General features: G+C 42.1%; 2 protein-coding genes across 6 annotated transcripts in view; both read right to left on the bottom strand.

The window, feature by feature from the left end:
• FRMD4A (FERM domain containing 4A) overlaps nucleotides 1–12,679 on the bottom strand; it is a 364,661-nt gene extending 351,982 nt beyond the window's left edge. The window contains exons 1-2 of one of the 3 annotated variants that reach the window (XM_027639749.1): nucleotides 12,633–12,679; nucleotides 12,034–12,168 (exon numbers count right to left, since the gene is read on the bottom strand). In XM_027639749.1, coding sequence (XP_027495550.1) covers nucleotides 12,034–12,078 — 45 coding nt within the window. In that variant the 5' untranslated portion in view covers nucleotides 12,079–12,168; nucleotides 12,633–12,679. Of the gene's footprint in view, nucleotides 1–12,033; nucleotides 12,169–12,267; nucleotides 12,335–12,444; nucleotides 12,572–12,632 lie in introns of those variants that run through there. The other 2 variants (XM_027639748.1, XM_027639750.1) reach the window with 2 other exon arrangements.
• Nucleotides 12,680–80,270: 67,591 nt separating this feature from the next.
• FAM107B (family with sequence similarity 107 member B) lies at nucleotides 80,271–140,475 on the bottom strand. 3 transcript variants are annotated; one of them, XM_027639901.1, is made up of 4 exons: nucleotides 140,324–140,475; nucleotides 89,583–89,766; nucleotides 85,393–85,546; nucleotides 80,271–83,409 (listed from the first exon to the last, which is right to left on the bottom strand). In XM_027639901.1, exons 2-4 carry the CDS (start codon nucleotides 89,708–89,710, stop codon nucleotides 83,293–83,295), a joined length of 399 nt encoding a protein of 132 aa, XP_027495702.1. In that variant the 5' UTR covers nucleotides 89,711–89,766; nucleotides 140,324–140,475; the 3' UTR covers nucleotides 80,271–83,292. The 3 variants fall into 3 exon arrangements, with proteins under 3 accessions (XP_027495702.1, XP_027495701.1, XP_027495703.1); XM_027639900.1 differs by lacking the exon at nucleotides 140,324–140,475 and adding an exon at nucleotides 95,658–95,750; XM_027639902.1 differs by lacking the exon at nucleotides 140,324–140,475 and adding an exon at nucleotides 95,654–95,727.
• Nucleotides 140,476–144,179: the final 3,704 nt, after the last annotated feature.

The following is a 144,179-nucleotide window of genomic DNA, read 5'->3' as shown; positions in this document are numbered from 1 at the left end:
TGTTTGCATTTATCACAGAGCACCCAGCAAGGCTGTGAATAAATGTCTTGTGAAGAAAAGCAGCTCCTCTCCCTACTGCAAATGTTCAACAGCACTAACATTGTCAGATTCTCCTGTGTTGTCTCTCTGGTTCTCCTTAACTTGGTGAATTTCTGCAGACAGCAATAAAGATGTGAAAAAGCACCTGAACAGAACCAGACTTATCTGCAGTGCCCTGCACCCCATTTCTTTGGATTTGACTCCATCTCCCCTCCCCAAACACTCTCCTGCACCCCCTGTGTTTTATTTCTGCAGTATCCTTAGCCTGTTGCTTGATCCTTTGCTTTCACTGTCGCTGAAGTGACATGCTGTAACCATCAACCATGACGTCCTTTCTGTATGATTAGACTATTACCATTAGAGACACTGAAATATGAGAGCAAGTGCTCAGCCTTCGGAAGACATGGAGGATCCTTTTGGATTATGCTGAGTGCCACGTACAGGTAATGGCTTGCAAAAAGGGAACAAGCTGCAGCAAAATGGACCTTGGTTTCTCTGAGCACCCAGAAGCTGACTTTTCCTGGGAGCCAGGCATGGGCTCAGGAAATGATCACTCAAAATGTCACTTGCAACAAAGCCAGATTCAGATTCTATACCACCAATTTTTCTTTCTTTTGAAGCAGAATGCAGAGCCCTGGACAATTCATCGTGAATTTAACCAATGTGCTTAAAAGCCACTGTTGTCAAAAAGAAGGGCAGAAATATAAAATAGAGCCACTAACCTCCTGTCATTGAAGTTACAGGTCATATTTGCTTTTATTTCAGCAGTCAGTCCTAAAGTATTCCCAGAAGAAGAATCTTAGAAGCCATTCATAGGGTAAAATTAACACCTGCTGATTGATCAAGATTTTAGTGATTGAATTTCCTAAAAGACAGTGGAAAAAAAAAAATAGAAAAAGTAGCACATCTCTGTTTTCCCATCCGTTCAGAATTCACTGCTGTGGTTTCTATCTCTGTTTTTTATTAAATAGTCTTTGCCCTAGAGAAAATAGTTCTTTTGATGTTACAGTTGACCTTTTGGGTTTACTCTACATAAAATTTTTCCCCTGAAGGTTTCCATCTCTGCAAAAAAGGAGGAGAAAATAATACCAACTATTTTTTTTTTCAGCTACAACCTACATTTAAATCAGTGCAAAAAGGTAACCAGATTTTGCATCAACACTTTACGTTTTCCCAACAAGCTCTCCTATATTAAACAATGATCCTACAGGAGTAAGCCACTTTTGAGAACTTGTTTTTTACTTACTCACTGTATTCCTGTAAGATTTTGGTTTAGCTGTCTGCAAATTATCTTTTAATGAATCCATCTCCTGAGTATTAGGGATGGTAGTGATACTTCTGTTAGGAACAGATGAGGAGGAAAATTCTCACATGGGTATTTAGGATCATACCATATAAACAATTACAGCATTCAGTGTCTGCAGAAAATCAAGAGGCAAATCAGCAGTGAATGTCAATTATACATCTGCAGCATCACAGAGGCAGATGGCACTTTAATTGTACATCCTAAATATTATGGACAATTTTCCCCAACCCAGACTCATTGAAATATTGGCTTTAGCACCTAAAAATATCAAGACAGGGTATGTGTGCAATGACTCATCTAAGAATTCATTTCAGTTAGAAGATAAATATTCCACCAGTAAACCAATAACAATCTCCAAGATTCATAGCTCAAATGTGCTGTCTTGATCTAGGTAAAAACTTTTATTGATGAAAAGCAATGGGGTGACTGTACTTCTCATACCATTCAGCTCAGAGTGTGAAATTGTCAGAGAGTTTGAAGATCAATGAGTCAAATTCTTTTGATTGCATCTGTAGAAATTGGAAATGTCATGGAGATAAGTAGAATAATATGGATTTACACTCTATTCCCAGCATGATCCTAAGAGAAGAAAGCTCAAATCCTTCTCCCTCAGACAGGAATGATTTTGTGCAATGAGGGAAGTTTTATGGAACTTAAACAGACTCAACTACACCTACTGACCACGGAAAATCAATTGTCACCAGCCTATATATGAAAGAATGACTCTGACTATCCAGAGACAGTTGTGTTAATGAACTAATACCAGGTGTGTTGCAAATGCTTACTTAATTAAAGATTATTAAAAATTAAAACTGACTGCTCTCTTATTCAGAGATTACTATACATTATTCAATTTGCAAAAGCTCTGGCAATTAAGCCACCTCCTGCTTTGTTATACATGGACCATGATGCAGATTCCAAATAGGATTTGTTCCTTACTCCCAACATGTACAAAACTGCTGGGGTTTTTCAGTTTGTCCACATGTTCATGCAGTCTTAAAATGTCCGGTAACTCGCTACCATCAGTTTACATTTTATCATGCAAGTGGATAGCACTCATTTTCTCCTCTTCTCCCCAGATATATTCAGGGTTAGCCACAACAGACACATTCTATTTGTAGTGTGAGCACAGGTGTATTTTGTTGGAAGAAATGTAGAAAGTTAATGTTGAAACATGTTTTTGGAAGGAGTATCTCAGGTAAATCCCTAAACAGAGACAAACAAAACAGGAACCTTCAAAACAGGATCTGGATCCAAGACAGTAGGCACCTCTGGACTTTGCAGCTAAGGTTTAATTCCTACTGGTGAATCAAAGCTCTCACATGAATTTTCACATGAATGATTCTTTATCTATCTCTTTGAATTTAAATGGGACATCCAAAAATGAGAAACTCTTTAAAATAGCCTAAGCACTACCTGATCAAAGAAGTCTAGTAGCACAACTTTGATAAAAGAATGGCTCAAAACATTCCCACAATATGAAAGCATTTGTGTTGGAACCAGTGTAAGCAGAGTGTTTTGTTTATTATTTCTTGCAAGACAGTGAACACTAGCTACTGCAGCTGATATTAGATACAGAGGAGATTACATAGAGAGTTCAAGAGAGGCACTCCATCAGTAAGGGACTCTGAACAAATAAGCCTTTACTTATATACTGCAGTAAAGGTGGTGACAAAACAGGTTTCTGTATTGATCAAGAAGGCAATACAGGTCTCTTCTTATGGAAATATTTAACTCCTGACTACAAAACAAAATTACAAAGTGGAAAAAACCAAACTCCACTGCTAGGGATGTCAGCAAATTACAAAACTTCCCCATCGTTTTCCTTGTACCATTTTCTACTGTCTGTAATTTTGTCTATTTGAAGCTTAAGTGCTTTCTCACACCACCACTAAAGCCAGCAGTCTTAGAATACTGATTCAAGGACTTTGGTCTTTGCAAAATACTCATCCTATTTTAAAGATGTGATTACAGAAAACAGCATTCCACATAAAGCTGTATTTAATATAGTAAATAAGTGCAATTTTTATTACTAATGTCTTGTTAAAGGAAGGTACATTCTTCTGCTCTGGGAAATCTGACCTACAGAGCTGTTTGAGGAGCAGTACAAACACAAATCTCCCTGTAGCTCCTTCTTGATCTGGAAGTTAGAAGCCCTTCTGGAGGCAACAAGAAAACCTTGTTTACATGAGAAGGCTGATTTTGGTCCATCATCCAAACCTTGTGAACTCCATCCAAGCCAGAGATATCATGACACAAACACCTCTAGTCCGACATCGAGCAACAACTGTCCCATTTGCCCCACATCCACCCACCCAGAGTCTGTGCCTTGCTGCTAAAGAAGCCAGCATGAGGGGTGTGGGTTGGGTTTTTACTCAGTCATTGTCCAGCCCCATAGGATTCACATTATGAACAAAATCTGTGTCAATCCTCTGGAAAGGCCAACATTTTAGGCCACGTAAAGCTAAGCAAACGACCTCTCAAACACTCCAATTAATTGATCTCTGGTTTTACGAAGGTGGTAAAACTCTAACCCCCTGAAAATTAATGAAAATGCAGAATAATTGGGAACAGCCTTTGCTGCCAGACCTCTGAAATGAGACCAGAACAGGCGAAATGGGTTTTTGAAAAGCTCGTGCCAACTCTTTTCTATTACAATAGCTTATATAACAGCAGTAATAATGACCTTCACTAGACATTTCCTTGAGTACTAATGACCTGGGGTTAATGGCCCAAGGCATAGTTTTATGCAGTCAACTACCACAGCCAGCAATTAATTACCAGGAATTACAATGTGCTCTGACCACTACAGCTCAATTAGCCTCATATTATTAAAAAATGAAAACCTTGTCAATCTTATTTACTGTGAAGATGTCCTGGATTTTATTTTAGTATATTAGACTAAAAAAACCCTTGAACCTATATTAAGCCAAACATATGTTCTACGACACTCTGCCATTAACTTCACACAAATTATGGGGAGCCAAAGCCGAGTGTCTTGCAGTATGAGGATTATCACAGCCTGCCTAGAGATAAAAAAATATTGTGGAGAAAGGCTCTGTGTGAATTCTGCTTCTGTGCTAGAAAAACCTCTCTAAAAATAATTTTCAGCTCTCTGGTGGTTGTAAATGGATTGAGAGAAGGGAGAACAGTGAAGGACACACTGCAGAGAGCATCCCTTCACTGGCAGGAGGTGGGCAGTGTGTGCTGGGGGAAGGACTGGAAGGGGAAAGGATGTTCTGTTTTCACCAAATTGTGTGGTACCTTGATGTCTCTGCAACTGATTTGCAAAGATAAGAGAGTAGATTATTTTTGTACCCAGCTTTCTGCTCTCCCAGTTTCTGTTCATTCATTACATTTTATTATTTCAGCAAAGCTTTTGCAACATGACCTGAAAATTAAGCACTTGGGGATCAAGTGTCATTATTCCTGGTCAGCTATTTGTATGTCAGCACGATCACTGAAATACAAGGGGACCTGAAAAGCTAAGTCTGGGCACCAGAGCTGGCACTAGGAGTTGCTGACTTTAATTTGGGAATTACCAGCTTTGATCCCATGAAGGATGCAAAAAGCTGATAAGATTTTTGTCTGTAGATCCATTCCTCTAAATAGGTTTCTGGCATTCACTATGGCCTTTGTTTCCACGAAATACAGATACGCTGTGGATCGCTTCATGCCTGGGAGGCTTCTTAAGGAACAACTGGTACTGCAGTGCCTTTCAGTAAGATTTTGGAAATACTGCTTCATTTCAGGCATTGCTGCTGGACAAGTGTGTGCTATAAGGGTGTGTGCTATAAGGGTGCTTAGCAGGACTCCCTAATATGATAAGACCATTCAAAAATGCAAGCACGATCCCCAGTCATGTTTTGAGAGCTTCAGCTTCAGACCAGCCCAAGAATTCCTTTAAAAAAGAAAATTCAAAAGAAGTTGATGATGGGTTCAGGTTAGTTTGATGCTCAGTGTCATTAAAACCTGTTTGTGAAACAGCTGATTTCAACTCACTTCTGCAAGTTTCAGTGTTTAAAAGCAGAAAGAATTAAGAAGTGAGGGCAAAATATATGCGTCTGTCTTGAGGAGAGCAGGGAGGTGTTTACCCAAGGTTTGTCAGTGCTGGCAGGGGCGGAAACACACATTCCCTGGCAGCCTTTATAGTGGCTGTGGAGAGCTGGGGACAGTGTGCTGGCTGGGGAGAGCCCAAATCTCGATCCAGTGCCTCAGACCCCCCATCCAGCTGGTGGCTTTTGTTTTCAGCAAGACACATGAAGCGAAGCAGCCGTCGCTGGTGTTGACAGATTTTGTGAGCGCCTGCAGGACTGGCCACCTGAGCACAACAGCTTTAGGTGCCACGTCACAAAAATCTGCATTTTCATGGGATGCACTGAGGAAGGATCCACGTGGGGCTTCTGTACGTCTCGGAGCCCTGATGTGCTAACCACATTAGCCTGTCAGTGGGCTGGATCACTGCCACACTGAGAAATTATGAGTACAGTAATTACGGAAGTATGACATTCGTAACCAGAAGGCAAAGAATAGGAAAAATTACAATTGCCCGATGTTACAAGTCCTTCCAATGCATTAGTAGCTATTCATAACATTGCATTTTTATTATGGCAATTACAGCATTTTTAACATTTTATTTTGGTTTAGGGATATCAGTCAAATTTTCCAATGCATTTTATTTTTAAAAAGCCGAAGTGATGTGATTCTTTTATATACTGTCAAAAGGACTTGTCATATTTAGTGATCTTTTCAATCTGTTAATATGTTACTTTCTTCCTAATGGTAGAAAGTCTCCAATTAATCATAATGATAATTTACTCAAGTGCCCACTAATTCTCCTCTACAAATAGCAATGCTCTATAACATCAGGGGAAAAAAAATCAATAGCCACATCTCTGATGAGATAATTTTATCAGTCATTCAGAATGAGCAGTTGGAATCCAAGGCACAAGCCATATTCATAATAAAAAAAATAACAAACCTATAATGCCTCTTACTGTTTTAAAGTGTAGTAATAAACAGGAGAATTCAGATGTGCAAACATTATGGTCCGCTTCTTCAACAGCATGTTCATGCAGAGGGACAAGGAAAAGAAAATTGATGGCATGCACTAGAGCAGAATCGAAGGATAATGATTTTATAGCCCTGCCGCTCGGATGGGTAAAAGGCGACATCCACCACAGGGAAGCCAAGAGTAATCCCAGGGAGTGTTTAATCTCATTCAGCTGAATTAAATCACTGTGTTTGAAGTCTTACTGCAAGTTTACAAAGGCAAATACAAAAGTTCAGATATAATTCAGTGCTATGGGGGAAATTATCAACAAGAAATGGCTAAATTCCCAGTCCGCTGTAGCATGCAGCCACACAGCACTGAGCAGGAATTTGCTGCTCTCATCCCATCCTCTAAAAGAGCAACCAGCACAGCTCAGCTATTGCTGCTCGTGAAGCCCATTAGCAAATTACTGCTTGGCTGAAGCAAGGACAGAGCCAGGGAGGAAGGGAATTCCTGCCAGCACAGCTCCTCCCCAGCGACCTCCGAGTGCCGTGGCGCATTATCATCTCCCGCCCAGACCTTCTGGGAAGGCTGCGGGTGGACCCCACACACCTGCACGCCGGAAATATCTGTGGAAGGAGCATGGAGAGAACTGCATAATCACATCCTCTTGCTGCTCAAGTGTCCCCACAGACCTCATTTTGGGCATGAAGCTGAAGAGGGCCAGATGTCTGCGGCGCAGCCGGTTCCCAGGGGAAGGCGTTACTCATTCCCAAGCAGTGCTGCTCACACCCAGACCGATGTATATCGGTCACGCACTGCTGACACGTCACACTGCTTCAGCATCAGCTGAGAGCTGCATTAACCTCTGCACCGTGCAATGGCAAGGAATGAGTGGGTTTTGTTTTTTGGTAAGAGCGTGCCAAGCATTGACCTTCCAGGTCAACGCGGTCTGTGGATGAGGTTGCAGCGAGGAGGTTTGAATGTCGAGGCTTTTGCACACTGTCAACATAGAAATAATTTAAGTCTGAGATGAGAGAGGCAGAAAATGACCTCATCCTTCCACTGTAACCTTGCTGGTCCCAAAGGTTTTAATATGATCCTCCAAGATGAGCTGTGCTGCTGCAATCTGTTTGGAGGCTTGAGAGGGACAGAACACAGCTTTATGGGGGGAGGGGGAGTAGTCCTAGGTCTAAATGGGGTTTGGATGCTCTATATCTTTTTAGTTAGTTGCCAAATTCTTCTTCACAAGAGCAGACTTCAGACATAAAACTTAGCAATTAAAGATGTGAAATAACTAGTGAATATCCAGAATGTTGTCAAGTCCAACACCTCAGAAGCCAACCAGTCAGGGCATGGCCCTCCCAGCATTTAGTAAGGATACAGTTCAATCTTTGAGTGTTTTAAGAGTTATGCTATAGTGTTCAGCGCCATGTTTCAGAAAAATGATCAGATCAAGGAGACTCACGTTGTTTTGAGGACTCCAGTGTATCTTTGCTTGAGGTGTGGAAGGATGACTCAGGAGAACCCTCTTAAAAAGGAGGTCTGGAAGGACAGCAGAAATCTGAGATTTTCAGTGAACAGTGACACTCAGATGCCAATTATTTATGCTCCAGTTTAGAAGTAGAGCAGTTTTCACGTCTTCCTGTTGCAGGTGTCTGCCTTAGACATCCATTAAATGCTTTCAACCCCAGTAGAACAAGGAAACATCGAGGTTGGCAACCTTGATATTGGGCTTTTCTCACTCTTCATCCTGGCCATTGTGAACACCACAGACTGAGTTAATGCTACATATTCCCTGTTTTTTTCCCCTTGAAGTATAGAGATCACTGAGTCCCATGTAGTGAAGATCACCTAGGATATCTCACATGCAGCTCTATTCCAGCCTCAGCTTGAATGCAGCTCAGACACAAAATAATGATTTTTGAAAGCATCACACAGTCCCCTGAAATGAAAGATGTTCCTCTGAACACAAGCAGTTACCATTAATTTACAAGCGTACTTGTTTTCTTATGTTATATAGTTGTTATTTTCAAAGAAAGTATTTATATATACGGACCAGAGAGAGTAAAGTTGTATTATAAATAGCAAAAAGCTTCATTCTGACGGAGAAGGTAAAAGCATCTAGTTGGAGCTAGCTGGAGCCAGCTTTCCTGGAAACAGAACCACTTACCATTTTAAGATCATTTTATATTAATTGGTAAACACTGAGCTGCATGCCTTGCTCATTGGAACCTCCATTGTCACTTAACACAGATTAATTAGTGTTAGTGTTATGACCCCCAGTAGTCTGAAGGTCAAGTCTCTAAGATCTATTTTCATGAGGTGCAATAATGCTGTCTCAGGAGACACCAGGTATCATAACTTATTGTGCTGTTAAAATCTGTGCAATCAATGTGTCTGCAGCTTTAAAATTTTACAATATAGTAATAAGATAGACATAAAATCCTACTGGTATCACACTCCCATCAGCATTAATGATCTTAACATTGCAGGTGTTACTGTTCCTAGCAAGACACGGTATTTGCTATTTCATGCTTAGATGCTCCCTCCTCTTGATTCACAGAAACTGAGGAAGTTCTGTTTTAATGATTTGATAATGCTACAGGCAGAGTTACTCTGGGCACAGTTCAGCCCAATTTACTCCACGCTGAACCAGGCAGTGTCTCTCATCTGCTGTGATCTCTGGAGCAAGGTAAAGGCAGGAGTCCTGCAGACCAAGCAAAATCCAGAGTCATTTGTAATGCAAGATATTTACCAGAATAGACAAGTTGCAGCTATATTTGCAGATTGCAGTCTTTGTATGAAACCAACATCTTTATGTTAGGAAAATATATGTTTAAGACTGAAATTCTCCTTCATGGAGCTCTTTCCCTGACCTGGGAGGGAAAAAAAGAAAAAATAATCATTATAAATGAGGAGAAAAAACTCATCTGAGTATTAAAATGCCTAGAAAACAATATCAAAATAAAAGCCAATTCACTTTAGGTTAATTAATTATATGGTCAATTTTTTTTTCAGTAAACAGAAGTAGGATCTGTCCACCTAAGCCTGCAGGTGTAATGAGATTCTCTGGTTAGATAAAGGCAGCAAGGTACAGCTTCCCACTGACCTGCTCTCTGGAGTGGCTTTGGGCCACGTCAACACCATGTCCTGGTAGCATTTACCAGGAGTAGGTAAGTCACCATGAGCTGTCATCATGGCTGGCACCCTGAAATGCCACATGGTCCCACTTGCAGCTCTCTCTGCTGGGGCACAGTGGTGCTGGATATCCATGTCCTATAGATGGTCCTTCCATAAGTACGAAACCCTATACCCTAAAAATGTCCATCTTTCTTAATTGACAAGACAGAAGCTTGGAATGAGCAAACTCCTGATCTGGATCACTTGATTTCAGTGCATCGAACTCCTGGAAGGTCAATTAATGGCTCTGTGCCTTGGTTTCTTCACTTGCAGCACAAAGTGCTCTGAGGTACCCCATTGAGAAGGAGATATTTTCAGACTATGATGCAGCACTGCCAAATGCTGCTGCTGATTATGTCTCATAAAAAGTGGATGGTTGAATGCACATTCTGCATCCTATTGCAGGGGAAATGCAGTACTGAAATACTCCTCATTGCTGAAAGAAAACTCTCACTAGAGAATGCCCATCGAAGTATTAAAAGCTACTTCTGCGGACTTCCCAAAGGCATCTAATCTTTGAATCTCTGGAGGGTGGCAGTTTTAGAAGAGATGCCATTATAGCTGCTAATTGTGGGATGAATTATGCAAGAATTTATTATTGATTCAAGGGGAGCCTGCTCAGGCATGCAATCAAAGCCAAGACAGAGCAGAGGGGAAAGGATGAGGCTTCTGTAGTTAACTAAGCTGATTCACAACCCAAGAAAAATCCAAGGCAAAAGAGGCAGTTTGCAAAGTGCAGGATTTTACACACCAAATCACCTTTTCCACACCCATAACCAACCTCTAGTACTAGATAATTCAGGAGCAGAGCCCATAGCATTGCATGAATCCTCTCCCAGCCAAGAAATACATCCCCACCACCACCACCAGCAGCCATCCACAGGATCAAAGGCAGAACCCCTTTGGCTGTGGACCCCCAACCCAACCCAAGCTAGCCCATCCATGTGGGTGTGGGAGCAGCCCAGGGCTGTGTCCAAGGTGAAGAGACCCAAGGAGTCATGATTACAGGCCAGAGCTGCAGAAACGCTCAGCACATCTCAAAATAACAACTGGGGCAAGGCCGTGTAGCCACAGAAAGGCCGTGATTTAGGAGAGAAATTTGTTGGCAGCTTGGCACCACACCAGAGTTTGACAAGGTCTGTTCAAGGAGTACAGAGATTGCTGAAGGAGGGTTTTACTTTGAGAATTCAGAGGGTAGTGAAACTAGAAGCATATTGAGCCCAAACAATGACACAGGGGTGACAGGCACCCATCAATTTATTTTTGAAAGAGAAATAGAGGCTGTTTAAAAAGGCAGGAAGGACAGAGGTAAGCAAGAGGAAATAAAATGAGCTTGCACAGCAAGCTAATACAAAACAAACCATGCAGAGGCTTAGTACCATGTTTAGCATTTTGAGTAATGGACATAAAATTTGGTTTTCTCAACTTGACCTTTGTTAACAACCTTAGGCACTACAGGGCTCTTATCCTGCAGCATTCCCTTTACTTAACTCATCATGTCTCTGAGTGCTCGGGACCATTTCCTAATGCAATCAAGAGAGAGATCAGTAATGATAATTATATAAATATATATATAATGCCCATATATCTATGCATTCACACGCACATGTGCACACACAGATGCTCCTTATGACAACTCTCCAGCGGAAACATTACACTGACATTTAGACAGAAAAACATCCAGCAGAGATCTTACACTAAAACCATCCCTGATGCTGCTGCACAGAAAATGGCAAGAGGAGCACAGGAGAGGAAAAGAAAAAAAAATAAAATCAGTAAAGCTAAACAACTGTCTAATACCCCACCAGAAGGCTTTATTTTAATTGCAACAGAACACTGGCGTGTTTCTAGAGTCAGTCACGTGGTTTGCTAAATAATCTTCTTTAAAATATTATAAATATGCAGAACTTCGAGAAGTAGGTCAGTGGCTCAACACGTTGTAGCAAATAGCTCGGATAAATACTAGTCATTACCCCATGGTCTGCAGTCAGTAGGAGATGTGACACACTCTGCAGTTAGTTGAATGGCAATTCTCTGCATTAGAGGACCATTCCCCAAGTGATACCACAGCTGAGTACCCGGTCACAGCTAACAACAGACCTCTCAGCCAGCAGAGAAATCAAGTTCTCCCTCTCATCATTTAAGTTGTGTCACAATCAGCAAGGGCAAAAGCAGGAGAAAGCAGGAGGATGTGGGAATTCAAGACGCTGATATAATGAACAAAATGAAAAACTGCAGCTCAAGATAAACCCGGAACGCAAGTGCCAGCTCTGCCGGAAAGGTGACTTCAAAATCCTGCCTTGAGCATGGGTCTAGATGCACTAAAACCCACCATGGGAGGAATGTCTCCATGCAAGCCCTACATGAGCCCTTTGCAAAGTTCCCTGGGACCTGTAAAAGCCAAGCAGCAGCTCACACAAAATCATCCCGTGGATTTGGAGCTCTGAATCCATGCGGTGCAGCTCCCCTCTCTCACCCCCCCCTTCCCAAATGGATTTCAGCAAGCACTCACCATCAGCAGGCTCAGAGCAGATTCAGGAGCACGCTGCACAGCCATCTCCTCTCTTCCTACATACAAATCCTCCCCACGACTCGGTCAGCCCTCGGCCCTTCGTCACGGCAAAGCATCCACAGAGTCCACAGCTAACTGCAGGGAGAGAAACCCCAAATCAGGGTTCGGAGAGCATTTGCAAGAGGAGGAGAGGATGGATGAGGGGGTGGGGAGGAGAGGAGGGAAGGAAATAACCTTCACAGCCAGGGAAAGAAGCTTAAGCTAGGCCAAATTTTACACTAGAGAGAAGAGGAAAATGAAACAGAGAGACGGCTGGAGAAACAAGATATCGAGAACTGCAGGATATTTAAAGCTCAGGCACACGCCACCACAGAAAGCTGCAGCAGCACAGGACACATATAAAACACCTACATGACAGGTTAGGTCCAAGCCATCCTCCCCCTGCACTCGGACTGTCATTAATTGCTCTTAATTGCCAATCTCCTTCCTCCACCTAAATAAATCCTAGGTAGCACAGAACTGCTGTGCCCCTGACTCTGCATCTTCATCCCTGCCCTGGTGATGCTAGCGCAGAAACAACGTCAAACATCGCCACGTACCGCTTCCAACAGGGTCAAACCTCTTCTCTCTTCTCGCAAAGCCCTGCTGCGCCTGGTTTGGAGAGCAGACGCCTGCATAACACAGACATGAGCAATAAGTGAGAGCAGCCAGAGCCAGGAAGCACCCGGTGCTCACTTGAGAGCAACAATTACCTTTATCGTATTCGAGAGAGAGCTGGGTTACCCACTGACCCTTTTCACCTTACCCCCCCCCCCCCCCCCCCCCCCCCAAAGAAAGTCTCTTCCTCCTCCTCCCCTCTAAATGGACTCAGCTCCCCATGGAGCTAACACACTTCCCAGAAACATGTAATTACACAGGCTGTTGTGTTAGCGCTCTGATCACGCTGCCTGTACCGCATGGAGACGGCAGCCAGGCAGCCCCCCCTTCCCTCCCTTCGCAAGGAGATGCTGCAGCCTCCCGCCGGGCTCCCGCGGCTCGGGGGGACACAGACGGCTAATTGTGAAAATGCGGCCGGTTAAGACGGAGAGACAAATTAGCCTTGAAAATAAGCCCCTTGTTTAAACGTTGGGTGTAAATGGAAGATGGCTTTTTAAAGCCTTTAAAAATAAACGGAGCACCCTGGTAGGAAGGCCAGTGTTCTGATGCAGGTGTGCCCTGACAGACCTCTCAGACCCCTGTTTTGTGGGGCTCAGAAGCCTTCTGGATTTCAGTCTATCCACACTGATATCACCCCTCTGAACAAGCAGAAATTTGGCTTCATTTCCTAAAATGTTAGGTTTCATCTAATGACAATGTCTGTTCATCTTACAACTCCCACGTGCATGTTCCCCCCCCCCCCCCCCCCCCCATGATTTTGGAACCCAATTAAAAGTTTGAGACAAATTCAACCAGAGTTGAATTCTCTGACACATGTCATTCCTGCAACTTTTATAGAAATTGGCAGCAGGATAGAAAAGAGAATCAAATTACTGTCTCCATGAAGGCAGCAGTAATCCTTCCTTGTGCTCTGGAAGTTACATCTGGCAGGTCAGCTCTGGTATGCACAACATCAGAACACTTGCTTGTCCAAACTCTCTTGCTCACCTATAATCTTGTTTTAGCAAAGGGGACACAGTGACATGGGAGACTGCAGACATTGCCCTAGGAAGGTCATCCAGGATATCTGTGGCATATCCATACCTCCAAGAGGTCCAAGGGGGATCGCCCTTGTTGTGAGGTGTGTGGCATAGAGGGAAACTTGGTTTTTTTCATTTAAATCCACAGACCAGGTAAATGCACTCCTCTCCCCGCAAGCTGCGGCACCAAACCTGAATGTTGTATGGTGATGACAGGGGTTTCCTTCCTCCCAGCAGGTTGTCCATCAAGAGGTGTGGGAGGAGGAAGCCACTTGTACACAGAGGGGTCACCTCTCAAGGGATGGTGTAGAAACACTCATGGGCACACAGAAAAGCATTTTCTGAGGTCCTCCCTCCTTGGTTTTGCATTACAGACATCAACATTCAGAGAGAGTCCCTTGTCCTACACCTGGGGGTGGCATTTACTGCATTGTTTCAGAGACCTGATTTTTTTCACTGCAGTGAGTGTAGCTCCTGTGAATGCACATGTGCCAGCAGTCATGCTTGTCTCCACTCTTGGATATATCATCTCCACTGACAGAGAACAGGGTCCTAGCTTTGTTAAATGCATTAAGGTACCTAAACACTGAAGAGCTTTGGGCTTCAGTGATTTTCTTCAACCAGACCAGAGATCTGAGGCAAAGATTCATGGTGCTTTCTAATCACAGGGCCCATCTTGACTGTTTGCAGTGGGTCACCCTTTGCCTCACAGCCATCTGAAGCAATGAACTTCATACAAAATGATCTGTTCCCATCCCTTCACAGAGATTTGTCTTCATCCCTGAAGATGAGCAGGTTGTTGGTTGTTACGAGGCAAAGAGAAGAAGGCTACTTAAATGTCTCTTGAAAGGGGAAAATATGCATTATACAAGATTAGGGTAAGTTTTAAAATATATCTTAAGGCATCAAATTATAAAATATGTAACTAAATCTATTTCAACAGCACTATGACAAATATCCCAAGGCTATTACATTTTTCCCTACACTAACCCAACCTGAAGTACTGTAAGGAGGGACTTCAGAAACAACGCATTCAGCAGCTCTTGAGTCTGACAAGCAAGGTTTCTCCTTTGCCAAGTGATTTTAGGGAGCCAGCCTAAGCCTACATTTTTGGAGGAGGCTAAAATGAAGAATCTGGAAGTGTGGATGTTTCTTCCATCTTTAGATCCTGAATTCACTCTGCAGTTGAGCAGGGTAAAATCCATCACACACCAGGAGCTAGTTATGATTTGTGGTGTCCTTGAGAAAATTCTAGGATTTTTCTGAGCTCTGCAAGTCTCAAAGTAATGATCATCTGTAGGGAGCCATCTGTGTACAAGTATATGATCTATGGCTTCAAGGTATATTTGCAAACTTACCTACAGGTTAGCTGTTTTCTACTATTTAGGTGAATAAATTTTGCAGCACAAGAGGAAAAAACATAGATCATTATTCACTGCAGATTGTCAAGAGATAAGAACATTTTTTAATAGGAACTTGTTGGATAAATGGCTAAAACTACAGACGTGGTTTTGTTTCAAGGTCTAAAATTATTAGCAAAAGAAAAGAGTTGATTAGATGTCTTGGTTTCCCCCCCCCCCCCCGCATTTTAAGATAATCAGGTGCTACAACTGGTTAATAGATTAACTGCTTGAAATCACTGAAAGAAAAACTATTATGGCAAACTTTGGATCTTACTTGATACCAGTAAGAAGACATAAAGCACTGCAGACTGGTGTTTATAGAGACAGATCCTCCAAATCCCGTGTTATCACCATTGATGACAGGGACAATAGAAGCATAAGTACGCCATGCATCATTAGAACTGGTGGTTGCTGGGCTTGTAGTTTGAGGTTCTGGTAGTACAAGGTGGTAGGAAAACCCTCTGCATGTTGTTTATTCATGGACACACAGAACCTGATGGGCCCCTGTTCTTCTCAACAGGAGGCTGAAGAGAAGTTGTTATTAAAGGTATGAACAAAGGCAATACAGAGCTCAGGGTTAACTGCAAGACTTGATTTCAGCTGGTACTGAGCTTATATTTCTTATTGTTTCCATTTTTTTTTTCTTCAATGAGCAAACAGGAGCTCTGGTTTTCAGTGAAAGTAAATTTTCCATGTATTGCTACTATGTATGTTTAACCACTAAAAGTCAAAGTCCTCCCTCCAGTCGCCTGTGACATTTGTGAGAGATGAAAATCTTGATATGAATTGTGATTTGCCTTCTTCCATCACAGATGTGGGTTAGAGTGAAATGCTGTCTAGTGACATGATAAGTGCTAGGAGGCCACTTGTTTCAGCAAAGGTGTAGACAAACAAAATTATTTTATCAAAATAAGCTAAAGTCTTTACCTCAATTTACAAGGAGTTAATAAAGCAAGTCCTGTTTTTGTTGTGGCAGGAAAATAGTACATTAAAGTTGATGATACTACCATAAGAAATAACATGATCTGAATCATACCCATTAACAAGACGATTGCACATCCAAGAAACCAATGGATAGCCCAGCAAGCATTTTTGGACCTTGAGATATGTGAAAGTTCATGCCATGCCTGTAAATATTTAACCTGAAATTTAAAAGACAAAGAGCTCTCAGAGGTGTGAAAAGAATATATGATGTGAAAGTATGAAAAGCTTCTGAGTTTACTGAATTTCCTTTAGCCATTTGCATTTTCCTCATGCATCTCAATTGTTTGCTGAATGTTCAATGATTATTTTCAAGTATGTGTTAGTCCCAGAAACTGAATTTATATTATGAATGGCCATGGCAGAAGTGCTTCTGCTTTAATCCACAAAGGAAGAACCACTTCATACAACAAATGGCAACAAGGAACACAGCTGGGAAGTCTAAGATGTTTAACCAAGCTATAGGGAAGTACACAAAACAAATATTCACATAATTCAAACAGACAAATTTGAGGACCTACATTTTGCTTGTAGCTTATCCCCAAAGAAGATAAAAGCCTGATGCCAATGAGTAAATTATTCATTGTGAATTATTCACTCAGCTTTAAAAAAGATCTGGAAGGAACTTACTGAATTTGCTTTTCTACTTACCTTCCTATGCTCCCGTCTACCAACCCAATTGGTCTAAAAGTCATTCTTGTCATTCCCCACAAACAGATCCCAGCAGGGTTGGGTCTGTTCCTTGAAAATTCTCTTAGAAGCTTTTGATAATTATAAATGCAGTGATAAGGATGATTCTCCAAGCTGCCAAAGAAATACTATGTAGGAAGAGAAATGTCATTCCTGGAGCCATCAGACTGCCAAATGAAGCCACTACACGTAGATATATGAGGGGAAGGGTCTCAGGTCAGCCTCTTCCTCCACTTCATTCACTCAGGAGGGTGAAGTTAGTGAAGGATTCCCTTCCAAGTGCTAGAGAAATTATTGTCTTTCCTTCCTCAGTGAGAAGGTATTACAGAAAATATTTCTAGAAATCTATCCAGGTTGGGTGGACACCTAGAATATGACACAGGCTGGGAGAAGGATTGATTTCAAACTCATCTCTAATTTGCTGATTGGTACATTTCCCTTGCCTTGCTTTTTTTGGCAGCTGTTCACTAAGAAAATAGTGCTGTTCATGAGTGATATAAACCAGAGGCTCTGGCTCCATCTGAGTGTTGAAAGCTTCCCTGATTGAACCTCTCTGAATCATTTGTCTGTAGATCGGTGCAAGCAATCCACAGGTTGCTCATTCATCGCTAAGCAGTCTCACTCCCCAGATGACTTATGTCTGAACACTAATTAGGTTTGACAGACACTGCTTTGGAATAAGAAGAGTCCTAGAAATATCATCTGTTGTAAGGACAAGGGCAAGATACAACAGAACTGTCCTGATATACCACCACAGCTAGAGACAGAAATATTTCTTGGACTCTCTGAAGACACTTCCTCGTGATGGCGACTATTGCTGGAGTACAAAGATCCTTCCAAAAATTCGCACACTTCTTCCACAAGTGTGAGGGTGAGACCTGGCAAAACAAGAAGACTAGTCCAGAGTCCTCTAGCAGACAGCTGCCTGGGCTGGGAAAGGAACTAAGGGTTCTTGTGGCCTCTGTGCCAATCACAAGGCAATGTCCAGCCTTAGACCACTTTCAAGACACCTCAGCAGGCCAGAAAAAACTCTTCTGTGTAAGTATGAGAACTGAAGTGTCCAGAGAGAGTTATGCCAGTAGTAAGAATTCTGGTTTACAGCAGCATACCGTACTCACATACAAGAAATATGAGTGGGAAGCAGGGTGGTTTCCCATCAGCAGCAGTGGATGTACTCTGACCTATGAGCAGACCTACTGCCCTTGCACAAGGCTGGGTAAAATTGCATCTCTCAGTTTTGAGATGAAGTTGGTCTGCTGCCTCCTGCCTCTCAACATGAGAAAGATGCCTGTTTTCCAGGTCTCCCTTCAGCCTGTGCAAGATATCTGGGAGACAAAGCATCTCCTGCTGGTCAGTGGAAGCTGACACGCAGTTGCACCTCCTGCATCTCCCATCCATCAGCACTAGTTTTTTGTTCTGAGCTCAGCAGGAGCTGGGCAGCCTTGGCCATGAGCTATTGCTGTCCTAAATGGGGCAGGTTCAACCAGACATGGCATCTCCCATCATCCATGAACAGCTGTTCCAGCCCACAGCTGGACTGTCTTCTGTACTGTTTGGCACTCATACAGAATTTTGTCTAAGCTCCCATTCCCCTATATACCCTCACTCAGTTATCACACCCCACACCAAGCAAGCCAGAAAAGGAGTCCTGTTCTCACCAAAACTCTGAACTTCCTGTACTTCATGAAACAGCCTGTGGCATTTAAACCTCTTGCAAGAAAAGATGTAGATTAAAGGAAAAACCTGACATAAAAGTATTCTGAAAGCTGATCTCCAATGTTCTTCCAGCTTATGTTCTATTTAATTTAGCATGTCAGAACTTAACACTAATGGTGTTCTGGGACAACCCTAATTTAAAAAACCCTGAAGGTTAATAACTAGAAAATAAACATGTCATAACTCAGAGTATGACTTAATAGTGGCATAGTAATTAACATTCAATAACCATCTTACTCAATTTGAAAGCCCTGGGTTTCATATTATGATTGTTTAATATTAATTTGACATTTATGCGATTATAGCCTCAGTGGACTCAGCTATCACGAGTCCAGCTGAACACGGAGTCCCAATACAGGCCGTGGAGTCTGCAAGTGTGCATCACTGCTGCAGTTATATTTGTTTTCTAGAAATGCATTCCCCAGTGCTGTGGCATAATCTGTCGAGCTCTATTTGTGCTACTTGACATAATTTGCACCTGAGTAATTGAATTCAGTGAAATTAAGCAGTACTTTTCGACCAATTCAATTTTTTGTTGTTGGGGTGGGTTTTTTGTTTGTTTGTTTTTAGTTATAGTATTCACTTAAAAGAGCCTGGGGGGAGTGATCTCTCATCCACAAAGCTAGTTCCTCTTCTGCAGTCAAGCTTTGCATAGTTACGCTGAAAAACTTTTCAGGTTTTGTTTTACTGTGCATTTTTAATTTCCAATCTGCAATTATGGATAACTAGTACTTAATCTTTGTGCTGACACTATATTTCAAGGAAGTAGCTCTAGCTCCTAATGATTTACCTCTAGATGCCTTTGAGATAACCAAACTTCTGAGCTTTTGTTTTGCCTTCTATGGATTTTCCAGCAGTCTGCTGAGCAAAAAACTGTCTCTTTCCATTAGAAACCCTTTGCTACCCAGATCAGTTAGGATTTATCTTCCCTGAACAGCACTAACCAACACCATCTACATTATTTCAGATGAGACCTGACACCTTCGCTACACTGTGCCTCATATTTCTACACATCATGCAATTTTCTTTTCCTCTGGGAAAGACTTGAGCATTTAAATCCTTTTCTTCTCAGTGCACCTCATTATGCACTCACTCACCTCTCAAATACATTTTCAGGCTAATGCATTGGACCCATTTTTAGGACCATCCCATTAAAAAATCAAAACACAAACAGAGATGAGTACTTATGTACAAAACTATATGTAAGAAGCTAGGGATTATGGAGGGTCTGGAACTTCCAGTCTTTGCCCCATGCACTGTCCTTGGGTCTGAAAGGTGTATTCGATCTTTGGAAACTTCTTTAACAAAATCCTCAGCACATCAAGTTGACCGCTTTCAGTGCCTGGGAAGTCAGGGTTTGAAGGCTCTACACTTTGAACTCAAACCCCATATGTTGCCTGTATCCTCAGAGACAGTCTGTAATGCAACCAGGAGCTGGGTGTTCCTTTCTTCAATCCCACCCATATCTCCCCAAGAAACTCCTTTCTTCTCCTCACAGAGCTTCTGCCTTTCAGTCTCAGAACAGCTTCTCCACAGAGTGGACTTCATTCAGATTTTGTTTGGTTGGATGTTAAGTAAAGTGACTTCTGCTACATAATGCTTTAGGGTAGAAAGTCAGTCAAGTTAAATCAAATAATATGTACCTGAATGCAAGTGTCACTGAGAGCAGTCTATTTTCAGCTTCTGTCCTTAGACCAGGAGTCACCTAACATAGTAAAAACAATTTATGACTAAGATGTCTAGCCAAAGATAACCCATTAGAGCCTCCTCACCAGTCAATGGACTAATACATGCAGCTCCAGAGAGTAGGTTACACACCCCATTAATCTTCAAATGGAACAACTGGTCTCTGGAGAGCCTGAGCTCTCTGGATACTACAGAATCCTAAAGGACTATTTTAACATTGTCAGCAAATCTCAGCTTGAGCATCAGCACTGGGAGCTGCCCTCAACTTCCAGTGTTGCTGGTTGCACATGCTGTGAGCATCCCAGATCAGGCCTTGCAGCCTGAGCCAGGAAGCCTCACTGCAGGTGCTGGATGTGCCTTGGGAGGTGCATGCAAACTACAGACTCAGGTCCTGGGGGCTCTGACTGCTCAGGATGCTTCCATTTGTTTACCATTTCCTTCTGCCACAACTTGAGACAAACCCAGAAAGAGACAAAAGTGATTCTTGGGAAGGTTTCTGTAGAAAAACAAGAAGACCATACCAAGAGCTGAAGCAAGGATGAGATATGCAGAGAGGTAAGTCATCCCTATTGTGTTGAGGAGTTAAAATAGCACAAGCTAAAAATAGAACATCTGCTCTTGATCTCCCTGTCAAAATTATTTGTTTGTACCACAGTTGCATTTTGGATATCCATCAGAGATTTAGCTGATCCTGTGGCATTAGGTGTTGTACATATACCTTACTAGATCAGGGATGTTACTATCTTTTTACCACTCACACTTCAGGTCAGATCATGAGTGCCCTTCACTTCAGAGCAAAGTGTGGGCTTAAAGAAAAGGAAAGCAATGAATACTTTCAAAACCTATTCACCTGGCTTCCAGCACAGTACTGGAACCTCTCGAAGCACCGCGGCTGTTTCGGCAGTGATTGCTGAGGCATGGCCTAAGTAAGATGCATTGCTCACATTGTGGAGTTGACAATCCACAGTGAGATGGAGGGACTAACAACGGTTTTAGAAGGGAAAAAAAATTGCACTCACAGCAGTAGGATGCAAAGGCTTTCTGCATTCAGAATATTTACAGCAATCCGTATATTGGTGCTTGCCAGAGCAAGTTACCGAAGCGTTAAGAGTTTGTCATTCAGCTGCTGTTTCATAATGTAGTCTGGGTAAAGTGTCATATTTAACAGAAGTCAATTTTAAAATAAAAAGGAAAATTAGTTTTATTCATTTATGAATTACTGCTACAAGTAACTAATTTATAGGAGCAGTAATAAAAGCAGAAGTGTGTTCACTAGGTAACATCTACAGTTCCAGAGGACTACGGCCATTAACAAACAGAAGTGAGTGCAGAATTTTAAGTACCCTTCCTTAGCCCAGAAATATGTTCTGTGAAAACCTCACATAAGGGAGTGAGCAATTCAGCTCAGCCCATTAATTGCCTTAAATATCATGGCTGGTAATCTGCAAATTAGATTATAAAACTTCATTGCATATAAACAAATGCCAGGATAGATTGCCTCTGCTTTCTTGGCAATTAGTTTGCAGAATAGTTACAGTATTTTATGTTTAACAGTATTAAAGAGCCAACAGTGATTTCACAGTAAAGCAGCTTCATAATGAATATTGTCTTTATGAATCCTAAATCCAGTCGTTTATGGTTACCCGTCTAACTCAGTTTTGAGAGATACTTCTGCTCTTTATCTAATCAGGTTCTCCCTACAAAGCTCTGGCCACTTTCTTTTTCTTCCCTTCCCCCCCCCCTGCCCTGCCGCCCCCCCCCCTTCCCCCCCAGCAACATAAACTGGTGAGATATTGAGAAGTTACCACATCAGCCAGGGATTTCAGGGATTTCTGGACATCTGGTGTCTCTGATGAATGATGTAGACAGATAAGGCTCTGTCTGGGATGTTCTACACCTAGAAATCAGAGGTGACCATAGAGCACATTATGCATAGTAGCTTTCCCATCCTGGGGAAAGCTAAATGTATTTAAATCCTCTTCTAGACTACAGCAATTAACAAGTCCCCAGAGTGACCACCCCTTTAGATCTGCTGTGGGTGTGAAGGCAGTGACATAGGTCTCTGTACAGACCTGTTCCTCACCACTTCTCCTCTGTTGGTCATGAGTGTGGCACCTCACAGATGCACACGTAAAGAAATTAATCTCTTTTTTAGGAGATCAGGTTAAACAGATCCTTTTAAACCACTGGAGAAACTGTTACTTATGTAATCAGTATACCAGTGTGCAATTGGGAAGGTCACTTGCCAGACCTCCTGCAGTTGTAGTTTATTGCCAGAGAAACACTGAATGTTGGGCTTTGCCGTTAAAGCAGCTTATCAAACTTCTCTTTCTCACCATCTCTCAACCATCAGTTACTGGTCCCTGTCTCAGGCACAGGCCAGAGAAGTGACAGTTCTTAAATGTTAGTGTAGCATGGGGAGGACACTGGAGGGCTTGACATCTCAAATCACATCAGCACAAGGAACATCAGGATGCATTTAAGCTCCCTTCAGGAACCTGGAACTGCCAAATAGAGGGCCAGTATGTTCCACGGTGCTGAGCAGCGTGGAAAGCTCTTCCATCTCTTCATATTCAGAGATGTTGGTAGAGCTGATGTGGTATCAGAGGACTCTGCAAACCAAAAGCACCCCAACAGATCTTTTGGAATCCTGGAACACTGCTCTTTTCAGTGGAGGAAGGTACAGATGAGAGATACTCAAAAGCATTGCCTCAGTCAAGCACCAAGAGGCTGAAACACCCCAAACAGTGTGTTACACCATGGACTGGTGCCCACAGTGAAACACTGAAGTTCCAACTCTTATGATTCTGTAGTAACCCAGCTTGGTTGTCTGCAGGACTTCTTGGTAGTGCTTAGCCACCCACAGTTACCTCACCCTGCCTTGCAGAGCATGGATGCATCATCTTGCAGATGGAATTCCAGGGGACTCTTCCAGATTTCAGCATCTGCAGAACAGCACAGAGTTTATCTCCAGTCTTCCTCACTCCACAAAAGCAGCTCGAACCAAACAAGTTGTCTCCAAGATCCCACAGAGACTTTTCTTTAGAAGACATCTTATACATTATTGCAGTGTGCTCTGGGTGGTATCTCCCACTGAGTTTCAATAAAATATTGAACAGCGTCAACAGGGTGGAGATGGGAGAGCTGCACTTCACCCTCCTAAAGCAAAAACTTGAGGGACACTGATGGCCCACTTGGCTCCACATGCATATATAACCCTGATGCTTTGTAGTGTAATTCTGTTGCATTTTCTTTCCCTTAATTTTCCAAATTCAAACGAACATGGAGTTCTCCCCCCCAACTCAGACACAGCTGTTTCAGTACTGTCAGCCTTGCACCAGCAGTTTAAACATGCCATTTCACTTACACAGACAGCTGAAAAAACACACTTTGTTCCTTCCAAAGCAAATACATGTGAAATAATATTTTACTCTGCATTTCAAGCTACACTGGGTGTCTAAATTAGAGTCTGCTGAGCTCAATGGATTTTCCTACTGAAATTAAGGAGGATTTAGATCAACTTCTCACTGAGAAAATATATTTCAGCTCTTCTACATGCACACAAATAGCCGGTAGCTCAGAGATGTGCATTTTGCTTTGAGTGCCTTCCCTTGGATAAGCAAATGCCTGTTAATTTCCGCAAGATGTTGCCGCTCGGTGAAGTACATGCTTGAGCTGAGGGCAGTGTTATCTCTGTGACATTGCACAGTCCCAGTGCAACAATGTCTAAGTGCTCGGATATGTAAAGGCCATGCTGAGATGCAATATTCAGACCATGAATTTTGCACCATTACCACAACTTGACAGCTCTCATTTCCCCGGTGTCCTCAGCACAATGTGGAGTGGCACAGGTAGAATTGTGGAGGAACAGTGCCTTTGGAGTGGTTGTTAGCAAAACACAGAGTCAAAGCTTAAAAAAATGTGGTGTTAGTTTGGGTCTGTGTCACCAGGGAACAACACTCCATTTGCATGACTAATACATGGGATTTTTAGAAGAGAATGGGAATATTTGTCATTGCATTTCCTCGAAATCCTGAGAAGCGATTCTTTAACACAGTCTCTCTGAGGATCTCTGCCATGGCTCAGGACTCCCAGATGGACTCCATGCTCAGAAATGCGAGTACTCTCCCTTCTCGGGGGAGGTCTACACCTCTGTTCTTGTGTTCCACATGTCACTGAGGGCTCCACTCCCCTCATGGTCCACGTGATACATGAGATCATCAGGGCACATCCAGGGTCATGGTCAACAGCCCAATCCACCCAAAACCCTCCTGAGAAGAGCCCCTCTCCAGCCCCTCAGGGTAGATGCATCCTGATTACCCTCCTTGGGTTCAGTGACAGAGTCACTCTCTTGGTCAGTATTGCTTTATAATCGGAGCAGACAGTACCCAAGTCATGGGTGATTACATTTGGGCTTCCCCTTCTTTATAACTCCATGCAGGAGCCACCTTAGAGACAAGACATCCCATTGAGGTATAACAGACAGCTTTCCGTATCCTGGTTAAAAATCAAGTAAATAAACAAACAAAACCCACACCAAGCTCAGTTGGGCCAACTATATTTTCCTTGGTCAGGAGTTTGACAAATTGGATGTCCTTTGGAAGGAAAAGCCAAGCCCAGCATCTGGAAATTAGGAATCAAGTAGATGAAGATCATCCATGAAACATACATCTCCCCTCTCCTGACCAGAGAAGTGCAACCCATTTGAATTCTTCCTTCAGAGTATTAGATTTGCCATAAAATCATAATGTTGTGAATTTATACCAAAACAAAGCTGTTTCCAAGGCCAATGAGATGATAGACACATCACTAGTATCTCTGACAATGACTCTTCCTTCTTTCCCAGAAATCTCTCTCTACATCCTCTTTAAATGACAGAGTATTCATTTGAAACCTTCAAAGGATTTTGTAATCTGTGGGTCAGTCTCACCTGGGAGACACCTGAACAAGAACAGGTGCAGCTGTGTCCAAACACCACCAAGGCACCAGACATCTCCTGGGAGTGAGAAATAGCTGGGGAAATGCTTTTTCCCTTGGAACTTGAGACAGTGACAGTGCTAAGGCACTTTCCTATAGGATGTACAAACGCCAGGCAGGTCCGTGTACATGGATGGGTGCAGGAAGTCTCGTCCTCTGGGATGACAACACACAGAGTAACCCCAATCTCCTGGGTGCAACATCCACCTATTTGTTAATAGATAGCCGTGTCTTTCCTTGAGAGGCAGTATTTGAACAGATAACAACACACAGAGATGAAATAGCCCCTTTTCCTCCTTGCACAGAGTTTAGCAAGAGACAGGTATGTAAATGAAGAGAGGAAGGAATTTCTCTGCTTTGCATCACCAAACAAATAGGTACCAAACAGGGATGTTGCTTCAAGCTAAGAAAAAGTGAATTCCCACATACCCTGGTGGAATCTTCATCACTCAGAGACTACTGAAATCAGTGTCCTCCAAAACCTCATCTAACCTTTTGTCATTAAGGATGGTATTGAGCTTGTGTCACACATCTCCTTCCCCACCATGATGAAAGCACCTCAATAACTGAATGCATTTAGTCACTGAACTTTTTTTTTTTTTTTTTTGATCCAAGGAAACTCCTATATCCTTGCTAGTTAATTTAAAACAAGGGAGAAGTCTGAAAGTGTTTAGATGTGTTCCAATGAAAGCATTGAGGAATGTGACCATGTCAACAAAAGACACCAAAAACCCCACAGAACCAGGCAGACTAGAGCTGCTCACAAACTGCAGTCACATTTGGCACACAGTGTCCAGAGGAAAATCAGTGGGAAGAAAATAAAATGGGAACAAAATATTTTATTTCAGTAAATGTTATACTTTGTAATGAGGTTTAATGTAGAGATGTAGTTAAAGTTATACCCCCATAATATAGATGTAAAAAAATTAAAACAAAAAAAATTACTTTTGTTTTGTGTTGACCTAAAATTTTCTTTCTAATTCTGAATTTAATTAAGCAGAAAAATCAAAAAAGTCAGTTATATGCTAAGCCTTGTGAGTGACACACACAGAAACAGGTGATTGAACTTCAGCTTCTCAGATTTACTATTTCATCCTCCCTTTCTTCAGAGACAAAGAACTGGCTGTTTTCATTAGCATACAGTTAAACACACTAATTCCACTAATGCAAATCTTTCCAAGTGTTTTTTGTTATTTAAGGAGGTCTGCTTAGATGTGTGTGACCTTTTACAGTGCTGGATCTAAGCAAAATGAAAACAATCTTCTTTACAGTCATTCAGAATGGCTCCTTGTGAATTAGATAATGACAATTTCCTTTAAAATGTCAGGTTAACTTACAATCAATTTAGTGCTTCCAGTCTGCATTATGACTCAAGTGTTCTTGGGAAAGTTCTTATCCAGACAACATATTTAATGCTATGTTTACTGCACATGGCATACATAAAAGCATATATAGCTCAGATTAGGTAGTGGTGTTTGTTAAACAAAAATGTGATGTATTTGTTTTGTGTTCTGGGAATACATCTAGGAAGCAATCTGTAGCCTCAATATTACCAATGGCTGAGTGATTGCTGCATGAGTGTAAGTGCTGTGTGCCTTTTCACAAATAATGAGCCAGAATGTCTTTATTGCTTTGCTAATTAATACAAAGTTTAGTTTAGGGCTTTAACTTAGCATGAGATATCATGTATTTCCTCAGCACAGGAGTGCTCGAGTTTCCCTTACTGAGTTGTAAAGACAGAAATATAATTTCTACAGCATTTCTAGGATACTCTGTGGAAATCAACAGCTTGGATAAAATTTTCTGTTTTGTTTTATCAGAGACTGTAAAATGCTAAAAGTGAAATGGAGGGTCATGTCATTGCTGTTGCTACTAGAGCCATTTAATAAGGTCAACAAAAAAACCCCGCAAGAACAAAAGAAAGCCAAAAAATCAGAAAGGAAAAGACAAAGAAAAATCGGATAGGAATAGATAAAGGAAAATTTGACAGCACTTTTTCAAAAGAGTGAAAAAAAGTCATTGAAACAACAAAGGGTAAAGAAAGATTTTAGCAAAAAAAAAATAGATTTTGGCTGTTGTTTCATCCAGAAGCTCCCTTTGAAATCAGAAGCACCAGTAAGTCACTCTGAGCTCAGCTGACACTAGTCAGCATGGTTTGAAGGAATTATAACAATGTATGTGTTTGTGTGTGCCAGAGATGTAAGAGTGACATGAAGAAAAATAAAATGAGCTCAAGGAGATCAATAAAATGTAACCCTTTGACCCTATAGGCGATCACTGTCCATTTTTCAGTTGGGTGATAAGATCAGTACAGTATAAGGTTTTAATCTGGCCATTACTGCTATCTGGCATCTGTGAACTTGTGCATTCATTTACCACACAGATCTATTTTTAAAGGTAGATATAGTGACTCTAGAGAAGAAACCAAATTCCCAATTGGTATTAAAACTGGCTTCAGTAAGATTAACATTTGTACTCAAACTGTTACAGTTCTCAAAGCTTATCTCAGGAAAAGAGAGGGCTCTGTCTTTTCTGCTACAGAAAAAAAAAAAAAGGCAAGATAACAAGGAACGGAGCAGATGGAGTAAATTTTGAGAGCTGTGTGTAGGAGTCAAACATTCAGATCCCATTAACTAATATTGGAGTTGGAAGATCAGACTCCTACTCACCAGGCTTCAAAAACAACAGGTTCACATTTCTCCAGTTTCACTTGTTTCTTGCATGTCCCTGACGCCATCCTGGCTCCTCTCTACCAGGGTGACATTTACACAACAACACAGGGCCAAATGTGTTTTACACTTGGGACAGAACTCCTCATCCAGCAAACAGAAATGGAAATATGTGAAGAATAGGTCTGAGTTTATGTACAGACCACATGTGCTTATGAATGTGGTACAGAGAAGGACCAAAAAGGTGCAATGTCTTTGTCCCACAACCAGAAACGGCCATACATCATCAGTATTTTGGTAAAGACACTCCTAACAGTCATACTTTACTCCTTTGGAACACATGAAGGCTGAAAGGCAGGTAGATACAGTTGGTATAGGTGTTCAGTGATGTTCCAAGGTCTCTTAAACAATGTCTGGCTGTGTATATCAATCTTGCAACCCCTTAACCATGAGAAATGCACTGTTCAGGTCTATGCAATGCCCTCTGTCAGTAAATGTGTCTTGTACCAACCTCCTGCACAGGAGGAGCTAGTGGGCACAGCTTTTCCCATCTGCATCCAACTCCTCCATGCTGGAGATGTGCAACAGCCCCACAACATTCAACTGGGATGGGCATGTGTTGCCTAGGACTTGTCTCCTCCCCTGGGTCATCTCCACAGTTTTCTATCACGTGACAAAAAATTCTCTTCTGAAAAATCAGGTTCTCTGTCCTTGGCAGCTAATGGGAAACAACCATCTTCAGCTCCACTGTGTTTTATCACGGTAGCTTTATTTTTAACTGACTTTAATCACCTAATTATTAAGAGTGACATAGCACTTACACCCTATCATTGTAATCTAATTAATTTCTGATCCTATAAATCATTCTTGTAGATCAAGAATGTAGTATCTCTGGACTGAATCTCTTATTTGCTCCACAGGGACACTTGGCAGCATCAGTTACGAGCAAAATGCAGTAGAAATGAAGAACAAAACAATTCCTGAAGAGGACATAGAGGGATTCTCTTTCTTCCCTCCTGCTAAGCTTAAAATACCTGCAGATGGGCAGGAAAAAAAAAAACTGCCTGGCTGCTACACAGGACACTCCAAAACACTGCACCTCTCCCAGAGACCTGGGGGAAAGAGGGAAGATAACTGGGTTTGCTATTTATTTCCCCATTTCTCTGCATGTAAAGGATCAGCAAAGATGGCACAGACTCAGATTTTGGTAACTTGCAGCATGGACCCATGAGCTGTGGTCTCTTGATGTGTGTGTGACAGAGGCAGATGCCTGGTCCTTGTCCTCTTCAGTCTGAACTAGGAAGGATCCTGGGGTTATTTCTTCGGAGACACACTTTCAACAGCACCCTCAGAAGTAATCTCTTTGAGTAACAGCATCTTAGAAGTCCTGCAAAGCTTCTACCAGCGGGTTTAACAACACATTTTTTTGTAAAAATATAGACCAGCACACAATCCTGGGAAATCTGTTATAGGAGGTCTCCTGGGGACACTCTGAGTCCAGTCTCCTTCCTCACCCCAAAGACTCTTCTAGACAGTTCTGGTTATCAGAAGACACTTCCTCCTCTTCCCAACCTTGGAGGAACCATATACAAGGCATGTCTTACCACTTCACATGCAAACCAGAAATCTCCTTTAACTTGCGTTAAGGTCAAACCAAAATCAAAAGCCAAAAAAACCCCAAATCAAACAAAAAACCCAAACAAAACAAAACAAACCCCAACAAATAACAAAAAAACCCCAACTCAATTGTCATTATCAATACTCATAAATTATATAGCTTGAAGAAATGAAAGAACAGAAGGAATATGCTTAAACAATCTGGTCGTAGGGAGATTAATTCTTCCTGGTCTCTTTGTCTCTCTCTCACAGCATCTGAACTGCATAAACCCTCCTGACATATCCTTTGTCAGGGGTCCAGTCTGAGCTTCACCCTTCAGAGAACCTGTTCAGGGTAGATGACACCAGATTTTATAGATAATTTTCCTTTTGAAACCCGCAGGAGTGTCTGGACAGATTTACCCCTTCCTGTTGAAAGATATTTATTTCTAACATCTCCAGGAGAAAAAAACCCTGATGTGTCTTTAATACCACCAAGCATTGCTCGACCTGCTTGGAGATGCCAGCATAGCCTTGCTAGGGCAGATGTCACATCCTTAACATCCTTAACTGAGAGAGAAAATTTCCCCTCCCTCCTCTCTGTATGAAGTGTATCTATAGCCTGGACCTTATTTTTTGTATTAATCTGCACAATAGCAAACTTAGTCTCAGCACTTAAATGCAGTGACAAAAGTGACTAACTACAAGCATCCTTCCAGGTCTGTGGGAGCAGTTAACAATCCCTGCATTAAAACATGGGAAGTAGAAATGAGGAGGGGGTTTTGACTCACCCTGGCAAGGCAATCAAATGCCATGGGGTTCAACAGAAGCCATGTTTCCAACATGAGACACTTACTCCAGAAGGACATGGGCTCTGATTTCATCCCTGGAGGAAGGTGATGGCCTGAAGTTGCAAGCAGAGCAAAAACATCAGGCAGGAAACCCACCTGAGGAGCAAGGGTGAAATATTGCTCCATGCAACTGCATCCCCACACCCTCGGCCTGAAATTTTACAGATGTGGGTGCAAGAATGTCCACCTGTCACTGCACCACACTGTCATGCAACTCAGGGTCTCCCTTGCCAGCGCATGGTGGTTGTGCTGCTGCAAGCTTGCTCACTACAGTCACATCCAATGAAATATGATGGCCTCAGTGAAATCTATTTTGCTTCCCTTGACTAGCTGATCAGTGCTCCTGGCAAATCTGACAGCTTCAACCATCATCAATTACTGCATTCTCTATGCAGTGGCTCTTTCTATCAGACTTTCTATTACAGAGACCTTTGAAATCTGCTTTGTTTAAAACAGGTAGAACTAAACTAGGAAAGTTCAAAGTAATTCCCCTTTTCAAATCAGTCTCCCACCAAATATATTGTACCTTAATAACAGGAACCAAAGTAGAGTCTTACCTGATGTGGGAATTCTTCCTCACAAAACTGGCAGGCTGCCTGTTGCAAAGCTATTCTCAGGAATGCAAGGCCATTACCCATGTCATTTTGTTCTTTATAGCTATGGGTTTACTGCAGTGCAGAGTGAAGCCACCAAAGCAAGTTCCTTGCCTGCAGAAATACCCTGCAGAAAATACCCTGCAGAAAAGTTTGGTGGTGTTCTTGGAGTATCATTGTTCCCCTGTTCCCAGGGTCCCTCCACAGCAGGTTCTGATGCTGCTCATCACAAAGGCAGATGTTTTGTGAGAAGATTGAATATGAACAACCTGACAGGCACGATACCATTGAGAACAGAGGGCTACATCTCCATCCTGCATGGCTAGAGGGAAGGGCTTGCAGTGTTCCATCTCTCCACCCTGTGGGGACACCCACCATGTAGGGTCGCTTTCCCAGGAGGGAGAATGAAACCTTTGCCATTAAGCACTGCATTGAGGTGAAAGAGAGCTGAAGGGCTGATTTCTCCCAGGACATGCCTGAGGTACCTGGCAATGTCTCCCTTCTCCACATCTCCATTCCAGGAATAACCACTGCAGTTAGCTGTGATGGCAAGGCCAGTAAATGTGCCAAGGTTGAGGCAAAACAGAAGACCAAAAAATCACCCTGAGAGGATGCTTTGCTCTCAGGCAGCAGCACAGCAGGATTATCTGCCATCACAATTGCTATCTGGGAAGGAAAAGAGCTTCAGTCTTGGGAAATAAATATTTACTCACTTCAAACCAAAAAAAAAAAAAAATCAATGCAAACACTAAGCTGGAGTATGCAGAGATCAGGAGTCTCAGTTGAGCTGAATTAGACTTCAGAAGACCTGGGTTCCATTTCTAGCAGACCCACTGGTCTCTGAGTGACAGAGGAACAGGTTGTTTTCCTGCTCTGTGCCTCAATTTCTCCTCCTGTGAAATAGGGCCAGTGATACAGATTTGTATCCGCTGTTGAAAAACCTTATATAAGTACTAGTATTATTTTTCCCCACCCAAACACAAGTTGTGATGCTTTTTTCAAATATCCTGAGCAATAAAGAAAATATGATCTTGCTCCCTAAGTGTAGGTCTGTATGAAAGCATTTCACAACAGCTTTTCTTCAAAGTGATCCAAAGCACTGGGGTCTTTTTAAGGGATGTGATTTTCCTTCGTATTAATTTCCTGCTTAAGGATTTTTCACAGCAGTTACAAGTGTTATGTTTTCCTATGTACAATACTGAGCTTCCAGCAACCTCAGTTAGAGTGGTTTAATTTCCTAATATGAAGATCAAAATAAAAGCCAGTGAGGAGGCTCTACCGAGCGGACAGTGTGTGTCACAGCTCTCAGCAGCTGAGCGAACCTGGCAGCTGCCTCCAGCTTGCCAGCTGCCTCCCAGCTAAAGAAAGGGCAGCCCACAACATCCCTCATGCAAGACAAAAAAGGAGAGGGACACAAAAAATTATTTCATGGGGTCTCATTCAGATTGTGAGAATTGTGGAGATTGTGGAGATGAGAAAATTCTTGAAGTTGTAACACTCTTAAATGTCTTTTAAAGGTATAGATCTATACCTGCCATCTCCAGGGATACTGAATCCCATGGTTAAGGTTGCTGTTAAGTTTTGGACATGGGGACATCTTCCAAACATTGCAAACTCAGTAATTAGGCATCCTCAACTCTGAATGGGCAGGGACTCAAATCTAAGTTCAAGTTACCTCTTTCTGTCATAGGAAATTACAGGAAAAACACCCAAATCCCTCCTGTGCCTGCTGCATGCAGAGCAGAAATCCCTGTATGACTTCCATGGCTTCAGCTTGTCCACAAGTCTTCATATAAACTAATCACTGTGCAGTATTATTCCACTTGTCAACAGATTGGGAGGAATTGACAGATTCTGGTTTAACTATTTAACTCTGCCAGGGGTAATAAGTTCCCTCATGCATTAAATTTAAAATGACACTTGAAAATAAGTACATTATGGACCAAATACAGCACACAAATGGGGGACAAAGATTTAAACTGCTACCTGGTGGAGGATTGACACTGAAGCAATAAGGATCTCATTATCCAGACTTACTCTGAGCACATCCACCAAGAGGGCCCTTTGCATAGAAATGCATTTGCTGTGGGCAAATGCCTGCTATCAGCCTGGACAAACACAACTGTTTATTTTCCATTGTAATGCTGTTTGAGTTAAAAAACCTGCCAAGGGCTCCTTATGGTGGGCAAACTCTGGAGGAGGCTGTCCCTGCTCACACTCAGCCCCATCATTCCTGCCTTGCAGCCCATGGTCTGTTGGCAAAACTCTTCTTCTGCAACCATTTGACAACCAAAGGAAAACTGAACTCCTGAGACACACTTACTTAGAAGGATAGGATAAGATAAGCAATAACATTAATAAAGACAATTTTCCTTGTAAGTGGAGTTCCTTTCAGAGAGAAGAAAATTTCTTTACAAGCTTTTGGTTTGATGGTCTTGAGTTATACCACATTCTTCCACTGTTCAAGGTTTCTCTTTCTCTTGCAGTGTCCCCCATGCCATTTCATACATAGATACACACCTCTATTCACTCCTGGTGCTTGAGCATGTTTCCAATTCACTGATAGACCTTTGAGGTGGGGTTTGTACCTCTCAGTTCAAAAATGCTGTCATCTCTGTGAGTTGGTGCCCTTGAGAGTCAGTATGGAGTTACAGGAATCTGAAAGGAAGAATTCACGCAGTCTTTCTGAATGAAATTAATTACCCAGCCAGTAGGTAGGTCTTACAAGCTGAATCACTCCACATTTTTCCAGGTTGCCAAACAGCAGTAGGAAGGGAAGACTACAAATAGAAAAGAGCCAGTGGGCTCAGGTTTAGCCGTCGCTTCTGCAGACATCTGGAGTTAGGACACAGGTATCCCCTAAGTAAGTTATAATTTTAAGTGAGAAGACAGCTCAAAAAGGAAACATTGGTTGAAGAATATGTGAAATGCTTGGGGCCACTAACATGATCTGAAAAGCAGGAGGTAAAAGGAGATGTGATGAAGACTCAAGTTTGCTAAGTGCTGAGTCACAGGCTGGAGTTGGGACCATGCAAGGACCAGCCTTCATAGTCAGGTTGGCAGCTGTGACAACTGACATAGATATTTATATACCTTCTATGGCAGGATATAGATGTACTGAATTGCTTAGGCATTTCAGGCAGAGACCTAACTCCTGCAGGCAGGTATGTGAGAGTGTATCCAAACATCCCCAGTTAAGTGTTGGCTGTGTGCTGTGCCTATCTGTTCCAGGAGGAGAAGAAAATAAACACCAACAAATTATTCTTGCAATTGCTGCTAGTTTCCAGTCTTGCATGTTGTCCCATAATAGCTTCAAATCTTGCATATCCTTTGAGAAATAGTCACAGTTGCTAAAAGGTTGCAAGCTGATTATACAAATGCGATTGAAAATCTATATTCTGGGAGAGGATATTGAAAATTCTTACTGAAAATGTGTTCTCTATTAAGTGGTGAAGATTTGTAGAATAAAATTGTTACTGATTGGACATCCTTTCAATTCTATGAGGAATATAAAAGGAATTCTCTTAATGAAAACGATCCTAGTCAAAGCACCCATTACACTGAGTTTGCAAGGAGATAATGGGATATTTCCTTTGACCAAATGCCCACTGAAAGTAGGGGAGAGACATATATGAGTGTTTTTGGGATCAGTGCCAAAGCACACTAAAATCGTAGTCCTCTTTCTTTAGAAACTGAGGGGGACACCCAAGCACCCTGCTCCCAACTGGATCATTACTTTACATTAGCTGAGCTAGTTCACACTCCTAGCAGAGCATCCCTGGTGACTGGTTCCTACAGGCTGTCATGGTTTCATCCTATGAGCCAGAGAGACTCACTGGCAGCATTGAGGGTCTGGTGGGACTTCACTGTGCAAGAACTCCCTGAGAGGGACACTCACCTTGTGTGGCTGAAGGGGAGAAATTAAAACAAATTTCTTCTCAGCAGTCCCAGTGTGTCGTATCTCAGTGCATTGCTGCTGTGCTGGGCTCCCTCAAACAATGCCTCAGGTGCAAACAAAATTCTCAGAAATCCTTTCCTGGATTACTCAGAGACATTCATATTCATTAGGAGTTATCAGCACGCAAGCAAGGCTCACATTAATTAAATATCTTTGGCATTTGGGAATTGAGGAGTTTGGTCTTGTTTTGTTTAAGTTTGCTTATTTATTAGAAGTATTAACTTATTCTGACCCAACTTTCTCTGAAATCTTTCCCAGTTGCAAGAGTACAGGTTTATAAACCCAATAGCTTAAAATGCATCCACAAAGATGCAGACAGCATAGAGAAAATGCTGTAAATGCAAACTCCTACCTCCATTTTTTAAAGCTCATTTTAAGGCATCACATGAGAAAAACATGGGGGACATTCTTCCCCCCTTGACTCTTTCTCAATAAATCTTTGTACCAAGAATGCTAAGTAGCTTCGAACCTGCATGAATATCTTCCACTACCAAAATAACTTATAGAAATAATCCCATTTCACTAGAAATATATTCATAATGTTAACACTGTGATGGATGCACTGAACCCCTTAACCAAACAAGCAGAAGTTTGTTACAGTCTCCAATGGAGGTAAAGGCCTGTATATTTTCAGGGACATGGTGTGATTCTTGGGGTGTCCAGCACAGGGACAGGAGTTGGACTCCACTCAATGATCCTGATGGGTCCCTTCCAACTCAGCATGTTCTATGATTCTGTGAGGCATAGCCAGGCCAAGAACTCCTCCAGGAAACCCACAAAGGGACAGAGTGATCCAGTAGGCATCATGAGCTGGATGCACATGAGCTTGGAACACTGATCATGAATAGCAAGTGACTTTTCCAGGACTCATTTGTCAGGGAAAAAAGAAAGTTGTGGGCACAAGGAGCCTCATGCATACCCTTCCCATAGGATGCAATTTGACTATGAGTCAACCACTTTATCCCATAAATATGACAGCCTGAGTGAGCCTTCTTTGAGATCTCTCTGCTAGGCAGTGTGTCTATTTGGTGGGTGATCTTTCCTTGAGCTGGGACACTCCTCAAAGTTTCTCCTTGAGGCAGAGAGACCTTCTATCAACAACATGTGTCCAGTTCAAGCTCTTTCTCAGTTACAACTGGACTTCATGCTGGTGACTCTCTGTTTGCGCTGGGATGTCTCTCAAAGTTTGAGATTCTTTACCTGAGGCTGAGAGACCCTTCCTTTCCCAAGGTGAAAAGACCCCTTATTCACAACAGATCCTCAGTAAACTGCTGACAGGATGCCAAATCAATGCTAATCAGTGTAGTTCATTCCTTTAAACATGGTAAATAAAACACTGTGAAAAAACCATTGTCCAAGTTTGAGACTAAGATTGGGCCTAGACACACTTAAGCTCCATCAGGAGTTTAGAAAGTAAGGGGATCTACTCTAAACCTCGTGACTCAACGGTAGCATCTGCCTTACCCTTTTGCGTCTCTGGTCTCTATGTAAATCATTCTAAATTGATTCTAACTCTGTTTTTCTTTGTATGTTTCATGCATGTAGTAACAGTGTGAAACTTGCCATTGAACTTTGTTAAGGCACACTTTGATAAATTCGTATAAAAAGTATTTTATCAATACCTTTAGTGGCGATTCTTGGAGCAACCCTAAATCACTCATTCACAGCAAACGCACCTGGCAGTTTAACAGCATTGCAGTCAGAGATGTGCATCTCCTAACAGATCTGCTGTAAAAAGGTACATTCCCCCTGTTCAAAACAATCATTTTCACAAAGTTTCATTGCCTGATTTTATTTTCTTTAAAAGCATTGGTCTTTGTTCCTTAACACAATACCATTATCTGCATGGCCTGCAGGGGCCTGTTTCAGCAATAATCCTGCAGTAGCTGCACCCTGGCATTGATTTATGTTTGCATTTTTGTAAGATAGAAAACCTTTCTATCATAATAGTTTCCCTGTTTACTGAAGGGCAGAAAAACCAGCTAAATTATTTCAAAAGCATGAAGTAATTTGTAACAGGTGCTATTTTACTGATATGAAACAACTGCTCTAATGGGGAATAAACTGCAAAAATATTAACCATTACACAACTTTGCATCACAAAGAAATCACTGCAGAAATCTTTTCTGCAGAAAAATGCTCAAGCCTACCTCGTCCAGGAAGTCACACCTGTGTCATTATAATCCCTCACCTCATGCAGCCTGAGCTCCTGGAAGGGCTGAGGATTTGAGACAAGGGTTGAGACTTACAATTAAAGGTGAAAAAATTATATAGAAAAAGCCTCCTAATGCTGCTGGATGAGACTTCCACAGCAGATGAAGGGAGATGAGTGGGAAAGAGTAAAACATATCTCAATCCCAAAAAGAATAGCAGAAGATTTGGACTACGGAAAATCACTGCTTTTTCCCTACTCTTTTTTTTCACTAATACCAATTTCTGCTGTTCCTATACTAATAGCACGTGACACTCTCCTCTGAGCCATGAGAGTTACAGATGCTTCATACACATATTCATAATGAAGTAGAATTTTTATTAAACTTGTCTGTGGAAGCTATTGTGGAGTCTGAATTTTATTTACTACTATATAATAAATTTCCGAAGCAGTGGTGACACCATGGTAACAATATTGCTAATGTAATTATTCCTGCCTCTAAAATAGTCAAGTCTTTGTCACATATACAACCGCTACACAATAATTGAATACAGTTAGGTTTCCTTTCTTCTAAGCAGGAGGTGAGGAACTGAAAATACACTTCTCCATGGTAATTTGAATCAGTAATTATTTGCAGAAATCAATGTGAGGAATTACCCATTCACGCCCATAGTCTCCTGTTTGGTTGTTTTCCCTAAAACAACTATAACTTAAAGGAGAGATTTTGAACTAGGCATCCTACCAACTCAGGAGTGAGGTGGCTTGCTCAGATGTGTGCACACACACAGGGAACTGTAGCTGCTGCAAGTACGAATTTTTGCAGAGCTAATCAAATCAAATCTCTTCTATAGTTTGCATTTTAACATTGTATGACAAATTTCTGGAATATAATGAGGAAGAAAGACAATCTTATTCACATGAAAGGTGATTCCTTAGCTACACTGCCGAATTTAAACTTCTCATGGAAATACTTAATAGAATTTTACAAGTCTTCTTAACAGCACTGGGAGAAATGTCTGAATGAGGAGGAGCCATGAAATATCACCAAAATGTTCATCTGTAAAATAACCAATATCAGTACAACATTTAGAAGTCGATGGTACTTTTTTACTATCCTCATTAAATCAGTATAACAGTAATCACATATCTCTGCTCCCATGATATAAAAAAGACATGAAAAAATGGGCACATGAGCCCCTCAAGAAACATTAACTTTTTAAGCATACATTTACCCACACAGCCACCAAATGAAGGCTGGAATTACTGTGCTGGGACATTGATGTGGCTCAGCTGAAGGCAGTTAAACTCCACTACAATCTGCATGAGAAGATGCATCTCCCTCATGCATTTTACTAATGAGGAGAGAGAAGTCTTTCTGAAATTATCTGTGTTAAAATTCAGTTTCCTCATTTAGTTTCATCTATACAGAGAGAACGTATTTGATGGAGTGGAATGGAAATCTCATGGAAAAGGGACCACCTGTGGATTTCAAAGTGTTCTATGCACATTTGCTGAACTTAGACCTTGGCCTCAGAAAGAGTAGGAAAACAAGAATATTATAAGGACTGTGATTAGAGGAAAAAGCTGTATTGCATGTGGAAGCATGTTAGTCCCTTGAGTGTGGCAAAAGAATTGGCTGCATTTTAGGAAGTGTATTCATTGGTCACCTTTGTCCGTGCCCTCCACAAAGACTGCTGAGCATTTGTCACACCCCTGGAAATACAGTCAGGAAACACCTGAAGGGAGGCAATAAAGGGACCTCTATCAAAGGAGACTATTTTTTCCAAATGCCCGTTGCAGTCAACAGCATTACTTGCAAGCTTAATGTTAAACATGCGCTAAAGTGCTTTGCTGGACAGAGGCCAGATGGCTCAATGCTTTACAAAACTCAGCTCTAACCAAGGCTTCTCTGGAGTCTGGCTGTCCTTCAGTATGGTCCTCCTCAGCCTTGTCACAGCACATGTCTCCAGAAACCAAATGCAGATGTGTTTTTCAGTTACACTGGTTCAGAAATGGCCCAACCTCTTTGCTGTTGTGATCATGGATCCTCTAGAAACTCCTACAGTAAATAGATTCAAGTAGTACATTTGTTAAGAGAATATTAGTTTTGGGTTACTTTGGCTTCTAGTTGTGTAGTAAGACATTGTAGAGGAGAGGTTGCACTGCAGATGGAGGGGCACTGCAATGCCCTCTGCAAAGTGTTTGGTGGGTTGGGGTCCTGTTTCAAAGGGAGATGGCAACTGGAGCAAAAAACTCCCTACGGTTAGACAATGCTACCACTGACCATGGGAGTGCTTCCAGGCCTGCCAACAGAAATCTCCAGTTTTGGATCCCAGTGAGCACCATTTCTTGAGCCTAGAAGGTCTTTATTTCTCACAAGAACTGAGCACATTCCCATTTTCTCTTTTTAAAACACATTTTGTGATGTAGTCCATCCTCCTGTCTTTCACTCTGTGGCCAGCCTGGGCTGTAGGAGGCTTCCAGTAAATGTGTGTGCCAGGGAAAATGAATGTCTTTCATTAAATGACCCCAAAGACAGGGTCAGAGCAATGTGTGCTCCATCTTCCTTCAGAGTCAGCAAAGGACACCGGTCTCTGGGGCAGGGAGAAGCACTCAAGGCCAACAAGGAGCAAGCAAGACTCAGCAGCAGGACACTGGCCTGGGACTGACAAGTCAGAGGTACTCCTGGGTTTTGCTTCATGTAAAATATATAAAACATGCTGAGCATTGACAGTCATCCACAACTTTCCTTTTTCAGGTACATGTGCTAATGGCCAACTTAAGTTTTTGTGAACACTCTTTGATCCTTTGCTTTTTCAGAGCCTAAACAAACAGAGACACTGAGTTACTTCCATTTGGATTACAGCTGGTGAACTGCAGCCAAGCTGTGGTCGAGGTGATGTTGATATGATTTCCTGTACCCAACCCAGAGACAAAATTTCAGGAGTTCAAGTGCAGGGGAAGGGAAATGAGTCCTTGCACAACACTTTGTACTGAAAAAAAAAAAAGAAAAAAAAAAAAAAGAAGGGTTAAATAAAAGCTTGTTTTCAACTAAAATTAAAAAAAAAAAAAGAAAAGAAAAAGAATTATATTGTTTCTTACTTTTAATTTCTAACCCGACTGCGAGGGTGATTCAGACAGGGGCTGTCTGACTATGAAGATAAGGATAGATGTGATGACTGGTCTGTACAGTGATATATACTTTATTGTGAAGCCAGGTGCTCGGTGAAGTCAATAAACCTCATAGCTATTGATCATGCTGGAAAAGGAAATTAATGCGGACAAGGCTTGCTTTTGCAATATGATAGGTATGTCTGCACATCATCACCTGACAGCCTCGAGCTGTTTGTCCTTGTTTGAGTTGGATGGGAGGCAGCTATCCAAAATCTCAATAAATATAAAAATCAGTGGTGACCTTTGTGAAACTTCAGAGTTGTAATGAACATGTCGAGAAAGGCATCTTGGAAGTAACTTAAGGAATCTTTTTTGCTCAACATGGCACATTAATTGGAATTGGAATAAGCACAGTGAGAAGTGCTCCAGCCAGCATCTTGCCCTATCTGTCCACATGAGCTCTGATTCAAAGTATCTACAGACACCCAGGTCCACATGATTTGCAGATTTCATCCCCTTCTTTTCAGGTCTTCCCCATCTCTTTGGCTGTCAGTAGGACCTAACTACTGCCTGTTACAGTCCACTCCATGGCATTCTTTAGTAAACCATCCCAGGACTGTCACCCAGGTGGGCACCGGTCTTAGGTACCAAGAAGCAGTGCATGGAACAGCCAGTGGAGCACCATCGGCTTGTTTGCCAAGGGCTTTTCATTCCCAAGCCTCAGCCCAACTCCTCTGACCTGCTGTGAATCTGCAGGTCCTCCCCTGCAGTAAAGAGATTTAGATGGATGGAAGGAAACTCTGCCTCTATGACCACTTATATCAACCATACAAGAGACGTGATTTCCATGAGTTTGAAAGGTCAGCCCATGTGTTTTGATTTCTGTAGGCTTAATAAGTGGAGCTTTCCAGTGTGGCTCTCCAGTGCTGCTTGGAAAAGGGTACTGTTGAAACTGGCTATTTCAAGCACACAAGTCAGGTAGCTCAAAGGAGTTTAAGACTATCTGAAACTGTGCTGCACTGGGGGCCTAAGTAAACACAGAGCACCCAAAGTTCATGAATTCATATTCATGCTGCTCGTAATTATAAATCATAGCAGTATCCCACTCCTACCCATTCTCATATAGATTGGTGTTTTTATTCACAAGCACATCTGTAGACACCAAAGTCAGTGGGGAGAGCATAAGGTTTGCAAGATGCTTCCTTTACTTTGTTCAGGGTGCTTTTATTAAAGATATTAGAGATATTATAATAAAGTTCCTGTTTTTACACTTTGGTACATTCCTCCAGTAATCCGTCACTAGCTATGTCAGGGAAAAACCCAGTGAACTTATTCAGGTGGAAGTAGTTTGTTTTTCAAAGGAAGAAATTTTCCCTGAACCACAGTGCATTATGGATTTTCCAGCCCTACTAGCCCGGTAGAATGATATTTGAGTCTTGGAGAGAAATGGAGTTGCATGGTTGGATAAAAGCAGTAAAAACAATCAAGTGCCTGGCTGAGCATGTGGTGCTGCTACTCTGCTTGCTCCAGCTCTCCAGGAATTATTTTTAGTTTTGCTGCATCAAATTAAGGAAGACACATTGGAAAACCACTGTGCAGAGAAGTCTCAACTCTGCATAGATTTCTGGACTTCTTCGGCAGGTCATTTAGGTGCAAAAAAATTCCTATTCCAATTTTTCAGTCTACTAGCTTGCAATTTCTGGCTGGTATCACACAGTCTGTACAGAATCAGGATATATACACCTGAACCAAAACAAAAAATCACACAGTTGTACCGGTGCTGGGTGTTCCTCTGCCTTACAGCAGTGGAGATGGGATTAGTAATAAAGGACACAGTTATGGCTCCTTGCAGTCTCTGTGCTGCCACAAGGCAGGAATCATGATCTCCTTTTGCAGTCCTGACGAGTCTTGGGCCTGCAGAGATTCTCTGCAGAGATTCTCTGCAGATATGCACTTGTCCCATAGCCTGTCCTGCCCTTGGGTGACCAGGCACTTGTCAGAGATAGGAAATAGGAGCCATCAGAATTTGCCTATTTTGGAGCAGGGAACCAGCTTCCCAGTGCAGCCAGTGGCTTCATGAAGTGCTGCAGACAGGAGAGTTGGACTGGAGTCATCATGTGCTGATAATTCTCATTTACAGCCTTTGTAGTAAGCTTTAATCTTTTCTAAACAGCTCTCTATGGCTCCAAAGGGATGCATCTGAATGGCCCTAATAGGTTGTCATCATTTCACTAATAGGGGTTTATTGTTTGACTTACGGACAGACCTAATTTCACCTCTCATCACTGCCCTGCAGAGTGTGGTCCTGATTCACCTTTTCCCCTGCCCATGCCTCTATGCCAATAAGTATGATTGTGCTGACATTAGGAAGGACTTCAAATGAAGAACCCAATTCCCTTCCACAGTTTAACTAAGCAGAGGACTTTGACCTCCAAAGCTTTTAGTAGAGATAGGTGGGAGGAGAATTAAAATCTTTCCATGACCAGATCCATTCAGTATTTCTATTATTTGCTTCAGTAGTACTACAGAATCATATGAAAGCTCTCTACAATGTAATGTCCAGTATCTCATTAGAGTAGACGTGCAATGCCAGAAGGTGCAATGAGAGGATAAAGCTCTATTTTTAAAGTTTTTTGGGTGGCTGCTGTACACAGAGACTCCAAAGAGAGAGAGTAGACTGGGCTCTTGAATAGGTCTCCCTCGAAAATTTTCTCCCATTCCCTGCAGGTCACAAATAGCTGGAAATCTTTCACTGGCATCATATTTAGCTGCTGTTTTCCCTGTGGTTATTTTCTATATTTTTTAAGGGCCTTCCATTGGAAGAGACATCAACTTTTTCTGCCATTAGGGAACAGAAATATTTTCAGGCTCCAGATGCCAAAACCTACAGCAGGGCTCCAGGAGAGTACCTGTGCTGCAGGATGCCTTAGAGCTGTGTGGCTAACTCTGGGCCAGTGAAGACACACCTTTGTCTCAGACCTCTTTGTTGCTAGCTCTCCAACTACCTGCGAAAGAGTTTGTACCCCATTCCTCCATAGATGCTTTGAAGAAAGTGTTGGGAGGTTGGGGATCAGAGTTCTTCTTTCTAATGGTGAGGATATAGATGAGACAGAGACAATCTGTTCTCAGAGTTGTCCAATGAGAGTCAAAAGTTACTGAACAAAAGCTGGAACAAAGAAAGATAGAACTGGTCACGAGAAAAGATCCTTCCCCATAGGAGTGGTTAAGCACAGGAGGAAGAAGCCAAAAGAGACTGTGTAATCTCCAGGGACGGCAATCTTCAGAATTCAGTTGGACTAAAAGCCCCAAGCAACCTGACCTAATTTGAAGTTAGATCTGCTTTGTACAAGAGATTGGACTCTGGACTTCCTGAGGTCCCTTCAACCTTTATTAATCAATGAACTGCATGAGTGGTTCAGAAACTGGGTTACCAGGATTAATACATTCAGAATTATAGAACACCTTGATGTCAGCCTAGTCTTTTAAAACGACCCTAAACTTTGGAGAGACGAAACTTAATCCTAAATCTAAAACTCAAAACAAAGAAGACCAAACTATCTATGCATTCAGAGATCTAATTCATTCATTCCTTCCTTCTCCATGTCCATTTGGGAAGATGAAGATGTACCTCAGACAGAGTATGGCACCCCAGCCTTTGTGCACACAGTGTATCAGGGTGCAATTACAGGTGAGGAATTATTGGCAGTAGATCTTCATATTAAATCATTTTCCTGGAGTCTCTTAGAGTTTCAGTTCACACTTTTCCTTCTCGGTCCAAACCTCCTCAGCAGGCAGATTTAGCATTCTCCACTACAAACTTGGGATTGTCCTCGCTTGGGAGGTGTCTGTGCTCCTTTGAGCAGGTTAGATCCCACAGCCTTCACAAAATCCTAATAAGGACTCACCCCCCTTCCCTAAGGAAACGATGCAAATATCTCAGTGCAAACCTTTTCTATGTGTGATAGTTCACACCAAGATGTGATCCCCAAACCTAATTTTTGATTACTCTTCACTTTAGAGGATGTCATTTATCCCTCTAGCAAAGGCTGGACCTACCTTGCATTTCTAGCCAAGAGAAGAGAAAAGGTGGGAACACTGCAAACATTAGTAAATGAAAAAGCTGTGGGCGTTCATCACTGTTTAATGGCAGCACACTGCTCAGCATGCACTAATTGACCTAGTTTTTCAGCATCATGTGACAGTGATTTCAGTTAAATTGCTCTGAAAAGAGTGCCCTGACCTCAGACCTTCTGCTGGAAGTCCTGTGTCAAACCCACATCCTGGCCTTAATTCACCGGGGCTCTTATAAAAGCGGGAAACATAGTAATGTTAAACAATGCTAATGCACAAATGTCAACCCAGCAGTGGGGATCACCTGTAGAAAAGTGAATCCAGAGCATGAGCTGTAATTGCCAAGTCCTGTCTATGCCTCTGATTATCCCAGCTCCAGTCATTCCCTAGGCTTCTACCTGTAATTTTCCCTCAGGTTTTCCAGCTATCTCTTTTGCAACAAAAACGTGAGAGGCTTCTACCCCCTGGGAGAGGTAGGGGAGATGGTTTGGGAAAGCTGTACTTACCCTGCATCCACCCTTTGCTCTGAAACTGGTTTTTCTCACAGTTCCATGACCCTGTAGTTCTAGTTCACTGATGTCATGTTTTTTCAGCTCTACGTGCTGTGGAGTGTTGTGTTGCATTGCTGGAAAAGTGCATCTATTTTCTTTAATACCCCATCCCCATAACACATGTATCAGTAAAGAATGCAATTTCACCATAAAATCTATGTGTTTCATTACGTGCTCCATATGATCTATATATTCAATCATGAAATGTTGCCCTCTGTTTGCTACTTTATGTTACATTTCTCATGAGGTTATCCTGACTTTCATGTGGCTTCTATACTAGAATTTTTTTTATGTCCACATAACCTTTTAAGATATACATAGTTTTTGTTACAGGTACAAAAAGAGTTAGGTTCACATATTGCAGCTTTTATTAGTGCTCACAGAGAGGTCTCATTACCCTGAAAAAAACAATAATGCCTGCTTTAAGGCAAGACTTTATCTTTCCAATGGCCATAGAGGTTCCTATTGTTTGCAAAGTAATTTTTTTTCCTTTGGTACTAAACCAGGAAACGTGGAGTGAAAAAAATGACCTGTTCTTTATTGACTTCACACAGCCTTTTTCAAATCATTTCAAGGGAGGCAAACCATTGCAAAGGCAGACTTCACATCGATGGTGGGAACAGCATGTCAGATAGACAACAGTCCTGAGACTTTGCTGCTGAAAAATCAATTCTGGTCCATTGAAGTCAAGAGCATAGAACGGCATAAATGAGAGGAGCAACTGACCTATTTTCTTAGCACAACTTTTCTAACATGACTAATTAATTGGCCTGTGGACACCCTTTGAAATCACAGCCCTTTGTTTTCCTTGACCTTGTCCCAGTTTCAGACTGTTACACTACCACTGCCAAAGTCACACCAGTCAAAACGGGCACAATGAAGTGCTGAACCGTTATCCCCAAGTGCACAACACAAGCATGGATGTGACGGCCAAGGAGAGACACAATTTCCTTGGCATTGTGCAAAGGTGTGACCAAACCTGATTTCTTCAGCAGGCTACTGTGTGCCTTGAGCAACTTCATGCAGTGGTAATGAAAGGTGACTCCCACACGTGATGTGTGTGGCAGCAGCCAGACCCTTATTACAAAGAGCTCTAAGTGATCTTTCCATGGGAATTGCAACGTGGGAAGCTGGCAAGGTGTTTGAACTCATGTTGTGTAGACGTTGTGTATGTTATTCCAATCCTGATAGTTTTTAGTTTCTCTTCTTATCTGAGAGCCCCACAATTATCCTAAATCAGCCATTTTGCTCACTTTTTAGTCACTGGACAGAGAGACGTGTCCAGGGGGCAGTCCAGATCTAAGAGAAGATTAATTTCCTTCTGGAACTGTCTCAAGAGGGAGCAGACCTCAATGGCGTTAAATAAATGTCATTAATCATGAGACAATTCTGAGCCACTTTCCTCAAAGTCAAACATGGAGCATGGGGTAGAAATAATGACACAGAAGAGAAGTTTTCAGTTTAGGTCTTGTCAGCAAAAGGTGTTATCTAACGTTATCTAATGCAGGCATCCACATTGCATCTGGATTTTAGGTACCAGTGGAGATGTTCTTTTAAATGTCCATATACAGTTGATGAAGGGAAACCAAGACCTCCAGAGTCATACAAAAAAATCTGTTTGGCTCTTTGATCTCTGTCCCTCCACTTTCCTAGGATTCCTAGCCCATGTAGGTTTTTTCTTAGGGTAACAGGATCAAACTGTATGATGAGTGGTCTGAGCTCTGTTGTGCAATGTCTAATGACTGAAAAGAGATTCAAGAGGAAGCCAAAGAATGTTTCATTTTTATCTGTCCAACACATTTATCATGTGACTTGCAGCAAGTCTTTTTTATTCCTTCTGTGTCCCAATCCCCTGCTAGTATAGTAGAATTTATACTTCTCAAACTCAGAGGATTGTTTTAAGGTAGAAGAAGCAATATTTGTGAGATGTTCAAGCCTCATACTGAAAGCTTCACAAAGGTTGTATGGAAAGTTCTCTATTTTCAGTGCAAGGGAATTGTGAATTTAATTTTTTTGTTGAGGCATAAATACACTGAATTTCATACACTGACTGAAGAAGATGTGAGGAAATTCAAAGCCACTACACTGCACACTGAGAGCACATTTTTTTAAAAGATAGTGAGAGTGCATATGTGAAAAGGGGCAGAACTGGGATTAACCAAGTTATTCTCATTTTGCCGTTTATTAACTCCTGAGCTCAGGGTTAAGCTTGCCTGCCCTGGTGAGTGGAAGAGCTTTGCCAGGAATGTTAATAAGAAACACCATTTAATTTCTCTTATTTACGTGCAACTCCTACTGATGTTAACAGGACTCAGAAAAACAAATGCAGGAAGGAAATGAGGAATAGGAAGTGAAAGAGGAAGGGGCAAAGACAAGAGAAGAAAAAAGAGAAGGGGAGGAATTTTGGTATTCAGATGATATTTCAGGCATGGAATTTAAAAAGTGAGCTGTATTTTCAGTTCCCTTAGAAAAAACAGAGCCTGGAACCCTTGATGTTCCCTTGTCTTTCAGCTGGTATCCTCCCCGCACATCTGTGGAAACATTGCCATTTTCCCAAGATATTTCATAGTAGTCATCAGCTAGAGAAGATGGACAAATAGAACAAAGCTCTTAGGATTAAGAACAGAATGCACATCTCCAGGGTGATTCTTCCCCCCAAGAAGAGTTTAGCCCTGAAAAATACTAATAACCAAAATACTGCTAGCAGTTGAAAGTTCATATTCCTGAAAATGCCTTTTGTATGAAATTCCTTTCATGTATTTACAAAACCTCTGCCCCGCTAGATAATAAGATTACAAATTACAAATGAATGCAGCTGTATTTCATTATTAATTGTTACATGTTCCCAAGCTGTTCAGTCTCATGGTCTGCTGATCATGCCTGACCCACAAATGGAACTCTGCAGCACAATAAAATTTCACACACTCTCGGTGTCCTTTCTAATTAGTGGATGAGTCATGCCCTATATCTGCAGAGCGGAACTGCACTTCCTTTTCTAAGAGCATCTATAGATCGGCGTGCAGATGTCAATTCAGGCTGCACTGCACGACACAATTTCGGGAAGGATCAGCAGATTGGGAGCTAAGTTTTATCCTGAAGCTGCCATGAGTCTGTTTTTTTTTGGAGCTGGATCCTTCAAAATATGGTTTGGAATTATATTTATTTTTTTTTATGTTTGGTACACTTGGGAGGTTTGGGTGAGTCTGAGCACTCTGTGCTTGTCCTTTTGCTTGTGTGTGTGACACTGAAGCACCCCTCAGCTGGAAGGGGGTGCAGAGAGGTTGTTTCTGAGGGTGTTTTCTGGGCAGCACCACACAATTAGTTGTGATGTACAAATGCTACCCCAGCTAAAGGGCTCTCTGCTGACAGCCAGGCTTGATCTGCGACTCAGAGGCTCACTGCCAAACAGTTCCACTGTTCAGGAAAAAAGAATAGGCTAGTTTAAACGAGGTCGTTAAGTCACTTGGCCAAATTCCTACCCCAGGCATTTATCCTATATGTCTCCTCCAATTCTGCAGCACAATTGTTAATTGAAAGCTGGATTTTGCCTGGGAGTAATGCAAATCTCACCCTGCCAAGCTCTCTGAACCACCAGAGAACTTGTAAATCTGAAATGCCGATGGAAGCCCAAGTGACCCTTTTCCCATACCCTGGGGCATTGCCTCAGTGCTCATGGCACAGACTTCTCTCCCTGGACAACATAATGCACAGGCAGTCAGAAATCTCCTATTAAATTACTCCAGAAAAAGTCAAACTGCCTTCTCTAGCAAAACATTCCAGATGGATTTCACCTGATAACTGGTCAGAAGGGCTGATGTGTTTCTGACCAGCTGGCAGTCCTTCCTTCCTCTGCAGCTGCTGAATTGTCCTCTCAGCCTGCCCATGGCTTAGAGAAGAGTGGCAAGGGCACAGCAGAAAGGGAAAATAGCTCTAGGTGATAGGTTTAATCCAGCCTCATCTGATTTGCTGGACAACAGAATCTAACTTTTTCAAGTTTTCACAAGAAAGGGGCAACTCTTCAGACTAAAATCAGCTGAATACAAATACTACCACTCCACTGGGCAACTGAGTATTGCTGTTGGCCACTCCACAGCTCTGTGAGAGCACATGAACTACCTTCTTCTGAGCAGAGGTCTAGGACCACACAACAGCTTCATTTTTTAGCCAAATGGGTGGCTTACCTGTTCAAAGAGCTCAACTGTTTTGTTATGAAGTTACTTGATTCTATCATCCCCAGGTCACCCCACAGACATAATTACCACAGAAGTACACATATTGGCATACAGAGGGTAAGCAAAGAGAAATGGAAATTAGGTTGCCTAGGATTTTAATGGCACCAGCATAAATTAAAATGTTATTTTTTCTATCAGTCTTTCTGCATTATTTTTTTCTATTGCTTCTCTGTTAAATTACATCTTAATCTAGTTGTGTTTCTCTCAGTTCAGTAAATTTCCCTGGTGGAATTACTATTCTCATTATTATCAGCAAGTGCAGGCTGAAAGAATGAGAATGAAAGGAAAACACACACGAATTCATGAGACTGAGGTGAGCTCTCACACAAGGTTACCAAGTACTGCCCTCACAGCAATGAGACATAGATACAATCATAGGATCACAGAATGGCTTGGGTTGGAAGGAACTTTAAAGATCATGGAGTTTAACCCCCCTGCCATAGGCAGGGACACCTTCCACTAGACCAGGTTGTTCAGAGCCCCATCCAGCCCGGCCTTGAACACAAACAGAACACAAACCACAGAGTATTGTGTACACTGTGCAGTTTCTATGTCCTTGCACTTCTCATCTCAGAACTTTCTGAAAATGGTCTGATTCATATAAGTATATACAAAATGCCTTTGAAAGTCATCTCTGCATGACTTGCTTAGAGTGACCCACATCAGTGTCTTCTGTGTGCTGCCCACATCTCCTGTTAGTGAGAGATTCCAAGAGGATTTTCTTAATGATATCATGGAAAAAAAAATTTCAAAAAAAAGTGAACAAATGTTTTCATAGTTTCACATTACATGGCCTAAACTGCTTTACGAAGACACACACATAGGATGACTAACCATTTTCTCATTCTCACACAATTACAATTTCCCTGATGATGGCACAAGGGAAACAGCTGGTTCATGAATGCAGGGGGATAGACACAGCAAAACTAGAGTTAATTACACTGTGGTAGATCTAGGGCTGCACTGATTTAGACCTGCCAAATTTAAAAAGACAGTTCTCAAAATGCGTGCCTGGAAGTAATCATCTCTTGGTGCTTCTGATGTAGAAAAAAACCAACCAAACCCCCCTCTGCTAAGACCCCACTCATAAATTGGGGACACAAGATTCAGTACATAGGAGCGCTGAAGGATGAATAATTCCTCCATAACTAGTACCAATACTAATGTTTTAATATCATGATAATTTTACAAAGAGTGGAAAAATGTGCAGAATTTGGTATAGACTCGAAAGATCCTTTCATGAGTACCTCAATAAAATAAGTTGGAATTCATTCCTTGAAGCTACAGGACAGAAACAGTAGCCACAGCCTTCTGATAACTGGTAGCAGTTAATGAGACAAGTCCATTATTTCCCACTTTGAAATTTTCGTCCATCATCAAAGGGATGGAAAGATGGCTCAGGTACCTCCCTCAGCCCTAAAGCACCTTCTACTCTCAGTCCTTGTTGAAGGAGTGACTTTGTGTAGGGAAGGCTTGAGTGGAGACACTGCTGAAGCTGCAAATCAATCAAACTCCTAATTAAAGGCTAAAGGGGATTGAAATTAATTCCCTTTTTGGAGAAGAGGTTGACATAAACCCCTCATTTTTCTAATGAAATAATAACTCTGCCATATCCCATGAGGAGCTGTGAGGCATAATAAGCATTTTAAGGTACTTAGTCTGGCAGCCAGAACCATCTGTATACAAGAAATCAGCATCATATGGACCCCTTCAGAAACAGAAAGAGGAGCCACACATCACAAAAGCACAGACCTACAGACAATTTAGGTTGAAGGTACCTCTTGAAGTTCCTAGGTCCCTTCTACAATGGTGAGGTAACTCCTTAGTTAGATGATGTTGCTCAGGGCTGTGGCCAGTTGAGTTTTGGAAGTCTCCAGGTGTCCAAGAACAGCATGTGACTACTGCATCTCTGAGAAGAGACTGGGTTCGTCTTTGTGGTGTGTTGACCCAGTACAGTCTTCCATATCAGCCCCTCCAAGTATCAGAAAGCTGTTGTTACACCCTTGCTTATCTCTGCCAAGTTAACCAAGACCAGTTCCCTTTGCCTCTTTATACCATATGCTCCAGCCCTCTAACCATCTTCATACCCCTCTATTTGGCTCTCTCCAGTTTAGCAATAAATGCTTTCCTTGGTGTAGAAATACAATGTTCCTAGAGCCATCCCACATGTCACACTTCAGAGCTGTCCTACAATTGTGTGCTTGAGACGTAGTTTAAGTGATTTCATTGGCTTCTGAGTGTATTAGTTATATATGTCTCTATTTTAATGTTCTCAAGGCATGTAATGTGGACACCTGGCTTTACAGATGGTCAGACAGTTAAAATATAAAAATATTCCTGGTACATCTGTTTAAACATTTGCAAAATAGCATCTCCTTAAAACCTACAGCATCTGCAGCCTATTGCTAATATCCCAAATGTATAATAATTTCCAAAGACCCCACACAGTGAGGGGTTGCTGCTTTCTGGGTGCTGTAGGAGAAGACCGATTTGTCTCAAAGAGCTCAGCCCAAGGAGTTTGCAGACTGGGCTACACAAATGCAGGAGAAGACGCAGAAAAGGGAAATGGAATACATTGTTCACAGAAGTTGTTAACTGAAGACCCAGAAAGAAGACTCACTGATCATTCTTCTATATGCCTCCCCTTTTCCTTTTGCTCATCTTCAAGGATTTACTGGCTCATCTGGAATGACACTTACAGAAACTCTCTAAAGTCCTTAGCTTTTGCGAGAACTATGAAACATGAAGTGTCTGATTTCTGACTTAATGCATAAAAACCCTTATTTTTTTTCTCTCCCTCATGTATGTTTCTGCTGTGGATTCCTTCCCAGTTCTGTGTTTGTGCAAGGGCCAACACTGAACATCATAGTGCTACCCTAAATTCTTGTATTTTGAAGTGAATAGAGAAACCACATTCTTGAATTAATTTTATACACATAAATAAAGGCAATATTACTGACCTTCAAAATGAAACTTTCGTCTCAGCACAGCAGACCGTGAGGCTGAAAGGGATTTCAGAATTCAGCAGGAAAGTATGAGCACCAAAAGCCATCAAGGGGATGTTTGGCACTGCTTGTAGGAACACAGGACAGAGGGACCCTTTGACTCACAATCTGAAGACAGAGATTGTTCTGATGGAAAATGGTGCCATATAATCTCATTCAAAAGTTTGAAATTGTTCTTCCTCTTCTTTATCAGATCTGTATTTGGCAACCAGCTTAGGTGGAAGAAGACTGCAGAAGCCAGAGCCTCATGCAGTATCATCATGTGTGAATAGCAGGACTCTGTGCAGCTTTCTCCTGTGCCTATCTGTATGACAAACCAGTTAGTTGTCCCTTGACATATTCAAGGAGCCTGCTATTTATAGCACAGTAGTCCCTCCATCCCATCTTCACATAATCTCTTCATCCCCTGTGAAAGTCTGACATATTTAATCTAAATCCATTACCTTTCATACAGAGGAGGGTTCAAATGCAGATGGCTGCTCTGATGTATATGATCCGCTGGTGTGAGTTAATAATTTTCCTGCCTCTTCTGACAGTCATTTTCCTTACACAGATCCCACCCACTACAGTCTCTGGAGCACCTTGGTGGCAAACTGTTCTGTCCCCTCATACCAGGAGCCCAGAAGTAATTAGAAAAACTGTTTTGAACCATGGCAGTTCTTAAAACAAATGGCAGGATGGGGGAGACCTGCTCACTCTGGTGTATTTTAATAACCCTCTCTCCTGCCCACAGCACCTGCTATTGAGATGCAACCAGTTTAATGGGAAGGCAAACCACAGGCAGAATGAGTAGGGACCCAAGAAACAAATCTCTTTAATATATAAAATAAAGCTTTTGATATTGTGATGCCAAGTGGATTATCCAGGAGAGTGTGCTGAAAGGAAACAAGCATCTCCCCATTCAATATTTATATATCCCTAGATAACAGCCTTCAGTGAGATGGATTTGTCAGAGTTACACTGCTGAGCATCCTTTTATGGTTAGTTTCTCAATTTTATGCCTAACAATAAATGGCAGCGATGTTTTCTATTAGAAATGCACAACAGCTGGATTTGGCATGGAGTTCAAAACCTGATTCCAAAAATGGCAGCAATTTATGAAGCTTTGACAAAAATACATAAACGCAATAAGAAAATATTGATTCTTCTGACTTCCGCTTCACAGATTTGACACATGCACTTATGGCCCAATATAAGTGAATAATAACAACAGTAAGAATGATTAATTTCCTTACGTCCTTTCAGATTTCACCTTTGAAACTCTTCATGGCTTTTTCTTACCCCCATTACTGTTCAAATTCCCTCACGTTAATCTTCCTTTTAACACTGTTGGTTACATCACAACATTTCCAGAAGCTGCAGCAGTTTGAGGCTTCGTTGTAAAAAAATGGGACCTATTTTTTCTGTTGTCAGCAGATACAGTCCCAAACCGAAGAGTTGATGACCTAATAACAGGTGAGACAGAAGTAGTCAAACATATACAACGTGAGAACATCTCCTATTGTTTTTTGTAATCTGCCTTAATCCCTCGTTTCTCTTCTTTATTCCTCTTGTCATTCCATGGATGGATGGGATGTCTTCCCATTGTTGTTGTACAAGACCTGTATACCAGCTCAGTTCAGACCTTAGCTTAAAGCACAGCTCTTTGGGAAGCTCCTTGTTGCCAGTTCACCAGAGGAAGCCTTCATGATGACAGAAGCATCATGACCAGGATCTTAAATTTGGGTTGACACTGAGTCTCTACTCAGACACAGTTCATGATGGTTGGTGCTGGTCTTGGTATCACAACTTACCTGGACAAGAATCTGTTTGCTCCACAAATAAGATGTGAGATAATATTGACCAGAATTGCTGATAAGAATCATTGCTTGTGTTTGCTTTAAATTAAAAGGTTGGAGTCTTGGAAATCTGCATTATTTTTCCAGTGAGGTTTAAAACAGTTTCCCTGAGTGAGAACTTCTGCTGACTTAGTGTTTCCATAGCTCTCCAAATCAAAGAGGGAAGCTCAGTGAAGTGAGTTAAGAAGCAAAATCTAGAAGATACAGTACAAACTCCTTGTCTTCTTATTTACGACTTCTTTTTTTTTTTTTTTTTTTTTAATCCTCGTAATTCTTGGGCATCTTTGATGTTTTTATAAGGGCACAGATCTTACAGCATGAGAGTTCAGATTCTTGGTCTAGAAATCAAAAAGGCTTTAGAAAAAGGGATTTGTCATGACTTCTATTGAGTTGGACACTGCATGGAAACAATGGCACATTGGATGGTCTTGATCAGTGCTGAAACTGGGCAAGTTCATAGACATTCCCGGGAGAATTAATTAAAAGGACACCAAGGAGTACTTTTCCAACCACAATTGAAGAGTTTAGATTAAAGTCTTGTCTTTTTTAGCTACAAATTATACTCTTAAAACTTACATTTTATTAAAAAGTCTTTCAAATACTGGAAAATTGGCATAAAAGAACAAGTTAATGAAATGGCTGAGAGATGATTTTTAGTTTTTTTTTAAAACTACTGAAATCCAATATATTGAACATAAATATTGCCATGAGGCTCAGGATTTCTGCCTTATTTTTCTGTGTGATTCCATTAATTGTCTTTCATACACCTGGAGGGGAAAATTGCTCAGAAAAAGCCTTTGATGGAATAACATTATGTCCCTACTTTTTTAATAAATGTTGAAAAAAGTTGATAATATGCATCAGAGATCACTGAGTCACTCTCCAGAATCAAAGTACTTTCTTAATATATTAAAATGCCAAAATAAAGGCATCTTTTTGAGGACAAGCAAGACAAAAGTACTTCCAGATGTCTTTTGATGCACGGAGAGAAGCAAACCTTGGGGGGAAATCCTGGTTACTTTCTTCCTTTGTGAATTACCTTTAACTACTGCAGAATGTCACCACTGAGCCACAGGTGACAACTGTATCAGGTCTTGTCAGCTTTGCTGATGTCAGTGTTTTCTTACTGCTCCCTATTCACAGGGAAGGGAGGGAACAACAGGAGCCCAGCAGTTCCACAGCTTTGCATGAAATTGCTGGGTGTCTTTGGACTTCCATCTTAAGTTGTCCTCATCCATTTCAGAGCAAGTCTCTCAATTTCATGCAGTTTTTGGGTATTATTTGTAAGGTGCTTTGAGCTCCTCTGACTGAAGCTACTTCTGGAGTGCATAATATTGCAAAGACTGTTAAGGGCAGATGACTGTGAAAATCTGTGTTTTAAACTAAGATTTCAGAAAGAGAGAGAGAGAAAGACAAGCATCCGACAGCTATGTTAATCACATAACTTGCAGCAACAGGGGATTTTTTAAATGTATGAGGTCTTTGTGGATATTTCTGATAGATCAGTCTACTCATTGGTATTCTGGAGGGGCTCTACAGGAATTCAACTCATATTTCTTCCGTCAACACATTTTTTCAGCAACTTCTTAGCACATCTGACATATTATGAATATATGGTTGTAGAATCAAAAATATATCAGGAGTGAGACATACAATTCTGACAGTTGCCATATAGACTGAAGGTATTTTACTCTCTTAGGAATCCCAGTATCCTTTTGAGAAATGTCACTCATAAGAAAAGAGAACCCCACACCTTTCCTAGCAAGCCTTTTAAATATCAAATATAGCACTTAAACATGTAGTTAATTTCCCCACAATCCCAGTAGCTCATACAATGCTTCTTTTGATTAGAAAAATGTATTATTTTACTATAGTAATGAGGTTTGCAGTGCTGCAAATACGAAAACAATAAAATCTTCTGTTTCCATTCAGTTGCGTTTCCATATCACTGCTTTCTACAGAGCTGAACCCCAGGAAGATCATGGACTTTCTCCCCATCTATTTTTATAGGGAAGTAAAGGTTTTAAAGCAAATTTGCTGTGTGTTTTTTGTGGAAACAAAAGGACTTTTTCTTAAAAGTCAGTGAATCCAAGATTTCCTACTGGAAAGCCTGTATGTTATCGACACCCCCTCCCAGATTAGGGAGCTGCAGGGATGGAAGCTGGAGTTAAATGTGGTTGCCTGGGTAAAATCTCTTTAGAGAAATGCTGAATATGCTGGCTTTATAATACAGTAGCATCTTCATAATGGCAAGGTGTTTTTAAAATAAGCTTCCTTTGCTATGAAATATCTGGTATAGATCTTGCTGTCTAGTCATTATAGATTTTTGTGCAGCTTGAAGAAATACCTTTGGTTTGCTCAAAGGAAAATTGTTGTCCGTGTTTCAGGTTCAGTTTGAGTAAAATTTCCTTTATGGTGTCCTTCCTTCCTAGAGAAGGCTGTGTACTGAATATTTAAAAGATAAGCTGGATGGAGGAGACTGGACCTGTACCACCTAAAGAGATGACAGCTTAGTAGTTCGTCTTAAACTGAAGGCTCAGGTTTCCACTTACACTGGGCTTACCATGTTAAGGGAGTCAATAATCACTAGATAGTTGTACCTGTACCAGTGCATCATTTCCCCACCTGCACATTTGGGCTGGAGCCATTTCTCTGCGTGATAAAAGCTTGGAGTTGATAAAAGCATGTTTTCATGGGATGGCCATCACAGCTAATATCTTTGTGGTCCCCTGCAGCAATGAGAGATAAGATAACATTCTTTAATGTGGTCTGCTGAAATGGATGTTTTAGTTTTTTACAACAGCTAATACTGGATATTAAGAGAGGAGATAAGAAACTGTGATCCTTACCCTTGTAGCCTTGGCATCTCCACAGAGCTTCCAATCACCAGTGGCACAGTCACTTCCAAGGCTCACACTGCCTCTGGGCCATCATGTTTTACAGCACAGGATGGATGTACTTTCCACAGAATTGTCCAGCTTCTTTTCAAATCCAGTTTAATTCTGAATTCCCTGATAACTTTTTACGACTGCCACAGTTTTGCTGGTGCTTTGAGAACACATATTTCCATTCCTCATTTAAAATAAACTGCTCAGTCACTTTGAAGATGACCCCTGAGCACTGTGCAATAAAAGCATAAGCATGGATACATGGGTAAAGGCCAAAGGACAGTCCAGCCAGTGACCATGAGTTTTCCATGGAAGAGGACGAGGGTAGGACACTGAGAGGGTTGTGAACCATATCTGAACACTTTCCCCAGCGCCAGAAATCTGCAACTTAAAGGCTTTCTGACTCAGTGTCATTGTATTATACAGTCTTTAACAAATTTTGCTTCCATTGACTTGTCTAATTTCTCTTTGTACCCTCATAATTTTTCAAGATCATCCCACGGCAATGAGCACCCTAATTTAAGTCTATGTTGTGTGAAAAAACAGTTTAGTCCCTGCAGTGCACCCTTGCTGCTGCACCCTCTTACTGCAATGGCTGTTCGTGTGTCCTTTAGCTTTCTTTCAAAAGCCTGGCCCCTGCAGGTCTCTTTTGGTGCAATTCTTGACACCAAAAAAGAAAGCAGCTGTGCCTCAGGCACCTTCTGCCTTCCACTGAGATATTACAGCTTTGCTCAGCTCCTTGGCCCCCCAGAGACCTTTTTCCAGCTAAGAACACTCAGTTATTCTGCACCCTAAACGCATCCTCTCTGAGACTCTCAAAGAGCTTTGGCACATCTGTGGTGCATGATTTTTTACTACATGCCTATTCCCTTAAGTATATTTATTCTTGTGTCCACTGATTATTTTATATTACAGTTTCAACTGATTTTCCTGGTGTCAAATACACTCATCAGATACATTGGTAAACAAACACACTTGCACAGTTATAGTAAATAGCTATTCCAGTCCATGTAATAGTTCTCTGGACTCCCCAGAGTCCTTTTTAATGCAGAACTGATTTTAAACAGAATTTCTCTTCTAGTGCAATTGATTCCAGTGATAGGTTACACACCGCTGCAGGTAGTTTAGCAATTTGCTATTGGAATTCCTTTGAACTGAAAACCTCCTTTGGCTCACTTCCATACACATACCTCTCAGAAGGACTGTAAACCAAGAATTTGGGGCTCACAGCAGAGTATCAGCTCATGCTAATTGCAGGGTCCTCTCTGCTCCTAGGCAGCTGATGATCCGTACAGGAAAGTGTAATCAGAAAACATCTATATTCCCTTACTGGAAGTGATTCAGGGATTTAGGTCCTGATTTCTTTCCTTTTTCTCCTAAGGCTTCACCTTCACTAGGTGATTAGACATGGTGGGGTGCCAGGGGATGGAAGCTGTCAGCGGTGAAACCCCTGCAACTCTGCTATGGGCAGTTCAGGGGGATTCAGTTTAGCCCAGTGCCTTGCACTGAATATCTCCACCACACAGGTCTTTTCAGGATATCTGGAGGCCTCGTTGGACCTGCATATCCCATAAGAAATGTCTCACTAGCAGTCATAGCAGAGCTTGTGTTTCCTCCAGAAGGAATCCACCCCTTGCACACCAAAACTAGTATGAAAATCAGAACAAATTTTACATGGGGACTACTGCTGGAGGAATTCAATTCCAAATCTCACCAAGTCTCTGAAGCAACTGACTAATGACAATGCAGCTTTAGACTACATGTTTTCAGAAGACGAGTTTGCCTCTTACCCAAGGAAAGCTTTGATCCTTGCTGAGGTCTCTGCAGGCTACTCTGATACACATTACCATCTTGACAATGCCACTCTGTCCTTCAGGAGCAATGCACACACCCAGTTTTGATTCTATTTATGCAAACTGAAATAGGAATAGCTCCATTTCCAGGGCTATCGGATCCCCATCTGTGTGGCTGGAAGTTTAGGGCATTTCTAAGCTGCGTGTAGGAACATTCTCAAAACTCCTGTCCTTATTTAACAAGCCATTGCACAACATCTTCTTTATCTTGCCCACAGCACTGTGGGTCCATGGGGTGTCTGTGTCTACCCATGTACTCCTTGTCTGAAAGCTGGTCCTGGTGCGTGGCTGCTCCTTTGTTGGTTGGGAAAAGCGATGGTCACCGCCCTGCCAAAAGGCTTTGGAAAGGAAGCTGGAGAGACAACAGGGCACAGCCCTGTCTCCCTGACCAGCAGCACAGCCTGGTCAACAGCACTGGGAGGAGGCAGAAGCCCCAACTCCCTCGTCAGCTTTGTTCTTCACCACAGCCTGTGTTCCTGCAGCCAGCTGTAGCCATCCTGGGTGGCCCCAGACTCCCTGTGCTGTGGAGGGAGAGGTGGGCTCACCCCATGGGGCTGTCTGAGTCCTCAGGGGTGGTGGATGTCAGGAGTTTCCAATTCCTCTCTGTTGACCATGCAGGAGGCCTGGGGCAACAGAGCAGCTTTCAGACTTCAGAAACCCAAACAGGAACCTGGGTGGAAATGGGCCTTTTTTTTTTTTTTTTTAACTTTTTCATCTCTTCAGATGGAGATGTTTATAGACAAACAAAATAGAGCTGTGGGGAGCTGTTTCCTAAGGGGGCATTCTGGGAATGAGAGACATGTGTGCCACTATCCATCATTAAATGCTTCATGCAGGGAGCTGTCCCAGGGATACACGGGATACAGTTCTGAAGGGCAGTATTTGGCCCGTTTAGCTAAAGGATTTAAACCCCATTTGCTACCTTTGCAATCACCTGTGACTGCAGCCAGCAAGGCAGGATACCATAAGCTACCAAGCCAACCTCACTCATTTCTCTGCATGAAAGTGGTAGTCAACCACATAAGAAATAATTACATCAGCACATGTGATAGGGATCAGATTGGGTTATAACACTGATCCTACCCTCTCCTAATACAAAATGCCCTATTTCTTCCAAATTAATGTTCCAGATCTGTATTTCATGTGCTGTGTGCAGAAACCAGGTATTTACACATGCATCCTCGTGTCTCTCCACCTCAAGAAAATGCAGTCTCTGTGTGTATCAGGTACTTGGACTAATATCTGGGATCACGAAGAATGCTACACGCCGACCCCTCCCTATCCTTTTGGAGGTATCTCCTAATCAGGGATGAGTCCTGACTATCACCTAAGGACAAAGCAGCTCTGCTGCCTCCTTCAGACCTGATGCCACACCAGTGTCCTCTTAAGAGCAAGACATTTGCAGATGACAAATAGGAGAGGGAAAAAGGGGAGCATAATGAGGGGAGGAGGCGTGGGGGAAAAAAGAAAGCAGCAGTGCTCATTAGAGATACATGGAAATGATGCCTTTCGTACCTGCTTCACTCCCTTTTGCTCCTTCCATTCTTCAGACAAATGAGATACCCACGGCGCACGCAGCGCACAGGCGTGCTTCCTCAATTATTAATGGCAGATGCTTTGTTTTATTTAATGCCATGGTTTTGATTAGTTTATTCTCCTGAGATACGCTTTTTTTTCCCTCCACCTTGTCTCCTCCTTTCTCTGATCTGCCTCTAATCCATTTTTTTTCCTAGCAGAAATGAGGCATCTACGCTGCTGCTTCTGCCGCCAAGTGCTTTGGTAGCCTGAGCTCAGGTGAGTCAGGTAGGCACAGCGTTCCTCCCAAAGGCCACATGCTGTCGGAGCCCCTTCTTGGGAGAGAGTGAGCCTTGCTAGAAAATAATGAGAACTGGCAGGTCTGATGATCCAAAGCCGAGAAGCATATGCCTGGGCTGCCTCTTTCATCTCTGTAATTGGGTTTTTCTACTCCTGTCAATTAGGGCTTTTTTCCTCTTCCTCCTGCCCCGGTGTGTCTCCTTTCTCAGAGCACAGTGTGAGTGTCTGAATGGCTGATCACAAGGGTGGCCCTGGGGTAACTGGCACCGGGGTAATGCACAGAGAGGTAGGTTTGTATGGGATCACAGTATCCCACTGGAAAATCCTACAGTTACTTTGACAGAAGAGGGAGGATTACTTCTGCTGGAGAGAGATTGACACCTCTGGGCTCAAGGAAGTGAGGGTCTTATTTTCTCTTATCTCCAGAACAGTCTGAATGATACAAAGACAAGGCAAGGCTTTTTCCTGCTTCCACTCCAGCCAAGAAGTTTATTCCCAGTGGTGCATTTATGGAGGATTACTCTTAGCTCCTGCACTGATGGTCAGAAAGTGACTTAAAACAGGTAGCATCTCTTTTGGGAGAGCAGTGTCTGCAGATTACACTTGTACCTTTCCTCAAGCCCTGGCCCCAGCTCTTGGCACCAGGGGCCATGAGGCTGCAGACAGCAATCAAGGCTGCTACCAGAGCCAGGGTAGCCTGCTGTAATTCAGCCTGGACAACCTGTCTCATAGTGGGAAAATGTCAAACTCAACAGTTGGTGAAAAAGGGGAGAGCTACTGATTTAAATTTTGCCATATCGTGACTAGCTCATCCCGTCCTTAAGCAGGACAAAAGCTCCTGGCTTTCATCTCCATCACAAACAGCAGCTCCTTTCAAAGGGGAACTCAGGACTGGGAATCTCAGCTGCCAGGCTGGAGGCAGTGACTCTGAGTCAGCTGCAGCAGCCACCCCTGCAGTCACCAGCTCAGTCACCAGTCTGCATGCACTGGTACAACTGGAAAACATTGAGAATTTTTTCCATTAAGTGGATTTGAAGATATTTTTGTCCCACAAAAGAAAGAGAGGCAAAAGCTATTAACTTTGAAAAGTGTTTTGAATTTCACATTGTTTAAGAAGACCTTTTTCCCCTTCACTTTTTATTAGAAAGGTAATGTTTAAAAAAAATATAATATTTTTAGCTTTTCTTGGCAACTGCAAAACAAGATTCAAAAAGGGCTACTAAATATCAGTGTATGCAAAAGTTCCAGTTATAAATGCAGATGCAGAAAGCTGATAAAACCCTTTCTTCCTCTTGCTGTCTCCTTGTGCTTTTTGATCTGGTGTTCAGAATTCAGCTGAAAGTATCTGATATTTTGTGATTCGGGGCAGATGGGAGCAGAGGGAGAGCAGCTGCTCCAGGATCCTTCTGGACTCTCCATCTCATACTTGGGTATCTGCAGCAATGGATCCAGCAGTGTCCAAACCCTCTGCAACCTTCCAAAGGGAAGGATACTGATTTTCCAGAGAATTGGGTTGTATTACAGGTACTGTAGCTAAAGCTCTCCTCTCCTAACCAAACACAGTGGAGTTGCAAATTAGACTTAAAAGATTGCTTTGTATGCTATATAAAAAAATCTGCATAAATTTTACTGCCAGGCTGTGGCCAAAAGGGGCACATGGGGTGGGTGGCTCTGCATGTCTGTACGTGCAGGAACAGAGACAGCCACGTGCTCCTTATACTTCACCAACTTTTCACCTGAAAAAATACTGCAATGACCAGCCACTGTTGTATTTCATATAATACTCATCTTTGCACAACCAAAAAGGTTTCTCTGAGTAGCTGTCAGCATCAGACATGTGGGGGTAGTTATATATCAGCCTTGCTGCTTAAAAAATCACATGTGGTCAGATTCAGAGGAGACAAGTTATTCCACAAGACTGAACAGCAATTAAACATGTATTTCATCTTTGTATAATATATTGCAGGTTTCTGCAAAAAGAGTAAAGGACTTATTGCTGGCTGTCTCCTTGGCTGTGTACGTGATTCCCCCTGATCTCCAGGAAGGGGGATGCAGCAGCAGAACACAGGTCTCTCCCCACACCCTTGCTCTGAGCACATGTGCTGGTTTTCAAGACATCCATGGGCACTGTGAAGAGCAAGCACAATTTGGAGGACATGAAAAAGGGACTTCCCAGAGTCAAGCTCTAGAGTAATTAATGTTCTTGAAGAATGAACTCTGAGGAGTCTGTGACTGAGAATAGAGATGCACTGATGTGTCTGTTTAATCAGGGCAGAGTAATGAACAGATCCACTGAGTCTGTATAGATTAAATTCCACATGGATACTGTGATTGAAATTATGCCAGACTCTGTTGAATATTGAGGAATTATTCTAATTTGAGAAAAGATGCCCTACCCTGCAGGGGACTGACACCTCTCTAAATCTCATGGGAGCAGCTGAAAACAAGAGAAGAAAACTGAACATCCCACCAGAGGCCTTCTGGTGACACACAACAGAACAGTTGAACTAAAATCTTTAAAGCTATATCAAGGTAAATCAGCTACTGTTCTTGCTGGCCACTCTACTCAACCTCCAGGAACCCAGACAGCAAGCCAGAGAATCAGGTTTCAACCTGAACCTCTCAATCTGTCAGAGGACAGTGGCTTGAATAATAAGCTCAGCCTTAAAGCTATAGCTGGCATCATGCTGCCAACCCATTCTTCACAAAGTGATGATCTGCATAATTGTTTTTTAAAAAATTGGCAACAAAATGGACTATATCAGTTTAAAATCTAGCCATGAATTCTCTTTAAGAATAAATGAGGGCATAATTTTAAATATTGGGCCTTTAAATAATTTACACCTTTTAAAGTACATATTACATTTGTATAATGCCTTACATTTGTTGCCCCTTTCAAGCTTTCTCATTTATTTCCCCTTCTTCCATCATCTCAATTATCATGGAAAGTGGATAAACGCCAGCAAAGACAGACACAGCTTATGACATCTCAAAATGCCCAGGAGGAAGGTACATCCCTGGGGAGGCAGGAGCCTGAGTTAAATGCAAATTTCAAGTACGGAGCAGAGGAGGGACCAGCACCTGGCTACTTCACACTCGAGAGAACGATCTAATTGCTGGCTGTTAGTCCCCTGTATGACTCAGAAATCTCTCTGTGCCCAGTGCCCCTCACCAAATCTAAACCCAGGGCCTAATCACTGGGAATTGAAATTATACGTTGAAACAGTGCAGTAGATCTGGCAATAATCAAGAAGTTAGGGGAGGAAATCTGACCCTGTCCTTTATTTCGTGTATTGTTTGCCTACAGGAAGCACTGAGTTTGTTTGGGCACAACAGCCTCAGGATTTTCTGTCCCAGTTTGCAGGCACATCAAATTCTGCTTTGGCAAGTAGACCTGTTATCCAGAAGAGACATCACTAAATACTCCAGAAATGCAAATATCAGTTTCAGGGTCAGACTCATGCTTTCCAAGGCCTTGATCCCTTTCTGAGAAGTGCCCCCAGGTGCCCAGGTCACATTCCCTTTTTTTCTAGTGAGTCTCAAGTACCTTCCTTGGTCTCACTTCTCCGAGCACTGACCCCAACCAAATTCTGACTCCAAACAAATTCTGACCGCAAACAAATTCTGACCCCTAGGAACCACCTTCAGCGAGATGAGGGAGATCAAAACCACAGAACATACAGCTTTTGTAGAAATTAAGGGCTCTGCCATCTCCTTCACCTTTTACCAACTCTTGCTGAATAAGATTCCATGTGCAACACCCATAAAAACAGCAGAGAGATTGATTTCCCGCTATAGCTCTGATTTTATTTTCTTTCCAACTTGTCTGAAATCCTCTGATCTGCTTCACTACTTCTTGACAGCTCCAGTATCTTGTGGCAAGAGAAGGGGCCCACTGAGAAAGGGCTGATACTTTTCCTCTTTGCAAACCCTGTCACGCAGCTTGGACCTCCCAGGTCTCTGCTGCCTCCTGGTGAGTCCCATCTGTGGTGGATGGCGAGCCTGTGCTTGGAAGGGGCAGCGGGATGTCTGAGAAAAGCCAAGTGCTGGGCATCGCCTGGGCTGGGAGCCGCAAACCCGCAGATGAGCTGAGACTCCTCAGCCTCCTCTCCAGCAGCCGCCGTGCCCACTGTGCTCCCTTGGGACGTGGTGTCTTCTTTCCATCCAGAATAAACACGGGAAGGCCATGCTGTGCTCGTGGCAGCAAGTTAAATGGAACACCGGTGTTTCAAATCTGAGAAATGTGCAGCCGCGGGAGGCGGCGGGGAAGGAATGGCTTTGAAGTTTCGTGAGTCAACGCGTCCCTCTGGGTTGGGGTGGGTGGTTTTTTTTCCTTACGCTCATTTTTTCGCTTTTTAAATGTATGTATTTTAAATGGCTGTGTAAATAAATGAGGATCTGGGAGAGGATCTGCCACAGCACAGAAAGGAAAGAGATTTTTATGCATCAGACAAAGAAATAAACCATGAGAGGATGTGGTACATCCCCTTCCCTTGGTAGCAGTCATTAATAATACCAGGTTGGAGCAGTGGTGTTTGGATGTTTACAACTTTCCATGGTGCACTTCGCTGCACCCTCATGTATTCACTATTTGCAGCTCATAATTGAAAATTTTCTCATGCTCAAAAACCCCAGGGAGGAAATATCAAGAAAGGAAAACTCTCCCACTTGCTAATAATACAAAATTAAGGGGGAAGACATCCAAACCCCTTCCAGTCTTTCCTACAGGCTGTAGGGTGAACCATAAAGGGCTCCTGCAGGATCTGGATCTCCACTAGTTAACATATATTCTCCAATAATTTGGGATAAAAGAAAAAGTAGAAGGGAAAAAAGCAGTAAGAGGAAAGAGATTCTTGCTCTATTCCATAAGATTATATTTTCTTACTAACTGAATTGAAAATCAAAGCTGAATATATTATCTTCAAATGAAAGCAAATTTTACAATTGTCTCTCCAAATTTGTTGGCATTTTAAAAAATCAAAACAAGGAAAAAAGAAAGTGTTAAATCACTTCAAACTGAACAATGTGTGGCTGAGATCATTCAGGCATGGTACTTATTTACATCTTCTCCTTTCAGACTGGAGACCAGAGGAGAAAAAAAAATGCTCATTAGGTGATGAAGAGTAAATCAGAATTGCTTCATCACTGGAGCTCAACACATTCTGAGAGATTTTAAGGTCATCTTGCCAGACAGAAAAGGAAATGATTACAGGAAATATTACACTTCATGCTTCTGCAGCTGGATTAAGTGTTTTATTACTTACCACTGAGGACACTTCTGTTTGACACAAATATATTTGTTAGAGCATTTTATTAAATTACAGCAAACATCTGAATTCAGAGTGGGGCTATTGAGAAGCTAAATGTAAGAAGAATTGACATTACAGTGTCTCAGCAGCTGTAATCAGTGTTGACAGATCTTACTCGTGCTTTAGGCTCAACAAGAAGCTGTTCAGATACCACCATGGAGGAGGAGAAGAGAATGAATTATCAGGAGTTCCCTAGGAACACAGCATCATGGAGAAAGGCTCTCCAGAGACTTTTTCATCATGACTATTTTTCACCAACAGCACTACAAAAATGAGAGCTATATGTAAATAACGGGTAAATCCTTTGGTATTTAGAAAGTTTTGTCATATTTGTTAGTAATTCTGCCTCCTGACCATACATGACTGCATAGACAGCTTATCCATCACTTTAAAACACAAGTTTCTGGCCCCTGAAGCTGTAGAAAAATAGTAGGCAGAAAACGCAATTATTCCACTGAGTGTTTTTCAAGCTTTTTTTTTTTTTTTTTTGAGGCTTATTTCATGAATTTTTTAGTTCCCATTTGCGTTTTTGAATGTTTGGGAGCCGTAATTTTATTTCCTTGATTTGCTGCTTCTGGCAGGAGAATTGGGAAGAGCTGGTTGCTGGTGCCTGATGAACTCCAAGAAAGCCTGCAAGTGCCTGGTAGGCCCAAATCCCAGGTCAGGGCAGATGAAGGGCAGAACAGGGGATGCAGGAAAAGAGGTATAAAACAGTATCATCAGCAGGGAATCTGCAGAGGGATCCTCTGATTTAAGTAATTCCTAATTCCAGGCCAGAAGGAAATTCTATTCAGCAACAATTAGACCAGTTGTTCTGTAACAATGTGGGTGCAATATGACCCCATTTTTTGCTAGCACTCACATGAGAACTACCATGCAGGGGACATTTTCCACATCTCCTGTTCATTAGAGGCATTTTCCAAGGGTTAGAGGCCTCTTGCTCATCAGAGGACAATGAATTTCCCAGAGGAACATTCTCCGGCTCACCCCTTATTCCTTTCACTCTGCTTTGCAGTCCTATGAGTCATTAGTGCACAGGTACATCTCAAGACATTTTTGCAATACCTTAGGAATTGCACAACTGAGATTACTTCCTCCCTCCAGCATGCAAATCATCCCTGAAAGGGTTTTCTTGGAAAACAATTCCTTACATTTTTTCCCAAAGGTATGTGCTCTTTTATTTATCAGGGATCAAAATGCTTATGTGGCAGTGCATAAGGAGCTATTTAAACCCAGAGTACTTTGAGGCAGCAGCTTTTCTCCACTTTTTCTTATTCTTTTTTCCCATTCATCAGCTGAGCCGGAAGCTCAGAAAAAAAAAAAAACAACAACAAAACCCCCAAAACATTTAGGTGGATGTTCAATGTCTTAGTGTGCTGAAATCGTCCAGTTTTTCTGCAAAATTCACTTAAACACCTGTTACTTCTTTTTGTGGACAAGTTTTTTCCTTTATAGACTCCTTGGACTTTTATTTTACTCATTCAAAATTCACATGTTTGCAAGAGTATCTCTTGCAGAGAGCTCTGTCCCACCTGGGTTCAATGGTGCAGGACTATCCTCAGATGTCTGCTACATTTCTGTCGAAGTCTCTTGACCACAAGCTTGTCCTTTAAGTCTCCATCCTGTAATGAGTAGCAAGTGCCAGATCAAACAAGGTACTACATATTTGCTCCTAATGAAAAATCCTCTTAAAGTATCCGAATCCCTTGTGTAGCCAATGGAAAGGGAAAGGTGTCTTGGAGGATTCCCAGGGACCCTTAATCGATTGCATCTCACTGGAGATAGACACAGATGGTCTTTCCCAAGGTTAAATGTTCTAGATGGTGCTGTTAAATGCAGGCTCATGTTCAAGCAATTTTGTTAGGAATTAAAAGCCAAGACCCAGGTCACTGGTAAATTGCAATTTGGCCACTCTCATCTGGTCTGAGATTTACATAACTAAGCAAGAGAGCTTTGGTGTCCAGTGAACAGATGTTTCAAGTTCTCCAGCAGTTTATGAGCTCAGACAGACCACCAGCCCCTCAGGTTGGGTCTCCTGCCCGCTGCTAAAAGCACAGCCTGTGCTAGGGCAGAAGGAGCTGCTCCATTGATTAACTCCAAGGGAGTCCTTCCTCCAGACTTTGTTTTGCTGCTTCACAAAAATAACAGTTACAGTTTAGGTGGGATTTCTAGTTCCTGGAAGTCTCCCTCAAGAAAAAGCTGACTGATAAAGTTGTGCCTTTTTTTTTCCTGGTGTCAGCGACCCCGAGTCAAAGCCACTGGAAATGATAGCAACATGCAGGGAAGTTCAAGGGTCTAATGCAACAAAGGACCTGTGTGTTCAGCTCTTTTTCTCCCTCACAGGAGCAAAGTCTTATTCTTTTTTAGTTTCCTCTCTGGAGAGAGCTTTATTTAAAATTCTGTTTGTACATTTTTTTTTCTATAGTGCCTTTGGGCCTTGAGAAGTCTGGAAGCTCAAGGATTCAAACTTCAAGGAGGTTGTTTAGAAAAAAACTTCAGTGTGCTACAGCATTTTGTAAACCCCAGATGCAGGCTGGTGCCTTTGATTATTCATACATGCCATTCAGGCTCTGCCTCTGTCAAACATTTTTTATTTCCACACTATTGGATGAAAATTCCCCATCCAGCAGTTGCCTTGTGAGGCAGAAAATGCTAATGTTTGTGTCTGTTGCAGTTCACCTCTGACAGGAAAAATGGAGTCTCTGTGCAGGGAAATCTTAGTGTTGTCAGCCCCTCCTTTTCAGGTAGAGTGTGCACCTGTGTCATATTTTTATATAATCACTGTAGGTTGGTCTCAGCAGAGAACAAAGAGCTGAAATTTATGGCTTGCCTGACTGTGGTTGTCCCCTGCAGCTCATTTGACTATTCATCATGCTCCAAGCCATCAGCCCTCTGTACAGCTGAGGATGTCACCTATCAGAGGATGAACCCTTTGGTCATGTCATAAATTTAACATTATACATTAAATATCTGTATTATTATAATACTGACAAAAGATGTTTTATATGTATTAAATCTTTAGAACTACTTACAAAGAGTTTTTGACTGTCATGTCCTGCTCAAGTTGTAGCTCCAGTAATTAAAACAATATTCCTGTCATAACAGACCAGAGTTCCAACTGGTTGAAGAGCCAAAATCAATGCAACGCAATTACAGCAGCTCTGCCCATTCACACTGTGGACAGGCAGCACCTTCCTCCTCCTCATCCTTTACTCCAGCTTTCCAGGGACTGAACCCAAGCTCAGCATTACCTGTGAGCCTCAGGCAGCATAGCTTCTCAGCCAGGGAAAAGAGAGTTACCCTCACCTAAATAAGCCCGAAAGGAGAACCCAGAAAAATAAGAGAGGTACCCAGCTGAAGAGTGAAGAATGTGATCAGCCACTGGAGCAGGCTGCTCTGAGAGATGGTGAAATCTCCACCTTTGGAGACTATGGAATTATAGAATATCCTGAGATGGAAGGGATGCACAAGGACCATTGTGTCCATTGAGATACTAAAAACTCCACTGGATGAGGCCATGAGTGACCTCCCCTAAGCTAACCTTGACAAACAGAGACACTCAGAGGTACCTTGCAAGCTGAATTATGCTACAAACCCATGTTCACAGACAGGATAAGTCAAGATGAGGTGTACAGGACAGATTGGGGTTGCCAATAAAGGTCTTGCTCTGGACCCTCCAAAAGACAGGGAGGGAAAGATATGCATCTCACTCAGTGTCATGTTACGGTTTGACTTTCCAGAGAGAAAACACATCTTGAGAACAAGTGTATTTATTTGATTTTCATTAACTAGGTACAGAAATAACCCATGTCAGTTAAACTCTCCTCGTGCTTTTCAGTTTCACAGATTTTTTTCAGAGAGCTTCCAAAACTTAGAAATATTCCCAGGCAACCTTCCAAAACTCAGAAAGCAGAGAATATTGAACTTCATTTTCCATCCTCTAGACTCCCTCATTAATTTTAATCAGTGGGGAATATATTTTCAAAGTGGCACTTAGAGACTGACAAATCATGTTAAAAAGTAAGGGGATTTCCATCCCTAAATCACCATGACCAGCTTTAAATCATACCTGAGGGCAGCTCATTTTTCTGTCCAGGCAAAGAGCAAGTCAGAGGGAGAAGCTCCAGGTGCAGGAACAAGTCTGAAGTTTTCATGCTTGAGGAACCCACATTCTTTTCTCATGTCTAGGAAGGATCCCAGGAGCAGCTGGGACCTGTGTCCCACAGGACCTCCATGTAACCAGGTTTTTGCTGCTCTGGAGCACCCACTCCACACAGCATCAGTCTCTGTTGTTTTAACACAGGATGTAAGAACAGATGTTAACTCTGCAGGTCCACACCTATATGAACAATTCATTAGCCAAAATGTCATCTATCTTCTCACTGCCACAGACAAGATGTCAAGTTAATTGGTGTTCTGGACTTGTGTTCGCACAATGCATTTTTGTTTTAATTATTCCTCATTTATTTTTGCCTTTTAAGCTTACAAATGGTAGTGAGAAACCCACATGTAATTACACTCACCTCCATTTTTCATGCACCCTCATTTTTTTCCACTCTGGGTAGATGACATACACAACATATTGACACCAGAACATTTGGTACCAGAAAATTAAGACTCAAACATGAAAGCATTTATTCTATTGACTTCCCACTGAGCTCAGTAGGCTGTTCAGAGTCTCAACAGGAGCAAAGAGCCACAATGGTTGGCTGAATTGGAGCCTCGAGCAGGAGGCCAGGACCGCACAGTGAGCTAGAAAGTGTGCCAAGAATAAAACCCAGGAGCTTCCTGGCTCTTTGTTCCCCATTCAGGACACAGGATCAGGTTTCCTTTCTCCACGGATTCCATGAAAGAGCAATAAGGGATGACATAGGAGCCTACATGTGCAATTTGGAGATGACCTGTGCATCTTTGCATTCACAGTGATCGATGCTCCAGGTAACCAACAGAGAAAATATTTGAGGAGAGGGGTGTAACAAGTCTGAATACACCTAAGTGAGAGAAAATAAAACTACACAAAGAACTGTGTTGAAAGCTAAGATCTAAAAGTAATAAAACTCACGTGTCACAATGTTATCTGTGTTCACAATATGTGATGAAAACAATGGACATCAGGGAATGTGACATTTGTAGATTTTCAGGAGTACTAATAACTTTGAACGAGGCTTATGTTTCCTCAACATAAGAATGTTAAAACACATAAAAAAGAACACTAAATTTTTAACAGAAGAAACTGTTAAAGTGGCCATTCATGACACAATGCCACGCTTTAAAGCAATTTTTTTTTTAGCACAAAGAAAAAGAACAAACTACGTATATGAGATGATCTAAAGAGCAGCCTTTACTTTGTTTTTCTTAATGAATTATCCTGAGGCAGTTTTCCCCTGGCACACACACAAAACCTCACGCTGCAGGAGCTCTGCTTGTACTGCTGTGGGCTTGAGCCACGTTTAAACACAATGGAGAGTGTTGCTGGAGCTATGTGTGTGTGGAACACCATTTGCAAACATCTCCAGAACCACTCCCAGTAACTCCTGGAAAACACTGACATTCATGCTGCCTGTAATGCAAATATTTCTGAACTTAAATATCAGCTGTTTCTGAACTGCCTTCAGTGCTCTTTCCATGAGATAAAATTTGCCTCAAAGAGGGTAAAACACAAAAATCAGTCAGTCATGGCTGGAAGAAGGATCAAGCATGTCATCTGGTCCCATTCTTCCTGCATTTGAGATAATCATGACATTTGGAAGACAATGAGTGATTTTTGAAACTTCCCTGGCTGAATATGGGCCTTTATGAAGATGAAGGAGCAATATATACAAAATGCCTTCACTGAGTACCATCACTTAACTATGTAGGTATTTTCTTAGATGGTTTTGTCTCATTTGGAAGCTCAGATATTCCACATATCTTCAATTTTATATTAGTTTAAGTTTAGGGATGTCATCATTACTGAATGTTAACTCCCTGGTAACAAAATCCAATTACAAACTCAGCCTAGAATCCAGAATGAAATGCAGTAGATAGTGCTAAAATCTTTAGGAATTAAAATGACTGCTGATTAAAAAAAAAAAAAGCCATTATCTTTTCCTGAATGCTTGACTGCACAAATCCAACTCAAGGTGAGAACAAACAAATTTGAGAGAACTTCTTCGACTTATACCAGTTCACAAGGGCTTGTAAAACAGATTTTCAGAAGCATTGCTCTGAAGCAATACAAACTACTGAGCCTTAACCCCTTCTCACACTCCTATTAACAACACTACATGTCAGGATGACTTAAAAACTGGGAATGGAAAATAGACACAGCCTCAGAAAACCACAACTTAATGTAGGCTGGCAGGGTTAAAATGCCCTTGAAATGAAGGTGGAAAGCCAGGATCCATCATACACACCTATTTGGATGGGCTCAGTGACAGAACAGTGCTTTCCCTAGAGAAAATAGGTGATGCAGGATCACTGGTGTCAAGGTGATCTGCTGCTGGGATTTATTCCATTTCGCTGGATAAGTCAGCTTGGGTGAAGGCATGTCTTCTACACAGCAAATCTTATCAGTACTTGTGCTCTTGCCCCTGCCCCTGGGGCATCCCACTGGGGAAGGAAGGCCAGTACCACTGGATGTGCAGATTTGAGTGGGAAGCAGCAGGTTGATTGATCAGCCAAGGTGAGGACAAGAACATCTGAGCCTGATTGCTGCTGTCAGGATGGCACAGCCTGGACCTGCTGTGGATTTCAGCTGAGCCTGCTTAGAGGCACAGAGTGCACCTCTGAGCCTGCAACAAAAAAAGGCAACTGAGGGTATCCACTTATGGGAGTAAACCTCTCTTTAGAAAGAGAACCCATAACGTTTACCAGCTTCATTAAAGACAGTCTCACTGCTTCCTTGGAGCCTGGAAAACTCAGTACAAAGGGGCACCATCCCCTGTGGTCAAAGGAAGAACATAGGTTTCATCCTGGCGGAAGAGTGGCAGTAGTAGCTCAAATTTGTCTGAGCCTCTTCCCAGTTATTAAAATCAGGATGTGTGAAAAGTCCATCTGTACACTGAGCCAAAAGAATTTTACACCCAAAAGTCAATTTTTTTTTAAAAAAGAGAAGATTAGTAGCTTTGGAACAAAGAAGAACTTGAAACCAGAAATCCGAGAAGAACTGAAAGAACAGTTCTATAACTCAAAGCTCCATATATAAAGTAAATTTATATTGTGGTTGAGGCCACAAAAAATACCAAAATTATCTGTAGCTGATATGTAGTTCCAGCTGCAGCCAAGACCAGTTTATTGCTACAAGGAGCAGAAATTGCCATAAGTATTCTAGAGTACTTTTCAATTTTCTGGTTTTGAAGTGATTTCATTTCAGTTAGTGAGGATGAGATAAAAATGCCAAGGAGCTGGAAAATTAAAAAACAAGCACAAAGGTACTTTTAGGGAACAAACTCTCTGCAGATCTCCTCGGCCATGTACCTTGCTTGTCAAACAAACAGCACTGGAGGAGAGCAGCTCCACAGCCTTGCCAGCCCACTTATTAAGGGAAGCTACACTATTTAATATTTACTTCGTGAAATCCCCTGACCTACAACCTGGCACGGGAAATGCTACAGGTAAAGGATCAGGTGCAGCGCTTTGATATCCTGAGGTGATGAGATGGCAGAGGACATAGAATCATTCAGGCTGGAAAACAGATAACCAACCCAGTACTGCCAAGCCCACCACTAAATCATGCCCCCAAGTGTCACATCTACATGGCCTTTAAATATATCCAGGGATGGTGACTCCAGCTCTTCTCTGGGCATCCTGTTCCAATGCTGGGCAACCCTTCTAGTGAACAATTTTTCCCTAATATCTAATCTAAACCTCCCCTGGTGCAACTTGAGGCCATTTCCTCTTGTTCTATACCTTGTAGAAGGGACTGACCCCCACCTGGCTACACCCTCCTGTCAGGGAGTTGTAGAGAGCAAGAAGGTCCCCCCTGAGCCTCCTTTTCTCCAGGCTGAGCCCTCCCATCTCCCTCTCATGGGACTTGTGCTTCAGACCTTTTCCCAGCTCCCTTGCCCTTCTCTGGACACTCTCCAGCACCGCAATGTCCTTCTTATAGTGAACTGAGATTTCAAGGTACAATTCCTGATGCCCGTCCCATCTGGCATTAGCCCAGGAGGCTGTCCCAGGTGTTTTTCAGCCCAGTGACCAGAAGCCCCTGTGATGAGCCCTGGGGACAGCAGTTTGCCCAAGGAAGGGGCAGCAGAGATGCAGCTTGAGACAAGGAGCCTGGTGCCACACTTTCTCTGCCAGAGAGGAACTCACTCTTTCCCACCTGCATCTTCCAGTCTGCTGCTGCCAGCCCTCAGAAAGGCTTGGAGAACAAAGTTTTTAACTGGAGCTCATGACAGGGTGGAAAAACCACCACAACTATCTGCAAGCAGAGCCCACACAAGCTAAAGGGTGGCAGAGCTTGTTCCCCTGCTTTCTGCAGGGCCAGCAAGCTCTGCCCACAGCACCCACATGCAGCTTGCAGTAACAGAGGGGATTTACCAATACTACAGATACTCCCTGGGCTGGACTTGAGGCTCAGGCCACAGGGCAGGGATACCCAGTGACTCTGTTTTAGAATTATTTTATTTCCCTGCAATTTTGTGCTAGACACACCTTCCAGCTTTCAGACCAGAGCAGAATACAGCCCTGGACACCTCTTTTCCACCATATTAAAAGCGATCTTTCCCATTTTCATGCATTCGTAACTTAGTCTGCACAGAGTTTGCAGACCACAATAGTGGTGTTTTGGCTTGGAGGGTGTGTGGGGCAGCTGATTTGGTCCGTGTCACATGTGTGGACCCAGCTGGAGGGCTGCAAAGCATGCACAGAGGGGAAAAGAGGTATGTGGGGTTTGCAGAGCGCCAGCTGCCCCCCAGACAGAGCAATCTCCCCCTTGCAGGCAGATGGCAAAGACTTGAGGAAGAAGAGAGTGTGTTCACACATAGGGAGATGATTTGGATGCAGGCAGGGAAATGTGGCAGGGTCTGGCCAATTTGGCTGGGCTGCTGCTCGTTGTTATAGCAACAGGAGGAGTCTGCTGTCAGCCGAGAGGATGGAGCCGAGGATGGAGAAGGGGGACATTTTTAGAAAGCAAAGGAGGGACTTTGAATGGGTAAAAGGAGGGAGAAGTTGTAGATCTGGAAACCAGGATGGAAAATGCAGATGGATGAGTGGGATATGTGGGAATGGAGGATTCTCCCCACCTGCAGGTAGTGTCCCATTGTTCCCCTTCCCCGGGGCAGAGTGAGGGGCTAGCTGGGGTCCCTCTCATGCCGAGAAGGGCTGCCAGGCCACAAACGGCACATCAGTGCCCTCCAGGGTGGCAGCAGGTTGAACACCACTGCTGGTGGTGAAGGCAGTTGAAAGGGGCAGAGGGGAGACAGCACAGAGACGTGCTCACTGCTGGAATTGCAGCGGGAGGTAAATCCTCTGCAGCGACCCCAGAGTAAAACATCAGTGGTTGTAGCCATGTAAGGTAAAGGACAGGCTACTGGAGAAGGCTGTCCCAAACACAGCCCTAGCACATTCGGGTTCATCACACCTCCGAATCATCCTGAGAACACCTTGGATCTCTGCCGGTGCAAAACAGCTCCGGTGACTCCACAACAGCTATCACAACCCCTCCATGGCAAACCAAACTGAGCGTTTTAACACAAGAGACACCAAACATTCCTTTGTGAATCCAGCTCGAATTACTAGGATCTTGAAACACACTCAGTGCTTTTTAACACGATGTCTCAGCGACGTCTCAGCCCAGCGGAAGTGCTAATGACATTTGCATAACAAAAAATCACGAAATATTAATGCATTTCCCCAGGAAAGCACCAGTTTACAACACAGCCGGTCTCGAGAGCTCAGCGCTGCGGTGCTTTTGGAGGAAACATTTGGAGGGGGGAGGAAAGGTAACCCGTCCATCCCGCTCCGCTCCGCTTTGCCCAGGAGAGGGCAGCAGCAGGTGGGAGTTCAGTGCGGGGCTGCGGGACCATCCCTGTGACATCTTGGCCCCGCGGGGACCATCGCGTCCCACCCGCCCCTGGCACCCCCCCTCGCTGCGGGCTGGGGAAGGGAGGCAAATACCTGGGCGGCAAATCCTTCAAAGAGGCTTTTTGTGGCTTTAAGCAGAACAATTTGACTTCACCCAGGGATTGCTTCTAAGTATTTTAGGCTCCTTGCTAATCAGAATGGTCTGGGTGGGAAGGGAACTTAACGACCATCTCGTTCCAGACCCCTGCCATGAGCAGGGACACCTCCCACTAAAACAAGTTGCTCAGGGCCCCATCCAACCTGGCCTTGAACTCTTCCAGGAATGGGGCATCCACAACTTTTCTGTGCAACTTGTTCTGATGCCTTGACATCCTCTGAATAAACTTCTTCCTAGCATCTAAACTGCACCTCTCATCTTTAATTTACCATTCCTCCTTGTCTTATGATAATCTGCCTATATAAAAAGTCACTCTCCCTCGTTTTTATAACCCCCCTGTAAGTATTGGAAGGCCACAATGAGGTTTCTCTGGAGCCTTCTCTTTTTCCAATTCTCTCAGCCTGTCTTCATAGGAGAGATGCTCCAGCCTCCGATCATCCTTGTGGCCTTCTCTGCACCTGCTCCAACAGGTCCGTGTTTTTTTTGTGCTGGGGACCCCAGAGCTGGATGCAGCACTCCAGGTAGGGTCTCCCCAGGTCAGAGGCAGGAGAGGAGGAATCACATAACAACCTTTTGCCATCCTCCTTTTCACCCTTATAGGGCTTTTCTCATCACGAGCCTTCTGTTTAATTAAGGCTCTGAGATAAAAAACCTTTGAGATGACCATGCTAGTTGCTCATTTATGCTCTGTCAGACATCGACTCCAAATTTTTATTCCCATCTGCTCCTTCCCCCTGCATACCCAGTATTTCTCATATCAACTCCCTACAGGCCAAGGGCTCAGGCTGGCTTTCCCTTCACTCTGCAGTCATCAGCCTCAAACAAAAATTTTAGGATCCATCCCAAGGATTCCTCGCTAATTAAATGCCTTTCATTACAGACCAGCCCTGGGAAATAATCCAAGGGCAGGGAGGCCTGAATAGGTAGGAAGAGCTTGGGGTGAAAGGAAACAATAGAAAAGGAATCAAAAGCACAGTGAGGCTTCAGGGGGGAAAAAGAAGGCACACAGTACACTAGATGTGAACACAGATTCAGGCTGACTGCATCATCCTCAGAGTTGTTGTTTAACCTTGGGTACGAGGTGGAAACATTCATCAGTCAGGCACTTGCCTTCCCACTGTCTGTTCCTCCTTTTTCCTCCCCAGACAGCAATCCCTGCTTTCCAGCATCAGGACTGAGTGGGTCTACCCTCAGAGGGGCCTGTAGGTAGCTTGCAGTTCACCTCTACTCTGGTTATCAGTGGCACAATTTCCTAATAAGCAGGGAATAGATTTCTTGGTATAAACCAGAAGCAACTCCCTTGCATCAAGGAAACAATAAAAGCTGCAAGATCTGTATTTGAAGAGAATTTACTCCCTGGTATTTAAAGTTAATTCAATTTGTATTAGAAATGAGAGGAAAATTTCCATAACAAACCACAGGTTGTGATGTGTGGAGCCCACCGTGCTTAGCAAATTCCCAAAGACCACTTTGTTGCTGAGCTCAGCTAGTGAAGGTGGGTTCCCTAAATTTGTACGGAGGAGAATTCACCTGAACGATTGGCACCAAAACAAAACTGGATGAAGACAAGTGCTGAAACTGAATCTTAGGAAAAATCACCCCTTATGGTCCATGATCACAGTGATGAAGGGCTTTCCAGGTTTGACAGTGCAAGTTTAAAGGGTCTCTGTCTTTTCCTGTTGCTACTGATGAAAGCAAATTCCTGGTCAGCTTTTCATCAGAGAATCTTTTAGGCTTTATTTACAAAAGGAACAGTTGAAGGACAGATAACATGTTGGACACAACCCCTCCTTCAGTGAGACCATTTCCCATGGGCTGACTCCAGAGCAGGTGGGATTCAGCTCCCTTTGCCTTTCTATACGGAGTGATGCATCCCTCAAGCGACCTCACTAAAGGGGTTCAGGCTTGCTGGGCGCTCTTTAATTTTTGAGCACAATGAAGCTGACTCAGCATTTCAATTTCATTATGAAAGTTTTTTTCCCAATAGCTGAAGAAGAGGAAAGCAGCACGTTTCTCCTTCCCACCTAATCAGGCTGAAGTTTCCGGGTGCCAACCTCAATCTGTGTTAAATTGCTCATGCCATCCACCCGGAGAGATTGGGCTTGGGTGCATAGTAGAAGTCAATTCTAAAAGTGATTACTCAGATAATTAAATACTACAGCTGTAGTGGGTGATTCTGGCTCCTGGAGCTCTCTCTCAGGTGCTTTGCATCTCCTCCTTCCCTCACACCACTGCGGAGATGCCACCTCCCCTCCCACTGGTCGGTGTTTGGTCTGGGGCAGGTCCCTTCTCCCCAGCCCCCTGCAGAGGCCACATGTCCCCAACAAGCACCAGGGCTGAGGACTCCATGGCACCAAGCACCAGAGCCGGTGAGCACAGTGGAGAGATGGGCTCTCTATCAGCCAAGGAGCTACAGAGAGATAAAGGTCCAAATTTACTAAAGGTATCCAGGTGCCTCAACTATCCCAGGGAGCAAAACTCTATGAAAATAAGCAAGTGTTTTTGAGGTGGTATTCGAATTGCCCAGTTTCAGAATCCTTGCAATGTAGACAATGTTCCCTCTGAGTCAGGGAGTGTGGGCTCCAGCTCCACGGGGCTGCTCTGATATAAATTAAAGCAGATGATTAGCTCAAATGCACATACCTGAGGTTCAGCGAAATGGACCCCTGGGTACCCAAGGAACAGGAGTAGCCCCCACTAACCTCAGAGAGGCACCACAGGCAGTGGGATGGATCCAGTGCAGGCTTTACCTTGGTCTGAAGCAGTGCCAAAACACAGGCTGTGGAACACAAGCACTGGGGTGGCAGTCAGGATGTCTGTGCTCTGTCACCACCACCAGATACTTCCTCTGGCCATGGTTTCTGCCACCTCCATCAAAAATATCCATCCTTATTATTGACAAGAGCACCACAAACCTTTAATCTCATGGATGAAATATTCCAAGTAGAACACAAACAGTTTAAAGAGGCAGGGGGAGGGCGAGGATATCTTGTATTTCCACTCCTCCAGGTCTCATTAAGTCTGTGCTCCTCTTATTGCCATGACTTGAGAACCCAACTTGCCCTTCTGTGCTTCACCCTAGAGATGTCAGTTCTGACCCTATGGAAACTGCACCACGGAAGCTCTTCAGTCTCCAGTTATTTCCTTAAGTGCAACTGGTCACCACAAGTGCCATCAGCCATTTTAGGTTACAAACACTACCCACTGACCCTGTAACAGCACCTAAGGACCTCAAGGTCCTTCTTTCCACATAGCTATGGCACGACACAGCCCATCTGCATATGGCCACAGGAGCACAAGCAGAGCCCCCAGCAGACCAGGACTCGCAAAGCCACATGACAAAACCTATTAGCTCAATGCAATGCAAAAAAGCACACAAAAGGAACATCATCTTTTCCGCTGGACACGCTGCAAAAGCAGATCACATGCCTTCACTGTTCTCTTTCTGGAGCTGGAGCGAATATCAAAGGATAATTCAAAACACATTTGGATGCACTTGAGGTAGGAGAGCACAGGGCAGTATCTCCAATAGGCCATAGAAACTCACCCCTTATTAACTCTGTTCTTTCTTATCTCCCCCATATTTGACAGCTCCTGGAGTGGGTCCAGCATCATTGCATCAGCAGTACTGCCAGGACCCATTCCACATGCTGAGCAGTTTCTGAAGGAAAAAGCATTTCCTGACATCTGTTCTGAATTCATTGCTCTTCTCTTCCCCCACTTTGTTTCATCCCGTGTTCCTCTCCAGCTCCCCCTCCACTGCCACCTGTCCCTGGCTGACCAGGGCTGTCCAGTATGAGTGAGGATCTTTGTGGAGATCTGATGACCCACATTTCTTCCAGCCCTGTTCCTACTCCTGCTACCTTCCATGTCTGCTGCTGACACAGGATTTTGCTCTTAACAACGGCACTGAGCAATCTGACCCTAACCCAGCAAATCATTTGTGCCTGTACTTTCTTTCACATGCCCAAGTCCTTCCTACTACAACCACAGGTTTGAGCGTTGGCTAAATTAAAAGAACCTTTGTAGGACTTGAAACCAGGACCAGGCTGATTGCTCTCTTCTCACTGCCTTTTGGAATGGAGCTTTTGCAATGCTAACAATTCTAAGGATAGGGAATGATTTCCACAATTATTTGACTCTCATCTGAAGTTTTCCCTCATGTTCTGCCTCACCTTGTGCTACTGAACAGTACCTACACAGTCCTGTTAAAAACTGTCTGCATAAAAATATTCAAAATATAATACTGCTGAGAGACACAACAAGCTCTTCCTGCCAATTAATTTGCCAATAATTTTGCATATACGAACAAGGATCCATTTTCAAGGAACCAAGAGTCATCATGTTCTTGATACTTCCCCCTGCATTGCAGAATTTTAAATAACCCAGATGTCTCAGTAAACACCCCAACACTTTGCTTTTAGCAGGATATGACAGACACCACCATATACACCAAGCATGTAGTAGATTTTATTAAGCATAACTTTGGTTCTAAGTATTCCACCCTCATTCTCTTAATACCTTTAGTTAAAAACAATTATACAAGAGCAAATACAAAAAATATTAAATTATGAAAACAAATCCATTAAGGCTCCCTTTTTATATTTATATATATTTATATATGTACACTCAAACAAGTGCAGATATTAACAGAAGGTTAAAGCCACAAAAATGCTAAAAAATCTACTACTATACTATCAAAAGCAAGAGTTTTAAAAAAGTACAAAGTGGTAAGTGAGCAATTTTCAAATCACTGAAGTATTTGTTGGATTGCTTCAAAAACCCACATAGCTAAAGGGCAGAGCAGGAATTGCTTACGCTCGCTGGCAAGCGGTTTCTTACTTGAGTAGCCGCACAGGACACTTGTGGTGTGACTAGCTGGCCCCCCACTTAAGGGTTGCCCAATCCTGACTTTAAAGACAAGCTTTTGCCTGTCAAAATGACATGGAAGTGGCTGGGGTTCCTAGTCTAAAGGGTTAGCAGGATTCAAAGATGTTTAAACACACACATTGATGTTCTGTTCACACGGAGAATTAATTCCACTGAAAAACAAAAAAAACCAACTTCATGCTGTATGTACAAGGGAGTTTTCTGGCCTCCTGTGTTTCAGAAAGAGAAACTCTACCCTGAATCTCAAGCTAGCTGGGGGAGAAAGCAGAATGCCCTCAGCCTTGAGGGGCCCAATCCAACACACCCACTGAAGCTAAAAAAAGGTCCCTGTCCCCCACCGACCGCAGTGCCACCGACTTCATTTCACTGTGCACATGTGGTAGGAGTGCCATGTTCAGCAAGGGGAAATGGCTGACAAGGAATGGTCTGCTCAAGCCAGAGGAGGATTTCCTCACTGACTTCTAGGCTTTTTCATACTGAGCAGAAGGTTAACATGGAGTTGAAAGCAAGAGGTTGATGTTTGGTAGGCTGAGAGTGGCTAAGACAAAGCATGAGCGTGGTGTGGAAGGCTCCTATATAGTGCTGTCCCAACAACATGAAACAAACTCAATCAGTGCAAGTGTTTGAATAATGTGCTGCCAGAAAAGAAGATCCTCTCCTGCCAGGAGAAGGGAAGGAGAGAGTGAAGAACCTGCAGCATTCAGGGTGCTCCTTTGTTGAGAAAATACATGGAAGAGTCCTATGTTTGGCCTTTGTCTTTTGTCCATAATCTGAACAGTCTGTTAGACAATCTTCACATTTAATCTTCTAGATGTGAGTCACACTGCAAGTCTAAATCAATGGCAATACGCTTATGACAATTCAATTTACTCTCAATCTGATTATGTCGTCATAAAAAAATGCCTGTATCTTGACAAATAAAAGTCTGTATCTAGGAAACATTTCTAATTGTGAGCATTTTGTCCTAAGTGTTAGGCTGAAACTGTATTTAAAATGTCCAATACTTACAGGAAAAGCAACTCAGAAAACAAAACAACAAACCCTCCCCTATCACCTTTACAATACAAACACACCACTGTTGATATTAATAAAAAGTGTTTTCAAACAGTTATGTCCAATGTAATTACAAAGTAGAAATTATTGTGTTTAGCATCCTAAGGCAAAGGCTAGGGATTAGATCCTCAGCTGATATGGATGAACACAGCTTCAGTGAAAGCTAGGACTGTGCAGAACAAGAAAGATGAGGATTTCTCCCCAGATATCTGCACCCAATCACACCAGGTAAGAATCCAATTCTGTAATCCTACATGGGCAATCTGTTCCCCACTCCTCCTCCCAGGCTTTCCTGGAAAACTAGTAGTCATAAGCATGAAGGTTCAGATTCTGTCATCCCTGTGCAAGCTGAGCAATATTTTATTTAATGGCAAGTCACAGGGGCAACTTGTGGAAAGGCAGAAGATGACAGAATTGGACCTGAAGACTCAGTGGTAACACATTTGCCTTCCTTCCTGAGGCTGAAGGAAAGATGGGATAAAATGAATTTCATTTTATGCCTCACTTTGGGGAAAAAAATTCCATTTCAGTATATTCCAATGATCAGTTTGTTCTGGCTTAGACACTGCAACACGTTCCTGCAAGCAAAGATCAGGAACTGATGGCAGATAGGATTCCTGATTTCAGTTCCAGCAAATGAGTTTAAACACTCCCAAGTAATGTGTTAACACTGTACTCAGTTCAGCATGTCCTTGGAGGAGAAAGGCCACAACACCAAAGGAAGCAGGATTTCAAAACACAGAAAGTAGAAGACAGGTCATTTTGCTTTGAGAGGTAAATTCACAGGTAGCACTGCACAGGCCTGTTCACAACAGCATAAGTTATAAGACAGAGATACATCAGCTTCTGGAGCCTCCCTGGTGAAAGGATCATCAGATTTCTGCTCTTTCATAGCCCAAATTCTACATGCCAAACAGCAAATGGGCTTTAAGGCTGCTTAACTTTTCACTGCTGGTGAATTTTAAGCATTTCCATCTTGCCCATACCTGCCTATCCTAGTGGGGATGGGCAGCAGTGATCAACATACCTTGTATCTTCCTAGTTTTGATAAAAATTCCAACTAAACACGAATTATTCTGAGATATACACAGGCTGTAGGTCTAGATGGAGGAAATCTACCTGCACAGCAAAGCTTCATAAGATATCACAGGAGGATTTTTGTTCTGTTTTAAAGCAAAATATAATCTGTGTATCTCCACTCAACTAGGATCACAAGAGTTAAAGCAGTGCAACACTGAAGGAGATTCTCTAGTATCCCTGGTTAAAATCTCTGAGTAAGCACGTCAGCCTGGTCCATGACACTGAACTGACAAAGACACTCCTTATCCATTGATCTCAGGACTATATTTGGCAAGTCGATCTGTTTACGATACTGTCTTTTTAATCCACACGTCCCAGGAATTAAAAATCTCATCTTCAGTAAGTGTCAGCTGGATGCTCTTATTTTCCCTCTTGAGGAGCAAATGTGAGACAACTTGCAAAAGCCTCTCTCTGCAGGAAAGCTGGAAGTCTTAGCAGGTGCTGGCTCTAGGAGTCCGGTGCTTCTGTTGCTTCCTGGACCGTCCTCCTCAAGTTGCCCTTGACTTTGACAAATTCAGGTGCATTTTCTTGCTCTTCCTGTATCTTCTGTTTCTCCAGTTCCAGCTTAAAAGGGAATCACATATTAAAAAGAAAAGTACAGAAAACAGATCATTGAAACACAAGACACAAAATTAAAGGTTTCAATAACCGACAATGCCAAATGCTTTAAACTGCTTCCTTTCTTTGTCTCGTGGAAAAGATAAAGTTGCATTTCTTTGGGAGTATGTGTTCTCATAAACAAGAAATCTTTTCAAATCCTTGGCTCTAGCATGTTCCAGATGTCTACCTTTGCCAGATGGACAAAACTCTGCAAGCCCAGTACGAGAACAAGATGAAGCATTTTTTAAGAAATTCTTGGACATCTTCATTAAAGAAACAAATAATTCCCTTCTCTGGCTTTTATAGCAGAACAGAAATAATGTGCCTTGTGGGAGAACATGTGAACAGCTACTACAAGCACATTCACAGAACTGATTTCTGAGTGTTTAGGTATGGAGTTCTGTATCTAACCTGAGCCTCTTTAGGACTATCTGGTTTGTCTATCAGAAAAAGCAATTAAAAAAAAATTAAAAATCTTCCTTGGCCGTTAGTTGTTCATTTTTGAGAGCCCATTTACTGGCTTTTTTTAACCTAGCTGGACTCCTGCCCATGCAGACACTTGGAATTTCCGTGGCAGGGTAGACATGGCTGTACAGTGCCCACAGAGCACAGGCTCACACATGGCACAGAATATGGATTGCATGGTGATCCTCAGGGAGGGCAGATAAGTTGGCAGAAAGGAAGAAAAAACCCCTTTAGAAAACTAACAAAAGAGACTGAAAGAAGCTTTCTTTTTTTTTTTTTTAAACAGGCTAAGGTCTCCCTGATTAATGGGGACCATGTACAGCTCACCTAAATAATCTCTCCTTTGTCTCTGGTTCGCTGGCAAAGGGGCATGCCTTGTTTCAATAAATCACAGCAATGTTCCTCCATGAATCATGTTGTCAATTAATGCCATTTCTATGATGTTTCCAAAGTCACAGAACTGTCTGCAATAGGCAGGTTTTTCCTCTTCTAACAGAATTTTATCATCTACATAATCTACATTGGATAGCTCAGTTTCAAATCAAATTTTCCCACAAGCTGAACCATTCAAAGCCATGCCCTTAGGAGCAGAGAAGAAAAATGACAGGATGATATACTTAAAAATACAATAACTTTTTCCAAAAATATTTCTAAGCCTAATTAAAACAAAAAACCACCAACATATAATAAACCCCCAAATAATTACTGGATTATATGTCATTTTTAATAGAGTAATTATCTGGCTTATCTGGTTTCCACTGAGAAAAACAGGAGATACTGTTTTAAAGCATGCATTTATAGCATTCATTTATTTAAAAATAAATGCAATGCTTAATGCACAGTGACTTCTCTTATGAGGTGTTTCATTGTAGAGATATTTCCTTGCAGGCACACAAAATGTTTTCAGGGGCACAGAGACATTTGGCTGGCCCTGTGCCTAGCAAAAAGCTTCACCACAATGAACTCCACATCATCCCCATGCTCAGGGTCTGAGGATCTCTTCCTTCATTTGAAAACACCAATGGGCTCACACGTTTTAAGGCTACAAAAAAATCTTTGTAAAGTAATCTAGTTTCTTGTATAATGTAGGAGAATCAACTGGTTTTTTAAAATTCATTAAATGTAGTTTTGATGCATTGCAGTCTAACAGCCATTCTAAGTGGATCATAGTTAAGACTATAAAAATTGACTAATTCACTACCATTTTAATGGTTAGGTAATGTCAGTGCTCCACTAACATTCCTGTTGGCTGGTGCAGGATTCATTTGACCAAAGGTAGACACCGTATGCAGTTCCTACACAGCAAGTGACAAAAAATGGGTAATTACAGAGTGTGATTTGACTTATCCTAAAAGAGATATCTGCTGTGATCAGAGGAAATATGCCAAAAATTGGCTGCTGCTTCTTTCCTGTCTGCAAAGGGAGCCTCAGGTGAGTAGCTCAGATGCAGATATTTACAGGTAGTGTTATTCTCCATCTTACCTGCTCCAGTTTCTGCTGTCGTTTCAGTAGCTCTATTTCCAGGTCTGATTTCTTCTTTTGTGCTTCCTCTTCTTTCTGTTGTTTAATAACTTGATCTCGTTTCCTTTTCTCCATCACCTTCTGTAGCTCCGGTTTGTTCTGAGGTGCAAGACCCCTTCAGATTAAAAAAGGGGGAGGGAGAGAAGAAAGATCAGTTTTAAGTAGCAGAAATTCACACAGAATTGCAGGCGGGTTTTCTAAACTGAAGCAGTTGCCTATTTAGATACATCGGGATATAAATAATGAATTAAAAGGAAAAAAACCATTCAGACATGTGCCTGGTTTCTAACCAAAACCCTAAGCTAGAATTTAAGCCATATAACCCACTGTGGATATTTAGCATGCACAGTAGTATTTCTCCTGCATAATTCATTATTTTAACTTTCATCTTTAGTCTTCACTCTATTCTCTCAATTCCAAAAGAATGGATTAAAAAACAAAAAAAAAAATCACAAATCACTACACTAGCAGAGCTAAAACCAAATTTTGGACAAGAGAAATTCCTTTGCTGGATGATAACTCAGAATGGCTTTGTTCAGACAGCCCCATGCAGGGTATTCTACTCATAGAATTTTGCATGGACAAAACTAAAAAGTGGTCTGTCACACTGCTCCGGGAAATCGTGGATTCTCTCCTTCCCTTGAAAATGTGACAGCTTTACCCATGCTTGGCTGTGAAGCTATTTCCAGTGAGAGCTCCCAGGCTACACTCAACATCACAAAGAGCCTAAGACAACAAAAATCCAGAAAAAAAAAAAGTTGTCGTCACCTTGGAGACCAGACAAAGCCTGGAGGATTCTCCCTCTCACAAACCTTTGGGTACTACATCAACTGAATGTTTCAAGTCTGTTCAGCACAAATTGCTTTCCAAGCCAACTACTCCTAAATGAGAAAGCTCCCTCTTAGGGAAGACACATGACGTTATTTATACAGGCATACACATGGATACTCACTCCTACTCATTTCTGTGACTTCAGCTATTTCTTTTATCTCTGTTATGCTGTGATGGTTTCAAAATTTGTTATGATAAGATTCAAAGCTCTCCCTGTTATTCAGGTATTAGCGTCACTTAAGGTAGAGCAGAGTGATCCCAAATCTGTCCTTGTTATTGTCATCTTCCCTCTGAAGATGATTATGAGAAACTATCCAGCATTAAGTTTAACATCAACCATTTTTTATTTCAACTTGAAGAAATTCAATAATCTGAATAAGCTTTCAGAAAGCATATTTTTACCCTTCCCTACTTTCTATAGAACTGTGGTTGCCTAATTATTCATTAATATGCATATCTGACAGCATGTCCAATAAAACATTAAAATGCCATTTTATGGTGGCATCTAGGAATGACTCCATCTATTATGCAACACTATCCCTGCACATACCCTGACAGAAAAATCAAATATTTAGCAACACCAAATGCTGTTCCCTATTTCTCATAATAGATCTCATGGCCTCAATGCAACAGAAGCTACAAGATCATGTTCATATTTTATGTTTCATGCTATTTTAAATACATTTTAACACATAAAACTGAAGTCAGGCAGGAAAAGCTGGAGTGATTTTTTTTTTTTTTTTTTTTTTACTACTATTAGTACTACTACTGGATCAGTGAGAGCAGAATCAGTGGAATATTCCACATTAGCAATCAGCAATCAAGATAGCCACAAACCAGAGTCCAGCTGCTAAGTAACATTACTTGTTCCTGCTTTTTTCAGTCAGGTTGCACCATAACAAAGCAGAGGCATGAGACTGATTTAGATGTGCTGCAGCTGTAACAAAGGGGACCTGCAGAAGCTACAAGTAAATGCAACCTTTCAGTCTAATCAGATGGAGTTGCCAGTCAGATCTGTAACAGAACTGTAATGTCAGTCCTATTTCCACTCTCTTATGTAAAAAGGAAAAGCAACAAACTGACAGATACTGGATTAACTGGGGTCTTGTATCACCTCCTAGTGATCGTTCTGGTTAAATTACAAATCCTAAAGTTTCGATGTAGGGGAAGCAAAATGTGCTACAACAGTGGTTAGAGGTGATAGGGTTAAAATCTCTGGAAAGGAAAGGACCAATACTCCTCAGAGTTGAGGCTGACTCCTAATAATTAAAATAGTTTAAGAAAAGTTACCAGTGCCTTGAGGTAGCACTAACTGAATCTTTGTTTGCCCAAACAAAACTCCATTTCTGCAAGTAAATAGCTACACCACTTCAAGGCCCAACAGACGCTGCTCGCAGTGGGCATGGAAAATGATCAGACCAGTGCTGGCTAACATCTTCCAACATCCATTTCTGGCTGTTCAGAGGTAACTGGGTAAGGTAACAGAGGTTGCTGAAGCTGCTTGGTGTCTACACTGAGCCTTCAAAATAAAATAAGCAGCATGTTGAGCAGCAGAAGAGCAATAGAAGTCCTCCATACATATGGACAGTTTGCTGTAACAAAGCAGAACACAAGCCTAATACCTACATTACTGAAAAGCCTCCTAACAGAGCTAGTAAAGTGGCACAAAGCACTGAAGACTAACTCTCTTCTAAAAAATACCATTTTTTCTGCTGGTGAAACCCCTCAAAGTATTTAATTTCTGCACCAATAAATAAGACTCTAAAATTAACAGCTGCAGCTAATCAAAATCACAATAACAGAAGAGCGGGTACGGAGGGCTGCACAACTTCTCTGTGTAATAGGATATTCTCCTTGAAGAAAAGAACTCCATACGATTTAAAAGTGCTTTATGCTTTCATAAACTTAAAAGAAAAAAAAATAGTCTTAATTTATTGCAGCCTCCACATCCTTTAGATTAAGATCATAAGTCGGGAAACTTCAACTATTTTTCTTTCAATGACTATAAACTTCTTGGTGCTAGAAAGTGACTTTGATGTTTAATCCCATTAACGAAAAATAGGACAAACACCTATTTAGGCCAGTTTCTTCCAATTCAGTTGGCATTCTTAAAACATCTTCATCACTAAAGAAATGCTATGTTGTGTATGCAATTCATTTAGAATTAAGTCTCTAAGCCTAGCATTTGTGAAGATTTTGCTATTACACATAAAAAGACCCCTTTTTTCCTCAAAATACTATACTGCCAAAGGATTACGGAAAAAAAAAAAGGAGAAACTTCCATAATGTGACTATTCCTACTAAACAGACAAATCTAGTTGTCCTGGAGTAGCCAAAACCACAGCTTTCTACTCGCTGTTGTCAAGGTCCTGAGCCTCAAAAAGCCTGAATGGCTGCTACCTCCAACTTTATTCTCAAATGAACTCTGAAATACTGCTCTTCCACCTCTGTTTTATAGATCCCCAGATCTAGCCTTTGGAAAGTCTATTTTGGGTGGCTTAAATGCAGCAAATCATTCATTTATATCATAGTTTCTGTTGGTTTAAATGAAGGAGCATCAACAGTCTTGCTGCCTTTTCCTCCACTATGTGTTTTCTAAATGAGTTCTCTGTTGCTGAAGAGATTTAGTAACAGAACTTCAGCTATTCCTGGGCCAGGTGGTCGTGTCTCTGAAATTGATGAAGTAAAGTTACTGTTATTTACATCTTTAAAAGCAATATATAGAGGAACAGCTGTGCATCCCACCCCAGAAGGGAGGAGGCAGTATTTGTGTAACACACAAAGAACCACTTGTGCAGCAGCAGAGCAGGCACCAGAGTATGACACTGCATTGTGACATGGATCAAGCAAACAGACAACAGTTTCATGTGAAATAAACTATATGATTTCTTTGATTTAAAAGTAGCCTCATAAACTTAATGCGCTGGGAATGGTGAAAACCCACAGATTTTATCATCCTGCTGTTAATAGCAAAATTTTGTCAAATACTTGATAAAGTGAAGAGTACAAGCCAAATTACAGTGTCCAGGTAACCTACATGAAACGTGACAGGGAGAAGTGAACTCCTTCCTCCCAAAACTGACCCCGTGAATATTCACAAAGACAAAATAAGAAGACTTCTATAGCAAGCTTTTGCAGAGAAACTGAAATTCAAACAGAAATAAATGCTACGGTTAAAAATCAGAGTCTTTTAATTTATAAGATCTGAAACAACAAAAAGTGTCTGCTGGGTTTTGGGTACAAAGTCATTTTGATAAAACTAAAACTCAGTCTGTGTCTTTGGGGTGGGAGGGTGGCACGAGTGATTTTTAGACTCTTACCTTTTCTGATTCATAAGTAGCTCTCTATGGAGATCTTGATGATTCCGGGATGACTTCACAGGATTAATTAATTTCTGAGGTCTAATTAACTCAGGATTGTCATCGTCTATGTAGTCTGGTTCAGCCATAATCTTTCTTGGAATGGGATATGGATCTTTGGGTTCAGTGTCCTTATTCACAGTATCTGTAAAACAGGGGAAAAACTGTAGTAACTCTACACCAAAAGGCCTTTTAAAGACATACTAAAACATAAAGGTAGTATGTTCCTTTGTCAAGTTATTCTTTTCCTGGATTTATTTTGTCTGTAGTAAGCAAAGGCTCTCAGAGCAAACATCATTAGCTTCTTTTTAAATAGACAGCAATTTCATAACAGTGGCATCTTCAACAGCCTTCATCCTGTGACTTGGATACACAACTTCCCACCATTTTATGAGGAACTAGACAAATAATTCAGGGTAAGTTTGAGAAGACCCCTATTGATTTTAATAAGCCTATTCAGATGAAGCATTTTTAGATCAGCAGCACTGAGTCCCCAAAAGGCATTTTAAATATCGACTATATTAAATATTATGAATGAGACTCATTTTCTGCCATCAGTCTCATGTCAGTTACAGGGAAAATACCTGTGGATAAGCCCTGAACTGTACTGAGCAAAAGCTTCCATGTGGAAATTGCCAGATCTGCAACTATTGGGGTGGGGAACTGATTTCTGAGCGGAAAGGTAGAGGAAAAAAGTTAGGTGAGGTTGTTTCTTTAAGGCCACAAAAAAAATCCACAGAAATCCACTGATCTGAAAGCAATTGATGATTTATATCATTTGGAAATGCAGCATTTTCCTATTCTGCTATGGAAAACCTACCTATAGAAAACTTATCTACACATCAAATCACAACATTTGGAATCAAAAACTGACAAGTAAATTATAGTTTTCAAATAATTTATATGTAACGATTCATACCTCTTTCCATTAAAAAGCCTCAATCACAAGAAGTTCAGCATCCAAAACAAAGTACATTCAGAGCAATTCTGCCTGCACCAGAATCTGCAATAGTCAGTTTGATGAAACACTGGCCTCTCAAACAGAAATGCAAAATATAATCTCACAGCCTGTGGGTTTGCAGAGATGCGTCAATGGGACGTGAATAAAAGGCGAGAGACTTCCACCCGCCTGACAGGCAGAACAGCTGAATGGTGCACACTGTACACACAGGGCTATGAGACAGATCAGAGAATCACTGGGATTTGCTGTGCATTTTCCAGTAAAAGCTGAATATGCACTTTAATTTAGACCAGCCCTTCCCTCCCTTTCTCCCTCCATGGGCTACAAAACCTTTGTTCAGTTGCAGTTTAAATCCGTACACTATTTTTTTCAGTAGGAATCTCGTATTGTTGCTCAAGTCTGATCGAAATCCACTTGATATAGTTGAAAGATTTCCATTAAGACTCCAGTACATTAAAACTGAGCAGTACCACATCACCCAGCTTGGGCTGCTAAGAGGCAAAGAAGCAAAACAAGATTAAGTTTTCAGCAGATGCAGGGAGGACACTCTGGATTTGAGCGTGTCCAGTGGACCCAGCATAGACCTTTCAGCTTCTTTGTTTGAATGGATGATGGGGACTGTGTTTTCTTAGTGCTACATCTCACACACCAAGTTTCTGTGGAGTAACTTGGATGAGAAACATCAGTGTGAGCTGCTCTCAGGGTGGCTTCCTTCATGAGTTTTTTAAGGCAAGTTCATATGCAACATTTTTGAACACGAGGGGATGTCAGGTCTCACAGGGACCTCTCAAATTAATATAAACATTGTCCGCAGTTCCAAACCATGGAAGTGTATTGCTGTACATGACATAAACCTCTTACTGACACTGATCATGCAATAAAAATACTTCTCCCATCACCCCTTCAGAGTCTTCCCTGCTTCAATCAAGCAGCCCTCTATCACCATACATGCCAACAATACAGGATCATTGGAAAACTGAGGTGAGAAGAAACTTGAAAGACTTCTAATCCAACCTCCTGCTGAGAGTAGGAACCGTTATAAACTCAGACCAGATTGCTCAGTACTTTGCCCAGTAAGGTCCTGAAGTTCTCCAAGGCTGCACAGCCTCTGTGGGCAACCCTCTCACCTGCCTTCATGGTGGTTTTTCCTTAAACCCACATGAATCTCTTGTTTCAGCTCCTGCCTGTTGCCTCTCACCCTCCAACCATGCACCCTGGTGAAGGGTCTGCCTCTGTCTTCTTGGTAAGCACCTCCCAGGCACAGGGGGCTGCTGTTTGGTCCCCCCAAGCCTCTGCTCCAGGATGAGCCAGCCCAGGTCCCTCAGCCTCCACCACAGCACCTGCGCCCCAGCCCGCAGCCCATCCTGGTGGCCCTTTGCTGAACTCATAACTCAAATCCCTCACTGTTCAACAGCATGCTATATAAACAAAAAACAACCCCCCAAAACCCCAAACCTCAGCAAACTTCTCAACACACGCCACACAGCACCTGTTATATGCTGTTGATAAAACGTTTGTAGAGGTCTGCTCTCTTTACCATAGATAGTGAACAAACTAGCTACAGTTCTTTTTTTTTTCTTACATAACATTTCATACTTCCTCAGTGTTCATGTCAGGCTTACCACAATTAAAACAACTCAAATCTAACACATCTAACCTACATCCAAAATAAACACTCCCTGTAAATATTTGTTTTGCTGTACTCCTCTATCAGTTCTGTTGCACTGATGGGGCTGTGAGTCTTCTAGAAGCCATTTATCACAAACAGCTCTCTGTTAAAGTAAATCTGAAAATAACCTGCTGCTGCTTCAAGATAAGTCTTGTTTGCTTAGACAAAGATGAAAAATGCATAATTACCTACAACTGTCTGTCATAAAAAAAAAATCTACAATTTTTTTTAACATAAGCTCCTGAAAAACAATTTGATTCAATCATTTCTCAAAGTTTGATGCAATATTTTGCAGCACGTAGATTTGGTTTGAGCAAGCCCTTAGAGTGAAGTCTATTTATTCTTATTTCTTCTGTCCCATCTCTATTTTTAAAACATGTATTCAACTCAGAGGTCAGGAATCGTGGTTTCCCACTGTAATATGAACTCTACTTGCAGCAAACATGAATGAATAAAACTCCCCTGGGAAACTGAAGACTCTTTCCATGTGTGATTAAGCTGCAAATGATTTCAGCTAGGATTTCCAAGCAGAGCCAGCACCACAGGGCACCCAGTTCCCACTCAGTGAATCCTCTCACACCCTTTGCAAACCTTAGCCTGGCTGGAGGACACTGACCCAGTCCTGTGCAGTCACTGTGTAGTATTATATGCAAACAATACAATTAAGATAGTGTGATCTCTACCCACACCCTTTCAAAGCAAACATTTACAAAAGAACAGGCAAGTTTCCCACAAAAAGGAAATAAAAAGGAAATTGAGGTACAAAGGGCAGACAGGCACCACACCAAAGGCAGACAGGAGCAGAGCAGTTTAGTCCCAGAGTTTCATCCTGAGATTCAGGTTCACACCAACAAACCAGTCAAGCTCGATGACAGAATCCCTTAAAAGTCCTAACACAAAACTTAATCAATGTTCAAGCAATAACAATTAAAACGTTATTAATTCCATGAGTCTCTAGTGCTCATCACCACAAAAGTCACAGCCCATAAAGCTGCTTCAGATCATCACTAGGTGCTACAGTGGGACATTAATAATCCAAATAATCACTTAACAGGAATATGCTGCCTTAAGAGCATCCGAGAGGCTCCTTTTAACCATCTGCTGTTACAAGATCAACTGAGAATGCACAATCCTCTTTTGTGTTTCCCCATTACCTCGCTCCAAAACAAAGGAGATTTGGATTCTGGGGATGTTTTGGCTCAGCTTGACTCAAGTTTAATACACCCACTAATTTGGCAGGTCCTTCCCCAGTGCATTTGCTGAATTAGCTGTTGCTGCATAAGCAGCACAAAAGCATTTATCTATCTTGTCTTGTCGTGCCTAAGTAGCTCTCACAGTTCTCGACTAATCTTAGGTACACGTGGATTTTCATCGAGAAAGGCAAAAAGGGGGATCCTGCACGGAAGAGGAATTTTAACTCCTCAAACAGAACTGTGAAGCAATTTCGATATCCCACTAGACAAGGAAAATGCCTCTGTAGAAAAAATACTTAAAATATCCTCCCAGACAGAAGTTTAATGTTTCCAGATGAAAAGATGCTCTTAGAGCAATCAAGTACTACCATTCAGGTACCTCAGGCTTGAAGAGCCAAGACCAAGTGGTCACATATTTGCAATTCTCTCATTTAATTTCCTCAGAAGGCAAGTACATTCAGGAAGAAGAGAAGACACCCTTCAAAAGTTGATCATACTGAGGAGATACAACCAAACCAGAGCATGCCAGAAGCGTGCAAGTCATTTGGGGGAACTTGTCCAACCAGATACGTTTTCCTCCAATGTTATTTATTTTTTATTCTATCTACAGAGTTGGGTTTTTTTCCACAAAAGTCCCTTAATGGTAGTAACACTGGAAACATGTACAAAGAGAGCTGCAGACAGCCACTAGTGTTTTTAACAGATCCAAAGTAGATCTTAACAATTCCAGGTTGATTCAGCAGCTGCCAGAGCTTTTGCTACAACAGGGCTCCCATGGCTTCCACGGGAGAGAGAAGTTCATGCAAACTGCCCCCCCCCCCAACCCCCATGTTTATATGGCATTCAGGGAATTGCATTTATTTTGTATCTGATATTCCTCATACCAGAAATCACCCTCTACATATGGAATCTGAATATAAAAATTCCTTTGAGACACCATATATTTGTATTATTACACACATATACGGCATTTTCACCCTTCAGATGATTCCCACAATTATTTCCAGCTGTGAAAGCAGAGGTAGAGTTGAGGTCCCTTAAAAAGCAGATAAATAAATGCCTCAAAATACCAATGGACATGAAAATAATAGACTAGATCAGATCCAAAAGTTACATTAAGGCTAAATTCACGTGATTTCCTTTTTGCCTTAATAAATTCTTGAACTAATATCTTCCACAGAAGCATTCCCTTAAACACTGAATAACTCCTGAAAAAGATTTTATTCTCAAAAAAGCTCCAACATCTGTTCTGAGCTGCACTGTAAACCATCAGACGCTATTTTTTAAGACTTACATTTTTAGCTCTTTAAACCACCGCGTAGACTTGTGGTTTGTTACAAGTAACCCAGAGGCATTCTTTGAGACAAAAATATTGTTTTACTCTGCCCTTTCCAATTTCATGAGGAACTGAAATAAAAATTCTTCAGCATGTCTCTGCTCAGATGTTACTCGACCAGCACCACCTCGCATCAGCCAGCTCCGGTGGAAAGCAAAAGAGCTACTTAAAACGCAGAGTGTTTTTGAGGCCCCACCTCAGCACTGTTTGCACATGAAAGCTCACACCACTATCACCTTTATCTATCTGTTCTCAGTGCAGTAAGAGGCACTTGACTCCAGAGATTTACTTGATTAATCCTTGATTATGGATATCATTAATAACTTCCCACAGTTCACTCTTTAATTCAAAGTAAGAGTTTCTGAAAACAGAATACAAAATACCCTTCCTAGCCAAGATGCTCAAGCCAGACACTGTCCAAGGAATTTGGCTCTTATTCACATTGTCTTCCGTGGCTGAAAGGCATGATGGGGTTTGAATCACGGTAAAACACAGCCAGACTGTCTGTGGAGGGAAAGGGGAGGACCAGAGAGGTCCTGGTGGCTGCAATTCTTCCCAGCACCTCATGATTTGTTCAAACAAGCTGCCACTTCCCACCTACAAGACTTTTGCTACTAGATCAGAAGAGTAGTGTCTTCACTCACCTCAAAATCAAACATGGTTAGGGCACTGTGAACTACTGTGCCACAGGGATCGCTCACTGAATACTGTCCTGTTACCAGGTTACTTACTACATTACTATTCTTCAAATAAAATTAAGATCATTGGACTTTTAAACCCTTTAGCAGGCATCTGGCTTTTGTTTACGGCTCCAGCCTTGGCTTACTGCTCTTAGGAAGGTTATTCTATCCCTGTGTGCCCCAGCTCACATACGTACAAGAGAAGAGCATCTTAGAAACCACCACAAGCTTCTGCAAGGCCAATCTCACTGCTTCCTGTCACACACTTCAATATCTTTGGATTCCAGTAGGCAAAATGAAGTAGCAAGACTGACAGACTTCTGTCCATACCATGCCAGGACAGTTTAACTCACAGCATCTCCCTGACACTGGGGTATCATCAGTTAACAGCTTCATTAGTTGCATGGCTGCCAAAAGACTGACAGACCATATAGACTTGTCTCCAGAACAAGGGTGCTGCTCACTTGATCAGGGCAGCCCATAACAATCTCAGTGATGTCAAGGATATGGAAAGAAGCAGAGTTTGCTGGCTACTGAAGCTGTTCCTGTTGTCACTTTAGAGGACACTAAAATCAACAAAACTACTAAAAATCTCACAGAAACCCAGTTAACGCTCATTTTCATCCCTTAAGTACTGCTGAGATTAATGTCAACAAAGCACAGATAAAACATCCACTACATAAGAAACCAGAAGAAAGAGGGTCATTTTAAAGATGTTTGCATTGGCACTGACACCTAAAGGGAGGCAGGGTGCACGATCTGGGGCACTGCTCCACACTGTTACAATTCTCTCAAGTGCAAAGAGCTGCTTATGGCTCTCATTCAATTTAAACACCACCAGGCAGTCCCTGTTCCTGTGCTTTGAAGTTCAGTCGAGTCTTGGGTGTGAAGGGAACAGCTTAGACCCCCTGAGAGGCTGAGGAGTAAAGAGCAATGCTGGTAAGGACAGAATGGCTGGTTTCTTAGTCTCTACTTTGAAAAAAGATGGAGGAAGACAGCTTTAAGAAAGGCCTCACACCTTCCACCAAAAACCCCAGGCCCAAAGAACAGGAATTTGTATTAATTCAAAAGACATTTCCCTCAAGCTGCAAGATCTGCAATGAAACTCTCTGCCACTGACTTTGAAAACAGCTCAAAGTACCAGCTCTAAATAGTTGCATTTCTTTCTTCTGTTGCTCGGTTAAAATGCTGAGGAGGTGTCAGTGCAGCTGCGTGATGAGAGGTGAAAGTGCCTCTCCCCTCCTACCACAACAGGAGGTACAAGATTTCTGGGAGAGGAGATGGAGATCTTCCAAAAGGTCCCCTTTTTGTCATATACAGACTAAACTCAGATATAGACTTACCCTGCAACAAACTAGTTAGCATCTGATCTTAAATACAGGCAGTGAAAAAAGACAGAAAGACACTGGGTGAAGACCAGCACACTGTGAACAGCACCCATCTTCCCTAAATCCCGGTCTGTAATCCAACCACTGTAACACCGTGATTCCAATCAGGGACTATCAGCAGATAAAACAGACAATGCATCTTACATCATTTATCTTTCCAAACCTTCCAGCATGTTTATTAAAAGACTTTATATTCCCCATACTCATTTCGCTCAGGACATCGTGATTACTGAAATCCCTAGACAGGGTTAGGGATGCAGAAAGCATCCCAATGGCAAGGAGAAGACCCAGTGTTTTGGACACCTCAACAAAAAGACCCTTAGTGTTTTCATCCCACAAAACAGCAAGTGGTGCATATCCCATACCATCTCATCTATGTCATTCCTTTGAAAGGAGTAAATCATGACTAGCAAAGGCACGCACCTGAATATACAAATACCTGCACAGGTAATTATTACACCGCAATAAAATGACTTTCAGGAGATAACTGAAATTATGCCTCTTAGGAAAGGCACTCAACAGCACAGTTTGCCACTAGATTAATCCCCAAACGTAACGAGCAATTTATTTATACATGGGTCAACAGTGACTCACATGCAATTTTGAAATGACGCATTTTTTGAAGAGATTTTAAGATTAGAAAAGAAAATAAGATCAGTTTATACTCCCTGCAGCTCCAGTGTACCATCAGTGTTGCAGACCAATCAGTGCGGGCCACTAAATTAAAAATCAGGGCAAGTTTGGTTGAATAAAATTTAACTATATTAAAAAATAGGATTCCATATGAAAATTGAGCCTTGATTCAAAATCAGAAGTCCAGAGAGTGAGTGGACAGTTTCTTCAAGGGCTTCACTGTTGCAAATGTTAAGAACTATCAAACAGTGGCACCCAGTGGTAAAGGACTTCCTGCAAATAGGAACAGAATAGAAAAGGTCGGGGGGGGGGGTGAAAGGGGAAGACTGACCCGAATCCATGTTTACATACAAAAATGCTAAACTGAAAGAGCAAACAGACTAAATTCCACACCATTTTACAGAAAAATGTCACCTCTAAGTCATTCTATTTCTGCAATTATCAGCATTAGAGGACAGTGATTCTCCAAATACAAGAGGTTTAATACTACACAGGTGTATTTCTGAGGGAGAGGGGGAAATCCAGAGCAGGTAGCGCCTCTTATTAATTGCTGAGTGGAAATATTTCTAACATCTGACTTGAGATACCTAAGAGGAGACTGGGGAATCTTGAGTGCTCTTAAAATCTAGCTCACAGGACTTCAGCACAATTCTTTCAGGGAAGAGAGAAACATGTGGTTGTTTTTGCCCTTGTTCTGTATTTTCTTCACAAGATCTAGAGAGTAACGTGTCCCAGTGAGGCCAAGCAACGTCCAGGATCAAAAGGGAGTCTGTCATACTCCTGACACAGAAATCCTCTTCTGGATGCTGTGATGATGATAATGAGGATGACAATGATGGAGGGTCCTAGCAAATATTCAGCCACTCGAACCATTCAAGTTTATGTCAGATATAAGACAAAAAAGGTAAAATTACCTTTGATATATGTGGAAAAAATATTTTGGAAAAAAAATATTTTGGAGCAAGAGAAGAGGCAGGTTACTTGGCACCCATATAAATATGACAAATAGCAAGCAAACAGCACAGCAAACACAGTTTTCTTAGTTATAAAGAAAACAGGAAGTTAAAAAGCAAATGGAAGAGCAACATCTATGAACTGAACATGCCCTATATTGAGGCAGTTCTAAGAGCTCTCCTCATTTGATTTTTAATAAGTGAAGATTAATACCAGCCTGATAATCCTATAAGCAACAAGCCTGACAATGGTTTAAGAAAGTTTGATCACTGTCTAGAAAACAAATAGCTTAAATAAAGATCACATTTCAATGTGAGGGGAATAAACCCCTAGATTTAGTAAAAGATTTTTTTTGTTTGATTGCATGGAGAGACCAAATTACAGGATCATAATTATCCCTTTCAGTTCTACAAATTTAAAATCCATGAGTGTAATTAATAAGTGTTTGCAAGGGGGGTCAGAAGATTAAAATCTCTGCATTAATCAGGTAGTTATGCATTCAGTAGCTTGAGCAGGAAAAAATGAGACCGAGCAAAGTATCTCACATGCTGCCTCAGTTACTCCAGCACTGTAAACCCCCAAGTCTTGCCAACCAGAGCACAGCGGGGCTGCTGAACCAGATTTTGCTTCGTGCCACGTGCTGTTCCTTAGGGCACAGCAGCATCCTGCCTGGAGTTCGGGCACAGCACGATCTGCTGAGCTGTCACAGCTCCCCTCCCCTCTGGGGCTTTCTGAATGACAACTTGAAAGGAATTCTAACCACCCATAAAAGAAGCCCATTTTCAACAAGTTTAAAAACATTGACATAATGAAAAACATACAGTCCACTGCAGTTTGCCAGCTTCCTAAACACTCATAGGTAGTTATGTAAAAGTTAAGTACTTCTTCAGACAGACCAGATACGTATCAATTACCTGCCAACTCAACAACTCAAGTTCTTTTCATTTTCTAGGAATAAACACTTTTCCTAGGAGGAAGAAAAAAATCAGCACTGGTAAAGATTGCTTTTTTCTTCTCTTTGGTGACAAACAGCTCAGAGCAAGCATCCAGCCTCTGGTTTGATTTCTTAAAACAGGATAATTTCTTAGAAACAGAGAAAAGGAAACAAAAAGAAATAATTTCCTTAAACCTATTGCTACTCCAAACTAACACACTCCCAGCTTAATCACAGGAAAGAAATAAAACATTCACCTCAAGGAGTTAGTCTTGGCTCAGGCAACTACATCCACATTCCAGCCTGCACTGTGTCCACAAAGAGACACCCTTCATTGCCCAAACCTGTTTTATCCACTCTCAGCTGGCAGAGATACATTTCAGGTATGTGGCTCCTCACTGCAACTCAGTTGGAAAAGAAACCACTACAAAGGAAGGCAAGAAAGACCCGAAGGAAAAGGTAAAAAGAAAGAGACAAGTAAAACTGATGACCAATCTTCCAAAAGCCGGGTAGAGTAAGAAATTAAAGAAAAGGCTGCTCCACACCCTACTCCTGACCTTAACCAAAGGTACGATGCCCTAATGGTTTAAAAGCAGCGAGTGGGTGTACCAATGTGTGGCAGCCAGAATAAGCCTCCTGGAAGTGTGTGCTACAAGAGGCAGGGCATACATAGTACGTGCCTAGAACAGCCAGGCCTGATACACATGATTTTATTAAACTGCAACAGCGATCCACGGGAGTTCTGCAAAGAACATGACATGCCACAGGGCATATAGTAGCACATCTTCTGCTCACTGTTTGCTGGAAGAAACGAGAGTTCTGAAAAAAAGAATTTACAGAAAATAAAAATCGACAAAAAATGTTGACACTGGATTACATCTCTCAAAGCTCATGACTTTTTAGTGGTGCTCTCAATGAGCAGCTACAATCAGCAGCTTCTACTGCAACCTCATAACTCAGGAAGCTGTGACACCAGGGCAGGGCTGAGTGTTGCACATGAAAGTGTAGCACAATCTGCCCTGCTTCTCCGACGGAAGGGCGTTGTTCTCTAAAGAAACATGCCTCCATCTCAACAGTATACTGATGTGTTGCTCATACAACTGAGTTGCCTTTGGCTTTTCAGCCTCCCTGGAATAAAGAACCCAGAATGTCAACACCTAAAACAAAAGCAGTCACACAAGCTTAGCGTGTATACAAGGGTGACTTCAGCTTATCCTCTGGCAGAAGAAATTAAGTTGTGCATGGTGACATGGCACTGTTTCCAGGATGTTTTCTACATTGTCTTCTTTCTTTGGCCTTCTTAGGCTTGAAGAGGTTCAGGAAGGGAGAAACAGATCACCACTCCCTAATCCCTCAGAAAGGAACTGTTCAACAAATTCCAAGTTAACAAAGAATAAGAAACTAGAGGGATGACCCCAGTGTCTCCATGAAGGGATTGTTTGTTGAGCTTGTGAGCTGGTGGCAGGAAAGGAATTTCCTACAATTGTTACCTTTCTGCTTGAGAGACCACCTGGAGGAAAGTCTCAGGCTGTCCTTCCTCAGCAGCACTTATGAAGAGGGCAAGCTGTGTCACTGGAGTTAGTAGGACCCCTCTGCCCTGCTCCTCACATCCTTCTCCAGGGCTTGTGTGAGGATGGTTCACTTGCTTTATGTGCTACAGAAGTGGAATTGAACTGGACTTGAACTGTAAGAGCTCTAAAGTATGTAAGTTGAACAAGTGAAAAACCCTCAGTAATCCTGAGAGGCACTTCAGGGATCTCCATCAAACCGTTACAATAAACCACTTTTATTTCAAAAAGTCACAGACTCATTCCCAATGGTGGAAATAAGGAAAACAAAACGTGATATTCGTGTCTCTTTGTGCCCCAAAAAATAAAGAAAAACCTTAAGGAAGCAAAAAACTGAAGTGCTGCAAAACAAGACCCCAGTAGAGCCAAGAAAGGGGCTGAAAGGCTTTATCATAAAGCTGAGGCTTTATCATAAGCTGAGGAACAAAAGCAGCGTGAGGTCACAGCCTGGCTCTCGCTAGTCAAGGTTCACAAAAGCAGCACACAGAGCCTCCAGAGGAGTGAATGCCATTTGTCATTTGCAGACAGACAGCCTGGCAGCCACCTCTCTGAAAGGGGGTGCTGCCAGCCGAAGAGAAGAGGGTTTTAAAAAAGCCTCCTCACAAGCCTTGGAGCCCTCTTATTAACATAATTTCACAGGTGACTCGGCTTACTATACAACAGTCAGGCTGAAAAGCTGTCCTCTAGCTCCAGTTTTAACAGTAGCAGCTTAATTAATAGGATGAATACCTATTGATGGGCAATCCTAACCTCCATTGCCAGCTGCACCTCTTCAGCCTGAAGCCAGCTCTGCTCTTTGTTGCACTGCTGAACACAACTCGGGGGGCTCTGAGCACCTGCTGGGCCTGCGACTGAAGAGGGAGACTTTCAGGTCAACAAACTCTCTATGCTGTCAATAAACTGCAAGTAAAGGACTCCTTAAAAATGTCACCATGCAGTGTCCTCAGCAGGACATCATCTCACTGTCTCAGATGTTTGTAGAAGGAAGAAAGAAATGGCAAGAGGTGTTTCTGCCATCCTCTTCCTGCACTCCTTCAATAGCTAAATGGGCTATTAAAGTAAACAACCAATCAACCAACCAACCAAAAAAACAAACAAAAAAACAAAACCAGAAAAATTATTATGAAAATTCCAACGAGCCCATACGAGCCCCAACACTTTTCAAAAGGTGCTGTGCTGCATCCCAAAGAGCACTGCCTCTTGTGTTTCCTATAACTAAATTCATTTCTTATTTTCTCCATGACTGCATAACCTACAAACACGTTATGGACTTATCAGAAAGAGAAGAACTGTCTTTATGATCAAGGGTGAAAGGTGAACTGGTATTTCTGTATGCATCTCATGCACTGCTGATTCCTGGGGTTGTACCTCTCTACAGGAAAGGTGGTCTGCAAACGTGAGTGCTGTTTCTAAAAAAATAAAAGGAGGTAGAAGCCCCTTTCCTTTACTGTAAATTCTTGACCTGTTACTAGTCCCATAAATCTGAATAAAACACACCAACCTGCCACAACACTTTAAAACATTTTGACCCAAATTGCTCAAGTTCCTGCACACACCACAACTTGTCCATCATCTTACAACACTATTACTTTCTCAACTTGCTTGCTTAACAAGTAGTGGAGAATTCCAGATTGCAAAGTAGAATATTAACACCTGCTTTGTTTTTTTTTTTAATTAGACAATCACATATTTGCCACTGAGAAATTATGTTTTAAAGCTGTAAAAAAATGACTGAGTGTGGGGAATTAATCAAAATATGAAGTGGGAGTGTTCATTAGAATGGTCTTGGTCACATCAGAAGCTCAGTAGGAAGGTTGCTCTGCAATTACAGTGAGGAACTGACTCAGGACAGAAGAGAGAGGCTCTATTCTCAGCTCTACCAAAAGCTGGATTTGTGATGCTGAGCAAGTTGCCGAGGCTTAAATTACTCTGGAACAATCTGTGGTTGTCAGTGGAAGACAACATGTTGGATACCAAGTGTGGAGAGAGCAAGACAGGCTTTTATGGACGAGCAAATCAGTAAGAAACATCATAAATTACAACAACACTATGCTTTGTTCTATTACAGGCAGCATTTTGTCAGAAGTTTTGGAGCTGTTTCATGTTAAGCACTCTTTTTTCAGGATTGAACAAATGCTTGTTTTCGAATCAAGAGGCAAAATTCAAACAGATAATTTGCTGAACAAAGTTTAGAAAATTAAATAGATGATGTTTAAAGTAAGGTATAAAGTTATGGATTAACAGATGCACAGAAGAAAATTTAGAGACATATTAAAGCTAATAACACAGAGGCCATGAACTTGGTGCTGAAAGAAATGCAAAGGATTTGCAAGCCTCATGCCTGAAGGACTGACACCATTTTCACTCCAAGCCTATCTTTATGAATTTCTTCCTTCCCAGGTTATTACCAAAGTCCCCAGTGTTTTCTTTTATTTGTTATTTGTCTGTGGATTTATCATCTCAACAACAAAAAGAGACACATTAAACACATGCTTTTTTAAGCTGCACTAGTAAACATGTTCTCAGAAATGACTCCAAGATGAAAATCCACATTGAAAAGCCGGAATGAGAGCTGGGAGCCTGAGGGCTTTCCTATCCCACTGCTGAATACAGCATGTTCTTCTTGAGCATGTTAGTAATAAGACAGAGACATATTTATCAAAATCTGTCCTCTTCAAAACAGCATGTATTCCTCAACAGCCTTGGTGCTCAGCAGGGTGTAAATGCTGTACCTTCAGCCACTACCCCAATGGGAGTTTATATAATGTTATATAAATTGGTGTTTAAGATTATGGCAAATGTTTGCTACAGTTAAGTCCCATTTCATCAAGGGAATGTTAATAGTCATCCTTTAATGTGAATGTTTACAAGTCAGCCATAACTTTTTTCATAGCATCAAAGATAATACGATGTTAAACATAATATTCTAACCTGCTACACTGAACCCAGCACCCAGCCTGCACAGAGGATGTTGTCCCACCTGCTATAATATTGATCCCCAAAAAAGATTGGAAAAGCTGCACAGAAATACAACAAAGGCAGCAACAGCATCCATTTCCAGTTTAGGAATGCATTTGGCTACGAAAGCAAACAGGCTGGCAGAATTAATTCAGCAGCCTTTCCCTGACAGATTTGTCAATAATACTTCTTGTTCTCTCACCTGCACCTTTCCAGCACTGCTGAGAGCAGCAACACCACAGGTACCAATGGCACCACTCTGCAACTTGTAAACGTTTGAACATGTGAATATGGTTTGAACACAGTGTTTGCTCATCCAGGTGTGTGTCTTAAGGATCTTTCCAGTAGAAAATAGTTTGCTCCAGCCAGTCCCAGATCCTCATATTGGAGAAACTCTAGAGCAACTTGTGCTGTACCTGCATGAGCAAACAGGCCCTGCAAGGAAGCAAAACCCACAGAAGAGACAGACACAATCAGCTGGGATCGTGCAGCTTCTGCCTGTGCAATGTACTGGTGAAAATCAGCACACGGGTCTAACCCATATCAGTATCCAGTGAAGTTACTCCAGAGTGGGAACAGCCGTGCCAGCATAAACACAATCAACTACTGCAGAGAATCCTACCACTTCAACCCTACAGACAAAGCAGAACAACTTGCAGGAAAAGGTTAGAATCCCAGTGATGCTGAACTGACAAGATTTCAATCATATTCAAGTTTCATTAGAGCTCATGTTATACATTTATTTTACAAAAGGCAATTGGAACCAAAATTAGAGCAACCTCACTGTTCACACACACTTGGGGGAGCCACTATGCTCCATCAGTCTACACATAGGGCTGAATCATTATCTCCACTTTATATTCTGTATCTTCCTGGAAATCAAAGGCCTCTGAGACATAAAACAGGAGAATTTTTGTAAATTTTTTGACTGCCCTCCAGAGAGACACAATTGTCAGCTCATCTTTCACACAAAGGCAACATCCCGCATTTTAGGTAACTGTTTAGTTCAGATTTTCCAGATAAAAAAGATGTTGATTGCCACCTTCATCCCCAAACCTCACCTTGACAGCACCAGGAACCTGTTTGCTGCAAACTGGGCAGCAGGAGATGCAATATTATGTGCCTTTGAGCAGGGTAACAGTCACCCCCATGAGAGTCCACCAACACAGCACTGTCTGGTATGTAGCTAAGCTAGCAACCCCACAGCTTTGGGTTAAACAGCCTCTTTCAAGAGCCATTTCCCTCCTACCAACAGACCTAATTACACATACACCTCAGGGCCTGGTGGAGCAAACAGTAAGTCTTTATGGTTGGACAGGGGTGCAGGTTTTGACTCAGGAAGTGTATGTCTGCAAATAATTTTTGATTCGCATCCTACTGTGCTCAGTGCTTTCCTATGGCTTCTATTCAACATAAACATTTACTACCATTGAAAACCCAGTGCTTCCAGGACAACAGTGTTTAGTTAAATTTACACAGTGATAAAAAAATTACAATAAGACCATGAGAAGTTTGAAATCAATGGATGAACTTTGCCAGACAGCAACAGCAGGTTTACTAAAGTGCATGCCAGCAAATGTGCCTGTTCACCCTCAGAAGTACCACTCTCACTGTTAGGGAGATTAACAAATTTGTTAGTTGTTTCTAGCAGAGCCAAAATGGGTATGTTTGTAAAGGTTAGAGCACAGACATTTATCAGGAAAAAGAGATCTATGGACAAATTCAGAGTTCTTTAATGTCATCCAGAGAGTACTTCTATTGCCAGAGGGTGCTGACATCCATTTAACAGAAGACCTCTGAACAAGACTTTTAAATATCCCTTCCCAAAAACCTCTCATGGGACAGCTGCATTACTTCAACAAGTGACTCGAGAGGCAGGAGGAGGCAGTACGTTAAATGAGTAAGGCAGACACACAGAAGGCCACAGCAACAAGAATTTCATCCAATTTCTCACATCTCGTTCTACCCTTCTTTACATCAGATAAATCATCGTAGTTCAGCTGTAAATGCCTTCTCTTAATCTACCCGATACCACAGTTAAAAGCATCGACTGTCTCTGTCTCTCTTAAGACCTTTTACATATCCCACTCTAACCCTTATTTATATCATTATGATTATTATCTAATTATAAACAATGACTTGATTAAAACACACATATTTATAGAAGCAGTCATGTCACCTACCTTTAGGCCTTTAACTGCTGCAGCTAAAATGGGAAAGCAAGCTCCTTATAGCATTAGCATGGTTATCCAGAGGGCAAATGAAAGCAGTGCTAAAGTCAAATATCTTCACTCTCAAGCAGCTTCCAGACACCCCTGCCTTCCTCCTCTAGAGTTAGGAGACGTCCAAGGAACCTAGAGTCCCAAACTGCTTTTTAACAGAAGTGGGCAAGGTCCCTTCAAAAATCAAAACAGTTAGAAATTCCAATCCAAATTTCATAAACTACAGTAATACTGAACAAATCAAACCTGCCACTGCTTTCTACAATATTTCCAGTATGCCAGTTACTTCCAGCTTCACAAACTGTATGGTGCAAAACCATGGAAAATACTCAGTTTAATCACTTCCTGTATTATTCACCACATTGTGTGCAATACCTTGTGGATTAATTATCTAGATAACAAAGTAACTGCAAGTGCCACTAATGCTGTCAGTCTGAAGCAGTCATCTAAAGAATGAGAGCAATGTGCCCCTGCCATCTACGGTGTGAGAGAAGCCAAACTGAAGAGAATCCCCTCCTACATGCTATATATGGGTGAAGAAAACCCACCTTCCTCCCTGTGCAGGAAGGTGACTAAACCATTATGCAACTGTGGAAAGCCCTAGTGATTGGGAAAATTGAAGAGGGGAAAGAGTTTTTACACCTGGAAGCTGAACGGTTGAAAAGAATTGAAAGAAGGGTCACCAAGTCTAACACATCTGAGTTTCCTTCATTTGAAATCCAGTGAGGAGCCAGAGCCTGTGAAGTAAATGCTATATGGTGAAAACTATTTTTTAATTCTCTGTGTAGAATCCCAAAGAGTTGTGCAATACCATCAATGGCTGAACTCACTGCAGAGCCCAGTGGATACCCACACTGCCTGGTGAGAGGGTGGCACACATATACCCCCCCCCCCCCCCGCCCCAGGCACCCAAACTGCCAGAAATCCTCATCTCCTGGCATGGAAGTGGCTAGCTAAACATCAGGCATAGGGCAAGGGTGGAAGAAAGACATGGTTGCTCACTCAGTAGGACAATCCACTTCCTCTAACAGTGACATCTAAAAGATATGTGCCCAGGCTAAGCTGGTCCTTTTGGTTGGTCTAAACCAATCCAGACTTTTTAAGCAGAGGGGAAAAAAAAAAAAAAAAAGAGAACAGCACTTATCCTATAAATAAATGCTGAAGAGAGTTGGGGCTGTTCAGCTTGGGGAAGAGAAGGCCCAAAGAAGACCTTATTGTAGCCTTTCAATATATAAGGGCAGTTCATAAGAAACATGGAGAAGAGTTTTTACCAAGGTCTGTAGCAACAGGACAAGGGGCAAAGTGAAAAAGGGAAGATTTAGATTGGACAGAAGGAAGAAATTTTTAACAATGAAGGTGGTTGGCACAGGTTGCCCATAGAAGCTGTGGATGCCCCATCACTGGAAGTGTTCAATGTCAGGTTGCAAGGAGCTTTGAGCAACATGATCTAGTGAAAGATGCCCCTACCCACTGCAGGGTTTGGCCTTGATGAACTTTAAAGATCTCTTCCAACTCAAACACTTCTGTGACTCTAGACTGATCACATTTATATTAGGATAGGATAAACATGTGTTGGGGGTGCTTGTACTGGTGAACAAAAGCAGTCTAATATTGAGAGAGACACCACACCCAAAGTGAGAGAGCTCCTCTCTGGACCCAGGACACCCACACAAGTGAAGGAAGCCCTCAAGAAGAATTACTGCTCTCCCTAACCACAGATGTGGCCACATACCACCACTGGGAACACAGCTGGAAACATCTCATTTCCGTGTGTCCTGGTTAGGCAAGAGGCACGGACTTCTGTTTGAAGGCAATCTAAACTGCACTGCTGGAAATAGCAGTGGAAATATTTCTGTTATTTCCAGACCACCAAACACAAGTAGCACTTGCTAGTTTACTACTCTGGTTTCCAATTTGAGAAATGCCTTTAATGGAAGCTCTTCCTTTAACACAAACCAAATGCCACTGAACATAAATGTGCCTAGACTATGTCTCCAAGAGAGTTCTGTTTTTAAATTAACTGAGCATGTTCTAAAGTAAAAAGGGGGGAGAGAAGTGAAGAAAAAAAAAACAACAAAGAGGAAAAGAGGAGGAAAATCTCTCTTATGGTATTTTTCTTTCTGTGAACACAGGAAGAAACAGGTGTTGGTACAAGCAGAAAGGAAGACAGATTTACATCTCAGTCTCAAAACAAAGTGCTATCAGCAAAAATATTACATTATTGAGGCAGAGAGAGGAAGTTGCAAAACTGCTTAACATTTCAAGAAGCTGTGGGGCTTTTCACTCAGTGCTGTAGCTGGGGAAAATAAACATACATTTTAAATGTCAAAGAATGGTTTGGGTTGGAAGGGAACTTAAAAATCATTCAACTCCAACACCCCTGACATGGGCAGGGACACCTTTCACTAAGCCAGGTTGCTCAAAACCCTGTTCTGTCTGACCTTGAACACTTATAAGGATGGGGCAGCCACCACTGCTCTGGGCAACCTGTTCTGCAATTCACCACCCTCAAAGTAAAGAATTTCCTTCTCATAACTAATATAAACCTGTCCTCCTTTCATCTAAACCCATTCCCCCTTGTCCTATCATCACATGCCTTCTCCAGCTCTCTCATAGCCCCTTCAGGTACTGGAAGGTGCTCTAAAATCTCTCCAGAGGCTTCTCTTCTCCAGGCTCAACAACCCCAGCTCTCTCAGCCTGTCTCTATAGCAGAAGTGCTCCAGTCCCCGATCACCTTCATAGCCTGCTGTGGGCTCACTCCAGCAGGTCCCTGTCCTTCCTATGTTGAGGGCCCCAGAGCTGGGGTAGAGTAGGACTCAGCAAATCAGTAACAACAGTCAAACAAATTAAATGCTGCATCTGTTGTTACAATTAAATTAAGCAAGTACTGATAGAATCGTGTATGTTTTCCCCTTGTGTACCATACCCTGGGCAAAGATATTCTGTAGCTGTACATGTTTCCTGGGCTATAAATTAAACACAAGCCAAATTCACCCTTTCCATAATGCTATTAAAAACTGAGGGAAATTACTCCAGGGATAAATCTGGCCCAGTGATGTTTTTCAACACAACTGAGTTTCAGAATAAATTCTACTAAAATAGGGCTGTGTGGAAATACTTGAAACATTTTCACTTGTGTTCCCAGAGCACTTGTTTAAAAATATATTGGAACATATAGTTCCCAGTATTAAATAGATGGAAAATTTGAAGACAGTATTTCAGAATACTCTATTTTCAGGTGATCAGTCTGATATTCTTTTTGTTTGGTTTTATGGCAGATGGTTGTGTTGTTGATATTTCAATTTTTTTTGCATGTGTTTTCTGCTTTTTTTTTTTCTGGGGATGAGGAAGGATTGCAGGGGTTTTTGATTGTTTTAGGGGTTTGTTTCTTTTGGGTTTTTTTTAGTAATTCAATATTTGCAGTCTTAAATAAAGGCCACCCTATGTGCAGCTCAGGTTGTGTACCACAATTTGAGGAGCTCAAAAATTACAGGTGTACATGGAAAATCAGACCCATGCATTCAAGATTTCAAATTTTTTTACACTGAGATTACACAATCTGACAAAATACTACTAACAAATAGCATCAGGTTAGACTCTCAGGTGGCATAAGCCAGAGCCAGTCTATTGAAATCAATTAATCTTCCTCAGCTTATCTGACTCACTTAGGGAACGTGGGCAATATTAATATTGCAGTTATCCACAAAGTCACACGTGCAGAAATGCTGGCAAGAGCAATGGCCTCAGGTAACCTCCACACACAGCAGCACGACGCTGCAGGCCTGCACGGATGCGCCCGGAACGCTGCTCCCCCAAAAGAGTGCATCAGCTAGAACGATGAAAACAGTCATAAAACACAAAGCTGCTGAAAGCAATTTATCTACAGCAATTTGCACAGCCAGCAACCATTGTAATCACATTTTTGTAGAAACACAGAAAACTGGGCTGGAAGGAACTTTGAGGGGCCACTCACCCCTCCTCTGCCCCAGGGTTAGCTGTCATACACCTACACACCCCTGATGGCTCCTCCTTCTGAGGAAGTTTCTGAGCCAATTTTTTTCATTCTTGATCTTAATCCAAAAATGTGATTTAAACCCGGTTGTTCATCTCATTTTAAGCTCCAGGCGTTGACATTTAAGGCTAATAAATATACAGGACGTCAAACTGGCTGGTTAGTTCCGATGTGAACATGGAGTCGAGCCTTTGCTAACATGGGGACAGCAGAAGATATAAACAGGTAGGATTAATGACTTCTTTAGAGCAGGAGTCAGATGTAGCAGAAATAAAAAAATGTGTTCACCAGACTTTTTTTTTTTTTTTTAAGCTCCACTGGTGGAGATATTTTTGCCACATCTGGAGGAGACCACAGAGGTCATGAGAAAACCTGCAGTGGCCTCATCGAGGCCATCCTCTCCTCCACAGGCACCAAGAGGCAGCGGGTGTTCCCACTGCCATACAGAAGAGGCCACTCCGTTCCCAGAGAGAGCTCTTCTCTCCAGCCTTGCTCTGACCAAGCCTGGTTTTGACCCCCCCCAGTTTTTACAAGCTTGTCACAAAGTCCCCTTGCAGTGGCAGAGGGGTCTGTACTTCTCCTCTCCTCTGTTTTCCCACCAGAAAGTCACAGGCTCCACAGAGTCCCACGGAGCAGACAGCTCCCAGATCTCCTGCCTCCCAAACCTCCTGGGGCACAAATATGGAGAGAAAGTCTGTGGAGGGAAGAAAGGGGCATCTGGCAGGGGAAGCCATTAAATGTGCCATTTTGCAGAAACAGCACTTGGATGGCTCTCAGCAGCACAGAAGGATTCAGGACTAACAGTGCTGCTGATGGCTTTTCTGTGGTAAGGTAAAGGGAGAAGGGTCTGGACATCAGATCCTGGTCTTAAAAAAGTTTTAAATTATTAAAGCAACGCCTGAATTCTTGTAACAAGCCACTGTAGCTTATTTAAAGAAAATAACGCACTAATAAGAACATTTATTTCCCTCCACATCTTCCAAGCATGGAATCACTAGGATCTGTTTGGAAACGTTTCCATTGCTTCTGCCACAGTCCTGAAAACAATGCTGCACTTGTGAAGAGACGCAACCCAGTCTCCTCATTGAGATTCTAAGCCAGAATATCTATTTCTTCTATTTTTTCCCTACATATTTCTTCACACACAATTATTCAGAAAAATCATACCCTTTAATCTCTTGGGACTCAGTTTATTGCAATAACTGAGAGGGCTTTTTTCTTCTCTGATGTTCTGTTTTTCAGGGCAAGATTACTTTTTGTGTGTATGATCCTTTTTCAATTACGCAAAACCCAAGGCAAAAGTGTAATAAAAAATGCAACAACTCTGTTGCTTATTTTTGTGGTTTGACATTTTCATTCCATGTCATAATGAGTCTAATCAATCTCTCCTGCATTACGCACATATCGTATTCCCAACCAGTAGCAATTAGAAATAGATAGCCATTTGCTTTCTTTCAGAATTGTAGAAAATTAATGTCACTTGTCACAAAAGAGTTCAGACTACAAAGAGCAATACACAAAACACTAAGTATTTTAATTTAACACCATTCTTCATGCAGTTGTCAAATCAAAAGCAACAGTGTTAAATTCTATTACTAGTCATCCTGCTTGGATCACCACTTTGAATAAAGGCATTAATTAATGAGATGGAGATCTGCAAAGTGTTTTCTTAGAAGCCACAGAATCACAAAATTAAACAATTTAGTCCTTAGCATTAAAAATCCTCAGTAAATCCCACAATCACCAAGAAAAGGCAAAAGTACTGAACAAGAAGCACCTGTAGTGGCTCTGTTGCTTTCTGTACAAGTGACAGGCAGGGTGTCTCTTGGGTGACAATGAGACTTCCCGTGACCCACGTTAGAGATGTTGTACCCGCTGTGATCAGGAGCCGCACTGGCAGATTTCCATCCCAGAACTCGAATTCTCACAGCTGCCCACACACAGGACTTTCCTGCTCTCCTCCAACACACTTCCCCTTGTTTTTGGAAAGGCAATGAGCACAGTTGTCCCAGTTAAGCCAGAGGTGTCCTGCACCAATTCATGCCCTCCTGAAGACCCAACTGGTCTCACATTGGCAGCTGCAATAAAAGCAACTGTTCTACATCCACAAGCAGCATCCAGTTGCTGCAACAGCCAGCTCTGTCCCAGCTGATGGAAAGGGGAGATGGCAGTGCTGTCTTCATATTGGTTACTGAAGTCTGGCCTTTAATTTCACTTGGAAGCTTGTCACTGCCTATTGGATTTGCTCACTTGGCCTGTCACTCTTATTCCTTAAAGAGTTCAAACACTGGGAAAAAAAGAGGTAGAAGCTGGAGTAAGACTGAGCTGTTTCATATCTGTATCTCTAGAAGTGGCTGTATCACATCCAAAGTCTGTTGGCCTTCTCAGGGGTCAGAAGGCCACCTCAGTTTCAGTTCCCACTGCTGCCTCTCAGTTCCCATTCCTCAGCTCTCAACCATCTACTCAGATGTGACACCCATTTCATAAAAACATCCGCCTGTTCCACATCCATTAATGGGAAGAAATAAAAAGCTGAGTTTTGCAGACGTGCAAAGCTCAGACAACAACAGGTCACTGATCAGAGCAGCTTTCCAGGTGTATTCACTGTGAAAGATGGCACAAATTTTGTTCCCTCTCAAGGTAACCAAACAGACAGCAATGCCTATTGCAGAATTGCTTCACAAAATGGAGTGACACAATGAGGGATCCAGGACTTCTGCACACAAACCCATTTAAGGTGAAACCCAGACGGCATAGACAGGAGTGGGGGTGCAACTGTTGGCTGGCATATTACCCGAATCTTGGACAAAATTCCATGGGCAGCCATCCCAGGGATTTCCAGGGCTGACTTAGGAAAGTCTAACAGCTCACCAGCTGCTACTAAAATCTGTGCTCCACAAGATGCTAAAAAAACCCCCAAAACCAGGTGATCTCTTCTTATTAGATCCCAGCTTGCCATTGAACAAAGTACCAAGGCAGGCAGGATCCAAGGAGTCTCCTTTATTACAGAGATCCCTTGGGTGAAATAAACAACTGTAAATTTCGAATACTGATGGTTATTCCTCACCCATATTTGTACATATCTTCCAAGTGCTGAGTAAGTCAAAAACCAGGGAGAAACACACAGTGTAGGCCAGATCTTCCATCAGGTATACGGTCTGAGCAATTCTTCATACATAATTACACTGCCAAGTACTTGGTGAAAAGAATTGAGTGGATGTCAGCATATGATTCTTGTAAAGCAGACAAGAGGACCTTGGTCAGACAAGAATTAAATTAACATTCACTATAGGAACTGTATCATACAGCTTAAAAGAAAACCACACTATGAACACATGTGCAGGCCTGAAAGTGGGAGTAAAAAGCTTGAGGAGAAATGTCAGCTGAGGTCTGCTTCTTACACGGGAGATTCAACAGCAAGGGACACTATTATCCATTGCATTCAGAGAACTGGCAGGCTTGCTGCTCCAAAGCAGCTGCTTGAGTATTTAGCTTGAAAGTTGGACTATTCCTTGCCTTTTCTCTGGTGTGGCTTCCAGCTGCACTGCTAAACCCTCTGGTGGCACAGCAGTGCCAAACATCAACGTTGGCACCAGAGTGTCTTTAGGCTGAGTGAGGGCCTGGAACAAACTGCACATGGTTTGTAAGGCACCCTGAAGCAGAGACCACAGCACTGTGCTGATGCCAGAGGCACCTGGAAGCTGTCATGGAATTTTTGAGGACATGGCTCAGTACATTCACACCAGCAGGTTGACATGAGCCATTCTCAGTGCTGGCTACTTGTCTTGTCGCAGAGAAAGACAAAGGAGGAAGCAGCCAGTGAGAGACAGAAACTTGTGCAGTCAGCAGAGCAGCAAATGACTCACACACTGCAGAGGTGCACACAAGACTAGCCCATGCTTGTCAGTGCTGGGTATTACAGATAATAACTCCAACAGCCTGCATGGTACAGATACCAGGTTTGCAGCCTACACATCTGCCAGTTTTCTTGCTAGATACTGAAAACCAGCATCCATTTAATCACTCATCAGCAATAATTCCCTTTCCTGCTTCAATCTTGTGTTACACAGTGTCATCTGCTCCCAGAGACTTAAAATATACAATATCTGATTTTTTGGTTGGAATAATGGAACAAAAAACTGATACATTAAAACTTTAAAAGAAAAAAGGCAACAAATTGACATTCACCAACTGCAAATAATTTGCAAAGCAATGATTCAGCTTAGTGTGTGATTTTACACACACACAGACACAGGTTTTCCACATATTAAAATAACACTACTAATTAAATGCTACTAATGAACAAAAGATGTGCTCAGCTCTGCTTTGAAAAGCCTATCACGCAAGTAAGGCACCTAATAAATAAGGAGACAACTGTAGTCAGATAAAATATGGCAATTTCATTCTAACACAAATCCTGCTGGCACTGAGGCTGAAGATAAACAGTTTCAAGGAGAGCTTCCAGACTTTTCCTGGTGTGAATATTTAATGTTTTGAGAGAAGCAAGAGGATTTTGTATTTAGAAGTTACTCCACCAGAAGCACACACTTTTCTCTTTAATGTTTTGCTTTAAATTAGGGATAAACGACTTGTAAGATTGCTCAAAAATCTTCAACCCCTGAAGAAGCAAATCAAGAACTCCGTTAGAAAAGCTGTGGGCAAACAAGATTACCAGTCTCGCTTGCAAGTGAGAATTGTCTGTGAAAAAAAGGCAGAATCACGTTTCCATGTGGAACATTTTAAAAGTATTATTACTAAATATAATATAATAACATTTCAGATTTTTCCTCTCTCTTTTATTTCCAATAATACACACACTCATCTCTGCTTGTTCCATTAGATAACAACAGGTAGCAGAGCCAGTCGTGTTCCTGTTCAAAGTCCCCTGGGATTTGAGCCTTTCCTTCCAGGTTCTCCCAGAGGGGAGCAGACCACAAGGAAACAGCCAGGCACATGCCAGGGGGAGAGGAATAGGAAATACCTGCATGTGGCTTTCAGACCCATCTTCATCACAGGCCTCAAAATATCCACACAGTTGGCAGAATTCCCATACCAATCTGAACTGGAGAGAAGGGAGGGAAAGACTGAAATATCAGGATGTTCCAATCTGAAAATGTCATTAAAAATTATATTTCTTAGCTAATTATATGGGCAGGGAGGGAATAAAATTCGAGCAAAGAGGTGCCATGGCTAGATGGCAAGAGAGAGGCATTTATTCTGCCACACTGAGATATTTTATATTCACAGTCATCGCTGCAGTGCTGAATGACATGAAGCAAAGTGTTGCTGCTTCTTCCTTGTACCATTTTCTGCTACAGCACCCTCTGCCATCCAAATTCCCGCTCCCTCTCACACCTTTACAAAATGTCATTGCAGTGACTTTCTAGGAATTTGGGCCAAGTTCAAGAATCCCCATCTGCTCCCACTGGAGAGGGATGAGATCAGACTGTAAATGCATGGCAGACTCCTCACAAGGAGACATGCGAATACAATTTGGACACATATAAAAGTCATTTCCAGCCTTCTCCACTTAAATTAAAAACTTTAGACTCTCGTCTGTCTCTCTGTAATGAAACATTCATATAATCAGTTATTCATCCATTTGGGTTGAGTGCATGTATAGGCAAGCACTCTCAAGACATTTCATTAATCTACATTTATCTTAAAGCTGTTTAGAATTGCAGACGTGCATGCACAAGATGAGTTTTTCAAGACTTAAAAGCAATTAGGTCTTGAGAAAAGTGGCTTTGGTAGCACATGTTCTCACAGTTATTTAAATAAATTCAAATTAAATGTATGTTTAAATCAGAACAAGACTTCTCATTAGAGAAGTGTTTTTTCCAGTTTCAAGAGCTTTTTGGCACTGCTTTGCACTGCATACGTAGGAGCAGGCACCTGTGCAGGTAGTCAGCTGGCAGGATGGCTCCCCTTGCAAACCTAAACACACACAACATGGGTTCAAAAATTGAATTTGTAACACTTTTTTGTTACAGCTGGTAGCAATATGGAAATAAATATAGAAAAGGTATCACTCTCTGGAGGTTTCTCTCCACACCTGACTCGTTATCACGATAGCCCAACACTAAAGTCAGGAGCAGAAGCATAGTGTTCATCTCCTAACTCTTCCCAATTTACCCTCGTGGCGCTCTCTAGAGCTGAGATCAAGCTTCCACATTTTGTAAGATGGTGAACATTAAAAAAAAAAAAAAAAAAAAAAACAGAACAGAAATCAAGTTACTTGAGGAATTATGTAGAACTGGAAACTCAAGTTGGATCATGTAAGTCCCAGCTGAGCCATGCAAGATAAGCCCTTCGTTTAACCAAGTCCTACACTTCTAGATGTGTGGTACTTTCAAATCCTGCCTACTTAAAATCTAACTGAAGAGTCATGAATTTTCCACCACTGGAAAAAGATGACCCTATCTCTGGCAGAGAATATTAGATTTCTTTATAATCCCAAGTGTCTCTCTTGCTTACATCTATTTATTTTCTTTTAAAGTCCACTAATGGACTTAAAAGGAGACTAAATAGTTCATTTCTTGCCCACAAATGTGGCCAAGAAAACATAACGTGATTACATTCTGTGTGTTGTTAAAGACTGAAGCCTGCTGTTTTAAAACATACACATAAACACACAAATACATATGTACATACATACTCGCACATGCAGACTTTGTTAATAATCAGAACAGATCTTGATGAATCACCTCTATTTGATATTTTACAGTGTTTCATGTAAAAAACATTCCCCAAATGTGCAAACTATTATGGAAATATGTGAAAAACAAAGTCTGACTGGCAGATTAAAGTTGTAGGCTGAATAGCACATAAGCCTGTTTAGCATTAATGCCAGAAGAACCCTTCTCACTCTAAAAATCTGACATATCATTTGCTTTATTAGCTCTAAATCAACTATTCATTTAATTTACATTAAAAATAGGAAATTATAAATTAATAAAGATTATTTAGAACTGAAGTCACGCAAAGACAGCATTTCTTTTTCAATAGACTTTCAGTTTGGAAGTGAATATTACTGCACGCTGCTGAATTGCTACAACAGTCCACAAGGCCAGTGCTGGAAGTCTGTTGATTCAGCCATTAAGATTTCATTTACTAAGAGTTGATTAACTCATGGCTTCCTTTTCCACTAATTAATACCACAAACTGCCTCCAACAATTATGAGTTTAGATCTGAGTGCATGAGCAAGGAATGACTATCTTAAACACCCCCTAGAATCACAACCTCACAGATCTAAGAAATGAAACCTTTTTAAATTGGGAAAAGAATAAGAAAGGCAGGATAGTGCTTCACTCTAGTCAAAAAGTCACTGCAGCTCAGATTAACTTAAAATTCATGGAACTCTAGTCAAGAAAGTAAAAATGAAAGTCTGACCCTTAAAAAGTAAGGCCAGATGTTCCAGTCATTTCCTCTTACATTTTTGTGAACCACATGGTTCCCAGTCACAGAAAAGTCTATTACAAGTCACAAATATGCCTCCAGAAGAGATCCAAGAATTTCCCTTCCAAGCTAGAAACAATTCCCAACAAAACAGAAGACACCATTCCAGCACCAAGCCGAATAAAGTGCATCAGAGATCATCAGCAATCACATCTAATGGAAATGAGGATACAGAGAAACAGCTCTGCAGGCAGAGCCTGTGGCTGGCACAGCTCCCAGGGCATCGAGGTGATTAACTCCAGCAGAACAACATTACAGTCACTCAAGCCCCTGCTCACTGCAGGAGCCTTGCTAACATTTGTGTTTACTACTCCAGGTCAATGCCAATAACTTCACAGTCCTCATCTACTCAGAAGTGCTATCCCACTCCACCTTAAACCTGTCCCTCCATGTTCCCACACTACTAAGGACATGCCTCTTACTCCAAGCACCTCAAAACTTCATCTAAGATCATTTTAATCACACACACAGAGGCTTTCTTCCCTTCCAAGATTTTCAGTGAACATAACATTAGAAGAGGTTAATAATTTTTCCTTTCCTGCTCTTGAGAAAACCCTTTTCCGCTAAGTCCTCTGTAACAGGGCTGCTGCAAAGCACTACGGCTGGAAACAAAGGGTTTATAATGGAAATGGTGAGGTAACCTCAGACACTGCACCAAGCTGCACGAAAACGCTGTCATGCTACTGGAAAGAAAATGCATTTAAAGCCTAAGAGGCTCTGTCATCACTATAAAATGCACACACTGCTACTGCATGCTCTCAAACTTTATTAAATGGGCCTGGGCACAGCAGCAAAGTGCAGCCTGCCCTGACTTCGTAGAGCACGTGGGCTCACTGCCACCACCAGCTGTGACCACCTCCACACTAACAAGGAAGGGGAAGAGAAAAATCTGCACTACATTAGTGATCACAAAAAGAATAAGGGAAAAAAACCGGTCTGAGTAGAAGTCAGTGCTGGAGGGTTACTCTCACTACCTGGCCACTATATGCTATTTTTTGCTCAGCATTAACACTTACCCATTTCTCCAGCCCAGTGACTCTTATTCTCATTCCCATTCCTTTGTTGTTACCAAACCAGCCTTCCTCTGGGAAAGGTCTGTCAGCTGCAATAAATGCTGGCCACTGTATTTAATGTAAAATTTGGAAATTTTGAAATTAAGACAGTAAATCACCACTATCCTCTGCACATAAGAGACAAGTCCAGATGTGACAAAGATATAATGATGTTCTTTTATTAAACTGGTAAAAGAAAACTGAAAAGAAGTGAACGAGATTTGGTTTAGTGAACATCTGAAATTTAATAACAATACATTAATAACCCTGACGAGGACTGCTGTTACAGAGATCTCCAGGAATTTAACACAGGATAAGTTTTATTAAAACTATACTTCCACCTAAAGTGCTCTGGATTATTTAAGATTTATCTAAGTGAGAGCAAGGAGACTCCATTTAATCAGGAAAATGCTGTAATACCCTATGATTCAGAAGCCATCAATTTACTTTGTGTTCACAGACTATGTGCAAGATACCATAAAATGAAATAATAAAAAGCAGTAAAAGGACAGAGCTTATATGGCAAAAGACTCAAGCACCAGCAAAGAGAGGGAAGGGAGTGGAGGGATGTTTTAAAGACAAACTACCTGCATGTGCAGTTCTGAAATTATAGCTCCCAACTTCCCTATCTCATTACTGTGTGAGCTGCAGATGAAACAAAGCAACGGAGAATAACAGGGCCATGTTGCCTCTTTTGAAAATAAAACTCCACCATCATGGAAAGCTAATAAAGAAAATAAAAGCAACAGGCAAGATTAAGAAAGCAGAGTATGAAAAGTAATAGTATTGATTTAAGTGGTTCATTTTTTATTCATGAGTATTCTTTCCAGTGGATATCACAGCAGCATTTTATGCCTAATAGGTGCCATCACTGTGTAAATGTTTTCTAAGCAAAAAAAAAAAACCAAAACAAAACAACAAAAAACAACCAAAACAAAACAAAAAACCAAACTCGACTTTTTACCAAGGAAATAAATGGCTTCATAGCAGACAGCCAGATGCAGAATTCAAGAACCAAAATGAAGCATGGACAACGTGAAACAAAAGAAAACTTGCCCTCTGAAAGCCCTTCTGTATTGAAATAATTTAATAGAAAATGGGTGCTATAGATTATATGTTTTCATTTGGTAACCCTGGTTAAGTTCTCAGAGAAGGCTGCTTGTATTACTGACCATCTCACCAAGGGCTTTAGATGAAAAGAAAAAAAAGAACAAAACAAAAAAGAAATTAAAAAAAAATGCATTCTGTGTCCTCAAAGGACCACTGAAAGCTTAATCCAAACCCATTCTGGGAGCTCCACTGAACAGCAGATGTTCTTCCCACTGGGTCTAGACCAGTGACCCCAGTTCACTGCAGTTGCTGAAACAGCTTTCTCACAGACTACAAGGGAAGACAGAGAGAGTTCAGCTGGATGGGCAGTGTTAAGACAGGATGAACACAGGTCTGTGGAAACTCTTGTAGAAACCATCAGGTGCCTATAGTACTGACATGGCACAATGCTGAATACCACACATAGAAACTTTGGCAGTTAAAAGGTGACGCTTTCCTTAAAAGAAAAAATCAGTATACAATAATCAACATGACTAAAAAAAAAACCAAAAAAACAACAAAGAAAACAAAACCCCCTGTTGAATACACAAGTCCTAATCTTGGAGCCTTACAGAGAGCCCAGTTGCTTCCTACTTCTCCCCCTTCCTATTCCCACTTCTAGTTTAAATTCTTACAATACTTATGTTTTGAATATTTATTGCCAATTCACAAACTTTAACCATAAAACCCTAATTCAGATAACAGATTAAACCCCACTGTTTAAACTACAAATTTTAATCCATAATTAATATGTAAAACAAGATCTCTATTTATTTTGCATAAATTGTTCTCCTCCTCCCCCAGTCTCCATGAGACAGAATGTTCTTTCCCAATAGTTTACTCCATAATCTCATTAGCAGTCTCTTCTTCCCTCTCCCATAGGGCAGGTTTTGTATTCAGATAGAAATGTCTTCAGATGCTGCCTGGTGGTATCCTGGAAGCAATCACATCCGGTTGGAATTGAAAATGTTATTTATCTACTGTGATCTTGCTGATATCAAATATTCAGGTTAATAGTAAAGATAGTGGTGGTAGGGAAATTGTAACAGCTTTGGAAGGATGGAACATACCCATTTCCTTCGTTTACTGAGCAAACATGCTGCCCTTGGGCAAATGAGTATCAGATGGCTAATAGTCTCTGTGCCGAGGGGAGCCAGGAAGCAGACAGTTAATGAAGCCCAAAGGGTACTGGAAAGAGGCACTGGGATAGGATTGGCAATCTTCTTTCAAAAACCAGAGCCTCACTGGTGCAGCTGACCTACATTCTGCAACTCAGGGTTGAAGGCCCAGTCAAAACATGCATAAATTAAATAATGGGTCCATTTCAGCTGGATCTCCAAGCATCCCGTGCTGGTGAGAACAAGCTGTCTCCTCTCGTGTACTACTCCAGCACAAGCCACAGATGCTAAATGTGATCCCAAACCACTGTTTTAACTGGCCCTTTACAGACCAGACTGTACCTTGCCAGAGCTTCGTATTAGATTGCTATTTATTGACTCTAGTGGTGGTGAGAAATCCAAGGTTTTAAATGACCAGCATAACCCTCGCCTTTGAAACCTAATTCAAACCAGTTTTAAGACTTCCTTCTTATGAGTAATTCCCTTTAACCAGGCATCTATTAGATTTAAGGAAGAAATCATACCAAGCTTCAATTTTCAAACCCATTTTTACCCAATGTAATCTTTCCTTAAAAGACCACAAATTTTCTTCATGATCTGCACATCTAAATATCTTCTTGCACAGCCAGGGGCAACGTCCGCGTATCGAAAGCTTGCAGTCTGTGGGTTTCACTGTTTTACATCAAGAGTAAAGCACATGCAGGCTCAAAATAATCCCATGCCTCCATTTTTCACTTCAGCTAAAAAGGGTTCAACAAGACACATCAGAGGAGAATGCACTGGTGTTGATTTGTATTCCAGAAAGGAACAGATGCTAAAAAATGAAAATTATTTAAGCAGAAATCTTGATTGCTATTCTCTGCAGAAGGGTTGCTGTAACATGAGCCTTTTGTTTGCTGAAGAGGCAGATAAATTGCACCACTAATTTGTCCCATATAACACACACTGATTCAAATCTTTATAACACATGGAAAATGACTCAGTTCTAACACTCTAAGTGAACACGCTTTCAGCTGTTATTCCTATCAGCATTGCATTGAGAGAAGTAAGTGAAGGCAGAGTAGGTCCACAAAACCATCAAAGCAAAACTGATTTTATTTACTTAGATAAAACCCCTGAAGCAGGCTGGGCACAAAGTGGAACAGACATTTTGTTTATAGATCAAATTTATGAAAGTAATTATTATCTCAAGTTCACGAGTTGATTATTATTGGTCCTGATTCCAGATTTTAGAACTACTGGAGTTATCTTTTTCTATCTTAATCACGTCCCTGATTTTTCATCACTTTCTCAGCTTTGGAATAACTGTTTATTGAACTGAAATAATTATTTGCTGAATCCATTGAAAGAAATAACAATCAAAAAAATATCTCCGAATTTGACAGAAAGAATACTGAAAAATGTTGCTTGTTTCTCAAAAACACTTATTTGGACCTCTTAATCAATAAATTTCAACAAGTCACAAAGAGGGAATAAGGTGCTTAGATCAGGGAGGAGGGAAAGTTAAATTAGACTTCATTATGGTTAGACTACACATTTATATAAAACTTATTTACAAATAAGAGTTTTCACATTACTTTTATGTATATCTAATCCAGTTAAAATTAATGTTTTGATCTGCACAATCCTAAAGACCTACCCCCATTTACACATTCAACAAAATACTTAAAAATTGTCTTAAAGGAGACAACCCAAGGCATTCCACCCTAAACCAGCTCTTTGCCAACCTTGAATTTGCGGTTTGCATTTCAGTCTTACTGCCCCAACTGAGAACCTAAAATAAACTCTCCCCTGATCTCACCCTGGACAAGACTCACTCCTGTATCACAATGATGCAAAGACAAAGGCACAAACACAGTGGATGCTTCCATACCTCACAGAGCCACCAGTTAGACCTGCAGTGAAGACCACAGTAGTACGGCTTTACCGCTCACCAGAGCACGATCAGATTCACACCAGCCCTAGGTCCAGCAGAAGCCTTCTGGCTCTGGTTACCTGCACTATTCTTCCTTGGAGAAGCAGAAAACAACTCTTGGAGGCACAAGGCCCCAGGAGCTACAGTTCTCCTCTTCTTCGTGTGACAGCCCAGCTACCTGCACTCGGGCAATGGATGCGGGTATAGGATGCCCCTCTTTCCTGGCCTACCTTTTATCCTCACCTTTACTGGCAACAACAGAAACCACCTGGGTCCCTATATCAGATAGCAGAAGCCATCCTAATTACGCCGCAGCAGCTGCCACCCGCTCTCCCCCTCACTTCTCCCATCTCCCTGCACCAGCCCTGCTTTGGAGTCAGTAGTTGCATCCGGGATGCAATGGGAATGAAGCTCCGGCTTGGGAGGCTTCAGTGCCAAGAGGAGTCCAGCACGGAGAGGTGGAACCACCTTGTAATCTCAGCCTCTGTTGGCTAAAAAATACCAAGCAAACATGGGATTGCGTGCTTTTGTGTACACATCAGGATAAATGGAGGCAAAGATGGTCAAAAAGATATGGCTGCATAAGTGACTGCAGGAGTACAAACGCAGGTGTGGCAGGGGGACGTGCCAGAGGCTCGGGAAGCACAGCAGATGGACAGCCATGACAGGCATGTTACAATGAGGGCAAAGATTAGAGCACTGTAACAGAGAAACCTGAACTGGTTTAACTGGGTCCTTCTCCTTATAAAATAGTTATAAAAAGAAATGTGAGATTACAGGACCAGCTGAAACTGCCATGCTAATAAAATGCAGGAAACCATTGATCTCAATAAGAGTTATTTGCCGAATGCTTACAGAGAAACTAGTCTACAGGGCTAAAATATCTTATTAGTTATCATTAAAGTTTTTTAAACATGTACAGATCCTTGTGAAAGTCAAAGATAGCAACTGGAGAGAACCCACACCCAAATGATTCTACAGTGATAGTGGGTTTGCTGAAATTCTGAAGGCAGAAGATACTGAAGTGTTTCCTGCCTAAAAGCAAGGCTGACCATTTTAAAAATCTTTCCACAACCTGCCAAAATAACTTAGACAATATCACACCATCTCAAAAAAAAACAAGGGTAACAAGGAGTTCAGAGAAAAAAAAAACAGAAGTAAATACAATTTATTTTTTTCTTCACATGAATGACTGTGCAACTGAGATCCCTTTAAACCTAAGCATCTCTAACAGATGAGCCAGTAGCATAGAAAGCCAAAAAGCAGAAGTAGAATACAAAAGGAGAGATGGAATTTACTTTAACAAGGTCTAAAATAGATCCTGGCACATCTCTGCCTCAGGAAAAAAAGCTAAAAGACACTTACCACAGAATTTTGTAAATATGGGTTGATGCTCACATACCACTCAGTGTAACATGCAAAAATTCAGTCTCATGAGCTCAGATGCACACATATACACTCGAAAGTACAAATTTATGCCAGCTTTTACCAGAACCAGTCAGACGTTTTCCTTTATGTTCACAGCTGCTGAAGTACTATTTCATCCACACCCTATCATGTCCAAATTCTCCTGGCTTTTGAAATGATGCACGCTTCCTATTTAAAGCTTTGAGCTGGAATGGATGGTTAACTCATTTCACAAAGAGTTTGGTTATACATCTCCCTTGATGAAAAATTTAAATTGTTTGGCTAAGAAGCAGTGTCCTTTTACCCCAAGACGCTCCTCCAGCAGCAGTTCAGTAAATAATGCGAAACAAAACCAGGAAAAGGAACCAAAGTGTTTTGTAACACAGAGAGGGTTTTGGTTTGTTTTCATAAAGTTCAAACAGAAGAATTTTTATGACTTAAGTAAAAGGAGTGCAAAAGGGTTTGGAGAAGGAAGGTTTCCATTAAACAGATCAGGACTGGTTCAACAGTAATTTGAGCTCCCTATGAGCTCACTTTTTGCTGTGCCACAGTCAGGAGCAAAGCAAAAACTTCACAAAACACAGGAGGGAACTGATGACAGATGAGAGGGCAAGATGCAGCACAGGGGCCAGCTCTGAAATAGTTACTTGCACTGTATTACAGCCTGCCATGGGAGAGCCTTTCCCACATTTTTAAAGCTGAAAACGTAAAGAGCACATTGAAGGAAATTTAACTTGAGTGGTGAACCAGGAACTGAAAAAAATGGGCTGGAATAAAATGATGGATTTTCCTGTGCCTCAAGGAGCAGCCCTGGGAAGTCCAAGCTCTCAACAGAGAATCTCACCTGTGGTCACCAGGTCTCTCCATCTGTAGGGAGTGGATTTCCCCCACCCTGTGCAGGCTGTCACAAGAGGCTGCTATCAGCTGTGGCAAACCCCCTGCAGGGACACGGGGATGATGTAAGGCAGCTCATGTGCCATAAACTCAACTGCTCTGGGGGTCTGGCTGAGACACCTCAGCTTAGGGAGTCATGTTTCACCTGCATCTAAGTCAGCTCTGATTCATGGCAGAATAATCATTTTGATGGTGAAAAGCAAATATTAAAAATGCTTTCTTGCAACAACACTGCCAAGAAAAAGCCGAGCCAGGAGACTCTCTGACAGCATCTGCAATCTATGGGAAATGGGCAATCAAGAAGCCCTCTTGGGCCAGGCTCAGTGGTAGGTAACGCTGCCTGGAGTTAATCCCTGGCCACCAGCACCCACACTGCACAAGGGCAACCCAAGCACAGTCCCACTGGTTCCTGCAGTAGGTGATGAACGTGACCCTTTGGAAAGAGGGCACCACAATCCCACGGCATCAGCCCACAGGAGGGTGACTGGGGGACAGTCACATCAAAGATGCAGCCAACAGGAGTCCCAGCTCACACCTGGTGCCAGGGCTGCACTTATAACAGTGCAGATGTTGTCTCTGTACTCTCCCCTCCTGTGGTACACATAGGATGACACCCAGGGACCACTGGGCTCTAGAAGGCCATGATAACTCCTGGTTTGTTGGATATGGATCTAAGAAGACACCACTTCATCTCAGGCAGCACAGCAAGTCTCCCTTCTGACAGCTTAACATCTGACCTGCAGATCTGTGCATAATCAGCTCAGTGTTAGAACCCACAGTTAAACCTCATTCATTGTCTGAGCCTGAAGATTAGAGACAAAAACCAGGAGATACAAGAACAAAAATTAAAGCAAGGCAGGCAGAGTGGTTGTTTCCCTCCTCATTACTGATGACTGTAACTGCAAGCCTAAGGACATCCACTTGCAGTTAGCACCGATACTGGTTCAATCACTTCTGGAGAAGGGGGCAGGTTGTTACTGGTCTCCAGCAGAAAAAGGTGAGAATTATCAAAAACCTCACAAGTTTGGAGCAGGGAGGTTCATTCCTCCTGGGGGAGGAAAGATGAGTCGCCATCTGCACTGAAAGCCCAGCTGCCCAATTCCTGCTCAGACAGTTTAAATCCTGAGTTACTCCCTTCACATGAAGACCTTACATCAACAGGAACCAGGTTAATGGTACAGGAGGAGGCAAGGCACAGGCTTTGCTGAACAGGAGTTTTTCTCTCCCAAGAATTCTGTAGGTGGCATCCTGGATATTGCAGTAAATTGAGACAACCCTGGAAGTGTTCAAGGCCAGGCTGGACAGGGCTTTGAGCAACTTGGTCTAGTGGAAGGTGTCCCTGCCCATGGCAGGAGGTTGGAATGAGATGATCTTTAAGGTCCCTTCCAACACAAACCTTTCTGTGATTCTACAAACCCTGGGCAGACCTTACAAGAATGTCAGCAGGAATTCTGCTGTGGAACTCATACTTTTTGCAGGTACAAAGGTGATTTTAAATATGGATTGGCTTGATAAAGGCAACTCTTTAGTACACCAGTGCAAGCATGCAAATGTAGGGAAATGCATAAGCTGAATAACCAATATTTCTTTGCATACTGAGACTTGCTAGGTAATTCTTCTTCAGCTTCACTGTGGGATTGAAACGTAAAGGGAAATGTAAGTATTTTTGATAACCAGTAATAATGACTTAGGAGAGTCTCTCTGATTTTTATATATTACATGGGAAAGAGGCCAGACAGAGCATTTAGTTAATTAAAGTTTTATTGATAGTAGTAAGTGGTACCTTTCTGACATCCTCCTACCTTTTTCTCCCTGTACGGTGTGATCCTTAGCCTTCCTTTATGTACAAAACAAAATGAAAAGAAAAAATAACTATGTAACTTCCTGCAAGAGACAAATAAAAAGAGCTACTACAAAAATAAATAAATAACAATCAAATTCAACATAGCCATATCCATAGAAAGACTAATTTGCAGATGAAATGGGAAAGGACCTTGCCTAGGCTGCTAAGGCAAAATGCTGTATTAAACAGATAAATTTCAAATAAAAAAACCAAAGGCAGGAAGTAGGAAAAAATAATGAGATCCTTATAGTCTGCAAGTCGGCCAAATGTATCAACCCTTGTTATATTTGGTTTTCATGTGTTACTCACTAGGCATGTTCGTGCACTGGGAAGAATACCAGATAAAACATGTGGTTATTGGCCCGCAGAGATAACAATGCTAGAATGCAAGCTCTGGTCTGCAGCAGCTTTCCTTAATAAGTATTCCCTATTTAAGCAAAGATTGATCCTACATGATGTGACAGGCCACTGATACAAATAAATTGCTTTATGATATAATCTGTGACTGTAAAAAAAAAAAAAAAAGGCAGCCAACATATACTCACCGTGGGCTTACTGAGTTCCACACTAGTGTGTCTAAGTTTCCACTTCATGTAAAATCAACTTTTATCTCTCTGTGATACAACCCAGCAGCACGTTGTAATCAATTTTTAATCTTTCAACTCAAAGGCCTGAAGCCAGTTTACAACTACATAACAATTTGAAATAATAGGAGTTTCTGATCCATTCCAATTTTCAAGCCTTTGTGTTGCACATGTCATTGAATTAACCGAGTAGCTCATGCGGTTACAGAAAGCTCCGAGAGGGGAGTGATAAATTAACGTTACCCTTTATTTTTGTAACCAAAGGAGGGGACTGAAATATATTGGGTTTTTTCCCACCTTCAGCTTTACAAAATTTAATATGGTTCATTGGTCAGAAAGTCAGCAAGAACGAAAGCACATCTGCTGTTCCCCATCTCGGCTACCCACAAGTTGGCAGTTAAATAATGCTGAAGGAAACCAGTGTGGTTTGCTTGCACAACAGCCTTTCTAAAAAGGTAGCAACCATGTTGTAAAGCATTCACACAAGAAGCAGGACAACTCTAGGACACTATTCTGATGCCCATATCTTAGTGAAATCAGTATGGCTCTAGCAAAACCAGACTGCGAGAGCCACGACAGGGAGTTCCCTTGGTATAAAGTTAAGCTGCAAAAACACAGCAGAACACACAGTCTCTCCAGAGAAACTGTACCATAACCAAGAAGCAATAAAGGGCCAGGTCAAGATTTTAAGAATTTAAATTAAACAACCTTCTTGGATTTCTTGTGTGATAATTTAAGTGTGCACTTGCACCCTTCCTCATAACTTTTGGCTGGTTTCAGCTGAATTTTTAAAGGGTTTGAAGGTTTTAAAGGGTCTGAAGCCTTCATGAAGCTCTCCTACAATGCAGACAGGTGGCTGAGCAATGAAAGACTTCAGCCAGGAGTCCAGGTTCTAACAGGCTTTCAGAGACAACACTTACAAGTAACAGCCTTTGGAAGAATGTTAAAAGCAACAAACACGCAAACAAACTTTTGAATTTGAATCATAGGGAAATTAATTGTCAGAAAAACAAAACCAAGGTTTATGGAAGGCAAAACAGGAGGATCCCCACACTGACCACATGTGAACTGCATGACAAAGGGATGTAGTTATGCAACACAAAAGAGGTCAAATATGTGATGATGGAGTGAAAGATTCATGCAAGCTTATCTCGTGCAGATCAGCTAGAAAGTTTACAGCTTCAGGCTGTAGCAGAAATACCTTTGGTACAAACATATGGTCCCAGCCTTTTTTTGTAGTTGTTGAAGTTATCTCACATTTCATTTCTTTCCAGTCTAGTATTATAGTCTGACCCACTTTCTGTCAAAATTTATCAAACATGAAGATGAAGAAACAATCAGCTCTAATGTAACCTACCTACCTGACTGCATTCCTTCTGAAAGTAGGTGTTCTGTAGGACAGTTCTGGCTTCTGGTTAAAATACAAAGACCTCTTCTATTAGGAAAAACACACGAGTATGATGAAAGAATCTGAAACTTTAGTCATGTTCAAAAACCACTTTTAGTCATTCTACAAATTTCCTGTTGTTTGTTATTTACAGAATTGGCATCTACAATCTAAAGCATCTTTCACTTTAGGGGAAAAGAGACAAACTATTAACCTTTAACAAATTGTCCTGTATGGGACAGTGTAACAAGGCTTAACTCTGCTGCAATGAGAATAAACCCAGTTTAATCCTCCAAACCCTAGATTAAATTATAAACCCTATGCAAAGGTAAAGAAAGCCCTTTTAAAAACATTCTTCTACCCCTCTTCTAAGGACTTCAAAGTAATAACACTTAAATCTAGTCTAGACATTCAATGTCCCAAACTTGAATGACTCAAGCTTTTCAGCTTCCATTCAACCACTCTTCATTCAACTGTTTGTTTACAGAAAGATATTTAAATTGTTCTGAAGAGCATCACGGCTCATTGTAGGGCCTTTTGATTCTCTAGCATGCACTGTCACTTATTTACTTTAGGTTTTCCATTATTCAAGTGCTGGCTAGTTCACATTCAAATGAATCACAAACAACAGAGCAAACAAGACAGTTAAGGCAAAGAAACTCAATTCAAACAACATCCAGTCCAGAAGACATTTAGAAGCCCAGAACACTAAAAGAAGTTCCCTTTGCTTTTTAACTTGGCAAGCTTGGAAACGAAAAATTTTCATTACGAAAGTCTGAAGTTGCTTAAAGTTATACAGAAATGCCACTAAAAACTTCCTACCTCTCAATTTTCATCAGTGACACAAAAGCATTGACTGAAAATGCTAGACACTGCAATTCATTACATTCTTTCCAAAATTATTTCCAAAGGAATTTCCAGAAGGAGGGGGGGGTAGTGAATCCCAAATCTTGTTACAGGACTGCACTGCTCTCCCAAAATGCACAAAACTGAAGTGGGGCAGTAACTGTGTGAATGCTACCACCCCAACAGAATGCAACTTAGAGAAGCAAGGGAAAACTGTGCTTTGAGATCCATTGTCCTTTACATTAAAAAAGTAAAGGTGATGGCCCCTGTGATCCAGAGAACTTGCCAAAACCAAAAAACACATTTATGCTATGCTCAGACTAAACTGCAATGAAAATTAACATCTGACCAAGACAGAGAGAAAAATGCCATTTAATGAAGCTGCAGTTGGTGACATCCCATAAAATGATGCCAATCACTTGTCTTTGAGTCAGCTCCATTCCCACATTTTGTACAAGTGCTCTGAGTGACTCACACCAGTAATCTATGTGGGAGATAAGTAAAGGAAATCTCTAACATGATTTTGCTGCAGCTTTTCAAGATGAAGTGTAGTTTGCCTGGTTCTCTTTATATGAACTTCAATTATTTGAAAATTTAATTTTAATTCCAATTTGTCTTTAGGAATTTTCTCAGAAGCAACAAGCTTAATGGGGGTAATGCAGCACAGACAAAACTGGCAAGTAAGGTAATGATCTGGTCTAACCAGTTCATGTTTTCAGTAAGAAGCAGCTTTTTAGGCTGCCTACTTGCCTAAAGGCATTTACAAAAGATAATTTCTATATTAAGGTAGTAGTTTATGCTTGAAATATAAAGTTTATATTATCTGTTCATTATGTTTCCATTTGCAGTGTTTCATCTGTTTATTCTTCTCTTGGTTCAAAGTCTCAAGTTCAAATTCTATCCTTGCATTAATTAGTTATAGCTGTAGGCAAGTCAATTCAGCCTTTGTTCCTCAATCTGTAAAAGAAGGACAATAATAAATATTTATGTACTTTAAATAGATATTGGAATGATTTGTTTACCCTGACACAGTCACTTTTTCAAATATACCACTCTAAAATTCTATGCAAAAATTACCTACTTTAACCACATTAACCGGAATGATTGTAATTTTTGTAAATGGCTTGTTGAACTCTCATATCCTTTCCTTCCTCAGGGAGACCATTTCCTACAGCACACTTCTAAAGCCTCCCATTTAGCAAGCCGTGATACTCTGAGCTGCGTTCATGGTATCCTAACAAACAAGCAAAAAAACCCACCACACAAGTACATTGATTACAAAGACATTTAAGCTTAAGATTTTTTTAGTGTGCAGACTTTTTTTCCAGTCCCCTTCCTGGGGGAAAATACCCAGAGGAATATGAGCTCCTTATGTCATTTCTTTTACAGTGATAAGTTAATTGTGCTCTTCAATGTTTTGTTGACTAGTATGCCTAATCTGGTGCATATGCACTTAGAGAGTAAATTCACTGCATCTGTGGCTGTTTTAGCAACCAATTAATCAGCTTCCTATTAGGAAGAGGAAATACCCTAAACCCAAGTGAGATTTTGGAGACAAAATAAAGATGAATCTCAAGCCTTGTGAAGCATTAAACCTGAACGGGAAATCAGCTGAGGCTTCTTCATCATTAGAGATAAAATAGGAACAAAAGAACTCACCATTGGCTCAAATTTAATTCTTAATTATACAAGTGCTGATGTTACTTGCAAAGAGAAGATTAATATCCAATACTAAAATGGGAGGAAGGGTTTGGAATGATCCCTTAAAGCATTTATTTAACAAAGTATCATTTTATCAATGACAAATTTGATGGGACTCTTCATTAATTCAATTTCAATGCTGAAAGGAATAAACTCTTCGAAAACACACACTCCTCTGCTTCAAAGTTCATTCTAAACTCTTGCCTTTTGGTGCACAGAACAGGCATTACACATGCAGCCCTCCCTCTGTATGCTACCAGATGCTGGCAGTCAAAAGAGTTAAACATTTAAACAAAGCCTTCCATCAATACAAAAATAAAAATCCACAGGACAGTAAAACAGGTGACAGTATTGTGCTTCAGGAACCAGGGTTTCCTTTTCTTGCATAATTCTGAGGCAAAGGAAAGGGAAAAAATGATTCAAAGAACAACTTTGCTGAAAGCTGATATGAGGATGCTTCAGCAATTAAAAATTATGTACAGCAGACACCCAGACCTTAATTAGCACAACATTGTAAACCTGGGCATCCTTCTGGGGCAAAGCTGTGTCCAACCCACACCGAGCAGACCACAGCCTCAGCACCACTGAAGTAAGAGCCTCTCCCTGGCAGATGCTGCCTGCAGTCATCCCGTGCTACCAACTCTGTGACAGCTTTGAGGGAAGGAAGAACTACTCAGCCATAGGAAATCATGGCAGTGGATTAGGAAGAGACTAGACAGACACAGGAATTACAATTTGAGCAGAAAATTTAGCTACTTAGGTACCCATATGGCCAACGGCTACAGCATAAGAGGTCCTCCAGGTTTTAAATGCATTACTCTCTTTTGAAGTTCTTCACCCCATTTCTTTAAAAAGCTGTCTCAGTATCCCTGACCTGGCTGACCTTTGACTCTGCATTTCAAATTGGCCCCCAATTTTTAGAGTTGTCTAAGACTTCACAATTAAAGTGACAGCAGTTGCAGAAATTTCCTAGAAAAAAAAAAGCACTGGTGCAACTTTTATTAAGCCTCGTTTTCTTTGAAAATAAGATTTACTATATAGGCCTGTGCTTCTCCTTGCAATATTTTTGGCTGAAGCTGGCAAATGGATTACATTTAGCTAAAGGAACACGTTGTCTTGGATCTGTTAATCCTATTAGTTACCTGGAAATAGGTAGCGAGGTTGAGATGCCTTTTTAGTGCTTCTACAGAGAAAAAGCAGACCTAACTATCTGGAAATTGTATAGATCCCTATGGGACAGCTTACAGTGTCAAAATTTCTCCCTGCAGTGCAATAAACATGAGCAATGAAGCACCTTTATATAGATACATAAAGATACACTGGAAGTTTCACTAAAAAGCTGTCTCTCCAGCAAAGCAGCTGCATTCAGTGCAAACTGATCTCTGATGCAAGAAAAATTTTTCTATTTCAACTCTCAAAACTACTGAGCAGGTGTCACAAAAAAAACCAACCCACACCAACATGCTTCACCTTCTGTGTCCCCAATATCTATTCACACACTTTTCCTTATTTAAACTGCAAATTCCTCAGGGCAGAGACTGTCTCTTTAGGACAGTGCTAGGCAGGAAGGCCCCTTAGGCAACTGGAAAACAAAACAGTACTTGGCACACTTATTTTCCAACTTCATGTGCTGACTTGTCCTCACACTCTCAAGTAAGGAAATTTATATTATTCTGTTTACACACTACATTAAAAAAAAATATATATATAATCAGTCATTGCACTTTGAAGGTTCAGCACTTTTGCATGACTATGAAAAGGATGTAGCATCTAACACAACCAGTTGATGTCTTCAACCTTTCCCTCTTTTTGTTCAGTTTCATGATTCACTAACTACAGAGAAAGCAAGAGAGGCCCACGAACTCAGATTTGAACTTCCCCAAAAGAGGGTTTTGATCCAGTGGCATCTGTAACATGTGCTTCAGCCTTTTAAACTAAATCCTTCACTTGAGACTGACTGGCACAGACATTCACAAACTCCAGTCTTCATATCAAGCTTCAGGGCTGGCTTTCTTGTTGCTAAACTTCAGAAAAATATTTTTTGAGACTTTTTGATGGGATGCAGCTTCACACCGAAAGGAAAATGCTTTCTGTTCTTCAGAGACATTGAATATTTTTAATTCTACAGCTAGCTTTTAAGGTATCTTCTGAAAAAGGAAGAATATGTTTGCTCATATTTTGCGTAAGAGTTTTATGACTTGTTCAGCCTTCTCGTACTTGAAAGAACAAACAGATCAATGAAGAGTAGTAACAGGCATGCCAAGACTGCCTTTGGAGAGCCACCCTGCTCCCACAGTTGCCATCTGTGGTAACAAACAGCACAAAAGGACAAGCTCTTGCACAGCCAGGGCTTCCTTCCAGAATACACCAGATTCCTTGCTCCTGAACACTTCTGATCAAGTAGTGTATCACTGCACTGCTCAGTATGACAAAGGACACAGGAGGATGGTGGGACAGTGGAAGGCAAGCCGTGCTCACCCTTGAAAGGTTACCTCTTTGCCTGGCAAAGCCCACTGCCTACACACCTGAGACATCAGGTACATTCCTGTTTGCTTCTGCACATTACACAGAGGGATGGCCTCAAATATACTTGAGGCTTGGAAGAAAAAAAGGTTGTTTACTTTTAGAAGCACCAAAGCACCACCTCCCAGCCAAGAAATCCCAATACTACCGTGACTCTTTCCCTATCTTTTCCTCCATTCTCACCCAAACCTGGGTATAGATTTCTGACAGACTGTTTTTAGTGAGCAGCAGTGATGTGCCAGGTATTTTGAGAGTTAAACATGTGTATTACAGCTTGCATTATATGTCAGAGCTCATCCTCAAGGACAAGTAACCTCAAAGTTCTAGGCTTAAAAAAAAAAAAAAACCAATTGTGGTATCATAAAAGAAATCATAACCCAATCAAGTGCCCCCCTATTCTCTCCAAAAATGAACACCACAAATCCCAGTGGCTTTGCATGGAAGTTGTCTTTCTTCTTCTTCCAGCAGCTAAGTCCCTAACTGCTCCTCAGGCACCTACTCTTCCTTGAAGTGCACCAAGGAGCTCATCCACCACAGCAAGTCTGAAGGACATTGCAGCAATGCAGTGCAACGTTGAGCAAATCACCTTTGTCCCCAGTGACACTTCAGAGGAAACTGAGGTAGCAGAGACATATTTCAGTGGAAACAGTAGAGCAGTGCACACATTTGAAAGGTTGCTCAGCAAGTTGCCCTGCCAGAAAGAAGAAAATTTCCTATGACAAACTAAACTTCCAGCTCTTCAGAGGTACTAAACAGTAAAGCTGTACCTCTGTGGTCCTCCTAACACGCAAAGCTACTCCAGACCATCCATTCTGATCCCTATCCTTAAGTGCTCTGCTCAGCTAGAGGTGCACTTCATCCAGCTGACAGCATAAACTCCAGCTTCCCTGAAATCTTTTCAGCTTGTTTAGAAGCATCCAGCACAGGCACTGGCCTAGATTAGGAGTGCAGTTATGCACACACGAATGGTCTTGACCCAGTTCTCGCCACATCGTCCTGACTACTCGGAGCTGTGAACTCTATTTATTATTAGCACCACAACAAAAGCCTGTGTATGTCCATAAGGCCTGACAAATACCCACTCACTGTACAGGCAAGGAATGAAAAGAATTGTTCTATTATTTCCCATCATCATCCTACCTCTTGCCAACCCACTGAGTGCCATTGCTACTGAAATACCTTTGACTGGCAGTATTTGCCTCTACTTCAGAGCAGATGCCACAGGGCCTGGTGAGTTAGTTGGCACTAGTGGGCACTGGTGAACTGAATGTCCTTGAAGATGGACAGAAGAACTCTCAATATGCAAGTAAGCAGAAGCAGCTTAATGGGGGTTTCCCTCTACAAAGCAACAGTTTCCCCTCCATCAAATATACTATACTGCAAAGCGGAGCTTCAACCAAAGTCAAACATGAGCACAGTTTCTCCTTCAGAAGCATTTGTGGGTTACAGCTCTACAGCTTACAAGAATGGCAAGCAATTCCCAGGTACAAGGGAAAAAATAAGACTCATCTCACCACAAAAAGCAGCAACATTGCTCTCCAGTGCATTAAAGCACCCCTGATAGCAGCAGCACTTTTCATGCTTTGTCATCACAAGCTCTCTACAGGACTCTAATGCAGCTCACACTGAGGGGCATTAAATGTAAAAGGTTGAGACTGGCTAAAGGGCAGAACAGAGGTTCTACAGTTCATCCTGAAGGCACGTATGCTGCCCAAAATTGCAGTAAATGTAAAAATAAATAAATTGAGCTTGTCTAAAAGAAAGAGATTTGTTCCCTGTTCCTAAATGACTGTGCTATTCCTCTTTTTGATGAGGAGCATGTATGTGCCCAAAAGGCAACCTTCTGCCTTCACATTGCCAGAGAAATTATTAAAATGTAAGCAAATACAAGAGTTTTGCTTCTAGGATAAATAAAGCTAAATAGGCAAAGGTTATTGCATTTGTGCTCCCTGATGACATAATGAAACTAGGATCCTCATCCCATCTAAGCAAGCTGATGACCTGCTAAGACTCAAACTCCATGCCAGACTAGATCTAGTTACCACAAAACCTGCCCTTTCAGCTGTAGACCCAGACTTAACCATTAGAGTAACTACTGATTTCAAGAGTTATTTTAATATATGACACTGACCGGCAGACAAAGCACTTTACACAACTGCTCCGAAGTCTTTCTGGCTCATTCTTTTATAGACACAACTTGGAAATGCTGTTCTTCCACCTGTGAGTTTCTTACCCTTCAGTACACAAAACTTACAGCACTGGCCTAAACACAAGTAGTAGTCTGTCAGCTCAAAACACGTTTTGAAACCAAAGTTACAACTAGGACAGATTTTGCAATGATAACAGTCATGCACCAAGCACAGTGCTGTAAGGAAAAGCATTACTTCAAACTTTTCTCGGAGTGACAAAACACAGAGGTAGCAGGTACCCTCCAGTGCTTCAAACTGTAAAGAAAGAGTAAGAAAAGACCATATCCTTCTTTTTCTTGCAGGCACCAATGCTCCCTGCTCATATAACCCCTGCAACATTTCTGCCACAGCAGAACTGCCCCACGCAGCTCCCCACTGTCGTGCAACACCCACAGCCCTTCACACCAACACCCTGAAGCAGAAGAGCAGCCACGTGAGAACAGCAGCTACGTGAGTGCCTGTGCATAGCACAGGGAACAGCAGCCACCCCTTTAGAAACCACAAGACTGGTCTCTCAGGGTGGGGATCTGCACTCTCATCACCTCACTCATCTGGTATGGTCACAGAAAGGTAGCCCTGGTCTTGCCATGACCCTCTTGGCTCTGCAAAGCCTTCTCTGCCCTTCTGCTGGCACCTGACACAGCTCCACACAACTGTACAATGAGATAGATGAAGGACCCCCTAAAGATCCAGCCAGAGACTCATCTGTAAAAACAGAACACTCTATTTGAAGACAGGTATAGAAAGGAGAAGAAAAATGTCCCTTTTTTTTTTTTCCTCTCCTGTGTATGCCAAATGTCTTTGTTTAAGCATTTATCATTACACAACCCTTCTGTTTTTCACAGTCTAAAAAATACCTACGTGCATGGGGGTGGTGGAAGAGCAGTCACCTGGTTGCATCACAGCCAGGTAACCCAACTGATTTTCATACTGTGCCTCTTCTCTTGTCCTACTCCTTCTTGCAGGGAGGAAGAACTTTCATTTCAACGCTAGCCAGTGGCTCAGGAGATACAAGTTCAAGTTTTTGCACCACTACCCAGTTTGTGGGGTCACAGATGACCCATTTACTTGCTTGTGCTTTTATTCCCCATCTGCAAAGGGAAGGTGTCTTCCCCACAGCGGGAAGAGGGGGCACCTTTCCACTTCAGCATGATTTTAGAAGATTAATATAAATGAAGCCCGCTCAGAGATAAGCTTGGCGAGAGCATGCAAGATGTTGGAAGGGGAAGTATCACCAAGAAATGTAGTTGTAGCCACAGAATTTACATTTCTCCTAAAGATATGATATGTTTTTCCTAACAAATTTGCAGCTTTATGTTCAGGTTAGCATGTGACCAATTCCCTTTCCACAGCTGAACCCTTCCACTGTCTTATGTCAAAACAAAACATCAAAACCCCAACTTACAAGCTTTTCAAGTAAACACAGAAGAGCTGCAGGCTCTTGGCAACATCATGTTAAGCTGCAAACCATACTTCCACTGATACTCAAAAACACGCCAGGTCTGGCCAAACCAGAACAAACTTTAGACTGATCACTGGATTGAAGAAGCACTAAGAACATTTTCTTCCCCTCCACAGTGAGACGGTGTATGAATTTTGCTCTTTGATTCGGTGCCAGAACGGCATCAGCCGTGAGTTGTGTCTGACATGCTCTTTTTGTGTCCTTATGAGATGCAAATAGATACAAAGTTGTTCAGCGCAGAGACATCAGATACAAAACTGCTCAGCACAAGCTGAGCATTGAAATTTGGTCTGTTAACAACTACCACAGCCCCAGAACAGACTAAGTGTTGGCCACATGTATTTAATACTGTTAACCACGTACAAAGATAACATAGTTTTACTCAATTAAATTTTTTTTTTTTAACTTTGATGGAGCCAAGGTTCTGTTAGAGCCAATTACTGGTTAAACAGTTCCACTCTTCTTCCCACAGCTAGTAAACATGAATATTTCCTTCCATCTTTCCCCATTTTTCCTTCTGCTCCAATTTTTAGGTGGTTCCCCTGTCCTTACTGATGTCATGGAGGAACATTCTCAAAACCAGCTGCTTCTCTACATCCTGAGTAGTGGCTTTATGTAAAAACTGAGTGACTCCCCCACCCCCAGCCTGGTCTATCAGTCGCTCTCAAGCCAGGCTGTTCCACTTCGTGACTCCGACAAACAATCTGCCACTTCAGCAAATGCATGACCAGAGCCACCAGACAAATCAGCCTGTAAAGGAGAGCATGTGTGAAAGGATCTCCCAACTGCAGCTGCCACACAGCTCCTCACTTACCCAGTCGTGCAGGGTTCAACACTGGCTGCCTCAAAACCTCTAAATGCTCGAGGGTGAACTGGAGTTCAGAGAAGCTTCTTAATTTTGAAGAGAGAAAAAAGATGCTAAGACTGAAAAAGAAGGAAGAGAGTAAATTAAGGGATATGAGATGTGAAGCAGAAAGGAGAAAGCAAGTGGGAAATTATTGTGAGGACCTGATGAGATGACTCTCCCGCCTCTAACTTTTGGGAAGCATAAGCATACCATTTTAATTAACAATATTCAAGCGCTGAAGACAATACAGCAACATTACTCTTGAGCATTATGGACACAGAAGTGACACTTCACCTGCCAAAATCATCCCTGGCAAAATTCCACCAACATCAGTGGAACTATACCAAGCATGAAATTGGCCCACAGTTGCATTAAGACAATAAAGGCTTTGTTTCAGGAGACATGGGGCATTCGTGGTTCTTTATAATAAAGCCCAGTAAACAATTGTTTATTGTCCCTGAGCAAATATTGCTGACAACAAGCAAGCAAGCAGCCATCACATTCATAGTACATGCTGTCTGTCCATATATTGCTAGGAAAACAGCCATCAGTAAAGCAACAGATTCTCAGTGTCCTGCTCATATCACAGGAGAATTAAAGACAGTTTAAATGCCTCTCAAATTGCCTACCAGATCCACAAGCAATCATTCTCATTTTCAGCAATGTTCTTCCACGCTCCTACTTCTCTCGCTAAGTCTATGAAAGTTGAATATCCTGACTGGTACTACAGGACTTAGCACACACATAGGAGTACCACAAAGGCATAGCAGCTCTGCTGCCAGAGTTATTTAACAATACTCCCACCACAAACTACACACAACGACCACACTATGCTCACACAGAAGCATCTTTTCCTCCTTTTGTTGCATTTTTGTGTGACACAAACCTCCAAAAGTTTGCATGTTCCTGCCTCTCTCTTGAGTTTGCCACAAGCATGCCCTGGACTTAGAGACTCTGCTCCAACGCCAGCCACGGCTGTACACCCCACTCAAACAGTATTGATTTATGCCAGAACTCATTAAGCTATGAAAAAAAATCCAATGGCCGAAGCAAACAAGTAGTTCAGTCACACAAAGCTCCTATGCTGCACCGTTTCCCCTTGTGCACCCCAAAAACACGTTTATCCACACAGTTATCCTGGCCAGCTGTGCACCCTTTCACCCCAAGGCACAGGAAAACCTGGATATTTGGACTCTCCTGGTCCTTGAGGGAAACTTTGACAGATCCAGGTTGGAGCAGGGGGAGCACAGGAAAGAGCAGGTCCTCGGGGCTTGCCCCGCTCCAAGCTTCTACTTGTTTTAAAGATTTGTAAGGAATCATCCACTGCCCACACCAGAAGTTCAGCTGCTCTGAATACTCATTTCACAGGGCAGCACTTAGAGGAAACAAAACATGTATACTACTTATCCGCCTTACCTTTTCTTTCCATCCACCACCACACTCCCCTGGCCCCACCAGCCCGCACCCACGGAGCCAGCCGGGCTGTGGGGGTGCTCCCACTGCTGCAAGAGTCACCAGAGAATCAAAGCTGCCCCACGGAGAAGCTGAAACACCCACGGGCTCCACGGCCCCGCAGAACCGGGGACACCCGCGGGGGGCGGCGGGACCGGCAGCACCCCGGTGCCCCGCACACCCTTCTGCTTGCTCCCCCTTCGCTTTATGCAGAGCCGCGATGAACTCCTCGTGTTTCCCTTCGCGACTGAAGGCGAAGAGACGTGGCTCTGCCACGGGACGCCCACAGCCCGGGGGTGCCCCCAGGGACCCCCTCGCTCCCCGCTCCCCTCCCCGGGAGCCGCCGTCCCTCAGCCTCCCCCCGGGCTGGGCTGTCCCGTCGCTCCGCGCCAGCGCCTTTGTGTGCGGAGCAGACACAGAACCTACCTCGGCGGGGCGGCTCTGCCCGCCCGGCAGCGCGGGGGTCGAGGGCAGGGGGAGCCGAGGAGGGATGGAGGGAAGGAAGGAGAGAAGCGGCAGCCACCCGCTCGATGCCCGCCGGAGTGTCCGCCCGGCCCCGCCACACGCGCGGAGCCGGCCCGGCCGCGCCTGAGGGGAGCGGCGGGGCGGGCCGGGGGCGGGACCGGCGCTGAGTCACCGCCGCGGCCGCCCCGCCGCCTCCTTTGTTGTCAGGCGTGGAGAAATCCGCGGTGGCGCGAATGGCTGGGGGGAAACCCCGAGGGAAACGGGGGGAAAACGGTGTGTGTGGGGCGGCGGGGATCCCGGGAGGCGCCTCTCCCCGGGAGGGACAGCACGCGTGGGGCACTGTGAGACACCGGACCCACGGGCGGCCCACAAAGTCCTGCCGAGGCCGCAGGTTCGCGGAGCGGCCCCGCTCACCTGCTGGAGACACCCCTCCCTTCTCATGGAGGAGAATCATCTCCCAGCTGTGCCTGCCCTTAACTTTCCCCGAGTGGTTCTTTTCCCCCTTCCCGTGTCTCGGAGCGCTGACCATGTGGATATTCCCACCGGTCATTCTATAAGAATCAGGGTCCCCATGCAACTAAGAGGCCAAGAGGTCACGGCCAGCCAGCAAAAACGTGCCTCAGTGTACCCAAAATCTAGTCTCCTAATGAGTTACTACACGATGGGGACATGAGAGAGAGCCTGGGACACAGAATAGCGTGCACAGGCTTTGGGAGTGAGCCCAGACAAAGACAGAGTTTTGGGGATGAAATGTGTGTTTATACACTGGGCTACACGCTGGAATTAACTAGATTTCTTTTGTATATTTATCATTAGGATTCTTTCATGTTCCTTCAAAGCAGATGACTTGAATCACAGCATAGCAACTGGAGTCATCTCAGGGATGGAAAGCTTCAGCCTGATCTCGGGAGCTCAGTAACTTGAGGAGCTGAGCATTCAGCATCCCTGGGGTTGCACAGGCAGATCCTTCCTCTCCAAAAACCCCAGCCCCAAAAGTACCAGCAAGAAGGTTGTTGGGTGCTCAGTAGATGGTGCTGTTTCCACCGAATTTATCCTAAATAACCCACAGCCCCCGAACTGTGTTGTCCATGTTCACAGTGTCAGCACGGACAACGGGCAGCTTCATTTCTCAGTGCCTTTTCCTTTACAGGAGTGTTGTGAGATATAGTTGCTCTGTATGTGGTGCTCATGGATACTGTATGGAGAGAAACCTCATAAAAATTGATTTTCTTTTTTTTAATAAATGTGATAAAATGATGTGCCTAGACGAATGAGGCAGTATAAATATTGATTAGTTCTCTGTTCTGTGAACAGCCCTCAATCTGAGGCATGGGAGGGGGAAATGGTGTATGACTAGGGAATTGTAAACAGCAATGAAATAAAATGAACTGCAAGGCCAGCGGAATGCTGGATTTCCCTATCTTTTGCATTCTTGACCTTACAGACCTCTCCATATAATTTCTGTATGCAAGCATTAACCATGTCTATTCTAAAGACACTTTGTACCCCTGATCGAGTTTTTATCTCCCTTACTTAGACACTTCACAGGCAGTTCTCCCTGGTCTGAAACCTGACACTTTATATCAGTGTTTCCAGCCCTTCCTCTGCTCGGACAGTTATTCTGCTGTGATATGTATGATATTCCCTGCAGATCCTGCATATCCACACCTTTAAACGGAATGTAACACTTTGCTTTAAGCAAAATTAGAAAAAAATTCTAGATGTCTTGCCATGGTTTGTCAAGAGAGCACAAGTATTTTTCACGGTTGTAACTACTTTGTTCCAAAGTTACACTCAGTTCAGGTGTGTGGTACGTGGCATCGTTGGCAGGTGCAGATTTAGTAAAGTCCCTCCACACACGGACTATTATCTTGTGCTCCGTGAAATGCTGCACAACCCATAAACTCCCATGGCTCTATCCAGACTTGAAAAGTATTGCTGGACATAACCGAGAAAGGAAAAGATGTGGAAGGGGCAGAAAGTTGAAGGACTCACCAAGAACACACCTGAGGACCAGCAATGGCTGATATGAACCTGCTATCCTGGTGTCTTAATTCCTCACTCAATGCCTCACACAAGACAGTGGTCAAGTGATAGCTCTGAGTCAAACATCTCACAAGCAATTGAAGGGATATCTTGAGTCATCATATTGCCTGAATTTGGTGCAAGAGCTGCCTGGTATCCCAAACCCCTGAGTCAGTCCAGCTCAGCTCCAGCCTGTGAGTGAGGAACAGGGTCATATGAGGAGTCAGTATTGTCTCCCATCTGTGAGCCACTCCGGTTTCTGGCTTTCTTATTCCTCCTTTAAGGCACATCATATGTGTCTCTTGCCTTTTGACCACATGAAAATTACAGTGTGTGGCTCATGTGATGAAGAAATTTGACCACAACTGCATTTTATTCATGACAAGCCTTCTCTCCCCCAACACTGTGGGTACTGAAACTCCAGAAAGTGCTTGAGAAGGCCTCAGGGATCCTTCTAGATGAAAAGCAATATATAAATGTAAGATATTACCAGTTTATTTTAAATGAAAAACAGTGTACTGGAATCCAAAAAAAAGAAAAAATAATAAACTGGCTGCACTTTGGAACCACTCTGAGACAGAGTGATGCACTGGAAATACTTAACATGATAAATCCCCTTTTTATTAACATTGTAGCCAAAAGTGCACAGTCATTCTATTGTATAAGTGTCACGGGACATATGTAGTATGTAGTTTGGCATTTTGGTATCCCATGAATCAAGCATTATGTACCTTAATTGCATGTTGCTGTTTGCATTTCTTTTTAGTCAAACTGCAGAAATAAAAGCAAAATCATCCTTTAATTATTTGAGTTGTCCTCTTTGTGAGGCAGGGAATTGCATTTTACTTCATGCCTGCACCATACCTGGCCTTTGAGTGTTACCACATTATAACTCTAAATAATAGTAATAACAACTTTACTGTGGCGAAAACAAAGTGGAGTCAGCTGCTGTGGGATTCCCCTTGCTTAATTTTAGCTGTTTGAAAGCAGACATCTCATTCAAGCAGGTCATGTGAGCTGGGAGAAGAGGTGGTACCTCCAGAGGGAGATTCGTGCTTCCTTCCTCAGGTGTCTGTATTAGAAGTGGATTAATTTCTTCTGGAGGTGCTTCTGCTGGTTAAACAAGGCAGCACCTGACCAGCTTCAGGTAGATGCCTTCCTCAGAATTTCTTTAGCTTTTTGTAATTCCTTTACCCAAAGTGGACAAATGCCTCTCGGTTGCCTGCTCCCATTGAGCGCTGCCTGTACACCAGGATTTTTATTCCATATAATATGGTGAGGCACTCACATGAATCACAGGAGAATGTGTTTTTTCTTTATTCCCCTGTAGCCACTTTAAATGTTATTTTTTCTACGTTTTTAATTTAATAGAAGTAAATCAACTGTAATGCAGGTTGTTATGAAGGTTTTTCCATACCATAATTCTGCAGAAACATCAGTTAAGTATCTGAAGAAACATCTGCTATGCACATAGATATATGAATGTATATATAGGAGCTGAACAATATGACTTTGGAGCTTGCAGAGTTTTCTTTACACAAAGCCAGGGGCATAAAAGGGATTTCCTCCAAGTTTTCCTGTGTATTAATAATGAAGATCAGGATGCCACCTTTGTTTCCTCCCTTCTGAGCCTACAGTGAAAGGAAATGGTTCTGGATAGAATCATGAAGAGCAGTGGAAAAAAACACACTACACTCCACGCTGGCACTCAGAAGTTTAATTATCCAGCATGCTGCATCTTTATGGAAGAAGGAGACAGATAAATCCCATATGTTAATAGTTGGCCCCCTGT

This window comes from Corapipo altera, unplaced genomic scaffold, assembly GCF_003945725.1.
Source record: "Corapipo altera isolate COAL_440 unplaced genomic scaffold, ASM394572v1 1b, whole genome shotgun sequence".
Classification (NCBI taxonomy): Eukaryota; Metazoa; Chordata; class Aves; order Passeriformes; family Pipridae; genus Corapipo; species Corapipo altera.
Note: the sequence above shows the minus strand (reverse complement) of the source record. Positions and strands in the feature narration are given on the sequence as shown.

Excerpts from the sequence above, each read along its gene's own strand:
- FAM107B (XM_027639900.1), bottom strand. Across the intron at positions 85,547-89,582 it reads CTACTTATGAATCAGAAAAG|GGGTCTTGCACCTCAGAACA; the intron begins GTAAGAGTCTAA and ends TTTAATCTGAAG. Across the intron at positions 83,410-85,392 it reads GACAGCAGAAACTGGAGCAG|CTGGAACTGGAGAAACAGAA; the intron begins GTAAGATGGAGA and ends TTCCCTTTTAAG.